Genomic DNA, 128852 nt, shown 5'->3' with positions numbered 1-128852 from the left:
CGTGGCGTGCTGCGGGCGGTCTCGTGTGCATGGCTGCCCCGTATGCAGGGCTGCCCGTGTCTGCCGGGGGGCGGAGAGCCCCCGGGCAGCGGTTCAGGGCGAGCCGTTGTTTTGTGTTCGCCGGTGTCTGGCTGCACGGCCCGCCGGCCCCGGGCGGCGAAGGGGCGAGGCAGCGGTGGCTCACGGCCTGGGATGGTCGTCCCGGGAGTAAGTCGGGTACCGCTTCTGTGCGCAGTGTGTAACCGCACGCTGGTCGCGACGGGGAACCGGTTCTGGTACAGGGAACGTGCCGGAACGCTTCAGGCCATGCTGCTGTTTCATGGCTAACTCAGGGTTAAGGGTTGCTCAGCCTTCAGATAACAGCATGTCAAGAACTGCTTCGTAGAAAGAATTACTGCAGTGAAATTACCTCAGTGTCATATATATTGCGTGCAAAAGTAAAATTTGAAACCGCTGATACCAAAGCATCAGTCTGTTGGGACAGTATCCGATTTTCAGTTGCTGTAGGTGATGGCAGCAGTGTCACTGTAATGACGCATATTCCCTGAGGCAGGTGTGCAGGTCTTAGCCCTCTGTCTGAAAGTTTTTGCACTGAAACCATTACATTAGGCTGATTATTTTTTGCTTTGTTTGGCTATATAAGAGAGCAGAAGCGTTCTCCCTGTATCTATCTTTCTTCTTCCAAACAAAGGATTTTATTTTCTCTGTGTGCTAGGAGGAGCATGAAGGAACATAGATTGGACTTTAAGCTCTTGGTGTTCTTTTCTGTTTCTCCCGTGTTACATGCCTTCCTCCCCCAAAAGTAGTTCTGTAGGAGGTCTGGCTCTGCCTCTACCTGGGAAATGTTAACTGGCCAAGAAATAGAAGAATAGATCTTTCTGAGAAGGGAAGAAGGTACACCCTTCCAGGGACACGTTTGAAATGCGTTTACAGCCAGAGCAGCTGTGTGGCTGTACCAACAGTGATTAGACGCATATGTTAAATGTCTAAATTTTCGGTGCTTAATTTCAGTTCTTTTCCAGTCATTCTTTTCCAGACAGTGGATTTTCACTGCAAGATTAGCACAAATAAACTCAAAAAAAATGATGCTCTCTTTAAAATGATCTAATTACAGGAATCTTAGTGGTTATTAAATCAACAAATATGGTGTTCACTAAAGGTAAATGTCCAAGATGTGCGGATGCAGTAAAAAGAAAAAGAGTGTAGCTTATTTCAATAGTGTTAAAGGTTGGATGACTGTAAAACAGTTTAATACAGAGTTTAAGAGGTTTCTCAAAAATACTTTCTTTAGGACTGAAAATAGGTATGAACCTTCTAAGAAGCAACTTTTGGAAAATGACATATTTTTTTCATCATAGCAATGATGTTAGTGACTCATACTGTACTATATATACTATTACCCCAAGAAAAATAATCAAAAAACTGTAGTTTACTTACTCCTAGATTAATGTGATGCTTATTAGTTCATTTTATTTATGTTCAGTTCAGTTTGTTTATACTCAGTTCATTGACAATGAAACCAATTTCAATGAGTCTTGTACTTCCCTTTTTCTTTTTGAGATTAATGGCTCCCAATCTAGTTAGTCCACACATTTGGATTGTGTGGCTGGCATTTTTAAACAGTTCTTCATAAGTAAATGTTACTGTTTTCTAAAAGAGAACTCCAGAGTGCTGCAGTGTGGGTCTCATTCCTAGTGTTTGACAGTGACATAAAGGAACTATAAAACCCTAGCTCTGGCCTTCACAGGGGCCTCTTGGATAAGCGTTGTGCAAGTGATAAGACTGCTTTCTGAGACCTCCGCCAAAGTCCTACCTACAGTGCAGAGGAGGAAATTCTTGTTATTGGCAGCATCCCTGTGTGGTCTTTGGAAGGCTTTGGTACTCCTGTAATCACAAACAGCAGCCTACATAAGTGCTGTTAGGGCATGGACCATCCCTTAGAGCAGCCTAAGACTTGTGGGGTCTGGTAGGCAAGCTTAATATTGCTTCCCTTAATCTAGGTTGTTTGGTTCTTATTGTATCTTTGGGGTTAAAACATCATTTTTCTTTTCTGTCACTGCAGCAACTAATTTCTGCTTCAGAGACCTTTTCCATGGATCATGAGCTACCTTATCAGTCTGGACTGTCGTGACATCTCAGAACTAAGCTCTCTGACATGAAGAGATAGTAATACTGTTGTTAGAGAAAATCAACTGTTGTGTTCAGATGAAATTTATCAGGTCAGGAGAGTGCACACAGCTATCATTCCCAAGAGTTGGTCAGCAGTCACACAGAGGAATTTACACTACAGTCTGTAAATTATTACAAAGTAAAAATTGTAAGTGTTTTAACATCTGTAAGACAACATGCTACCTGCATAGAGAAAGGAACTTGTTTAAAAAGGAACTATTTTCATGGCACTTTTCCAAACCTGTGCAGGTTCTGATGTTCTTCATGGCTGATGAAAGATAACCAGGCATGCTTAGAATCTTTTTTTAAATAGAATTTTGTGCCTGTTATTCCTGTTGCAAAGAGGAACACTTGCAGTTCACCACAAGCATAGGAAACACAGCAGTCCTAAAGTGGTATGTGTACCAATAAAGTCTGGAGGCATGGAAGGTCTGGCCCTCCTAAATGAATTTAGCAAATCTCTACCTGTGTTTTTACCACCAGTAACCTGAGTTGACAATCTTGCCTGGGCTTCAGACATTTGGTGCTATGGAAATAGCATTGGTGTCAAGTATTCTGCAGTTACAAAACACATGGGGAATCTGAGTAGTGTAGTCTACATCTAGCCTTATTAAATACAGTAATTAACTATGATTGTTTTAGCTATATATAACTACACATTTAATATATACATCCATTAAATAATATGAAATGGAATCATTCAAAGTGTTTTGTTTCTTTTGAGAGACTCTGGGAGACTGGAATTGTGGTTGAGAGTTCTTATTAGGATTCTCCTGAAGATTAATGCTTTTCTTCTGTGTATTGGTAGAGTTCAGTGAACTATATAAGGTCACTGAAAAAGGGTAGAAATGTGAGATGCCTTGGTGCTGCCTAGCAACAACAGTAGGTAATAACTAGTTCTTTATATTAGTGGAGGTAAATGCCTATATGAAAACTAGGTGAAGCTGAAATTGTGCAAGGTGAGATGACTTTAATATCTTCTTCATCAGTGACATAGTGGGGTCAAGTGCACCATCAGCAAGTTTGCAGATGACACCAAGCCGAGTTGTGCGGTTGATGTGCCCAAGGCACAGGATGCCATCCAGAGGGACCTTGACAGGCTTGAGAAGTGGGTCCATGTGAACCCTCATGAGGTCCAACAAGGCCGAGATCCTGCACCTGAGTTAGGGCAACCCCTGGTATCAGTACAGGCTAGGGGAAGAAGGGATTGAGCAGGCCTGCCAAGGACTTAGAGGTACTGGTGGATGAAAAGCTGGACATGAGCTGGCAATGTGTGCTTTCAGTCCAGAAGGTCAGCTGTATCCTGGGCCGCATCAAAAGAAGTGTGGCCAGCGGGTCAGGGGAGGGGATTCTGCCCCTCTACTCCACTCTGGTGAGACCCCACCTGAAGTACTGCATCCAGCTCTGGAATCCTCAGCACAGGAAAGACACGGACCTGTAGGAGCAGGTCTGTTCTTTGACTTTGGACAAATTAAAGGAAATCCTGAACCAAAACCTCAGTTACTTATTGAAATTTGTGGTGGTTTGTGCTTATCCGATAATAACTTCCAGGTTCTGTGTTCTGCTAGCAAATAACTTTGAGTGAAGAACAAAATATTATGTACGGTCATTCTAGTTTATGCAACAGCTTTGTAAATGAACTATTTGTTTAGGGTAATAGTAGCATTCCATTGATATCAAAGCATATTCTTAATGGTTTTGGCCCTGTAGTGACATAAAATAGTAAAACAATCAATGTATTATCAGAAAGTGTGATTCTGAGTATTAAGAGGAAATTAGTTTTGAAACTTGTCATTGGTATGTCATCAGTTGTCAGAGTAGTATGATGTGTTGGCATTTTCTATTCTTTTTTAAGTGATGACTTACAAGTTTTTTTAAAGTCAGATGCCTTTCTGTCAGTGGGGGCATGTAAATAACGTATGTCATAGAATCTGTTTGATAATTCAGCTGTGGTCAAATATCAGTTCAACTCTGCCACGGCAGAAGAAGAAACGTCTTGGAATGTATTCATTCTACGTTCTGAATGTCAGGTCCTACTAGTATAGCATCACAGTTCCTGTCTGAAATGTGATAATTGCTGGTTTACTCTTTTTTTATATATATATAAGACTTGAAAATTGTTACTAAGAGTACTAGAGATTGTTGTGATGTTAAATTGTTGTGGCCTTTAGACTAAAAAGAGTGGTGCTACTTTTAAGCCCTGGAATTAAGCTTTTCTGACAGGTTAGTGCAATGAATAAACAAGAAGTTAGGTGAACATCAGTTTAATACCTGTAACACAGCAATAACTACACTTAAAAAAAAAAAAAAAAAAAAGAGTAGAATGTTTCATCTTAAATTCTTACTCTCCTTCTTCACACTTTTTTGTAATTTTGTAACAGCAGATGCTTTGCTATTGTTTGTGAATGTGTTGCAAGTTTTTTATCCTTCCTGTCTGGATTCTATACTTCAGATTTATTTTTTTTTTTTTCTTTGTGAACTTTCTGAATGTTTGGGTCAGCATTCTTCTGTTGTCTTGGAACCTTCTAATGGATTACAGAAGGGCAACCAACTCTTTTAAAGTTTGCATCTTCTCAAACACGCCTTCATCAAAAATGTAGCTACTTTTACCAAGAGGCGATCTGGTGGAATTTCCCTTCCATTCTCAAGTATGGGTATGCTATTATTGTTCCTGTGTTTACTTGTAGGCAGTATTTTTGTGACAGACTGGCCTCTGATTATTTGATTAATAGGCTGAGTTCATACAAATCGACTTGATGCCAGTAGATCCTCACTCTTCTGGAGGAAGAAATATAGCACTTAGTAGCTTCTTTTTTGTGAAGTGGTGAACTTTTATGTAGACCTGCTGCACTAATATGTGAGACTTTTTCTTAGATTATCTTACAGTTTTGGTTTTTAAAATTTCATAGGGTAGCGCTTAAAAGTCAGGGCATAACGTAATGCAGTTAGACTCAGGTTTACAAGTGTGGTTTGATAGATGTCCTTCTTATATTTGAAAGTGGAGAGTTGAAATGATACATGTCTTAGATGTGATTTCCTGTAAGGTACCAGATTACATCAGCGACTGTAATAGTGACACAAGTCTGCAGTCTTGATTTCTATCCTCTTAGCTATAGATTGGTAGGCATTTCATACGAATGTATAAACTACCACAGCATTTAATATCCATCCGTGTTGAAAAATTTATCCCTTTTTTCATTTTTGTTTCTGACATTATTTTGGGCCTTTTGAATACCAACCAGTTGATACCAAATTCTTTGCTCACCTTATGTAAATAAAACAAATTGAAGATTTCCTTGCAGGTTATATTTGAAAGAAAGAATATAATTAAATAAAGCTTTGATGATTTAATCTGTTTATGCTAGATGAGTGTGGGCGAGGCATGGCACAAATTGGAAATGCTTTATGATAGTTTTCTGAAGATGCAGAATACAAACAAACCCTGGTAATGCAATAGATATTTTAGTTGCAATTCTAGTGAATGCATCATGGGGAAACTCCTAGCCACGCTTAAAGTGATACCTATGAACATATGGTCCTATATCTGACAAATTAGTGGAATATTTAACTTACAAACCATAATATATAGACTTTAAAATATAGAGACTTTAAAAACAAAACAAACCCCCTGTGATAGGATAGGTCTGCCCAGCCCACAGACTCTGGGGGCTATAGTATCCCTTGAAGACATTTGACATGCTGAGAGCCCAGCAGCAGTGCCTGGCCTTTGGCTTGCCTTGCAGCTGTGCAGACAAGAGTTCTCTTTGACCTCAGGCAGTTCTGAAAATCAGTAGCTACCTGACAAGAAGAGTGTGCCCAATCTCTGGCCAGGCATTGGGTATCTATTAGCTAACCAGTGTAGATGTGTAGCTACAGGAGCTGAAACTCAGGTGTGCTAACTCTCGACTGATGTTCTTGGGTAGGTAATGCAAGCAAGATATAATGGTATTGTTGCAAAGGGTGGTATATGCATATTTAAAGACATGGCGCTGTGAGGAGGGTAGGATGTAGAAGGTCTGTAGCAAGTGCTGAATTAATTTTTTTGTTTTAAACGTTCTTACTGATAATCGTATATGAAAGCAGAGCATATCAAAGAATATTTTATGTCTCTTGTTGCTTGTAAAACATCTTAGTCATTTAAAGTAAGCATATTTACCATTTGAGACAACATAATTTCAGTAACGTATAATCTTTTAGAAATTTTTATGTATATATACACATATAAACAGACACTGAGGAAAAATTGTATCTCCTTGATACTGAGCTCTGCGTAGTCTGTGTACTTTTAAGTGATGGTATTCTAAAGTTTGTAGGCAGGGAGGTGATAGGACATTTGTAACCTTTAAAGCTTTCAGGGTAGTATAATGCACCTAGGGCAGGAGAGCTGGTTTTACTGAAGCTGCAGAGTATAGAGGGCTACATGTGAGGATCAGAACATAACTCATAAGGTTGCTTTTCAAGTGAAAATTGAAAATAGTGAATTTGAGGTAGTAGGAATTGAGGCGGTGAATGTTTATGAAGCTCCTCAGCACCTTTTTGCTGTCATTTTTATTAAAGGAGAACAAATAAATGCTGTAATACTGATATATGAAAATAAATGTCCATAGTTTCACAGTCTCTTTTAACAAATAGGTAATATATAGTGTTTAGTGGATGCTAACATTTGCTTTAACTCTAGCACTGTCAGTATTAAAGACTTACACTGTTATGTTTTATAACAAATGCCTTAAAATTAAGGTAGTATATGCGAACTCTTTATTTCCTAAACTTAGGCTAGGTTGGTATTTTAACATGATAGTTTCCAACTTTTCCATCGACATGCTCTCACAGGAACCGTACTTCATGTTTGATCCTTCATCAAGCAACTGGAAAGTAAATGTTCTACACCTGGAACGGTTGTGCTTGCTGTGTGATGGCTTTGGGGTTGGTCAGGTATAAACATGTGATTGGATGTGCACCTGTGGCTTGGCTGAAAACCTAGTCATCTTAAAGGTCTGCCTGTATCCAGTTGTGTTGAAGGGTTACACACTTACGGAGTTGTGTGCTGGAGGTCATGTGTAGCCAGTTGTGCGATGGTTGTCACTCCAAAGAGAGGTAATGACAAGAATAGGAAGTGGCATGCTTAGTCAGCCACATGTGCCCTTGTGGTTTCCTGAGCCAAGGAGTATTGTGTGAACACTTGTTCAGGTGAGCCCAGTCTGTTAGACTGGCTGCCGTTCCTCTGAAGGGTCTTTTGGAGATAAATACTGAAATTTGAATAGAAGTTTGTGGGATGTGTGCCTTTCGCTGGGGAAACTGGAAGGAAGGGAATAAAGAAAGTGCAGTGGAAGAATGTAGTAATGGGGATTTCCTGCAGTGTAATGAAATCTGAATTCTGCATGGGAAATGGCATGGAATGACAACTTTCTGCTAAGTCTTTGCACAGTGTGTGGAGACTTGACCTTGCAAGGTAGTGTCTGAAATATATGTTCTGATATAATAGGATCTGTAGTGGGCAGTGGACTGGAGGATGACTTGGATTTTGCATAACCTGTTTGTAAGGATTTATAGAATGTGCTAGTAATAAGCTTTAAGTTCTCATGTACAGCCTTAATTATCTTTAACATGCATTCATGATTAATTCAGTTACAAGCTAACATTATTTTTTTTCCATGTATCTTTCTTATTTGGCATACAGAATGAACAGTGCTTATTCAACAAGAAGCTATACACACACAGATTATTGTTACTGTTTTGTACCTTTTTGGTGGCTGATTTATGCCACGCCCGTGTTTTACTTTCAATGAGTCCTTCTCAGAACAGGTGATTGTGCAAACAAATAGAATCATTTTGATTTAAGGTGGCTATATGAGACACATGATTTTGTATTTAATTTCATTGTTCAGACATCCTCTTGGTAAACCCTTTTTCTACCATTGAGATTAATGCTTAAATTTTCATAAAGTTTTTATAAGAAATTTACATATTTATGCATTCTTTTCCAAACTCCTAATTGTTACACTACTATAGGGTGTGTGCATGTGTGTAACACTAGTTTAAAAGAAGCACAAAGGGGAAAGTGTGTTATGTGTATATTGGGCAGACATAGTGCAGGAACATAGATTAAATAGTTTTAAATGAATTGTATAAAGGTTATAGTAAATATCCCTTAAATATGTCTTCCCTGTAAATTCAGCAATGACCAATGTTAACTTTTGACATGCAAAACTTGAAACTGATCTGCTGAATGATCTCTGTACAATATAAAGATCTTTTGAGTGTGTAATGCTTGTCAGAGAACTGCATTTTTCACTACATGTTGCTCTGAATTACATTCTTGAACTTCATACTTTTTTATGTTAGCATTCATATATTTCTCTTGGCATCTTTCTTTTAAAACATTTACCTCAGTATTGGAAGTAATTTCCAGAATTTTGTAGGTTTTTAACTCAAGATCAAGCTGGGAGAGGTGGAAAAATTAATGTGGTTTGGTTTTTTTTGTATACTCACTTCTGGATTCTAATGAATCAATAGACCATAATTCATATTGCCATGAAGTGGCACAAGCTATTTAAGCGTACTCATGAATTCAGCAGATTTACAGTTATTATTCATTACTGTATACGGACCATATTGACTATATACCTTTTATCTTCATATCTAATTAAATTTTTTTTAAAGACTGAAACTTTTGTTTTTAAATGAATATTACTTGTATTTGTAAGAAATGACAAATGCATTGAGTTCACAATCACAATAGATGTCTTTTTTTTTTGTCATGAAGTGACTTGAATTTTGTGTATATCTATTTATATGGAAAATCATGATGTGTTTTTACAGGCTATGAGAAGACAGATGATGTTTCAGAGAAAACTTCTCTAGCTGATCAAGAGGAACTGAGAACTATATTCATCAATCAGCCCCAGCTAACCAAATTCTGCAATAATCATGTCAGGTATTTTTGTTGATACATACTGAATTTCAGAACGTTGCATATAGCGTAGCAAAAATGAAGGAAAGACTGTTTATTCTGCTTCTGCCGTTTCCTTTGACCACTAGTTACAGTCTCAGACTATGGAGGGGAGAATGAAGTGGACTGAGAGCAGCAAGCTGTTTCAATTACAAAGGCGACCTTCCAAATTTTTAAGAATGGGGTGAAGAAGGTCTTGATTGGGAAAGAGTTGCCTTTACAGCTGCACAATCAGCATGCCCCTGAAGAATGGATTTGTTCTTCAGCTTTCAGTTCAGTGGAAGTTTAGTTCATCTTTGAATATAATTCTGGTAGCTGGATGCCAATGTGGATGTACTTCTCTTGAGCATGGCATTGCTGGTGCTTTGGAAACTGTCAACCAGCTGCAGAGATGCTGTGGCTGCTTTAATTTTGAGTTTGGGCTTTAGGACTCTGGTGATGATTTATGGTGCAGCTTCTCTGTTAGTTGTTATTGAATTTTAAGTAATACACTGAATACTCATAAATAATCTATATTTAGATCTGAAAAGATCCTCAATTCTGTTGTTAAAATTCAAAGTAAATGAATAGCAAAGATATCCCTGTCCCAAGTAGGTATGTTTTTCTGAAAATACCTTTGATATAAGCAGAAATTTTATAGACATTGAGAATAACATGGTGGGAGTTTTTCGTGGACTTTATAATGTGTTCTGTTTGCGCACACAACATGCCTTTTCTGTCTTTCCCTTTGCTTCTTGACAGTGCTGAGCTTTTTGCAGAATACATTCATTCCACATTTAAATTGACTGGTTTGTGTGAAGTTAAATATTACTAACTTTGAAAGGGGTTAAAATAGACTTCCAAGTCTTCAGCTTATCAGTTTTTGTCATGATTATTTCCTTACTGGTTTAGGACCTTAGATGGTAGCAGTCTGTTCTTAAATGTAAGGCTGACAAAGAACTGGGTGTTCAAACATTCTGTGATGATGGCTTTGCGGAAATCATTACACTAGGATAAACTGTATTCTGTTCTTCCAGCCTAGCAAAAACTTACAGAGTATCCAATATTTATCAGTTTAAAAATAAAAAAGTAAACTTTACATTCAATTAAGGGTATAGTTTTTTAATCTTTCAATAGAATTTTATAATTTTAATAATTTCTTAAATGCATCATTTAAATTCAGTTGATCCTGTTGTTGGGGCTTTTTGCATTGAATCGTGCAAACTCACACCCAGCACAGAAGCTCCACAGCTCCTCAATTCTGATTTAGCACCCTCCTCATTAGGCTTGTTATACCTCTTTCCCCAAGAATTTTGTCTGAACTGGAGCTGTTGCGCAGAGTTGCCTGCCCAGCATATGCCATAGCTTGTGGGGTAGGGTGTTCCTCTGGGCCCAAGACCTGCAGGGCTGGAGCCTCAACGGTGGTGCAACTGCCTGACTGTTAGCTTATATTTCTTTTTTTCTTCTCGTTGCCTGTAACAGAGTGGCAGTAGGGCTTGACTGATTCCCACAGATCAGGCAGAGGTGACAAGGGAATTTCTTGCCTCAACATGGAAGCTTGCAACAGTTTCTGTGGGTGGTGGTGCTTCCCTGGGTTAGCTGGTTCATGGTCGCCTGCAGGACTGTCTCTGTATAAGTCTTTTGGTTTCTGTTTCAGCCAAAACAAATCTGTTTGCAAGCACAGAAATCACAAAAGGTTCTGTTTAATTTGAAAGCTTGTATAACTGAGAGGGAAGGAGTATTTTGTACTGTAATAATAGCGCCTGTTTTTGTCTTTTTCTCTCAGCACTGCAAAGTACAACATAATCACATTCCTGCCAAGGTTCCTTTATTCCCAGTTCAGAAGAGCTGCTAATGCATTTTTTCTTTTTATTGCATTACTTCAGGTAAGATCAACAAGAAGATGCTAATGTTTGAAACTTGCTAAGAGCATTTATAACATAGACATTTGCAGAGATACTGATGTTGGTCTACTGTTCTTTCTGAGCTCATTAACCTTGTAGAATATCTGAATTGTGTAAACATACCTTTAATAAATATTTGGGTTTGTGGGGTTTTTTACTCCTTGGAGATAACAGCATACACACATAGGTTTTCCTGTAAAACAGATTAAGTATAGCTGAAGTACTGTCAGGTGAGAAAAGACTCGTGTGGCAGGAAAATCCCAGCTAAAAATATCTAGCATACATGGAAAAATGTTACCTGTGGCTGACACTTCTCTTAATGGAGGATACTGCCTTTTAAAACCCCAAACTTTATGAACTTTAATCCTGTAGTCTGTTTTGAGGTGTAGGAATTGCAGCTGGGGAGAAATGATTATTTATTCTTGAAGTGTAGCTGGTAAGGATTGAAGCTGGGTCTAGATTGAACAAAAACAGCAGGGGAATCCACTGCTATAGCAGCTACTTCCCATATCCCAGCTGGTTAACTGTGCTAACTCGGAAGAAAGCACACAGTCCTTTTCTATACCACCACTGTAGCTTCATTCAGTATGTTTGCAAAGGGCTATCCCTGACCAAGCTTACTGAGGCATTTTTGAAAAAGTATATAACGTTTTGCAGATATATGAGAATATTTTAATTTTGCAGTAATTCAAGTTGATAAAGCAGATTGTGAGGTATTGTGTTCTATTAACGCAATAGCTGATGATGAATGAAAATTGAACTCTGGGCATGTGCAGTGATAATTACGATTGGCTAGTTCTGTGTTCTTAATCATATTTGATAAAAACACATTTTCTGCATAATTTCCAGTGTATGTTTTAGAATGTGTTGATTTGCTAGTTGTAGAGATCATAGAGTTAGGAATTGACATAGCAAACAAAAAAATTACTAAAATAATGGCACATATACTACCATGTGTACTTTTTCTTCTCTCACTTCAGATGTTTCAGCAAGTGAAAGTTTATTCCTCAGTACTTACTCAGATTTCTTTGCTTCCACTCTAAGTGCTTAGAGCAGTTTGTTAGGATATGTCTATACAGCTATCTTACACTGTTTTCTAAGCATAAAAAATCTCAAGTTCAACATTTAATTAGGTTGTCTGCCTGCAAACCTGTGACTTCTTAATAAACAGCCCTTTGACCCCACCTGGCATCTCAGGCTAATCCAGTGGTCCAGCAGCATTTCTTGTGGTGCCACTGTGCACATCAAGCTGGTGAGGTTTAGAAGCTGTTTGAAGCTTGGCAGGGCTGGGTGAGAGGCTGGCAGGTAGGTGTTTGGGGTGGAGGAAGTGGAATGTGAGGATTTAAAAGTTCACCCACCATTTCCTATCAGGCTATTGGTGAGACCACAATGGCAGGAGTAAGAAATATGGGGTAATGGAACCAGGGTACAGGCTGGTGCCCCTTTTGCTTTCATATTTTGCCTGGAAAATAATTTGTAAGTGGAATGTGGAAGTTTGATCATACATGTAGGGAGGAGAGAAGGGGTAGGAATAGCTGGAGAAGTGATAGATCCCTTTCTCTTGTAGCCAGTACATAGATATTTCCCCAACAGTAACCTTCTGCCTGGTTTCCACATAATTGCTTGAAAAATGTGGCCTAGAGTAACCTGGTAAATAGATCAATATTGGTCTTACTCCAAGAAACATAGCATATGTACATATAACATCCTGTTTTCTTTCAAATGCACATTGTGGTGTAGCAAAAAGAAATGTGTATCATTCATACATAACATTGGCTGTTTTTCAGAAATTGAGGATGTCTGCTAAGCACATTGAGGCACCACTTTAGTGTACTATATCCTTGCAAAGATCTCATTGTAGTCATATGGCCCATATTAACTACTATAAGTCTGTTAAGGCAGCAGTCCTCTCACCCATCAATGTTCCCATTAACAACTATAGTCAATATAAAAATTATTACGAATAATCATCCATGTATATCACTTGAGTAGCTGCATGTTCTCAGCATTTGTTTTACATATGCATTTGCTTGCATCATCTGTGCCCAGACCTGCTTGGCAAAAATGGGTTTCTTTCAATAATCTGGTTAGTAACTACTGTGATACAAAATATCTCTTGGAGATTAAAGCTGTAAGGAAGTAAAAATAGAATCATAGGATCCTTCAGGTTGGAAAAGACCCTTGGGATCATCGAGTCCAACCATCAGCCCTATTCTGCAAAGTTCTCCCCTACACCATATCCCCCAACATCTCATCTAAACGACCCTTAAACACATCCAGGGATGGTGACTCTACCACCTCCCTGAGAAGCCTATTCCACTGTCTGACCACTCTTTCTGTGAAAATTTTTTTCTTAATGTCCAGCTAAACCTCTCCTGTTGCAGTTTAAAGCCATTCTCTCTTGTTCTGTCACTAATCACCTGTGAGAATAGACCAGCACCAACCTCTCTACAATGTCCTTTCAGGTAGCTGTAGAGAGTGATGAGGTCACCCCTCAGCCTTCTCCTTAAACTGCACAGTCCCAGCTCCTTCAGTCACTCCTCATAGGATTTATTCTCCAGGCCCTTCACCGGATTTGTTGCCCTCCTCTGCACTCGCTCCAGCACCTCGATATCTCTCTCGTATTGAGGTGCCCAAAACTGGACACAACACTCCAGGTGTGGCCTCACCAGTGCAGAGTACAGGGGCACTATCACCTCCCTACTTCTGCTGGTCACACCATTTCTAATACAAGCCAGGATGCCGTTGGCTTTCTTGGCACCTGGGCACGCTGCTGGCTCATGTTCAGCTGCTTGTCAATTAGAACCCCCGGATCCTTCTCTTCTAGACAGCTCCAGCCACTCCTCCCCAAGCTTGGACTTGTGTCCACTCTAACAAAAATCTAAACTGAAAAAGTTCGTTGTATTTTATAAATACATATTCTAAATTTGAAACACAGAAAAGGAAGGTGAACATTCTCCAGAAGCTAAAGCCTCTGGATGTAACTCCACTGTTACTGCTATTTAAAATGCAAATGTTGTTTTATCATCTTCTTTTGAATTGAAGACAATAATCCTCTCTTGGAAATAATCAATACCATGTCTAAAAAGTGAATCCAGTTGCCTTGTCTATATTTGCACAGAAAGTACTGCTTCTTGTATTAAAATTTGTTTACATTTCTGATTGAAACACAATTTTTTCTTTTTCTTTTTAATAGCAAATACCAGATGTATCACCGACAGGCCGTTACACAACATTGGTCCCTCTTTTATTTATTTTAGCTGTCGCTGCAGTGAAGGAGATAATAGAGGATATTGTAAGTATTTACTAGCAATATTTTGTAAATAGCTTTCAAAGTTTTCATAGATTATATTACAAAAATTTTGTTGAATAATTCTCTGTTGAACCATTCTTGCCTTCTGGATGCTTTTGAAAGCTTCTAAAGCTACATACTTGGGAAGATGAAATCTTTAGAATATGGTGTTATGATTTGAAAGTGTATTTACTATATGTACAAGTGACAGCGTAGTAAAACAGTGTTGTTACATACATGGCTTCTATTCAAACACTTCTCATTAATGAAATACAAGCATATTTTTAAAGTGTGAACTGGAACCACAGACTCCACAGAAGCCAGTCAAGTCCAGAATACTGCCAATTTATTCAAACAAGGGCTCTGCTAAAAAGAAGATTGGAAGCTACTGAATTCATCTCAAGTGGAATCTATTTTAAAGCCAAATAACCTCTAAGTATTAATTTGGTTAGGAAAATACTCTTTTTTTCCTTCCTGCAGGGATAGAGTCCTTTACTCCCACTAATGATACTTGTGAGCTGGATTTAAAATCAATCTGTGAATGAGATACTAGACTAACATTTTATAGGAAAAGTGTGAGAACTTCTGGCTTTAGTTCATGAAGAAGGTAGGAATAAAAAAACAATCATGCCAGGATTCTTATTTTTACATCTTTATTTGAGGTGCCTTATTAAAAAAAAAAAAAGCCCTGAGGAACTCAGACTTGAGGATCTAGGAGGCTGCATAGTCTCAAGCATTTTCACTTGTCCTCCTTACCCAAAACTAGATGGATTTTTGTTTCATGACTAAATTCCTGGACCTTTCTAAAAAGTATCTTTTAAATTGCTACTATAATTATAATGTGACACTTTTTTAGTATGTTTAGAATAGTAATCTGTTTAGTTCAATGCATTTTAGATGAATGAGTACAGGTCACTGATGTGCCATTTTTAAGGTTTTAAAAATGGATTTTCACCAGTTGTTAAATCCAGGTCCATGCATCTGATGCATTTCTCTGTTTCTAAAGTCACATGCATAAAATCCTTGATTTCACTGTTGTGACATTGCGTGTTTTAGTAGACAGCAAGGGGAATCAGCCTTTTTCATTTTTAATTGTTGCTCTAGCCCAATGCAATTTATTGTTAGTCTTTTATGTCTTGGTGCTAAGTGGGATCTGCTGATGCCTGATGGCCAGGAATAGTCATGGAACGCTTGTTCTTGTCAGGCAGGTGCCTCCACCTACACCAAGCTCTCCTTGGCTCTCTCCAGTCACTGTTTATGGTAGTGGTTCTTCTGCTTTCTTCTTGCATTGAGTGAAAACTTTAAAAGAGCTGGGATTTTGTCATGACTTGGAAGTGTCCAGTCAGGTGACTTCTAATCTGCGGGTATTGAAAGGACTTCCAGGGTCTGTTTCACTTCATACAGAAGATGTTGAGGCTTTCTGAGTACTTTCCTGCTTGCTCTTCACTGAAAGCATATGGTAGAACATGTCTTTCTAATTTGCATAACGTAATTGAGTCTTTCAGAAGATGACTCTTGTTTCTAAGGAACTATTCTTGATCATTTACCAAATCACTGTAGATGCTAAGAATTTGTTCATCCTCTCCTGTTTTAGTTCTGCAAATGTTATATGGAGGACAAGAAGTTAGAGAGATCATTATATGGCAGATTGTTTTGTCTACTAGAGGAGTAGTGTTCCCTTTTTTTTCTTTAAGATATTGTGAGCTGTTTTCTTAATTTTTGGAAAGGTGCAGGTAGTGTAGTCTTTCCCTGCACACAAATAGTAGGCTTTCTGGCAGCATCGCATTTGTTGTGTTTGAGCAGAATTGCAATGTGCAGAAACATAATCAAGGGGAAGAGCAGTGAGCTGCAAAGCTCTGAAATGGAGGGTGGCTGGGCAGCCTTTCCTGCTGATAACAGTAAACTCAATCTTCTCCTCAGTTACCTCTGTGTGAATGGATGTAGGCAGGTTATATTGACCCCTGGGTTACTCCTGAGTGACAAGGTTGAGTGGTCCTGCAAGAGGCAATGATGTTTCCACCAAATGTTTTTGTTCTGTTTTGTGTTTCTAGTATTTGCTGCCCAATAGTCAGTTTCTCCTTAAGTGTCTTTGTTGCTTTCTCTTTGCATAAACAAAATCAATTCATGTTCTTTCAGATATTTTTAACCGTTCTGCTGTTAATGCTTACAGACTTAAACCATCTGTTGGTGTCTAGGCAAATATAAAACTGAGGCTGCTGCTACTGTACAAAGTGTCCTCTTTAAAGTTATCTCATCCACTCATTTTTCTTTTGTGTCATTCGTTTGTACCATTTGCTGTTTGCAACTTGAAGTGTACAGTTTGGTGTGTGTAGGAAGACAGGGAATAGGTTTAGAGGTTTTTGTGTGTATCAGCTAAAACAATGAATTTCTCATTACTAAATACTACAGAGGTACCTAAAAGCATATCAGATAATGTAAACTTAACAGAAAGAAACACAGTTCCTCAGGACATAGTTAATTCCTGCTGTACTTCGTTGAAACTGAATGGGAGAATTTAGCTGCTAATTTAAAGGCTCTGTGTGTGTATATATATGTGTGTGTGTTTGTGTGTATACACAGCTGATGCTAACTTTATGAATTTCTCACTTGCACAGCTGAGTTTTACAGACCATAGTCCAAACAAAACTATTTGCTTATTTGTTGAAATCAAATGTTGCCTGCTGGTTATATCATGCCAGAGTATTTGGCTGACTGACAGCTGTACTATTTTTCCTGTGAAAGTTGACCACTTGATGCATAGTAAAATATTCAGTGTGTTTTCCCTTAACCTTTAATTTTCATTATGTCTTAGTTTCTTTACACAGTGAGATATCTGGTATCTCCAGGAATGGTTATCTCATCTAACATTAAGCAAGATTAATTGTCTTGTGGATGGAAACCTTATATATCAATATCAACAAATATACTTATCAAAATAATGCTTTCAGGAACCGCATGCTTCCTTTCTGGAGTGAAATTCCAAGAAGCGGAAGATGTTAGCAGGATACATTATATGGAAAACACATGCTGTCCATGAATATGCTTCAGATGTGCTAGCAAAATTTATGACGTGCAATGTCATAAAATTTCCAATGATTGTCACCCAGCATAACTCAAAAAGCAACTCACACCAGACTTTTCAGGCTGAAGGAAACTCTCTGTGTGGACAAATAAACATCTGCTTTGGTCAAGATGTTTTGCCTTTCCATTCATCTAAGGTTATTTATCTGTGAGATCAGCCATCTTTTGGAAAGGAGAATCTGCTGAGAATCTGTGAAAATCTAGTAGAAAAATAGTAACTTAGTCTTCACAAAGTGATAAGGTGGCCTTTTAAGAGCTGCTAGCTCAGAGTCATACCGGCATTCTATTAGTAATAAATCCCTTAACTTATTTTTCTTTCAACTTACAAGATTGTTTCTGATTGTATTTCAAAGGCATGAATTCTGTAGCTCTATTCAAAAAGCTTAACCTAAACCAGCTAATTCTGTTTAAATTAATTTTCCAAATCATGCTCCTGCTCAGGAAGAACTAAGTACATTACTCTTAATCACTGTGTTTAAACTAGTAGTCTCCTAAGATTTTTGCAGCTGAGTTTGTTTATACCTTGAAAATGCCGGTGGTTAGTAGTTGCATCAAAAGGTTTCTCATAATTGTATTAAAACCCAGAAACTTCATGGCCTGTTTAGGGTGGAGGGTTTTGTGGATTTTTCTTTGTATGTTTCTCTTCTGTTTTTTACTGTTGCTGAAGTCTGCAGGCACTTATGTGGAAGTGAAGTCATATGCTTACACAGTTATTGCTTGACTTCAGATCTGTAGAAGACACTTGTATGAAGAATGGTTCCATGATCTTTACTCTCAGTTGCAGGAAAGGGAAAAGTTCTGGTACACAAATGGACCACTTCCTTAATGTGTTTAGATAGTGATTGCCTGTGAGAGGACATTGTAGTACAACACAATTAGCCTGGAACGGGTGTGACTTTCCTGATGATCATAACTATGCAATTAATCCATAGTCCTATTTAAAATGTTTTTTACATCTGTTTATTGAACTGATGAGTGGGAGGGGGTAATACATGTGATTTTTATCTTAAGTGTGAAAGCTTTATCATGTCAGTGGAATTCTTTAACCCCTGTGCATTTTTAATTTAGAAAAGGCATAAAGCTGATAATGCAGTGAACAAGAAACAAACTCAAGGTAGGAAATTTTAAAAAACCTATTAATTGTGGGTTGGGGGGGTTGCTTTTTGAATTTTTTGCAAATGGTGGAAATGTGATCTGGACTGTTGATAGGTAATTGAGTGGGAAATGGTTTATGCAGATTACTTCCAAATTTGGAATCTAAACAGTTGAAATAAGTTTGCAGTCACATTAGTCCCACAAAACAGCTCTAGATTAAGTTTGTGAGGTTGCCAAGAAACTTTAAAATTTACTCATTTAACACAGGGGATGCTGTAGCTTTTTAAAAGATTGTAATCGCCACTATGTTTGGTGGGCCTAGATTGTGATGAAAAGTTTATACATTTCTAAGTACACAAATTATAATTTTATTCAACCAGCAAATCTTGAATAATTAGATTTTGGAAAATTCTAGAATTGGAAGGAGAAGTCAAAATGGAACATTTGATGATGCTTCAAAATTGGATAAAGATGAATGGAGTTTTTTGCTTTTTGTGCGTTTTTTTCTTAAGATGAAATCAATTTAATGGTTTGATTGGAGATAATGAGCTATTTAGCCAGTGTACCCAACCTAAAACTTTGGAATATGATTATTATTTTAAAAAAATAATAAAAGAAGTGTTAAATCCAGAGGATTATTTTAGCTCAGAAAATGAGGGAGATGTTAGCTAATATGCCCTAAACACACTTGTCAGGTAGGAAGTCCAAAGTTTAAGTTCTGGCTTTAGTGCTCTTTAACTTTTCATGTTACGTGTTCTGAGCTAGGCCTCTATCCAGAGCTGATCCTGGTTTTATAAACAGTAGTAGGAATGAGTGTCATGTGAATTTGACTGCAGAAAGTATGAAAATTACCACAAAGAGCAGATTCTTACATGGAATCTTATTTAAATAGTTAACAAAGTTAAGGTTTTTTTAGGAAGGCTTGTAGCCATTGACTAAAGATAATCATAATTGCTTATCACTGCTAACCACTGGAAATGACTCTAATTTAAAACAAAAATTTTAAAGCCTACCTAAATTGTACCTAAATCTTAAGAGTTTACTGTAAAATTTATTGGAGATGGAGGGGAAGATAACTTATGAAACTACTGAACATGTAGTTCAGTAGGAGGTGTAGAGAGATTAGGACAGGGAAACTATTGACTGAAAGCACTGGGATTAAACGTCTTCAGAGAACAGGCCTAGAGAAACAGATAACCTCTTATCTATACATAAAAAACAAAAGGGAAGCTTAATGTAGACATCCACAATTCTTTCATCAAGCATTCATAGCCTTTGAGTTTGCAACCATCAGTTTTAGGTGGCAATGAATCTTGAAGTGCCTTTTCAATTTTTTTCTTGCCCAGAATGTACAAACCAGTAAAAGACTTGTTTTCTCCATGTGTATCTCTCATTAGGCTCTTGTGTGACTGTTCCTAAAATTCCTCAGTGTCTGATGCATGCAAAATTGCATCTTGGAAGTTGAAAGTGTATTGAGGATACATAAAATATTGATAGCCCTAAGAAAAGTTTTTTAAGCTAATGCAGGATTCCCATGAGTACAGCATCGATCCTAGTGTACTGTCAAAGCAATATTTAAATGTATTGTCAAAGCAATAAATAAAAGTTAATCAGTATGGTACTCTCTTACTTTGTTTTCACGTATTCAGCAGTTACGTAGTATGTTATATATCTATCTCCACCTTTTGTTGTTTTTAAACATACGCAATTGTTAGTGAAATGACATGTGGATGTATAGATTCTGTATATGAGTTTCCCTTCACCTGTCTATTCTTTAAAGACCATCTATATCTCAGTTAACCTTCAGTCAGTCATTAACTTTCTAAAGTTCTGTTACTATTAAAGCTTTTGAAAAGGATTTGAATTTATTAAGCTGCATTAGTGATGGTTTTTGTTACCTCAGGCTGCATACATATACAGCAGGACACAGTCAGACACTCTGACTTAATGAAATGTGCATTTCTGCAGTGCAACGAAGTAGTCTTCTGTAGGGAAGATGGAGCATGCTTTTGAAAGTTGGTTGTTAGAGACAGCTTAAAAATGGGAGATACAAGTGTAAAAGCCAGGCTGCAGAAGACTTTATGCACAAGTTCTCTAACCAATATATAAAAGGTGCATAGCAACACCACTTCTTTTTTTTCTTCTCATAAGGAAATGGATGCAATTGAATGTCAGTGTATGCTAATTGTGCTTAAAAGCTTATTGGATCAAGCTAGGGTTAGAGTACTCTTGAGATTTCAGGTGTCTCAGCATGTTTTCATGAGTCTGACTCATGGGTTTGTGAGCTGATTTTAACCAGCTAAACCAGCAGGAAACAAATCCAGAAAGAAAAACTGACAGTTTCCTTACATTTGGTGGGTTAAACTGGCTCATCAAAGGGTCCAACAAACATCAGAGACAGCATGCGTTAAGCAATGAGGGCACACACCTTTTCATGGAGTGAGGGCAGAACAGGACCTTCTGTTTGTAGGAGCAGTGTTATGTTAGGTCAGCTTGACTGCGTGTGGAACAGTCTTAGGATGTATTTCAGCAGTGCAAGTGCTTCTGTAGCCAGCACTTCTTAAGAAGCCCCTGCCCACCTTTGGCAGCTTATTTACGTTTCAGACCTGCAGAACTCCACTGTCAATTATTCTATTATAGCTGTTTGTGAAATCTAGTCATCTGGATTGATGCAAGGTGTATTTTTAATCCTCATCAGTCCTGTCATCTGATTGATACCATGGCCCCACAAACAGTACTCCTGGTACAAGGGGATGGAAGTAGGTAGTTGGTGGTAAAGTTATCAAATGTCTTGGGTTCCTTAGGACAGTATTACAACCAGTCCTCACTCTGGATCTGTAGTTTTCCCTGTGAAGGAAAATGGTTTGTCAGAATAGATTTTGTGTAATGATTAACTGCTTAGTGAGACAATCATTAAAATATCTTGCTTACTGTCTGAAAGGGGATCTGCTTCATTTACTATTGCCCTGAGCATATCAACACTAATCTGGGGGAAGGAAGGGTAAGAGAGTTACCTAAATCTCTTCCTAAAGATTTATTAAGCATGCTGGATAACAACTCTCAGAAATCATTGAGATATGTATATCACGTATTGTAAGAAGAGGGGTTAGTCTGGACAGAACCTCAAGGAAAACTTAGATGTAAAGGCCATATGTATTCCCAGATTTTGATCCACTTTTTTGAAATCAAGACCTGCTTGCGTAAAGAATTAGATCCTGATCAGATACTTAAGTAAGCCTTCTGCATCAGATTTATTTGATTCTCAAACCCTGTAAAATGTTCTGATTGACTCTGTAATAAGATATGGTACAAAAACTTACACAGAATATGTGCTGTATAATTGAAATGCTTGACCTGAATTTATAGAAACAAAGCATGCTGTAAAATATTGTGTAAATGAGTTGTGACTTTACAGCTTTTCATAAGGAATCTAATGCATACTTGTATACTGCAGTTAGATTGTACAGCTGCAAAATTTTTCTTTTTTTTTCCAGTACTACGAAATGGTGCATGGGAGATTGTCCACTGGGAAAAGGTGTGTGTTTATGTTGATGATTTTTAGAACATAACACAGACTTAATATCTGCTTTGTTTCTCCAAAGAATTGTCGTTAATAGAAATTAACTGGTATAATGGGAAATGTATAATCTTTTGTATTTTATTTTTTGTTTGTTAATACATGTCTCAGAATGTACTTTTAAGTCAAGTCAGTTTTGATTACATGAGTCGGGCAAAACTGCCATTAAATGGTGGGCTTTAGTGAAAGATAATCGTATAATATCTTTGACTTAAGAGTATTTGCATATGGCAAAATTATACAGTCCCTTAGTATTATTCTGTGTGTCAGGGCAGAAACTTCTTTCTGGAAACTTGTTACTTTGTGTATTTGCTGAACTTCTTCGGCTTAAACCGTGAGAACTGTCAAGACTGTTATGCAGTACTTATGAAGGGACTGTTAAAGCTAACTCAAGGACTAAATCTTATGCTGTCTATTTAGTGCCTTAGTTCTATTGGTTTTCATACCTGAAAGCTTGAACAAAATTTGACCCACAGTAATTTGGAGGAAAGGTTCAGATGAAGTTGTTTTACACATTTGGAGAAGCAAGGATAAGGTATATAGTGTGATGCAGCAGAACTGTGATCTTAGGGAAGATTAATTTCTTTAACTCAACTTATGTTTTCCAATAAAGTATTTTATAGTAACCAGCAAAAGTAAAGAACTGCATAGAGAAGGTCAGGATTAGGCCTGTTAAAGAATAGATCTCCAAAGAATTCCAGTGATCTTTGAGTACCCAATACCTATAGGTTCTCCAAGTCTGTGAGTTTCTAACAGTTTTTCTAGCGAATTCAGCAGGTAAATATTTACTGTGCTTAAAACAAAGGGATAACATATTTTGTTTGAGACCATTAACCAATTCCCAGTTTTCTTTCAGGTAGATGTTGGAGATATAGTTATAATAAAAGGCAAAGAGTATATACCTGCTGACACTGTACTGCTCTCATCAAGGTAGAGATGCCCACTGATGCTTATAGTGTAGAGGCTGGTTTCTCTACCCTGCATTTATTTATTTATTTTTTTGTGATTGCTCCAAGGAAATAAGGAATAAACAAAAATGCTGCTGTTCTGAAGTGTATTCTTTAGTTCGTTTGGACATTTATCATTTCAGGCACTGTTTTTTTAAACTGTGACAATTACAGTTTTAAAATTATACTGTCATTCAATTTACTCCTAAGAAAAACAGTATGTTATTTTGTTGTTGGATTTAATAAAAAAAGGCTGATTATCTGTCTAAAAATTGAACTTCAACTGCCATATTTAACCAGGTTGGCGATATGTACCTAACAAATTGCATCATAGAAATTTATTTAAATTGATACATTACAGAGAACAGAAATGTTTTTTAGTGGATATAGTCACTAGCTTAATAGCTGAATCAGGAAAAAAAGTGAACATGAGATGTGGGCCCTGAGCTGAACATTCACTTTATTCCCTAATACATATATATTATGAATAATTTCAGCACTGAAAGCAATACTTAATTTATAGCATGTAATGCTGTGGCTCTTTTTACATGGACAATCAGAGGTTGTTTATCATCATTTCCTTGGACAGTTTTATTTAAGAAATCCACATATTACGTGGAAGATGCACATTTTTCAACATCTATTTCATCGGGTCAGTAAATATATTCTAAGAATTTTTAAAATTTATTTAAATATGATCAATTTTACTTTGATTTATTACTGGATATTTACAATGCAATTTCCACATTTTTTTCTGGCACAAGAGGACACATTATTGTAATGCGTATGATCCCACTGAAGTTAACAAATCCATTCATACATATAATTAATAAGGTTAGGATTTTAAGTGTTTCTGTCACAGACTGTGGTATAGACTAGTGCATTGTTTATTCCATCTTCTATTGTAGCTCAAAATTAAGTGTAGCTGTTTCTAAAACACGTCCATTAAATTATTATCAAATGTAAAGTAGTTGCTGGATAATACTGTAAATTTTCCCCACAGTCTGTCTTCAGTACTAATGTTTGTCATAACTTCAGATATTGTATTGAGTATCATCTATAAACCTTTTATTTCTGCGCTTCAAGAATCATTTATAAATTTTATTGGTGCTTCTCCACCAAGATCTTCACAGGCAATACACCATGCAATAAGAACATTTGTTCTATTGACCTGATAATAGCTTCTGTCATGCTAACCCTAGTGTTTTACAAGTGAAACAGATTACATCCTCTCAGAGCAGCTTCTTTATAATCTTCCTAAGCTCCTAAATTTGAGCCTTTGCCTGGATGTCTTCACTGTGTTGCCCTTTTGAATTTGGAGGATGCTTGCATCACAGTGTTCCCCAGTTCCAGTATACACACAGAAAAATACTGATTGCCTGCAAAGCTTGTATTCCAAGCCTTGTCCCCTCTGAAGGAATCACGTGTTCATAAATTGAAATAGTAGCTAGCTACTATTGGACTTGTCAGGACTGCTACCTCTTTGTTTAACCTCACTTTATGGCCCTTGTCAGAACACACCATCCTATGACCATTATTCACCTTGAATTTCCTCCTAGGCGGTTTTCTTCTAGGATCAGGCTTGCCAAGGGGACTCCGAATCGTGATTGCTTTTCTGGGCCCAGTTCTGGCATTTCTTCCAGCTGAAGCTTCCTTCTAGTTATATTACAAGGGTCCTGTTGCAGCCCCCCTTCCGGGAGAGAACCCTGTGCTACAGCATTACCTCTTAATTCTGCCTTCATACTGGCATGTATTCACTGTCTCCAGCTCTCATCTCCACATGGCCATGCATCCTCCAGGAAGGCAATCTTGTCAGTTTTGCTTTCCCAGTGTTTATTGATGCCCAATTGCATATTAGGTTTCAATAGCAATGTGAGCCTGTGGGCCTGATATTTTTTCAAACTAATAATACTTGGTTCTTTTTACCAGCAATAGCAGCTTTTTGAGAATAAGAGGATCTTAATTATTTTAGGAAACTAGAATCTCTTACAGTGGAAGGCCACAGACCTCCAAGATTTAATTTCTTTTGGTTCTTTATAGTTCAGTGTACATTGAAATTTACAAAGCTGAAACAAAACACAAAATCATTTTCAGCATGTATACATAGAGAGGTTCTTGTCACCTGACTTTTCTGAAAAGTTGGTGGAAAATCTTTTGTTGTGGCTTTTATTTTTTTTTAGTCAATGTATGGAATTGCTAAAAACTGTCACTAGAGAAATAAGCATAAGAACTTTTTATTTTTAGTGTAGAATATCAATGTGCTCAGCAGCTTAAAATCGGTGCCTTACAGTAAAACAATTCACTCAAAAAATTAAAATATTCTAGATCTTTTATTCTTGACCTGATTAAAATAGATTTTGAAAAAAATGTCATCAGACATTTTAATTAACATGAATTGTTTGTATAATAATTTCAAACTCTGTCTTTTTGTCTTTGTCCATTTGTTTGGGTTTGGTTTTGTTTTGGTTTTTTGTTTTTTTTTCCCTGTCACTTATTTTTCTGTTCTAACCATTTTCAAACTGGGACGTGTAGGTGGCAGTAGGGGAAGTAGTGAAAGTGACCAATGGGGAACATCTCCCAGCTGATCTCATCAGTCTGTCATCAAGGTTAGAATAAACTAGTTGCACAGGATACGTGTACGTGGGTCCTCATATACCAAATATGAACAACACTGTTGTGCTGATAATCTTGGCTTTGTTTTCACCTTTCTTCACCAGAACCCAGACGTTTATAAAATTAGGGAGAGTTCAGTTAATAAATGTACAGATCATTAAAGCATTAATGCACAATAACACTCCAAGAAATTAAAACTTGTTTTAGTCCTGTTTCTACACTATCCCCATGAAATTTTGAGACGAGTTGTCATTGAATAAACACACACCAGGTTAAATATATATTTAATTCCTTAGAGCAAATTGAAAAGAATACACATTTTATACCAACTCCCTATTTTCAGCAAAGAATATAGTTTAATGTTGGTAGGACTGGTGGAGGACCCTCTGCACAAACTTGGATGTTGCACAATCTCTGCTGCATGCAATGGCAAAAGCAGCGCTGTTCTTGTGTATTGTGACAAAATGCATGGTTTTTAGACACGTCAGCTTTATGCTATTGTCTGCACTGTTACTGCACTATGTCTCTCCTTAACAAATCAATGGGACTGCCTTGATCTAACTGTAACTTACTTACTTTGGAGGTCACTGCTATCTGCTACAGTAATTGCAATTAAGCATGTCTCACTTGAAATGTCTTTGTTGCCTTAGTTTGTTTTTAAAATGCTTCACAAAAATACTGTTTGGTTTTTACTGTTAATTAATAAAAAATGCTAGAGTTGTAATAATATTTTATACAGATGATTCCATCCAAACAATCTAAACAGAAGTTATTTACATTTTTAGAAAAGTTCACCAAAAAGAAAATGCTAGCCTGGAAGGAATTTATGAAAAGAATTTATCACATTTTAATGCTTTTGCTTTGCAGAAATGTTAAATACCCTACATAACTTTATTCTGCAAGCATTTTAACACTTAAGTTGCAAATCAGTAGCCACTGTTGCATTAAGAAATCAAATCTTAAAAAAACACTTGATGCTTGAATTTTATGCTAGAAAGTAGGAAAATATTTGAAGCTTTGAAGTGGTGTAGAAAGTAAACATTTATTCTTTTAAGTTGTAAAGGACTTTTATGACTCCTGTGGTCCTTTACAGGATCAAAACTTCTTTCTATTGTAGATATAAGTAGTAGATGTTCTGTCCTCATGTCCAGAAAATGGGAGCTGAGTGAAGTAATTCAGAAATCCTGACCTGTTAGACCTGTTCTTGTTTATTATCTACTTGCAGAAAAGTAATTTTGTCCTCCTGTATCTCTGTTTTCCTAGTTAACACTCTATAATGGTTGTAAAATGTTTTAAAACCTGAAAATATTTTACAGAATACTGCTGTTACACATCAAAAAATTACATTGAAAAATTAAATGCAATAAGCATTTTGTAAGTATATGTCAGATAGATGAACTATTCAAGTACTAATGTTCTGCATAAACTTAATACTTACATTTTATAAAAAAGCTTTTTAAATTGCATAAAAAGGACCTATTTCAAAAACTGTATTATGTTACTCATAATATAAACTTTTTTGTAAGAGAACCCTTTACAAGAAAACTTTCATGTCTAAACTACTGCTGCCTACAGTAGGAGTCACTACAAATGCACTTCATTTGTGCCCGTACCTTACTCTCATGTAAAAACATAGAGAATGTATTACATGCAACATTTTTAGCATCTAAGGTAGGTAGGTTTTGGCAAACTTTTCTGAAAATGTAAAGTACTTGTTGGTGTTACAGATTAGGCTGTAAATTATTCTAGTTCTCAAGATTTGATAGAAAAAGATTGCATAAATAACTATTAAAAGATTACAGAAAGTTCATTAATTTTGCCATTATAATTTAAAATTAAGAATTATTTTTTTCTTAATAGTGAACCACAAGCTATGTGCTACATTGAAACATCTAACTTAGATGGTGAGACAAACTTAAAAATTCGACAGGTAGGAATTTAATTTTTTATAATACTGCTACTTTTATTTTAATCTTATTGCTTATAAAAATATATTAATTATATTATTTCATTTTAGAAGACTGTGAAATTTTAATGGTTTGAATAAAAAGCTGCAGGTTATTGACATAAAAGTTTTCATTCAATTAATTAAGCAGAAGAAACAAATGGTTACTCCTAAGTTATACTTTGCACTTTATTTTCAGGTTTTTCCTTGAGAAAATATACCAAGGTGACTTTTTCACTGTCATAGCATCCAGCAGTGTGCCAGCTAAGTGTAGCAGTCTCATTTTGTTCCCAAAGGGATACTGGTTTTCCATTTTTTATCAGATTTATAATACATAGATTTATATATTGGGAAGTGATATGTAATGTCATGACAAACTAATTTTGTTTACAGGGTTTGCCACTAACATCAGACATAAAGGACATAGAAAACCTGATGAGACTTTCAGGCAGAATAGAATGTGAGAGCCCAAACCGACATCTCTATGACTTCGTTGGAAACATCAGACTGGATGGGCATGGGTACGTAAATACGAGGAAGATCATCTCAGTAGATTCAATCTAACAGTAGATAACTATGTGGTGTTAAACTACTCAGTTAAAATATGAATAGTGAAGTCTTCATTCTGTTAAGACTAGAGAGGTAAAAATGTCTAATGATATATTCTTTATTAGACTTTATTCTTAAAAAAAACTTCAGAGGTAAAACTGTACTTCTGTTGTCTACAACTTGAGTTTTTATACTAGCTGACCTTTATAAAGTAATAGCTATTAATAATAAAGGGCATGCTAATCAAATTCTAGTAGTTTTAGAATACGTACTAGTAACTCACTTAAGCATCTCATTCTTTGTTAAGTTTCTATCACAGAAGTGAATAGAAGTAATTTCTTGTCTGTCTTCTTTATTGTTGTTTTCTTTTGTCTAACTCTGGGGTGTAACTGAATCCATCACTATATACCTCAAATTCTTCTGATTCGGTCACTGAAAGACATTTAATACCTTAGCTTAGTGAAAGTATGTTTCTGTAAAAAAAAGGACTGCCTCAGTGCAATTCCCACAATACACATGTGTAGAACTGCTTCAAAAATCCTTAAAATACTTAAGTGCTTACTAAATATTGATATTTGGAATTTTCTATGGGTTTGAATCAAATGTGCTGTATTAAGAGTATAAATTTCTTTACTAGATCCAGAATTCTTGAGTCCTTCATTCCCAAAGATTTACATGATTTGTTTTTTATTTGGTAGGCATTTATTTCTCTGTATACAATATTATTCATATGTGTGGTTTTAGAGTTTAGATAGATAGATAGATAGATAGATAGATAGATAGATAGATAGATCTCTATGTATATTACTAATCAGTTATTAGATACTGTTTTAAATTCCATTCTTTATTTACGGATTTCTTACAGATGCATTCAAGGAGTTTTCAGTCACAAGAGTGTGGATCTATTATAATTCCACGGTACTTGTTATTAAGAAGAGAAAAACATTTACCTGTAGTTCTTCTCTGATGGTAATAGTTATAATAGATCCACACATTCATCCTTCCTCTCTGACTAGAGAAAAAAACATATTTTTCTTTTTAATCTAATTCTTTTAAATTAAAATTTGATTTTAAAAAAGAAGCATTGAATGTGCTAATGGCTCTTAAGCCTCAAGAATGTGTAGGAGCTCGCCACCTGCTGGTCAAGCAATTTGTCATTTGAGAAATTCAGTTTTGGAATGTTTTGAATATAGTTTCGGTGCAGTAGGATAGTTTTGAAAGTGTGTCTCTAATATAATACTTACCTTCAGTGAAAAAGAATTGCAGGTAAGTAACACTTTTTGGATCCTGAACTTATTTGCAGCCTGAAAAAATGAGGGATGAATTGTTTCTGTTCATTTTAGAAGTAGCACAGGTTCATCTAACAGGTATTTGTTTATCCAGATCTTTAAGACCTTCCTAACAGGTTATGTAGATCCATCAGTTGTGATTTCCACTTTATCCACTACCATTTTAACATTTTTGCAAAAGCAGTGGAGGATACTGAAAATGTATCTCCTGTTTATTTCTTCTTTCCCTTTAGATAATTAATTGGAATGCCATAAATGTATCTGGTTCATCTTTTCAGACTTGTCTTGTTTCAAAAAAAAAACCAAAGGGGTTTTGGGTTGGTTTTTTTTTGCTTTTGGATACTCAGTACTCAAGGAGGTAGAACTCCACTACAGTTATTTTGCCTTTTGGCTAAATCTGTGGACTAAAAGAGGCCAAAATGTTTTTATGGTATCCTCAGCTTTTGAATGTGTTAACCCTTAGTCTCCAAAGTGTGCAGCTCTTTGTTATGCTGATGAATATATAGAAGCGTGTCACTTCATCTGAGGCAATTAAGACATGAAGAGAAAGGAGAAAAGTTCTTTAGCTTGAATAAATTTGAAAATATGATTAAACAATGGCTCAGAGAAAAGGAGTGAGCAAGTTGAAAACAAGGGCAGATATCAGTTATCCAGACCTAAAATAAATGTTTTCCTGAAGACATTCTTAAGAACATTTGAATAAGAGTAATTATGCTTATTATAAAAACATTTGATATGTAAACTTCCAGATGTGTCATAGAAATTGTTCTCCTGGAGACAGCTCCCACTGATTGTCTTTCCAATAACACATCCTTGAGGATAAATTCCTGTCCCAAGTTGTTTGAAGGGTATCCATTTGAGAGCCGGTGTCCTGATGGAAAAAAGAATCAATGGATCCTGCAATAGAAAAGACATTACTGCATGCTCTTCATAGTTTTTAAGAGGGGAAAACAAAGAGGAAGATCAGGAGGTGGCAGGAAGAGTCTTAGAACTCACTTGACTCTTTAAGGAATACAACAATAAAGACTGGAAAGCTTTTTTTACTCCTGCCTTTCTAGAGACTCTTGTGTTAGTAGAAGAGATAGAAAGTCATTTTGCATTCCGGAGAAAGCCCATAAATCGAAAAGGTTTCAAATTTATCTTTGAGGAACTTAAAAGTAACTTTCTCTGGTTATGCATTTCGTATTCTGTGACATACTTATTAGTGTTAATAGAATAAAAATATCTAATTATTCTTGGAATTACATGTAATCCATTCCTTAACTAAAATGTCAATGTATTGTGCTGATGGATGGTCCAAAAAACTTAGAATGATTCTGATCCAGGAATGCAACTAACTAACTAACTAACTAACAAAAAGTAACTGCAGAAGCAATCTGTGATGGCAACAGAAGTCCTTCGTAATGATTCTTGTATAATTGAAACCCCAGCAGTTCCTTTCATACTAGAAAGGACATTTAATCTCTTAATTTTGCCACAATATGAACACATCTCAAATACAAGAGCAGTACAGTTCAGATTTAGAAAGCAAGTAAATCTCAGTATTTTTTATATTCCTTTTTTTCTCCAAATCTGCCTTTTGATTAAGTGCCTGCACCTGGAAGTTACTTTCCATGGCAGTATCATTCAGCATTTCAGTTGCTGAAACATACTTACTTGGTGGGGAGAATGATTCCTTGAACAGTCAGTATGCTCGATGCTAGTTTCCTAGAAAGTAAGTGGACTGAGTTGTAACGGAGTGGTGTTTGTTATTTGTTTGGGTTTTATGGGAAAACACTCAAATGTTTTTCCAGATCAGTTCTTTTTTTCTGCAAATTAACATTGCTGCTGTTAATTTTAGGGGAGGAAGAATGTGTTGGTTTCCTCTTTACTTGCAGTCTTTGAATCTTAAAAGCTTTTATAGGAGAGGAGAGAAGGGGACATGGTGATCCAGAATAAATTATTAGCTGAAGCGTACTCACTAAGACTGACTATGCTCTTTGTGCTACCAGAAATGTTATCAAATATCATGGCTTACTCAGACTCTTTATAGCTTATATATCACAGATGTAGCTGCTGTCATTAAGCAATTTATTTGTGATCTTCGTAATGTGTTAGTTTCAAACAACTGTTGAGATAATAGTTTTAGGTAAGAATGACAACCACTAGAGCACTATTGACAAGTCTGAACTGCTAGCTGGTATTTATAGAAAGAAACGTGCAAAAAATGGGGTATCATTTGTCCCAGGAAAAGAGTATTAGTTATCTAAAACTTTTTATATTTTAAGAAAAACCTGAACTACAGTATATGTATAAAGACAAGCTGTCTAAATTTAAGACAGTTATATATTTCCAGAGTCTTATGTGGTTTTGTTGCTCATTTACTCAGTGCAGTTTCAAAAGAATAACTCAAGTAAACTTACTTGGGTTTTCAATTTAAAGAAGGTGCAGAAAATAGTGTGGATTTTAAACAGTTATTCATGTTTATAAAGGACATTTCACTCGAAGAGTGGATTAAGCTAAAAGGTCAGAAGATTATTTCACTTGAAAATTGCTTTGGAAAATCAATTTTGTAAGAGTAGTTGAGTTTCATCATAGACTTAGAAAAAAAAAACTTCATAATCATGAATCAAAGGAAAATTAGAATCACAGAATGGCTCAGGTTGGAAGGGACCTTAAAGACCACCTAGTTCCAACTGCCCTGCCATGGGCAGGGACACCTTCCACTAGACCAGGTTGCTCAAAACCCCATCCAACCTGGCCTTGAACACTGCCAGAGAGGGGGCATATACTATGTCTCTGGGCAACCTGTTCCAGCGTCTTACCAGACTTGCTGAGGGTGCACTCAATCCCACTGTCCATATTGCTAACGAAGATGTTAAACAGCACTGGTCCCAATACCAATCCCTGAGAAACGCTGCTCATCACTTCTCTCCACTTGGACATTGAACCATTGACCACAACTCTTGAGTGCAGCCATCCAGCCAATTCCTTATTCATCAAGTGGTCCACCCATCAAATCCATGTCTCTCCAATTTATAGACAAGGATGTCATGTGGGACAGTGTTTTGTAGTCCAGGTAGATGATGTCAGTTGCTCTACCCTTATCCACAAACGCTGTAACTCCATTGTAGAAAGCCATCGAATTTGTCAGGCATGATTTGTTCTTAGTGAAGCCGTATTGGCTGTCACCAGTCACCTCCTTATTTTCCATGTCCCCTAGAGTAGTTTTCAGGAGGATCCACTTTGTGGTCTTGCCAGGCACAGAGGTGAGACTGACTGGCCTGTAGTTCCCCAGGTCTTCTTTTTTTCCCTTTTCAAAAAAAAATGGAGGTTATATTTTCCTTTTTCCAGTCAGTGGGAACTTCACTAGGCTTCCACAGCTTCTCAAAGATGATGGATAGTAGCTTAGCCACTTCGCCCACCAGTTTTCTCAGAACCCACAGATGGGTCTTATCAGGTCCCATGGACTTGTACAACTTCAGGCTCCTTAGATGGTCTTGAACTTGATCTTCTCCTACAGTGGGGGGGTTCTTCATTCTCCCAGTCCCCTCCTTTGCAGTCTGCATCCTGGGCCATGTGGCTGGAGCACTTGCCAGTGAAGACTGAGGCAAAAAAGTCACTGAGTACCTCAGCCTTCTCCATATCCCAGGTAAACAGGTCTCTCCTTTCCGCCCAGAGTGGGCCCACATTTTCCCCAGTCTTCCTTTTATCACTGATGTACCTTTTTCTTTTCTTTTTGCCTTTGACATACCTGGCCAGATCTAACTCTACCAGGGCTTTGGCTTTTGTAACCTGACCCATGGCTGGTCACATAGTATCTCTGTATTTCTCCTAGGTTACCTGTCCTTGCCTCCACCCTCTGTAGGTTTCCTTTTTGTGTTTGAGCTTGTCCAGGAGCTCCTTGTTCATCCTTGCAGTCTTCCTGGCGTTTTTGCCTTGACTTTCTCTTTGTTGTGATGCATCACTCCTGAGCTTGGAGGATGTGATCCCTGAATATTAACCAGCTTTCTTGGACCCCTCTTCCGTCCAGGGCTTTCATGGTACTCTACCAAGCAGATCCCTGAATAGGCCAAAGTCTTCTCTCCCGAAGTCCAGGGTAGCGAGCTTGCTGTGCACCCTCCTCACTGCCCTGAGGATCTTGATCTCCGCCATTTTATGGTCACGCAGGCAAGGCTTACTGCTGCTTCCAGGGCTCTGTATACTCCTCAGATTGGTCCTGGCTATATTGTTGGTTCCCACATGAAACAACAGCAGCAGATAGTAGTAGTGGACTGTATAAGGCTCAGTAGTCTCTCAGTGATAACCCTGATACAAGCCACCGGTAAGCAGCACACCTCTCTAGGGAGTACTTCAGGTCGGCAGATGGATGCCTCCGTACCTTTCTGAAGAGAGTTGCCTACTACTGTCACCCATCACCTTTTCTTAGTTGCACTGGTGGTTATATGGGGGGCAGACCGGGCTGCCTCCACTTTCTCTCCTGATGTGATAGATTTTTCTTCTTCAGGCTGCAGAGTGGTGCAGCAGTTCTGCAAGGGCGCCTCAGGCTTCGGGGGATGTCTCTTCATCCTGCAGGTCCCTGCTGCTGCAAGCTTCCATTCTTCCGTGTTATTGGCCCCCCTCCTTTGTGTGTGTGCTGGTGGGGGAGTCTTTGGTTAGTCAGTCATGGGCTGTGGGTCCACTGCAGGCTGCACTTAGAACCAGCTAACTCCTTCCCATCTTCACTTGATGCTGTGCAGCCTTCTCACCACCTCCTGCAGCTCAGCCACTGCTGCTGGAGATCTTCCACCTGGGCACAGCTTTTGCAGGCAGCTCTGCCCCGGGGGAAAGGTCAGGGCACTTCCTGCAGCCTGAGGTCTGCACTGCAGCCTCTCCCTTCAGCAGCTTCATCTGGGTGAGGGCATCGGCCACCACTGGGGTAGATGGTGCCTATCCCCTAGCCAGAGCTGTAACCTTTGCTCTCAAGCAAGTAGTACCCACCATTCTGACTTGAGGGTCAAGTAAGATGAGTGCCCTTGGCCTGAACCAGAGCTGATGGCCTCAGTGAGTGATTAATGGTAGTTACACTCTATCTGTTACTGCAGGCCCCACCCAGACATCATCAGCCACTCTCTCCTGTGAGAGCTGCCAGCTCCTGGCAGTCTCTGTGCTCCCCTTGGGGTGTCCTGGCTCAGGAAACCTCCCCTTGTATGCTGTGATCTCCCCCTCCGCTGCAGGACGTACCTGCACCAGCACTGATCTCCTCAGCTAGTGGCAGTTGGTGGTTACACCACATTTAAATCTTTTAGCCTGTGTTAATTTCAGTGTGCTTGGTAAGTAGTACCATATCTTTACTGTCCGTAGTCAAAATTAAGTGGTAAGTAATATTTTTGCAAACTTAGATTGTTGGACTTGCTTTAAACTGTCAAGACTTCTCTTTGTCAACACTTCCAAAAAGTTAACTCTGAAAATTAGTTTCCCAGCAATACAATTACAATAATCATCTAAATTTTGAGAAATTAGCTAATGAGTTTTAACAACTGCTGGTTACATTTATTCACTGACATTGATTGTTTTAATGCTAAAATATAAAACTCCTTCCTTCTAGTACTGTTCCGTTGGGATCTGATCAGATTCTGCTACGAGGAGCTCAGCTGAGAAATACTCAGTGGGTTCATGGGATAGTTGTCTATACGGGACATGACACAAAACTTATGCAGGTTTGTCACTTGTGTTTTCTCTAAATTATCTGTTTTGTTGCCTTATTATGCTGTTATGCAGCATGGAAAATCCTTTCAGAAAACATCTAGATTCAATATAGCAGTTAAAATGTCAGTAATAGAGCATCTTTCTTACAAAGTAAAACCAATAAAAATAATTTCTTGTTATTATTAGTCACTTAGCCTCAGAGTAGTTTTTCCACTAGTAAGCATGTTTGTTGATTCTGTTTTGTAACTTGCGTTTTGAAAACTGTTTTACTAGCAAATCAGATCATTATAGTTTGCCTGTTCATCTTTTTTTATTTTTGACTGCTCTTAAAACTGTCCTCTTGTGGAGCTTTCTTTCAAGTAAAAAGGTAAGCATTCTTGTCAAAAAACAAAGTGAAACTTTATTTGCAAAATGAGGAGGGAAGAGACCATTCTCAGACTATGAAATTACTTTTTCTAGTGCTGTTTGAAATATCAAAATGGAGATACATTTGTTGAGAAAAAAGATTTCTTTCAGATTGGTCATGCATGTATCTTAGTTATTGCTTTTCTGATTTATAAAACAATTATTTGAAAAAGTTTGATTCTATTGGCAATTGTCTTCTGTATCACTGATAAAGTGTATGCATTCATTTTTAAAATTTGTTGTTAGCTCTTGCTGTTACGAGTGTTCTGTGTAATTGTTTAAACTGCTTGTGACACAAATCTAAAGCTCTAATTCATTAATTTATAAGCTGCTTCTCTTTTTCTTGTGAGTGAACCGTTATGCCATTTATGATTATGATATATTTGGGAGAACGTTTAGAAAAGGATGCAGTAACATGTAATTTGAAAAATGAGAACTGTGTGTACCTCTTCTAGTATTTAATAGCCACTGTTGTTTTTTGTGTTTTCCAGAATTCAACAAGTCCACCTCTTAAAATGTCTAATGTGGAACGAATTACGAATATTCAGATTTTGATTCTGTTCTGCATCCTTATTGCCATGTCTTTGATTTGCTCAATTGGTTCAGCTATATGGAATCAAAGGCATACTGGGAGAGACTGGTATCTTGATCTAAACTGTAAGATGTAAAATAATATATTTTAGTGCTCAGTTGTCTTTCATGTTTGGAAAGGATGATTAATCATCCTTTAGACAGTGTGGTTTTTATCAGTCTTTATGGGTTGTTGACTAAAGTCATTTAGGCTAGGTATATCACAGCAAGTATAAAATTTACCTTACTGTGCCATCTGAGGTCTTGCTAAATTCAGGAAGGAGAGCTTTGTTGTTCGCCTCTACATCTTTCAGCATCAACAGTTCTGCAGCTCAGCAAGGTCTGTATTGGCATTCCACTGGCATAAACAGTCAGCTTCCTAGTCATCAGGCTAAAGCTATTTTCATCTCTTACCAATGGACTACATTTTAAACTGCAGTGACTTTTTTTTATTTTTTAAGCTCCCGCATCCCAGGAAATGATGCTGTGGCTTTATAATTTTTACTATACAGGGATCTAACTAGTTATTGGCTGCCAACATCAGATCTTAGCAAACTGCTTCTCAAAAAGATAGAACAGACACAAAAGATCTCATCTAACATACTGAATAGCTGTACTCACAGTGAATGTAAGGCAATGTAATTTTATGTCAGCCTTCACAGCAGCATGCGCCATACTGACATAACCTAACCCTCAGTGAGGGAACTAGATTAAAAGTTTTTGTAGATACAATTGGTGGTCAATTATTAATGTTTTTGGAATTTCTTATGGTAGGCCTAGAGCCTTCTTAGGCAGTAAAACCAGAACTAGGCTTTCTTCTCCTGAAATAAGTCTTGAATGCAAAGTTGCTGAATGTAGTCATCAAAATAGGGATTTAGAGGTGGTTCGGTCAATTTTGAAAGAAAAGTCTTGGAATTTTGATTTGAAGGCACTCTCCTAAAGCTTCTGTTGAACAACACAGTTGTCTGCATTTATGATGAACTTTTGTTTATTGAGAACATTGCTTCTCTTCTTTTCATGTTGAGGAATAAACTTTTTTTTTTAAAAAAAAAAAGAAACCTAAGTTTCATATTTCCATTTTGAGGTGGAAAAAAGTGAAATCAGTAATGGAATATTGACAGTTTCCAGTAATATAAAAGGATAGCATTAGATGTACTTCATCATTTGTTATTTTTCATTTGATTTTTCTTTTCAGCGCATTTTTTTCTTTTCTGGGAAATATAAAAGTTTTCAGAATATGGTGGTCAGCACAGTAGTGAAGCAGTTCGGAAGCTTTTGTTTTTATTCCTGAAAAAAGAAACATGAAATAGTGCCCACTGATATTTTGTGTATTCAAGTGATTATCCTTGTCAGTTTATTTTCAGATGTATGCCCCATGATTAAATGAAATTGTATTGGATTTTGTAAGGTATCTCCTTTAAATCTGCTTTCAGGTCATAATTGTTCTTGTACCAGGTACTTTTAATACATAAGAAGCAATTTATTCCCCTTTCCCTTCAGTTATTTTATTATTATGTTGGAGTGAAACAGCTTCTCAGCAGTGCCGCATCTTTCTGAATGCTGTTAGCATTTAGTTAAAACAGTCTGTTGCCTGTGGATAATTACAAAAAAGTGGCAATGTTAATAATATTGAAATGTAAGAATAAATAACTTTTATTTAAATTCCATTTAATCTTGGTAGTCATTGAGAATAGCAATGTCATGGTGAATGTTAGCTCTCTGGTCTCTTATATTTGAACTTCCTTTAATGCTGTAATTGGTATTAATAAAAGTATCCAAAACCTGCTCACTTGGATTTTAGAATAACAACCAGATCCACATTCCATAGGCAGTGGAAACCTGTCTGAGGTTGTTTTTCTTCAAGAGGTCTTTGAATACAGACAGACAGGCTACATCTTTTACCCTTCTGCTATACTGGGGAGCAGATTGCTGTTTTCCATTTGCATGCTCTCTGTGGTGCTACTGCTAGAGTTATCTAAAACTTGAAAAGGAAAAACTAGTATAAAACTGCTTTTTACATATGTTAATATATGTATATCTATCTATCTATCTATCTATCTATCTATCTATCTATCTATCTATATATATTGACATTTCCAGTTCTTTTAGAACTTTCAATAAACTCTCTAATTTCATCTCTTCTCTTCATGTGATGTTAATGTGCCTCTTTCATTTGCTGGGTTGGAGGCAGGAGAATTAGGAAGGTTATGAGGATGGATAGTGAAAAAAATAATTCCACTCCATATTTCCCCCTTTAAAAATATAAAACTCTAAAATTTAGAGTTTAGAATTTGGTTGCTATATATAGATAATATCAGACCATGATGTTAAAATGTAGCAAAAGGAGGAATGGCTGCTGAGTTTGCTTTTCAGAAATTGAAGATGTCAAAGATCTCTAAATTTGAACTCCACTTTATAATAGAGATCCTTAACCCTTCTGAAAGTCATATTTATACAAAAATGATATTGTAATTAATTCTGAAGTTTCTTCTTACACACAGGACTTTTTAAAAATCAGCAGTTAATGCAGTATTCTGAATACACTGTATATACATACTTTTAAATATGGTCTTAAATTCTTTTTTTTTTTTTTGCTTTGTTTTTTGGCAGATGGTGGAGCAAGCAACTTTGGATTGAATTTCTTGACTTTTATCATACTCTTCAATAATCTTATTCCAATCAGTTTGTTGGTTACACTTGAAGTTGTTAAATTTATCCAGGCTTATTTCATAAATTGGGTAACTATTATTTTTACAATATGCATGACTTGTAAAATCAAGTGGTTTACAAGTAAGTGAAATGATTGATTGCTTGTCTATGTGTACATTTTTTTCAAACTTTTTCATAATGTAAGTACTTAAGAATGCTACTTGTTTATTATTACCTTCTCATATTCCAGCAATAATAAAAGGTTTTATTTAGTGCTTTTATACCTGCGTCACATTGATACTTGAATAATAAGGTAGTGCAAAACACATAAAAATATGATCCATAAAGCAATTTCATCCATAATGATCCAAAGAATGAATTTTGTGGTCCAGTGGAGTTTTGTCCAGTTTCATTTCTTCTTTCTAAGCGTAGCCCACATTTTGGATTTTTTTTTTTTTTGTATTTTGCTGATTTTCCTACCAGAACCATAGTTTAATGGGGGTTTTTTGTACAAAGCTAGTGTCTGTTAGTATTATCTCTAACAAAATATCTACAGATCATTTTGGCATCCTTTAATTTTTTTTCTTGATGAATTAATGGGGGAAAAGAAGGGTTTACTCTCTTTGGGGTGGGGGTGAGGTATTCTCCTTAAAGCCACGTAAGTTTTTTTTAATAGCATGCCTTCAGTTTTTCCATTTTTTCCAAATGCAAGTTTGGAAACTTTATCTGAACACTTTAATCTGATTCCTTGATCGTATGTGTGAAATACACTTGTGTGTGTGACATATGATGTCATGCAGATACAGATAAAAGTGTATGTGGAGTAGCAGGTGAAGTGTATGCTTTAAAAGTCAAATCTTTTTGTGAACAGCCAGCTGGTTTTGATTCTTCATTGCTTTTGTACCATAGAACAAGTTGTTGACCAGTGAGAGAATGTAGTGAAGTTCTTCATTTACATTCTAAAATAAATATTCAGCAAAGGCTCACCCATTTTGAATGTGTAGATTGGCAACTGTTTATACAACAAATCCAAAAGACAGTTTTAATTTATGTTCCCCCTGCCCCCATATCACATCATGAGGGATTAGTTATCTTTAATTTATCTTAATCTGGACTCTGGACATTTATTATTTTAAACGCTATCTTTGTGTGGATATCGTAGTGGTATAGAGAAGTTGGTCATCTGCAGTCTGTTACATTACATTGCCATACTTCACAATGTTTTCATCTTTTACTGTATTTAAAAATAAACTCTGGTGGGAGGTTTTTTTTTAACAAGTAAAAAACAAACAAACAAAAACCAAAACCCCTACAGAACAAAACCCACACACAATTTACAATGTACTGTACATTTATTATGTACTCTTAAAATCTTCATGGTTTTATCTGAAGGTATATTTATCTTGCTATTTAGAAATGACTGGTTATGCATAAAATACAGATAAGACTGACCTCTCTAAGTGTTACAATGTAGTATTTCTGCTTGTTGATAAATCTGTTTGAGATGCATGGGTACAACAGTCTTTCAATAAGACAGATAAATGGAAATAATTGGAGTAAAATCTCAAAGAACCATGCAGATTTTTTGTTTTAAAGAGGAAATTTTTTTCTGGGGACTCTTGGAAGTGATTTGATTGTGTCTATGGTTTCCCCTGTTGAAATAATCATAAGTAAATAACTTGTATTCATGTTTTGTCTGCTCTTCTACTCTTACCTTTTCTATTTATGTACTAGACTTCTTGTAATAAGTTAAGGTAGACTATTTTTTAAAATATATATACTCTTTTTTTTTATCTGTAGGATGTAGACATGCACTATGAGCCTACAGACACTGCTGCGATGGCTCGTACTTCTAATCTCAATGAAGAACTTGGACAGGTAGAAAAAAGATTACTGGCTCTAACTCTGTGTATTGAAATTAATTCATACGGGTTTACAATCCAGATTATTAAAATAATGTGTTTATTCATTTAAAAAAACTTATTGCCTTAGTCTTTGTTCAGTTCTATTCTCTTCATTTTGTCAGATATTTTTAAAAACACTTTGCAGTATGTGGAAGTTAAATTTTTGAAACCAGTATTAAATGAACAGTGCTTTATGTAGCAGTGTGTATGTGGTAATTGCAGAAGGTTGAAGAGTATCATTAAAGTTATAAAAGCAGAGGAATTCTGTGGCACAAAAACTGTCTCTGTATATACCCTATTATAGTGTATATCTGCAGTATGTAATTTTTTTTTTTTTTTTTTTAGACAGTGGGTATGTTCTAGGCCTGAATCATGGTGGAATACATTACCTTTTTTTGCCACTGAAGATTGGAACAGGGACTCATGGCTGAATTAAGCCCTGGAAATTTGGGCTTAATTCTTCCTTTTGCTTCAGAGTTCTCCTTTAATACTACAAAATCAGACTTTTTACAAGAGATCACTTGGATTTTGTTCTTCATTTTATGGAAGTACGACTTTGTAGAAGTGTGTCTGGGGCACAGGACATGCTTCCATAAGCAGGACATGTTATATTTGCTGTTTCAGCCCATTGGATTTGCCATCTTGCTTTAAAAACATGCTAAAAATTACACTGACTGGTGATGGTAAACTGACCTGTGAAAAAAATAGCATGTGCTCATTTAACTGAACTGTATTTTACACACAAGAATACATATTCTTCCATTTCCTAACCTAGAAGTTTTCATAACTAATTCATTAGTTTATTGCACAGGAATGTAAAAGTTGGTTTTAGCTTTCCAAGTACAATAAATAATAACATATTTTTACCCATGTAGCAAACAAGTCTTAGGGACTAATACTTCAGAGACCTGCCTTTTTAGTAGTTGCAGGTTAACATTGTCTAACATTGGTCTACATAGAGAAAGACAGGGCTTTTGCCTACTGGGTTTAGGAAGTGCAGATAGCAGAAAAATTCATTCTCTTCCAGGCCTTAAAGGGGAGTACAAGCTCCTCTACTGGAGAAGAGACTGTTGAATTTTAGCTTTCCATTTGTATCATTTTACACAATCTATTTTTTTTTTCTCTCTCTGCAGTTAGTTTGTTATTTACATTCCCAGACACATTTTCTTTTTGACATTTCTTGTTTTCATTTAAGTTTCTCATCAAAGTCACTTTCACCACCAAGATCTAGTCAGACTTCTTGGGATCTCCACTTCTACTTTTTTGAGAGATTTTTAATTTGAGCAGATTTTTGTAGGGAGACCAAAGGAGTCTCTGCTAATAAAAAAAGCAACTGTCTTCTCTGAAGTATGTGAGGACTGCACATAATGAAGAGATTTCCCCCAAGAGATCTTCAGCTTTTAAGAAAGGGAAAACTTCGGTGTTGGAAAAAAAGACTGAGTTATCTTAGCTGCAATTCCTGCTTTACACATGAGAAAATGCCGTTTGAAGCATAAACCTGGCATGGAACATTTGTTCTAACTACTGATTTGGCTAAGTTATAATACCTCAGAAATAGAATCTTTAAACTGGAGATGCTGAGTAAATCGTACTAATGAATAGCCTTATTAGCTCCATGTATAATGCAGTTAATTCCTAATTAAAAATACTGTGATTTTTTTTTTTAATGAGAAATAAATTTTAATTAAGTTGAAGTTCACCTTTGCTTAATAGAGCTGTTGTTTCATCACAGACCACTTTGTTTCTTATATTAACTTTTTCTTGATTAGGTTTGAACTAAATTGAAATATATTACAGATACATGTTTTACAGTTTCAGTTTTTAAAATACTTTAGTAGTTTCTGAAAGGAAGGATTTATGCTGTTAGGGAAATAGGAGACCTGACATAGGTAGAAAGGAACATATTTCTTCTATTCCTGCAACTTGGGACTTCTGAACTGTTGTTTTTTCACTATATGTTTTACCTTTAAGATACTTCTATGTCAAAAGAGGGGTTTAGAAATGCATATAGATAGTTTTCTTTTACTGTGTTCCTTTCTGTCAGAAACAGAATATTTTACTAGCAAAGCCATTGGTCTTCACCAATTTTGCATTTCAACAATACACAGAGTGAGGGTTAGTTAAGTATACCACCATGCACTGAAGCAGGCTTAAGGTTCCTGACATCTCAGTTAGTTGCTATGTTTGGAAATGGGTGTCAAGACTCTGCATCTGCCATGTTTATCTGTTGTATTTTTTTTTCTATAAAATATGAAGATTGCAGAACTGGTAAAAATATTTAGTGTGTTCATATTCATGAATTGTACTAGATATGTAAATAACTTCTGAATGTTAACATATAATTTTATCATTCATCTAGGTCAAATACATATTTTCTGACAAAACGGGTACCCTGACATGCAACGTCATGCAATTTAAGAAGTGTACTGTAGCAGGAATTGCTTATGGGTAGGTATTTTTATATACTTTTATTTATCTCTGTGCCTTTCTTTTCCTCTGCCTGTGCATATTTACCCATCCATTATTACTACAGTTAAAATAAATTTATGCATGGCAATATGTACAACTAGAAGTCAGTTTGTGACCATGAAATGTTACTTATGAGAGGTATCATCACTTCAGTCATGACATCTCTTTTTGCAAGCAGGAACAAAAATAAAGCTTAAATACCAAAGGCTTATTGCTGTAACACAACTTCAGTTTGCATGTTTTTTCTATTGCTCAGTCTGTTTAATGTTACAAAAAAGATGATTTCCCTCATTCTTGCAAAAAACTTATATCATTGTCCATGCTTCATATTTTATGAAGGCACATGCTCTTGCAATAACTAATATGCAGGATGAACAAGAATTTGAATTGCAGTACTGCAGCATGAACTACAGTACTGTAGTCACCATTCAAGTGGCTTTTACAAATACTGTTATAGTGATACAACTCCAAATATCAATGTTGCTATTAAGAAATCTTTCCAAATAAAGGCAAGCAAAGCATTTTACTATTTCTTTGTTAACATTTGCAGCCAACTCCTTCAACAGATTTTGTAAATGCCCCAAACCTCTAAGACTGTTTACTATGAAAAAATATAATTAGAACAATAAAGAGAGCAGAAGCACCTACATTATAAATGCCCTTGTGGCTTACCAGTATGTGAGATGCTGGACCTGGGCCAATCTCAGAACATTCAGTAGCAGATAGTTAGACACCTCTAGAGCTGGGCAGAGATCAAGCAGAGGTTATGAAATTAAGTGTTGGGCTTGTGATAAAGGTGGTGATTTGGCTTTTGTGGCTTTATCATTTGGATCTCTTTGAACATCCTAGTTTTCAGGAGTCTAATCTAGGCTGTCTGTTTTGAAATAACTTACACCCTTATTGCATTAACCATACTGATGATTTTCTTAACTAACAGTTGCAGTAAAATACAGTTCTTACCCTGGTATTTCAAATATGTGTGTAAAAGTGTGTGTATGTGTGTATATATATATATATATATATATGTGTGTGTGTGTGTGTATATATATATATATATATATATAGGGCTCAGTTTCAACCACATGAGCTAATTTTATGACTACAGAGAAACTGCTCTGAGCTAACTATTTTCAAATTCTTTGTACACCAGTTTTAATCTTAAAAAAAAATATTAATGATAATGGTACTTAAAAACAGTATTTGATACTCAGTTCATGATATATCTTCATGTGAAGTTGGTATAGCACAAATTCTAAAATTATTCCTTTATGAAACCTAGGTGTGAATGTATTTTTCAGAAAAAATAATCTGATTTTTTTTCTTTCTATACTTTCCAGCTCCCACCTCATTTTGAAAAGACATAGACTGTTTTTCTGATTAGCATCACTGTTCAGAAAGCAGAGTTTCTCTTTACAGCGAATAGCCATTCCAGCATCTCTTATTGCTGCTCAGAGAACAAAATCACTCTGTCTTTCTGTATTGATGCAAATAAGAAGTTGGGAACACAGAAGAGGGTAAAATTGTCTGTTCTGTCTCCCATGCCTCTTTGTGTTATAAATTGTGATATGTTCAGACCTCTGTCATCGCAGGGGAGAGTTCTGTGCGTTCTATGACTAGCTTTATTCATCAGCATTTTGTGAATTCAGCCAGACAAGCTGCATTAGCGTGACTTCAGATAATTAAAAAAATACCTTTTGTTTAATGAGAAACTATAACAATGTATATATACTGAAATATAAAGCAAGATCTATAAAGAGGGCAAATGCCTTTATATCTATTAGTACAAGTTAGTAAGTAGACAAGCTTTCAGTTGAAAAAAATGATTATTTATAGTTTATGAAGCCTCAAGAGAAACATTCTTTTGCAATATTTTATTATTATCTAAGCACTAGCAAAATACTCAGTTAAGATACCTTTAAGACATTTTTTAGTAATTTAATTTCATTAACTGACTTTTTTTATACGTGATCCAATTTTTTTAGCCTTTATGATTCTTTTTCCTCTCCCTGTTTCTATTCTTCCCTTACTTCTTGTGCAGCCATTGCCCTGAGCCTGAGGATTATAGTGTTCCTTCAGATGATTGGTAAGCTCTAAAAATCATTTAGTATGTGGTGTTTGTTGAAGATTCAAGATCAAAACCAATGAGCGAGACATTTAGAAATGAGCTAAATGTGAGGTATTTTAGCTTCAATTTGATTCAGACTGACAGACTCTTACTCAAATCTGTGCCATCAGTATTCTACAGCATTAGCTGTGTACTCTGGAATAGAATTGCTAATAGGGACATGGAAGTAAAGTGCAATCAATTATTCTACTGATAATTCTGTACAATTCAGAATTCAGTTTTGTCTTTTGTTAAGGTAGTTGGTATTATGATAACTTTGATCAAACTTTTCTACTGTTATTTAGTAATAGGTTAGTAATAATCTAACATGTTTGGAAAAAAGGTCCATATTTGAGAGTTAAAAATATATAATAAGTTATTGTTAATATTTTACTTCCTACAGCTAGTTTTAGAGTATTAGCACTACCTAGTTCTTAACTGAAACTGAGATTAAAGCACCTAAATACACTTGGGGCCAGCGTTAATCTCCTAACTGGTACCTCAGGAGAGACTAAATCCTGTCTTCCTTTCTGCTGCCATCTGCATGATGCCTTGTACTACTTCATCATACTTTCTTAAATTAAATATATTCAATACTGCTCAAAATACACTCAGATTGGGAAAAAATGTCATTTACAGTCTTTGAATTATCACTGTTGTGTTTGTTCAGGCAGTCACAAGCAAGGTATGTCACACAAAACTGTATTGTTGTCATGTTTAAAAAGTTTGAAGGAACAAAACCTTGCTTTGCTAGACTACAAAGTCATTCTTTCTCAATATTTAAAAAGAAAAACCTGAAAAATCTCCACCACATACACATAAGAAGTGGCACACAACCAGACCCCAAAATTTCACCGCATCCGAATATCATCATTTGATGTAGTAGCAAGATGTTTCTTACGAAGATGTGTGTGTGCTTGCTTAACTGCACACAACTGAGTGATTTCATTAGAATAATGCAACGCTTACATGAAATTAAGCATGCTTCCTCATAAGATATTTATGAAATAACACTGGTCTTGACTAATACACATCAAAATCTTTATAAGCACATCTGAAATTGATAAACTGATGCCTGAACTGCAGTTTAAAAAACCCAAAACGTCCCTTTTATAAGTGAGTAACATCTTGTATATACTTATGAAATAAGATACTTAAGATGAAAATTTTTTGTATACAAATCTATTGTAATTAATAGAATCTGTTTGACAGTGATGTACTGAATTCCAAATATTTTAATTTTAATTTTTTTTTTTTTTTTTAAGAATTGTTTGACACAACATACACTGGCAAATAATTTTATTTTTTTTAGCACTGAGAATCTGGAAAAAGTCTTTCTGTCAGAAAGCTTTAAGGAAACAAAGCTTAAACTTTACACTCTAAACAAATTTAAAGTATCTGAAGTGTTAACATTTGGCACTTCAGGTTCTATTTGTATTTTAAAAAAACAGCTTGGTGAATGAGGATGATTTGAATTTCTCACTTTAATATTGGGTTTTTTTTAAAAGTAGTCCTTAAATGGTCATATAGAGGAGGTACTGACATTTTATATTCCTTTATGGTAGTACAGGACTAAAACAGCTTGGTTTTGGTTTTCATAGAGAATCATTAGACTGACTTTGTATATGGCTTAACCTTCAACAGAACACCGAACATGTTCACTCTCTTCTAAGGTTATGTGAGCCAAGAAAAGTTCCAAAGTAAATGAAAAAAGAATACTTTCCTCCAATCTGGTTCACTTTTCAGCACTGTTTTGTTTTACTGATATTCAAACTCAAGTATATTGTCTTAATACTCAAGTTATCTGGAGTTACAAGTCTTCCTAGAAATATCTACATTTTTCAGCTTCGGCCAGAAGACTTGTGCAAATTGAGAGATGTTAATATATTACTTTATTTCTCCAGAACCATCTCCACTTGCATCTGTTCAGTCCCTTTCTGCTTCACTGTTGCTGTGCCTTTTCTATCCATCAGTTTACTAGATTCCTTTTTGGTAATGATAGAAAACAAACCCTCTCTATGAAGACTTCCCTGATATCTGAAGTCAGTTTGCTTACCCCTTTCAGATACCATACTTTCTTTTTTGCGAACATTTGCAAACCTATTCCAAAGCTGCTAATTTCTCAAGAAATGTCATCTCTTCAGGCATATCTTGTTCTGACTCTCTTCAATAATCTCATTCTAGAGATCGGAAGGCAATAAGCCATAGTCTTACATTGTAGATTTAGTTTTACTTCATCCTACATTACCTGAAGTCAGCAGAGAAACTTCCCTGAATTTAAGTGTATTTGTATAAATCAAGGTTTCTTAAAATTAGATAAACTTTGGAGATGTGAAACAAGTATCTTTTCACTTAATTTTCTCCCGGTGTGTGATTTCAGCCTTTGTTGTAGCAGCTACAACCCAAAATTTGTGTTTGACCTTAGCGCAGTAGTGTGCATGATTTGTATATGAGTGGTTAAGAATATGCTAATGATGATTTCTTTTCTGCTTAATTATTTCTAGGCAGGGCTCACAAAATGGAGAAGAAAAAACATTTAGTGACACATCATTACTGGAGAATCTTCAAAACAATCATGTAAGTTATATAAAAACAATTACTGTTGTTTTATGAAATCAAACAATTGCTTTCAGTAAGTCAAAAGATTATGTCCTTTAAAGGAAAATAAATAAATTACATATTTACACAAAATCAGCATGTCCCCATGAATAGTTGTATAATTGTTGTTAATACTTGTTAATTAGATCCAGCCTTTCTTTTTTTCTTTTTTCTTTTTTTTTATGGTATAATTCAGATGTTGTGGATTTGAAATACAATAGTCTTACATTCTTCATTCTGTGGGTGTTTTAACATTAATTATGCTGTCCAGATGATGTCATGACATCCATCAAAGCTTTCAGGATCAGTCAAATTAACTTACTATCCTGACATGACTTAGTATTTCTGTGCCAAGGCTTAGACAAGACTCAGGAGTTAACCATGTACATTGGTTTTGTGTATATGCTTTCATGAGGTTAGATCACCAGTTCAGATGATGAAATGAAACAGGCATTCTAGAGGCTGGTATTTGCCCCAGAGAGACAATACATTTCCCAGAAAGTTAATAGCTTGATTTGATTTGACTAAGAAATTACCACTTTCTGTTCGTTATTTATACAGGAGATGATTTTGCTTAATCATAACCAAGAACATATACCTTAAGTAGTGTAACTTTATTCTCTTTTTGAAGAGTGCAAATAAACTACTGTTTTCTTTCCTTAAATTTTGTCTTCCTGGGAGGATAATTTCAGGATAACTGTCAGACAGTGAAGCATTGTGTTCTTACAGATGGCACAGTCTTAAATGCTAGACATCTGAGTGCAAATCTCAAGTGTATCTAAAGCAGAGAGGGCTCTTATACTTACCTGCAGAGGTCATTTTCAGTGTTATTGACATAGACTGCTTGGAAGAGGCATTGTCCAGTTACTGCTGTTGTCTAGAAAATCCTTGGCATGCAGGTGGTTGAATGTCGAAAGCTTTCAGTTAGATAAGTAGTCTTAAGTGTGTATATATATATGAGCTATAAAAATACATTTTTATGCATCTTAAAGTTAAATTCAGGCACACATTCAGTGAGAGGTTTCACCATTGTGTGTTAAATGTGTTCTGAAGTGCTTTGGAAAAGAATCTGTAATTCAGCCTTCTGAATACATTTTGCAGGATCTAGGGACCCTCAGTGGAAGCAGACAGGAACCTGCTCCCATTAGTGTTTCTGCACTATGGAATTAAGTTAGGTTATAGAGTAATTGTAACATTATCTTCATTGTTCAAATGCTTAGTCTGTTACTAATCTGAAATACTATAAATATGCTACAAAAAACCTCAGTTGAGGTGATGCTGGAGTTTCTTTTGACCAACCATTCAGGAGTCAGTTCATTCATTTGCAAATTTCAGCTGTACTAATAAGATTCTTAGCTGTATTTGTCCAAAACGGTCAACTGTTTTGCCTACATACACTCTTCCCTCCTCTTTTGGCTAAATAACTTAAAATTGTTTCAGTTTTGTAGACATGTCCCCAGTACATTGATCTAAATATCTTCCTCTGAAAGCTGTCTGCCTGCCCTTGCAGCATTTTCCACATGATTTTTGGATTCGATAAAGATTCTTAAAAAGGGTTATCAAATATGGTATTAGACAAAAGTAATATTTTAGTAAAAAAGACAAAATCCAAGGAGACTTAAGTGAATAAAATAAAATTCTTTTCTTAGAGCGTCCAGACTTACCTTCCCTAAAAAATGCTTATTTGAATTATTCTGTGTTTCTGGTTATCTACTTTTGTAGATAGCAAATGCCACTAAATTCTGTCTATATAGCTGATACTGAACTACAGCAGCAAGAATTTATTCTGTAAGTTGACATTAGTGTACAGGTAATGTCTGGTTTGTTTAATTGTTGCTATTTTTTAAAGAAGAGAGAAAAACTATTTCACTATTTTTTTCCTGATAATTAGTTGTCTATATCTATTATTACATTTCAGTTAGTTATTGCTTAAATGATTAATCACGCTCTGACATTTTTTTTTTAAAGCCAACTGCACCTATAATATGTGAGTTTTTGACAATGATGGCAGTGTGTCATACAGCAGTTCCAGAAAGAGAAGGTGATAAAATTATATATCAAGCAGCATCTCCAGGTGAGACTCAAATAATTGAGTGAACATACAGTGAAGTATTCTATCAACTCAACAACCAAATTTTATTCAGAGTTTGTTGTTTTTTGAAGTATCTTCAAAATTAAAAAAGAAAACCCATCCCTGAAAAAAGAGTTGGTGTCAGCTAAAATCAGTTTTGTCAAAAATGGATTTATACTTTTCCCATTTGCCTTGGAAAATATATATGGATATCCTGTGGATTATGTAAGGGCAAAGGGTGATTCAGCACTCCTAAATTGCTGTCAGATTGCTGTGAAAGTCTGAAGGAACTGCTCTAATGCAAATAGAAATCGAATCAGGAGACAAATTGATGTCCTTGTTTGTGAACCTATTCTGTACTTGGTAACCATAGTATTGATTTAGAACAGACTGTTTGTAATCAAAAATGAAGGAGAAATGTTTTTCATAGCATAAAAGTTGTGATAAATTTTACTAGAGAGTGAGTACAGATTATAGTACAAAAGGTCTGGTTCAAACCTACTGTGGCTTATAGACAATTTTTAAATTCAGGAAATGATGAAGAAAGGCAAAATGATATGCTTAATTCTGCTGAGATAATCTATTGTAACAATTTATGATGGGAGAAATGACATGAAGTGCAGAGTCTCCAGCCTTTGTCTTTTCTGTCTGCCCCAACTCCTAGGTGCCTCTCTCTCTAAATTCTGTCCTTCAGCAGTTGAAGGACAGAGGTAGAGCTATAAATTAAACTAACTGGGCCATGGCAATGTTCTTCTGGTCATCGTGAGCAAATTCTGTTCTGACATCCTGTGCCATTTGGAGAGAACTGATGCCTGTGGGAGGCTGGGTTGTTGCTTGGAATGTTTTCTGCATGTAGTCATTGAAGTTAATCTATTATTTACAGGAATGACTTACCATTCTTCTCTTCTAAAACAGAATTTAAACAAAAATAAATGTATCTTGTCCAGTGCCCCACTGAGGAAAGTGCTTGCCTAGGTGCTTTGAAGAGGATGTTCTTGTTACTGAGCTGAGAGGCATGTTCCTTTGGGGGCTTACTTCCTCTGAACTGTAAATTCATTTCATCGGTTTTCACAGTAGAAACAAAGAGTTCTTTCCAGCACCACTTCTAATCTTAAAAATCTGTAAAGGAAAAAGGAAGTCAAAAGTAGAAAAGCTTAGAATGTATCCATTAAATCATTGGGTAAACTCACAGTTTTCTGGTACATCTGCAAAATGACTATTGACTTGTTGCAGATGAAGGAGCATTGGTCAGAGCAGCCAGGCATCTTCGTTTTGTATTCACTGGAAGGACACCTGACTCAGTAATCATAGAGTCTGTAAGTACATTGGAGTAACGGTGTAATTTGCTGTATTTACTCTTGTTGTATTAAATAATTTCTCAATAACTGCATCATGGTACGTATCTATTCAGACATTGTTTGGCTGGTTTTGGTTCTTTTGCTTGAGGTTTTTTGCATTCATTCTCACCTTTTTTTTTTTTTTTAATTCTTTAGCTGGGACAGGAAGAGAGATATGAACTGCTAAATGTCCTGGAATTTACAAGGTAAACAGCATGTTGTGTGCTTAGTGTCTTTTTGTGAAAATACTTTATGAATTTTTCTTATATAAAAAATGCAAACATTTTTACCCATTTGTATCAGCAAAGTATGCAGACTGTATGGCTTATATTTCTGTAATATGTGATCATACTTTAAGCAAAGCAGTGTCTGTGATTAAGATCACACTTTTGGTTTTATTGTAAAGCATTTTCAGAGGCATGTATTTTTTCTCTTGTCTCCTTTTTTGGCTAGTATTTTTCACTTTTGCTTTTGCACCAAGATTGAAAAAACTGTTATCTCAAAACTTAAAAAAATTGTGTGAAAAGATAGTATAGGAAAGTACTTTTAAATGTATTTCTGAAAGCCCTGGCACCATGATTTATTAAAATTTTCATATTTGTGGACGGGGGGAAGATTCAAATAAACATTACATAACTTATGTTTGCTTTGACTGATAGAATGAGATTTTGCATTTGACCTTGAATATACTTGCATAATTCTGACTTGTTTAAATACTCTAGACTGAAATCTATTCTCTTCTGAGCAACATCACGTGCTTTGCTTTCAGTAAAAATTTTCTGTCAGAGCTCTTGGAATTATAAAAGCACCCATAAGAAATCTGGATGCAGTTTCACTTGTTACGTAAATCTGTTTAAATTGTATCCATGTATGCCATATGTGTTCCAAGTGTTTGCATAGGCCTATTGCTTATTTTGGCACAGGGTGGGGAAGGGATTTGTATGTAGAGGAAGCTCTTTTTTTCTTAGAATGATTACTTGTAATTGTTCCTGCGTAAGGTTATCACTGTTTTCCTTCCTGTCCTATTATGTTTCCTTAAGCTTAGCTAAAGAAGTAAAAAGATCAAAAATTAAAATCCAAGGCAATACTACAGAAACAGGATGAAGATGTATAGGTTGGGTGAATTGAGAGAAGTAGTTGCCTATAGTTATGATAATAGCAATAATAATGTGAAACAAAAAGAAAGAACACCACAGTAAAAAAAAAAAAATTACATGACAGAAGGTAATAATTATAGTTTTGAAAGCCTTCTAATGTCTTTTAATGACTGTTTACAATTACTGTTCATTTTATATATTGTAGAGGACATACTTGAAATTTTTCAGATTTATGCCATGGTTTCTTTCTTCTGTAGCTACTTCTTTCACTTTCTGTTCCAGAAAGTTAGCAAGTATGTAGCAAAAAGTGCATTGTTGTTAGTTTGATATCTCTGAAACTTTATGCTCCATTCATGGAATAGCAGTGAAGGATTCTTATATTGCTTCTGGTTTTTATCTTTGTCTTGATTTCATAGATCTTTTTTTAATTTCTGTGTCAGTCTAAATTTGTAATTTAAACAGTGGTACTTTACAGAGAAAGGATAATTGCTTTTAAATCTTAACCTTTTGGAGGATTAAGCGTTTTGGTGGAAACCAAACACCCAACTTTATGAAACATTCGTTTTTTATAGCTGTTTTTGTTCTTAATTCTGTAATATTCAGCTTTGCTTGGAACTGACTTGTTGGAGGCGCTAGAGGTCACCCTTGTTCCAGAGCAAGAGAAATTTTGGCTCCAAAACAACACCATCTGTATGGGTAGGAGCACATACCTTCAGAGGAGTAATCTAACGATTAGACTATTGAGTTAAAGAGTTTCCAGGTGTTTCAAGTTTTTCCCAGAAAAAATGGAAACTAATTCATTGCCACCTTCCAGTAAAAGCCAGATAAGACTCTTCTGCAAGTAGTGTGCAACAGTGTCAACATTTGATAGGATAGACTTTTGGAGAAGTATGTTACAGAAATAAAACTTGTAGGAATGTTTGGTAGACTTGTCTTTTATGGCAGTCTCTTTTTTACAGTGATCATAGCTATGCCTGTGAAAAGAGAAGTAGCAGATTTATACAATATGCTGATTATACCAAGGAAGTAGCTTTCAGTCTAACTGGCAGGTGAGCATACTGAAAGCCACTGATAATCCTTAACCAGCTAATTATTCCTAAAATGTAGTGCTAATCCCTGTGGAGAAAATAGTGTCTTGATAACTTGTGCTGAGTTTAAGTTGTGTCCAGTAGATACTCTACTCAGATGCCACAACTGCTGTGGTACCTTAAGCTCAAGGAAGTGAAGGGTTGTTCAGACATTCTGCTGTTCAGGGCTCCCCATGCTGTCAGGAAAGGAACTGTGTGGTGTTGTGCCTGTTCTTGTATTCTGTCACCTGAAAATGTAACAAATAGGAAAAATGCAGCTATCTCTTGGGAGCCAAAACAGCTCCTAAAATATGTATCTGCGAAGCAGGGGAAGACAAGGCTCTATGTTAGTTAAGGATCCAGAAGCATAGAAAATCTTATGCTTACTGTCATCTCTGTGCCAACTACGTGCACTGTCTTTTCATCTGGGCCAGTTGCAAAGATGAGCATGAGTGGGTGATTCCTTGTTTCAGTAAGCATAAGCGATGCCCATGATCAGTGCACAAATTGCACCAGTCCTTGCATTAACGTGTCATTACTGGCAGTGCTACTGAATGAGATGTTGACTTGTATATGCTTGCTTTCTGAGGGAAATGAATTAAACTTTTAGTAATTTCACTGGCAAGCATTGAGTATAGATGTAGTAATAACATCTCGATATCTGGAGTATGTACCATCTATTGATTTAATGACTGACTTTCATCTGTATCACTGGGACATACCTCCACAGTCTAGCAGAAACCGTTTGTGTGAGAGTTACGGAGCAAAGCTTCTTGTCTAAAACCTAAATATTTTTGATTTAGAATGCCAGTGTATTTACCTGAAGTACAACAATAGCTTGATAGTCCGCTCTCTGATCAGTTTTATGAATATTCCGTGTTGCCTTGGTGTTCTACTGGGCAGACAGAAGGCCTCCCTCTAGAGCATTTGAGACTTTTATCTCCTCTCCGTCATTCAAACAGGTCCAGAATATACTGATCCTGTTTTATGAATGAAGACTGATACTTCTAAATGTAGAAAGAGTGGCTGACAGAGGAAGTACCAAAACCTCTGTAGCAGTATTTTTTTGCTGTGTTTTTGTGCTCGCGCTCTGAAGAAATTTTCATCTTACACCTGAGACGAATTTTAAAGTAACGGGGCCCATGAAGAGCTGCTTCTGGAAGTGGCAAATCTTGAGACCAAGGAAGTATTTCTGTCCTCTTAAGATGTTTCTGTCCATCTGTAATCCCATGGCAACTCCATGGGAATTGCCAGCTATTCTGCCTCCTTGTCACAACCCAAAGGTTTACCTGGCCTCTGGCTATATAGAGATCATGACAGTGGTTTTGCAGGATTCCATGGCACACAAAAGCACAGAGGTTTTATTTTCTAAATTTCTTTATTACAGATTACTACAAATTACTATTAGTAAAGCCAAGTATATGCATAAGGAATAAAGTACATTTATATTTTAATAGGATCAGCCATCAATAGTAGCAGCAAATATATATGTCTGTATATTATAAGTTGCTACTAAATTACCACTAGTGAAGAAATACACATATAATCAGTTACCTATATGTGCATGCACATACACACACACACATAGATATATATATATATATATATATATATTATTCGAAATAGTAGAGGTACAGTGCTCACCAAACAGCTCCCAGGAGTGGGGCCTCAAAGTTGATGATGGACAGTCTCACTTCAAAGAATGAGAGTCTGAAGTCAGCCAGGTATTCCTGGTGATGGTCCAATAGCTTGTCTAGGGGATCTCAGAGAAAAAATGATGCAGGGATGGTTGTCAGAGAGAGAGGCTCCATTTGGGGTAAAAGCAAGTCATTTTTATATGACAGAGACAGGGGATGTAGGACACCACCACCTGGAACAGTCAATAGATGCTGCTAACTTCTATTTTTCGTCTGGGACAGCCAATAGATATGGTGTTTTCTCTCGAGACAAATTTTTATTTTTCCAGACTGTTTTCCTGTTCTTTCAATTAGAACAACCAATTGTGGTTGCTGATTCCTACTTTCCCAGGATGTTTTCTCCCTTTTCCAGACTTTTTACCTGTTAATTGTAACTATTGCAGTTAGTACCTTGTTTCACACTTACGGTGTCTCAGGATGTCTCTGGTTTCTAGGTACCCAGCTGTACTTCAGAGATACTGCTGCAGTTCTCAAGGATGCTTCTGGTTTCCAGGCCTAGTTCCCAGGCTTTTCTCTGTCAGTGTTTCAGCAGACATCTTCTGTTCAGTATTTTTCCCCTTATAACCAGGTCACCTTTATGGCTGCTCACATCACTTTTATGGCGAAGAAAACAAAAAAAATGGTCTTACACTGACAGTTATTTGTAGCAGTGCAATTTTGTGGTTTTCTGTATTTCGCCAGTAAAAGGAAATAAAACTGTCACTGCAATGAAAAGGCTCATAAAAAGTTAGAAGTCCTTGACAGTAAGTCCTGCTCATTAGCTTTATTGCAGTTTTACTAAGAAAATGTATGTCAGTCAAGATTCAATATCTGTCTTCATAGCTAAAGTTTCAGAACGCTACAGGAAACATTGGTTATTCTCTGATACATCTTCAGTAGATAGGCAGCTGTATGCAGAACTTCAGGATTGCAGTCTTCTGGTATTGCAAGAGAAGTACAAAACTGCTGAGTTTTTACCTGTCAAGGGCATATATACCAAATTATTGTTTATACAAAGCCTAAATTACTGTAATTCCTCCACAGTTCCTTAACAGAACATTCAAGCAAGTGTAATGAATTTAAGTAGCAGTAGGTTAGATAATCTTGCCAGGAATCAAAGTTCATCTGAGATTTGCTTTTATTTTAGGCAACTTAACTGTGGTTTAGATGATCTGAATTTTGCCACTGTTGTCTAAGCAGATCCCCAACTGGACACTGTCTAAAAGTTTTTGGAATTCTGCTTATCTGAGGTTTTTTAGATTAGAGATGGAGTAAGAGTTGCAGCAGTTAATGCTTTTTTTATGCTTTCTTGTGCAATATTCACAGTAAAAAATTAATTCAGTATTGCAGTTTGGATGTCTGTACTTGAAGCAAAGCGCATGCACAGGTGGAATAGGAAAATATTTTCTTGAAGATAATATTCAGTCACTTCACCATTAATTAAAAAATTCTTTCCTTCACCTATCTCCATACATTCCACTTATTGGATGTTTTCTACAGCAGTCTGAACTTCAGGAACCATTCATGCAATAATGCTATTTAATGATGTATAAATGGGATCCAGTTCCAATGGGAACTGGATTTGTAAAGGGACCATTTATTTTTATGTCTTTTGTGTATTTTACTGTGAACTCTTGTGTGAGAAATGTGTTTTGTTCCCTGCATAGTTTCTGTGGATTTATTTAAAAAGTTGACATTTGAAAGAATTGTCCAGTCAAAATGTGTACTTATATGATCTTGAATCTAAAGTATGCTTGTTGGAGGACTTCCAAGGGAAGACAGAAAGCAGAAGAGTGACAGTCTTCTCCATGCTTTTTTCCAATTCCTACCTCAGTCATGAGGACAAAAAGAAAAAATACTTAGTTCTTATTAACAACTGAGAGCCCGAGAGTAGTTAAAATGAGGTGAGCCCCTTTCAAGTTCTTAGCATACTTAAAACTTTGCATGGTGAATGAAACTCCGGGATGACTGAAATAGGATTGCAGCACAGTATAGTGTACAAGAGACTCTTTTTGGCTGTGAAAGAAGAAAAAGATGCAATGGTCCGTGATGCAGTACATCTTGGTCATAAGTGCTTTGTGCTTTAAGATACTTTCTTGTGATCAGTAGACAGTATTCAGTAAAGGTGAAGATTCTCAAATTTGGTTTTGTGGGAAAAAGCCTACAGAATTATGCACAGAAAACCAGTATTCACTCTAATTATTGGACAGTAAAACTGTTTTTCCATCCCAGTCACCTGAGAACAAAGACTAGATAGACCTTACTTATTTTCCTTTTTCTTATGTAAGATATATTTTTATATTCTTAGGTAAAATGTTGGTAAATATTTATATTTATGAACCACCTTATATAAGGCATTTATTTCTCTTTCAGCTCTAGGAAGAGAATGTCAGTGATAGTTCGCACACCTTCGGGAAAGTTAAGACTCTACTGCAAAGGAGCCGTGAGTTTTATTCTGTTTTTACTGTATCAAAGAACATGTGCTACCAATACAAATGCATAAACAAAAAGTTGTTATAACTGCAGTGAAAACATCGAAAATGTGGGAGAAGGAATGTTGATGCCTTTTTCAATTTACATAGTTTAATTATGCAACTGTTTAATATGGTACACTAGTTAATGTCTGGTTTTACTAACTGCCTATAAAGGAATGACGACCTGTTCATCCTGTTCTTTGTAGTGGATTAATACCTTTATGTTTGCTATTATTAATTGCTTCCTTCTGTACTCCCAAGAAAATGGATGAATGTATTAGTTACTTGCTGTAGTAGCTGAGCATGAGTCACTAGGTAGAAACAGTAATTTAGCATAAGTCACTAGATGAGAATTTTAACATACTATTGATGTCATACTAGAAGTAAATTTTCCTGAACACAGCATCTATGGGAAGATATCTTAATCATAATGTAGCTGAGAATGGCAGAGTTGCTCGTTAGTGCTTGTTCTGTATCTTAAGTCGTTTGAGGGGGAGGGGGATGCAAATCCAGTTCTCGAAAGGTTTAAAAAAATTGAAGTTGATTGAATATAAATGTCCATTCTGTATCTACTTAAGTGGAGAGGAGAAGCTGTTGTTAATATCCCGTATATCAAGCTGGCTTCAAAAATCTGAGAATGGCAGTTATGAAACACTAAATTTACCTTTGGGGCTTAATATTAAAGAGGAAGAAATCATTTTAGGAGATCAGAAGAACTCACATGGCAAGCCGAAGGAAGATGCAGCACTTCTCAAAATGAAAGGAAATAACAGCAGAAAATGTAGGAAAGAAATACTGCATCATAGCAGAATTTGTCTATTTAGAGAATCTGAGGGTTTGGAATGTCCTTTTTTCCTTCCTTTGAAATAAAATTACTTCTATTCATTTTTGATGCTGAAATAAATTAATGCAGTGTTGCATATTTTTCTGCCATTTTCCTACATGATTTGTATTGCCTACATAAAAAACATTTTTTCTTAAATTGTTTTGAATTAATTTATTTGTTTTGTAGGATACTGTAATTTATGACCGTCTTGCTGAAAGTTCAAAATACAAAGAAATCACCTTAAAACATCTAGAGCAGTTTGCTACAGAAGGTGGGTGATATTATTCAATAAAAAACTATGAAATTGAGTTACTGCTGAACTTTTCAGTTTTGCAATTTTATGTTGCTGTAATGTTTTGTTCATGTTATGTTTGAAAATTACTTTTTAGTAATGCCTCCTAAAAAAGATCTTCCTCTTCCTGAGAAGTTTCAGTAATAAGTTCATGCTTAAAAACAAACAAACAAAAACTATACACAGAGTACACAGTAGAGTCCTTTAGACAAAATATATTTTTCCAGAGAGCAAACACATTGCATATTGTTTCTGTGAAGATTTCATTTCCCATGACCACTTTCGTGTCTCACACACAATGGATGCTGTAGGGCTGGCACACAGGAAGAAGCAGCCAAACTGAAGATGCTTGGAAGTGATTAGTGTGGTGCTTTTTAAGGTAGTTCAATGCTATATTATTTCTGTCATCAGTCACAATAAGGGGAACTGCTAGCACTAGCTTTCCATATAGTGTGTTGTGGTATCTCTGCTGTTTTAACACTCTTACAAAGCAGTTGCTGAGGGTGGAGAACCCCTCCATGTTCCAAGTAGGAGTAATAAGTAAAATTTAAAAGGCTGTGAAATTAAGATGATTGATACAAACAGCCAGTTACTTAATAATAGTAGATTTCCCAGTACAGATGTGAGCAGAAAAGCAGACTGTAGAAAAGCTTCTGTTTTCGTGTAAGTAGTTCTAGCACAATTCCTAGATGTTCCATGCCATGCTTTCTTTCTGGTATCTTAAAGCCTTATAGAGTTGTACAGTGAAGTATCATAGTGTTTTAATTTATCAATGAGTTGGGAGAGAGTAGTTTGGAGAAAAATTCCAATAGTTATGGGAATCTGAACTGCAATTTTTCTACCTCTTAATTTTTTTAATACACTGTTACTAGAACATTAAAGTTATCTTTAATGTGCCTCAAGAAGTAAGCTTACACTGGGAGGCAGACTATTGAAATATTTTCCTTCTCAAATAGAATTCTTACCTTTTGGTAACTGATGTCCGGCCAGACCATCTTGTATCAGGAAAGGTCCTCTTTCTGTCTGTTAAACATATGACTTCTCTAATTCTTCTCTTTTGATTTATAATGGAATTTGGCGTTTTGATCAGTGTCATAGGCAGCACCTTCAGTCTTTTGATTCTGTCAGTGACAGCATAAGCAAGCCACAGATCTGCTTCTTTTGTTAGTTTTCCATATCAAGATCTCTGCAGGAAACATTTGGCTAGCCTTAAATAATCTTAGGGTATCAAAGATATAATAAATTATACAATAAAGTTGAAAGCAGAACTAAAACCAAACAGATTTTATGGTACAACTTAAAGCCTCAGATACCCCCGTTGAACTCATGAATCTAGTTGTGTGAACTGATTGGCCAGTTTGGGGTTTTATAAAGGCCTAACCAGGGTTGATCAAGGAAAATTTACTTATATATGAAGATAGTTTGAGTCATAAGGCTCTGTGTGTGTGTGTGTGTGTGTGTGTGTGTGTATATATATATATATATATATATATAAATAGAAGGCTAAATATACCTTAAAGAAAAGGTAAAAATAGACCAATATCTTCTATCCTGTCTGAACTGATCTGGAAATTTCAATCCAGTTCTTAATTACTGTTCTCATTAAATCAGTGGTACAACTGATACAATTTTTTCCTTAGCAGTCAGGTCAGACTGAATAAATCAACATAAAAAATGAAAAATTCCACCCGCCTTTAAAACCACTGTACATACATATTAGTGTTAAGAAGTTTGTTCAAATACTTTTTGTAACCTTCTTTTCTACAGATGAAAAGATTTACTCTTCAGAAGAATGAAGTACTAACCTTTCAAAAGCATAAATTCAATCTTTTTTTTTTTTAATAAAGTACCTCTCTCTCTGGAATTGATTAAAGAAATCGGTATTTATTTTTGTATCAGATTTAAATTGCAGCTGATGACGTTGCAAAATTCCTCATGAGTATCCTTTCATGTGGCAGTACAGTATGTCCTTGGCATTTGCTGCATGCTCTTGGTGTGTTGTTCAAAAATGAAGTGGTTAGCATGGCTGGCATTTATATTTAAGCATTTATTAAGCTTGAGTGTTAATGCCTGCTGGATAAACAGAAAAAGTGTGTAATTTTCCTGTGTTGTTGTTCCAGTCTGTTAAGAAGCAGACTTAATGACATTTTGTTTTCCACTTTTCATTTGGAAGATTCTTTTAAATCACAATTAAAAGTATATTTTTAAAATTAAAAATAGAAAAAATAATTAACCTCTGATTTAAAAAGAAAAAGAAATGCCTTGAAAAATTTTATTGCTAATATTCTATATACACTGATTTCTTTTCTTCATTTTATCATCTGCACAAAATATTTTGAAATTATTGTGGAAATAGTATCCGTATTAGTAAGTTATAAATTCCTTGCCTCCCCTTCACCTCATATTCATTGCTTTGGACCTTGCTAGCATATCCTTATTGCACAGAGGAAAAAAAAAATCAGTTTATTTGTCAGCATTAAGTTTATTCTCTAGGTCTAGATGGTGAGATGCTGTGTTCCTAATGCTGTTCAGTTGTCAAGATATTAGGATTACACATGGTTTACATCTAAGACAGTAATTTAACATCTTCAGGGTGAAAGACACATATGTATTATTTCATACCCAGCCTCTTGATCATTTCAAAATTGCTGCTGGTGCTGAGCTGTACACAATAGAAACCTGTGAACGGATGAAGATTGCATTTAGTCATCCTCAGTTATGATGCTGTTCATCTCCTGCAACAGAGTGGGCAGATGACCAAAGGCACTAACTACATTAGTCCTGTCTATCCCCTTCCTAAATCTATTTGCCTGCAAATTGTGGCTTCATAAGACATCATTTGGCTACAGCAGTTCTCTTCTTTGTATACAAAGAGTTATGCCAATTTCATGCTCTAGAGATTTAAGAATCTGATAATATGTGAAAATGAACTGTTAGAACATTCACACCTAGCTACTTAAATTGAATGTAAATGTGTGTTGTCAAAAAATAGATGTTTCTTATAATCTTGCAGTCTCAGATTCTTACTGTGGTGCTTAATTCAGACTCTGTTCAAGGAAAAAAATCTGTTAAGTATAACCACCTCAAAAATTAAATAAAATATCCAAATGTTGCCTGTACACAAAGATTTTATTTTAAGAATTTGGAAAGCTGAAAGAATCAGAAATGGGAAAATTAAATCTGAGGGGGTTGAAAATCAGCTTCTAGATGGTAAATTTCAAACTTCAACCAAGAATTTCCTAAGGGTATTGAGGAGGGGTGAAGATGAGGGTAGTTGTAACATTATGCTGATATATTTTAACTTAAATGTTGCTATGCTGGAAAGTAACAAAGTTTATAAAATTTTTATTCAGAAATACAAATCTTACAGTTTTAATGTTCCTAAAAATCTAATATGTATACCTGTTCAGCAAGTGTAATTTGGGATTGCTTCCTGTTTTGTTTACAGTTTAAGGTAGGTCGAATTTGTGTAAAATTTAGGGGTTTTTTTCCATGAAGTACATCACCTGTATTACATTCAGCTAATATTTCTATTTATATCATGTTTTTTACTTTATAATTTCTTCAAGACATGCAGCAGTAAATTGAAAATCTGGCCAAAAAAGCGCCGTAAAATACAAAATAAGTTCAGCTTTTAGTTATGCGTTACAGGGCATATCAAGGAAGGGACTAACAAATACTGAATCATGCTTACTGTCTGATTTCTCTTTAGGCTTAAGAACTCTGTGTTTTGCTGTGGCTGAGATTTCAGAAAGTGATTATCAAGAGTGGTTAGATGTCTATCACCGTGCTTCTACAGCTATTCAAAACAGAGCACTCAAACTTGAGGAGAGCTATGAACTAATTGAAAAAGTATGTGTAGCTTTTTGGTTTGGAGTGGGGAGGGGACAGGGGGTGAGGAGAATGGGGTTTTTTAATTAATGTCCTTGCTTTCTATACCATGAAATCTGAATCATTATTGAGGAATAATAATTAGACACAAGAAAATCTAGCAATATACTGACAGCTGTGTCACATAGCCCTTGCAGTTTAGGTGATCAAAATGGAGGAAAGATTAATTTGAAAACGTTTTCGCAGCAAGTAGCTACCTTGCCAAAAAGTGTTGATTTTGAGTTGAACTACTGGAAAGTTTTTTTCAGAGTTGTTCTGTTGTGTAAAAAAGTGTAATAACAGACAAACATCTGCTTCATTGTATGATCTTGGAACCATAGAGTTCCATAGAGGTTGGAAGGGACTTCTGGAGGCCATCTAGACACAAATCCGTGCTCAAAGCAGGGCTAATTTTGCTTGCCCAGCACTTTGATGAAGTTTTGAGTATTTTGAAAGAGGGAGTTTTCCCAGCTGCAGTAAGCAATTTTTTTTTTAATGCTCAACTATTCTTTTTGCCCTTTTTTTGAATTAAAATTTCTGTTGCTGCAGAATTTTACTGTTGCCTCTTGCCCTTTCACCATGCACCTCTTAGAGGAAGGTGGCTTCTCTGCAAGCCCTCTTCAGTTAGCAGTAGGCAGCCATGGAATCCTTCCCTTAGCCTACTTTTTTCCCCGTGTTAAATTCACCCTGCTTCTTCAGGCACTCTTAATATAGTGTGCTCTGGGCCCCAAGCTATTTTTGTGTCCCTCCACTGGACTTGCTCCACTTTGTCAACCTCTTTTGTACTGAAGGCTCAGAAAAGGAGGTAAGACCCAGATGCAGCCTCACAAGAGCAGAGAGCCATAATCACTTTCCCTTGAGTTTCTGGCAATGTTGCTGCTGGAGTAGCCAAGCATGTGCTTGGACTTCACTGCCTCAACAAAAAAGGCTCCTGTGGCTCTTAAATGTATAAGCAAAAGGACTTCATGAGACCAGTATTCTTTGAAGTTTTGATACTTGACTTGGGGTGGGGGTGTTGTTTTGGTTTTGGTTTTTTCCCTTGAAAAGCATAAGAGAGATTACTTTCATGAAACTCTATAAAACTCAGAGCCTCAAAAACCTGCAGTATTTAATTCATGAAAAAGAAGTCTGAGGGTATATAGCTTCGGTCACTTGTGGGACTTCAGTTTATATAGATGAGCAGCTTATCCAGACATGCACAAGACAGTCTTAAAACCATATAACTCTGTTAATGCCATGGCAACCCCGCTGTCATTACAAAATTTTGTATTAGCTCAGCATGTAGTATGTAGACCATGCTGCAACCAGGGTTGCACACTATTAGGTTTATAATGGTGTCATTAACAGGGTTTTAGCTAGTTTTAAAGGTACAGATATATGAAATATAAAAATGGCTGTATTCACAAAAACAGTATATATTTCTTGCGTGGGAAGTTAAAACCAAACATAATCAAGATTACAGTTTTAAAATTAAGATGAATTGACAGGTATTTTTTTTACAAGGTGAACAGAAGTCATTACAAGTGAGAGAAGATATAATAATAGCACCCCTCAAGTATTCAAATCAGAGGGGTGCCCCTCAGGAAAAGGTAGCTGTTGCTGAACAAACTACTGAGACTGTGAATAATTGGGTGAAGTTTTAGTGGTTACACTGTGCAGTTTGTCAAGCCACATAGATATTTACCTTAAAGCTCATAGGAATAAACTGAAAGATTGTTATTAGTTAGTATCAAATCTGATTAATGAATTTAGAGAGGATTGATCCTGTCATAAATATGGAAAGTTAAATAAAAGATTAAAACTGAATTTAATCCAGAAAAACTGTATGTACTGAATATTTTATATTCACAGAATCTTCAGCTGCTTGGAGCAACAGCAATTGAAGATAAACTACAAGACAAAGTGCCTGAAACCATAGAGACACTTATGAAGGCAGACATAAAAATTTGGATACTTACTGGGGACAAACAAGAGACTGCCATTAACATCGGTATTACATATGCATTTATTTGGTAGCTTTGTTACAGATTTAGAAATTACAGAAGTTGCTAGAGTAAAATTGCTTTCAAAAAGGAAAGGTATCTTGTAAAAAAGAATAATATTATGTGGCATTCCAGAATTTAAATGTTAACTTATCTTTCAGTCACTGGTAGGGGGAGAGTGAGAAATGGTAGATTCTTTTTCCATTAAAACAGTAACAGCAAAAAAAATTCATGGTACCATAGCGGGGAGGAAAAAAAATAGGCGTTTGTGCTTTTTTGTAGCATCTAAAATGAATTATAAAGAATACATTGTTTGGGTCTTGACAGTGAGAAGGAGTAATATTAAGAAGATACAGAAGGGAAAATAAGAATACTTGTATTTTTCCTTCTTTCCAAGAAAGCTGGTAGGGACTGTAACCTTAACTAAAGCAAAACAATATATAGATTGTCCATTAAAGTAGTGTAAACTTTACCATCAGAGGTTTCCTTTTATTCTTTTATTATAAAGGAGGAAAGAAAAAGAATCATGAATTAACTAATTTCAACAGTGATACATATGTATTTTTAAATAGTAATATATGAAAGCTGCATTTAAAATTTAATATTATTTGCATGTGAGCATATCAGCACTTCTGCAGTAGCCTAGATATGTGCCCAAAATAAAGCATTATTTTTGGTCATATGGATCCTTTTTATTACTATTATTATTATTTTTAATCTTACAGAACTTTTTGTACGCGCATGATGCACATGATCTAAGTTTATTTTCATCAGTACCTTCAGGTTTTAGGCAATAAACATAATACCAGTACTTTTTACTTTATTAAGAATGGTGACATATATTTGTGTAGGCAGCCTGCATCGTTAGCATACACACTATTTAAAGCATCAAAGAATAAAAGAAATTTTGTATGAGATGCAAGTTGCATTCCAAAAATTTGCAAAGCTAAGGGAGATCTGTTCCCTGTTTTCTGTAACTTGCTGTAAAGTGGTTTCTTGTCCTTCTGCTGAGCACCTTTGTGAATAAGCCAGATGAGTCACACGGGAAATTCTTAGTGTTTTGACTATAGACCTCTATGTGTAATTTTTATAGAATGAAGTATTATTTTTTTACCAATGTTTTCATCTGTGGGAGTCATGTTTTTAATTCTGGCTGTAGTTCTCTTACAGGAAAAATAATGCTTTGTTATATTATAATGCATGTTGTGGAAAAAATTTTTGAAAACACAAATGTTTTTAACAGGTCACTCCTGTAAACTTTTGAGAAAAAACATGGGACTAATTGTTATAAATGAAGGCTCCCTTGACGTAAGTAAAACCTGAAAGATTTTCATTTAATGATATGTTATTTTACTGCTTAAAATATCCAGACATCATGGTGGAGGTAACCTGAAAAAATAACTTGGAGCATCTTATTTATCTGGACAAACACGGAAAATTCTGCTAAAACTCCTGTTTGGTGGGGGGTTTTATTTCTGTTTGTTAGGGAGGGTTGCTTTTTTGTTTGTTTTTATAATCTTCTCAGTTAATTTGAGTATTGGATACTTGGAATACTGTATATCTTTGTGACAAAATGTTAGTGAATAACTAGAAAGTTATTCTACGGCTTCCAAAACCACATTGGAGTTACTACACAAATGAACTTTAGAATAATGAGCAAACCAATTTCATATAGTGAAATGACTCCATCCATGCAGGCACAAAACCAGGAGCTTCCCATGCTTCTGGTAGCACCTAGTAATGCCCAAACTAATCCTAAATTCCTTTCTAATTCTGTTTCTTACAGAATACTTAGTATCTGCCAAAAATTAATTGTTATTGTCTGGTTAAACAGCTGAAATTGTGATCAGGTATTGAAGTACAAGTAAGGGTTGAAACTGCTAACTTGCAAGTATACGGTGCTTTGTAGAGAAGAGATTCTTCAGATAGGGTGAGAATGCAGTATTAAGTGAAAAATCCCATGAGGGGAAAAAAAAAAAAATCTGTTACCACCATCTAAGAGAGTCTTAAATTATCTTAGAAGTGCAAGAATTTCCTCAGAAGAAAAGGCTTCAGGAGAAAACTCTGAAATTAAGTTTACCTTACTCCGTATTGTGGTCAGGTTGCTCAAGATAGGATTTGGGGAGAGAAAGTGAGAGGAAAGTGAAAAGAAAGTTTAAGAATCAGCAAAAAATCCTTAACTGAAGGATTCAATGGTTAGTGTGTAAGAGTAGGCTATAACATGAATTAAAATACTACTTTTTTTTTAAATAAGTACTTTTTTAAATGCACATTTTCAACATCAGTATGAATTTAATTGTGATGACTGTACTTCAAATATAAATTGTTCTAAGCAACATATTTTTGCTGATAAAATTTAAAAGAAAATCTCAAACACAGAGCAGACAGAAGCTCTTGATAAATGTCTGGAACCGGAATCTGTTGATATAGTAAGCAGCTTTTGACACAAGTAGCATGTAATATTAATGAAGAGAGGCAATTTTCTTAGTTTAGTTCATTTGGGTAGCTTTAGAAAGATATTGATTTTTTTTTTTTGTTGAAAATACAGGAAACGTTTTTGGTTTGAGCCCTTAACTTTGCATTTGAGTTTTTCACTCCTTAACCAATCTCTGAGTGAAAATTAACCAGTGCAAGGGACAACTTCTGTATTTATTTAGGTTATTTATACAGACTACTGGCTTTCATAACTGCTGCAATACTTAATAGATTTGAAGTGCAACAGATTGACTATTTTGTACATTTCATATGTAATGAAATAGAGGTAGTTTTATTTAACTACTAAAAGGAATCCAACAAAACTCAGTATACAAGCATTGCACATTAACCACTTCTAGTGTGATCATGAAAAAGTTGAATGAATATATTTTAAACAATATATTTTAAAAATAAATGTATGTAAATATGCTTTAAGAATAAAATATAGTATCTGATATAACTGAACTGTACTATACTCCCTATTTCATACTGAAGTGTATAGATTGTGTAGAGAATGACATATCCTTTTCCTACATACACAAAGCACAGTCAAAGTATGTGGGGATGTAGATGACATGGCAGCTGAATCGCATATGCAAATCTGAGTGGTGATAACATAAGTGAGGAGCAGATAAATGCAGTGATTGGATAGTTTGAGGGCAAGAGGCAGTTCAAATAATAACAAACTAGCTCTGTGCCAATATTTTAACAAAAGACTCCGTTTTCCGCCTCATTTGATGGTGCACGTTTTACTGTTTGGTTAATGTATACCTTGTGTCCTACCTTTTGCCTGCTGGTGTGTTTGGAATTAGATGTCAGTCTCCATTTCTAGTGCAACTGGTAGCATCAAAAATGGCCTTGAAAATTCTGTTGGAGGAGTAGAGTGGGTCTCAGGAAATGGAGAGAGGGGTGGACTGCAGTGATTGCAGAACCTCGAGTCCATTCAGCTGCAAGGGTAGATGCAATTCCTCTTTGCTTTCTGCATATCAACAGTAGCCGGTAGGAGGACATAATAGTTGGGAGTATTGTCTCAAGGAATGTGGCTGAAACTTTGGCTTTTGTGTAGCATGGGTCCACCTGTGCTGGACTTGGAGTCTGTCCCTTACCTTGCAGGGGAACTGTGTTCCCATAAGTGCTGCTGGACAACACAGTTCCCTCAGCACAGGAGGAACTGAGCAGCCATGCAACCTTGAAGAAAAAAATTCCAGTATAGTGGAACCTATGTTAGGATCTTGGAGAGGAGTTGGTCTGTAGCAGTTCTTTCCTCCTTGGCTCTGCAAGGTATGGGTATAGTCTCTTGGCTGTATAAAACTGTTGGTATGTTTGTGAGAGTTAAGAAGTCTGGCTTCTCTTGGTCTCCGTACTCTTTGCATTAGTGAAAAGAGTGGCTGTAAGTGGATGCTTCTTGCCCTTGCTATTGCGATATTAGTATAATACCTGTTGCATACCAGTGGCAGGTTCTAAAAAAGAGCTAACTCAGCTCTAATCCTTTTAGGATCAGGCAGAATCCCCTGTCCCTAAGACATGTAAAAACAGACTTAAAACAAATACCTCCTCAGTTTGGTCACTATTATGACCTTAGCATGCAAGACAGAGGAAGTTAGAGTAAAAAAAAAAAATGTTTAGACTGTATTCCAGCTCTGGGTGTTTAGACTGTATCCCAGCTCTGTGAACTGAGTTTACAAAGAAGATGCTGAAATAAGAGACCCTCTTTTGTATGAACAAATATCCTTATTTATGGAATTAAAAGAATACCCCAAACTCCACTCCCCAATTAGCATTGCCTGGGATAGAACTGGAAAGATTTCCAGGAAGCATTTATGTGTATCTCTGTTTTGCAACATGGTTTGTTTGGAGGCTTTACTCCCCTGAACATCTGCTTAGCTTCACAAACAAAACATGTTCTTATTAGTAAGTTCTTACAGTTGTAGAAAAGAACACTGGATTTTATTTTGCCTTCATATTAATGGACTGCTACAATTCAGTACAGTTAATTGTAGACAGAAATCATGAAAAACATAGCTTCATTCTTTTAACTGTGAACTTACTAATAATAGAAAATAGTTTGATAACCATCCAGTTTCACTGAGAAATATTTGATAGAAATGGTGTAGAAGCAAATAGGGGATGTTCTGATACTGCTTCTAATTTAAGGCATTGGATTTCAGCATAGAACTACATGTAAGCCCACAAAGGAATTTTAAACATTACAGTTTTACAGTTGGGATAGTGTATTGTATTGTCTTGGGATTTTTTTGTTTGTTTTTTTAATGTAGCATGCCTGAAGCTACTTGATGGCATGTATGTGATAAAAACTTAAGGTACATTTAAACAGAAGAATTGATACTGCATGTATGAGAAGAAACAACAGATGAGAGGAATATAAAGTTTCAGCCTTCTTGTATTGCTTAAATTCAGTCAGAAGCTAAATAGTCCATGGAGATGAGAAAAATTGATTTTTTTTATGTTGCAATATTTCTTGATCAGAGAAGATGGTCTGCAAAATAGTTACAGAAGCTATTGTCATTTTAAAGATTTTCTAACATGTAATTTTAAACAGTGGTACCTTGTTTCCCTTGGAGTTTCTATTGGGGGAGAGCCAGGAAACTTGAAGCACAGACTTCCCCAACAGCCTAATCTCCTTTTAAGTAAACCAGTGAATCTTTAGAAGGCCGGTGGAAGCAAAGGAGGCAAAAGCTGTGGACAAGTGTGTGCGTAACTGGGAGGAGTAAGTTGGGTGGAGAAGGCAAAGTTTATTATTTAGTTTCATTTCAGAGTGTTTGAGATTTGTAATTACTAAGTGTTTTATTTTTAGGTGGTTACACCAAATTTTATTTACATATGCCTGACATCACTGAAGTAGCACAAATGTTTGGTTGTTAAACTTGTAGAAAATACAAGAATGTTGTTGTCATATGATGTTACTGGTTTCCAAATTCAGTACTTTATAAGCAGAAGTTTTGTTTTCATCTTTCTCTAAAATGCTGCCTCTGGAATGTGCAGCAGGAAGCAATAGAAGATTAGTATGTTATAGCTCTATGAAGACTATTCAAAAAGAAAGAAGTACAACAAGCAATTTTTTTCTTCTTCATGACACTCTGTGGTAGAGCTGTACTGTAACTAGCTAGTTGCTAGTGACCTCCCCAAAGCAGGCTATGAAGTTGTGCTGAGTAAATACAGATGAATGTATTGTCTACTGAATATAACATGAAGTTCTCAGTACTCGATCACAGATAGGGACTTGTGTTGCGTGATTCAAACTCTCCTTAGCAACTGAAAAATACAAAATATGATGCCTTGTATAATATAGTTGTGGTCTTAACATATAAATGTAATATGATATTAGAATTAGCAGTTATAATGCATGTACTTATGAAATTATCTCTGTTTCTTTTACTTTTTTCTGAACATTTAGGACCATTTTATATAATCGTGATCAGAAATTGTTTCTTATATCTATATATGTGGATTTTCTTTTACTTAAGTATATAGAAAACTTATTTAATAATAGCTTTTTGCAAACACTTATGCAACTATTGTTGACATTCAAAGAGCATTAAAAGTTCCACTGTAACTTATACACGTTGTTGGGTTTTTTTGGCAGAGTACAGTAGCAATCCTACACACCGTTTCTACTGTGGTTTCTAATAGTACAGCTGTTGCAAATTTTTTTTCATTTTATACTGTCTATTTGATAGCATAATCAAAAGGTAATTTTCTCAAAAAAGGAAATGCCAGTGTTTCTGATCACACTGGAAAAAAAATTGGACTGAAGAATAATAGGAATTTAAAATAACGGACACAATTTTTCTGTGCAACAGGGAACGAGAGAGACACTTAGCCATCATTGCAGTACTCTTGGTGATGCTTTAAGGAAGGAAAATGATTTTGCTCTCATCATTGATGGTAAATCTCTGAAATATGCTTTGACATTTGGAGTGAGACAATATTTCCTGGATTTGGCTTTGTCATGTAAAGCTGTTATTTGTTGCAGGTAAGTTTACAGTATTCTTGCTCTACAGTATTTTTATTGACACACAAAAATTAAGAAACTTTTTATTTCAGAGAAAACACACGTATCCATGTTGTCCAACCATGAAATGTAAAAACCATTCCACCTTCAGTAGAAACTTAAGAAATAAAGTCATTCAAGCAAAACATTTCTGTAGAGCAGTCTGGAGCGTACTTTTCAAACAAAGTCATTCAGCTTGCATATACCTAGAAAAATAGTTATCAATCAAGGATAATCTCAGTAAGATTGAGACTCTGATCTTCATCTTAAATTGATACTAGTTAACTGCAGGTTTTAGCACATCTGGATTCTTTCATAGAGCTTCCTCCACAGACAAGATTTTATATCTTTGCTTTTTCTGTAAGCAATGTATAACATTGCATAAGAATGGCACAAAAATGTTAAAGGTGATTTTATTTCCTGAAGCTGATAAGAACACCTTTTTTGTTATTATTACTCCTGATTGTTTGAGGGTTCTTTTATACAATAAGCTATTTAATCCTTTCCTGTAAATGTCAGATATTAGAGCTGTAAGCTTACCATAACAAGAGAACTTTTTCTAGATCCAAGAAAATGAAATATCTGCATTCTTTGAATATATACAATATGAAAGCAGTTTGGCTTGCCTTTTAATATTTCCAGATTTATATTTAAGAAAGAATATATAGGACTGTATAAGTGATAGCTTTTGTGTTTTGGGGCCTTCTTGCATTTTTGTGGCTTTAAACACAAAACCTGCAAGCATCTCCTGAGCAGTACATCACCTTTCTACATTTGCATGCTTGAATGAAAGGGAAGTTGGATGCTTGGTAGCTAGATGACAAGAACTGCTCTTGTCAGTGTTTTAAAGAACTTGGTTTAGGCCAAGTGATTAATCTGTCAAAAAGCAGAAGCGAGAACTTTTCTTTACAAGATCATTGGCAAGACAGGTAGGACATCTGCGTTAGAAATGCAATCAAACATTCCAGGACTGTGAAAATCACTGTGATTTTCATCAGTGTCTGAGGTAACTATTAATAAGGATAGCCAGTTTAATGTTCTCAGAGTATTTTTCACTATTTTGACATTTGTAGAGCATAGCAAAAGTTGTTTCCTATATTGGAACAGGAAAAGTTAACTCAGAAACAAGGTATTCAAGCTCTTCTAGACTCCCTGTGGCATGCACAGTGTCACAAACTCAAGTTCTCACAATGAATATAGTACTGAAATTTTTAGGGTTGTCTGTGTATTCAAGTGTTCTCTTTGCCATTTCTGTAATATGCTTAGATCAGCTAGTTTCAATACATGTCTAGATATATGCTCTGACATATTTTGTGGTTGTTTAAAAATTGGCTGCAAGTTTAAAACTAAAGTATTTGCTTGTAGCAGTCTCTGTTTCAGTACATGCTTTTTTAATTTCACATGCTTCTCAAAAGTTAGAATCTGTCAAAAAAACATTTCTTTTAATGCTACATCATTAGTAATAAAAACTTAATTTCCTTGTTTGTGAAATTAAATTTTTTAAAAAAAAATAATTTTTAATTAATGTAAATCACTTAAACATATTGTCCCGATTAAATGAAAATGTAGGCCTCTTTTCATATAACAGTAGTAAACATTTTAAGCACTCCTTTGTTTTAAAAGTCCAAATTACATCACTTTCTTTGAAGTTTTCAGGCTATATTTACTTAATCAGAAGCGTCTTACGAAGACTAGCCATAGCACAGATGAAGCTGACAAATATTCAGGAGATGTTTCACTTCAGAAATCTCTATGTTGTTAATTCTAAGCAGATATTTGTCTTAAAAACTTTGACAAACTGAATTCCAACTCCAACTTCAGAGTAATGTGCAAGAAGATTGTGAAATAGATTATTCTGTAGTAAAAATGTGCAGCTAAGTGAACAAAATGAACAAAAAGATAGTTTTAATTGGTTTCACTGTAAATTTGATGTGCCAGGCAATGAAAGTAAGAGCCATCTGCCCCTATATAACACTGTCTGAAAGGAAAATGAGCCAGCCACAGCTCCTGGAAAGTTAAAAAATATGAAAAAGTTCTCAGGTCAGGAGTCTTGTAGAAGCTCTCTGTAGCGAGTCTTGATACTGTACTCATCAGCAGAGTTTAAATAAAACATGTAACAAAATATCATAGAAATCCTTTTTGATATACTTGGACCATAGAATTCTTCTGAAGGGCTGTTGCCCAGAAGCTTCCATGTCAATCAAGTTCGCCACAAGGTTGTACTCCTCCCAAGTACCTTTCTCAAAACTCTGATAGCATGTGTTGCACACACTGCTGAATAAAGTAACTAGATAGCTACCTTCAATCCAAAGGCTGTATTAATTTTCACTCCTTTATTTTTTTCCTTTTACAAAATTATGCAATTAAATTTTATGCAACATTTCATTCTCTGATTTATTTTACTTAAAGCTTAAGAAATTTTACTTAATTGGCACAGAATTGGCATTGGGTTTTTTTTTCCCAGTGATGGGGCATTGCCCACAGGTGAACTGTGAGGTGGTGTCCTTTGACATATGGAGAGGAGAACCAGAAGAGCTACGGAGATGTTACTGGACCCAGTATGAATTAGAATATTGTGTGTGAGCACAGATGAGTGTAGACACAGTGTACTGAGTTTCTCTTAACACTGTATCAGTGTTAAGCACCTGCTCTAGAAAAGAGGCAACCACCAATAGCAGCACAAGGGTACCCAGTTACTCAGTAACCTCTCTGATGTTGACTCAGTCTATTTGTTTAAACACTTTTTTTATTATTTTTTTATTCCTATAATTTTATGAGGTAGACAAAATGAAAATATAGTGACATTTGCTAGAAGAGAATACTTTTTTCTTTTACAAATGAGCTATATTATTCCTTCCTATTTCTTCTGTGACATTGAAATCAGATCAAGAATAAGTCTGTTCTGTAGTAAAATGAGTACCTTGGTGACACAGACTGAAGTCATAAACTGATATCATTGAAAGTATGGTGTAGGGTGAAATGTCATTATGCTGAATGTGACCTCAAGTGTACATAAGATCTCATTCTACAGAATACAAGGGGGATTGTAGTTGAAACAAACAAGTATGCTTCAAATGTAATATTAATGAATATATAGAAAAGGTAGTGTGCTTTAATTTCAGAACTTGCATATCTGCATATAAAATAATATGCAGGAAGACAGATCATAGTGTCTCAACTTTTAAAAAATCATTTCTGTTTAAAATTTGATGTTTTAAAAGAGCTCTCTAATATGCTTAATAAACTGACTTCTTCCACCAGGAATAGTTTGGGATCCTCTTTCAGCTCCTAAGTAGTCTGAGTTTCAGAAATGTTGTTTATAAGTTTTAACTATAGTAAGAATTGTGATTGTTACTATAATTTACTGTTTTAGACAAAACTTAATTCTTCCTTAATGTTACATGAATAAATGTGTGTTTCAGGATGGAGAAAGGATGTCTAGAAGACCTTGGTTTTCGCCTACAGTTTTAAGCTATGTTTCAGAATAATCATGATCAACCTTAGATGGCTAATAACTTAAGTAGCCTTTATTTTAGTGGGAAAGTGCTTTCCTTTCATAGGAAATTAATGTTGGTTTGGTGAAATTTGCATTTCTAAAGGTCATATTCCTCAAAATTACTTAAAGACTATTTCTGCTTTTTTTAGTGGAAGACAGACTTGCACAGTTTTTTGCACTTCTTATTTGTGTTTGTACCACAAAAGGAGAGGGGCAGGGTTTGACTCCAGAGCCAGGAAAGACAAGAGTGGGTTGCCACACTGCTTAGGGTTGTTTCTTCCTTTCCCCACCCTGTGAAACACACAGTCCTAGCACTTAATTTCTGTATATTATTTTCTGTTATGGTATCTCAAATACTACAAGGAATGAATTTCAGCATATGACGTAGAATTTCTACAGTATTAAATGGAAGGTACAGGTGTTGTACACATAATAGTAGATGGAGCCAAAACTGATAGTTTCATCACTGGAACAATTTGTCCCATCAACTATGACCAGGCGTTTTCTTAATGATGGATAGTTGGAACAGTCCTGAAAAGAACAAGGGAGAAATTACCAGCAGTTTTAAGTGGCGGATCAAGAGTCAGTGTTCAAAGTTACTTCCTGTAATTTAGCAGTGTGGTCTATGTTAACATTAGTGGCAGTCCACTCCAGTTTGTTCCTGTTTGCTTTGACATCTCAGTCTTAAATATCTTGTTGTTTGTTTATGAAATACATATTTAAACAGAGAGGAAAATAAAGAAGCATAACAACAAAATATGCCAAAATCTGCAATTGGTTAAAGTTAATACTGGTAGTGGCAGTGTTTGGGGTTTTTTTGATTATTCCGTTTTAGGGTCCCACTGCTGTTTAACTTACTTTTCTCCAGTCCTGTAAACAACTTGCGTCAAAAAATCCAAGGTTTCTATTAATTTTGCTGTGAATATGCTTTTAGCATATAACCTAAAGAGCAATAACAAGACCATGTCACTGATCAGAATATTAGTTGGGCTGGTTTTTATTACCTTTTCACAGAATATAAAGTAAGTTTTCAAAATACATTCATTTGAAAGTCCTGTATTAAACCTTTTTCTTTCTGTTACCCCTAGGGTATCACCACTTCAAAAATCTGAAGTTGTAGAAATGGTTAAAAAACAAGTTAAGGTAGTGACTCTAGCAATTGGTGATGGAGCAAATGATGTTAGTATGATACAAACAGCACATGTTGGTGTTGGTATTAGTGGGAATGAAGGTCTACAGGCTGCTAATTCTTCAGACTACTCAATTGCTCAGGTAAGTCATTACACTGTAAAATACTACAATAATGTAGTTTAATACCAGATTGCTATTAGTATATGCATGTTCTGATTGTATGTTTGTTCATTTTTCATTTTTTGCAGTTCAAGTATTTGAAGAACTTGTTGCTGGTTCACGGAGCCTGGAATTATAACAGAGTAGCTAAATGCATCTTGTATTGTTTCTACAAGAATATAGTCCTTTATATTATTGAGGTAATTTTACAGTACAGTAAAAGTTACTTCTTGAAAGTAAAACCTTTATTATTTTGAGCTTGTTATTATTATATATGATTTAATAACATTTAAACTGTCAATAAGCACTAGTACTGATTAATATTAGAGCGATTTTTTTTCTTTTACTTTAAAAGACCAAATTTTCTTTAAAATATGTACTGAGTATTAGTACTGAATGTTTGAGTTCCATAATACTGCTAACGTATTAAAATTCTGTGTCTACAATATCATTACAGTATTTAAGGAATACAATTAGAAGTAGCCATAAATTTACCAAGAGATATATGTACTTAAGCTCATTGAGCTGATGTCGGTAACTGTCTGGTTCACAATCCGAAGCCCTTTTTTAGGTCACCGTTGAACTGCAGGGCTGTTGCTGTTCAGAACAGTACTTACGGTTTGCACATATGTGTTTAGTTACACTATTGTGTATCTTTCACTAGTTGATGGGATAACCATGTCTCCCTAAACTCTAGTTCATGAACAAGGATACTTGTCCTGAAAGTAACTCATCTCGTTTTGTCACTTGGGATTTTAAGGAGACTGGAGTCTTGTGGAAAATACAGTAGTATGAGATGACTGTGCTGTAATAATTGTATGCTTATTGGTAGGTATGGTTAAGATAGCATGTATAGCTAGTTTCATGACCACGTGACAGCCTTAAAATTTTGTATGTATTTTTAAATACATGTGTTTTTAAATTAATTTTAAAATTTTTTTCTCTCCCCTGCCCTTCCTTTTTTTCTTTCAACGGCTGTTTGCTTTTTTACATATGTATCTAGTAACTATGTTTATAATGGATCAAACTTTATATTCACAATGATACTTTAGGTTAAAAATGTGGGAGGAAAAAAATTAATTTGTTGCAAAGCTTGATAACAAAATAAGTTTTATAAGTCAGTCCTGTATATTAATGGATTTAACAGTTATTCTTAAAACTTTCTTGTTAATTTAAAAATATCTTTTAAAAATATCTTAAACTTGCATAGTATCTGTTTTTTACTGAAAGAAAATTACTTATTTTTATTATACTTGATGTAAACATTAATATTTCTGACTTTTATATTTAGATATGTGATTTTACACTGTTTCAAGATTTGAAAATACTTTGAACATCTTTTTATGTACAAGTTTTGTAGCCAAAAAATGTGCATTTTTCTTAACATATTTTTTACATTTTCTAAATTTTTCCTTTTTTCCCTCTTTATTGTGTTTTTAATGTAAATAGATTTCAATCTAAGTAGTAGCAAGTTTGTAGCCTATTTAGAAAAACATAAAGTGGGAAGCCACAGAAAAAGCAAATCTATTAAAGATCCTTTTTTGCTTTAGAAGTGATGGCAGGCTTTGGATCCTGCATTTCAGAAGTTGAATATCTGATTAAATGATCAGACTTTCAGAAGTACTTGATTAGTAGTAGCTGTTGAAGTATTTGAAAAAACAGTATTAATGTATACTTTGTGTTTATAGATAACATACAAAGTTTGGCTTTAGAACACAGTACCTTACCTTTCTTAATTTTCTGTCACTGTCACCTGTAAACACATTGTAAATTTATAATATACATATAAAATTGTACTGTTTGTATTCTTTGTGAAAGAAAGTTAAATGCAAATTATGGAGATCATAGTCTGAAAATACAAAAGACTAGAAGAGGTAGTCTCTGTTTCCTGAGCAAATGGAGAGGCAAAGAGGTCATTTTTATATGGGTTATGACCCTTTATATATAATGCATACAACCATTTTACAATATACACCTTCTCTGGAAGACAAGATGACTTCTACTTGAATTCCTGTCTGCCCAACATTTGTCAGCTCAAAAAACTTTCACAGATGTTAATAGCTCATGTCAATACTGTGAGTGAATAGGCAGAAATTCATCATTGAATGTCTCGAGAAAGGACAACTGCCAGTCTTGAATCTCTCTTTTCAGTTTTTTGTACAGATCAGGCGTGGGAGCAGAGAGCTCAATGAGTATTTGTAAGCTGCTGCTTAATATGCAGAAATGCTACATCAGGAAAATGTCTGTGAAGCTTTTGTGGCCACGCCTTCTCCGTCTTGGAGTTTAGAAAATAATACTTTGAAAGGCATGTCTGGAAGTTGATTTAAGTTTCCTTTTATTAGCTGACAATAACTAAAAATACCTACCTTTACTTAATAGATGCATCTTATATTTTTAATTATCTGCTCAATACTAATCAAACAATTAATGTAATGGATTCCATTTAATCTAAAATACAGCCTTTTTCCTAGGCGGTTGTGGGGTGCTACGAAATAAGTGCCATTTCTTTCTTGGTTCAGAAAAACAGTAAAGGTCTGTAGTAATACTCCTGCACACTGATTAGGGTTTACTGACATTTAAACTCCTATTCATAAGAAACTAGAAGCGACCTGTAATAACTTTTTCTACTCTGTATCTTAACTCTATAGATATTTAAAAATGGACCTTATCTTTTGTATGGGACCAGTCGCAGAAACTTTAGAGGTTATATTCTGACGTATCATAAATTGCAAGTGAAAACTCTGAATTTCTAATAGTCTGCTAATGTGCATTATTAAGCCTGTACTGAGCCTCACGGTCACATAGGATAAGCCTATGCAGAGTCTCATACTTATTTTGGGGGGCTTTCATTACCTCATAATGATGGTTGGTATTGTGATTGATCTAGCAATTGAGAACTCTTGTAGATTGGATTGAGTTTTATAATTACCAAATTATACTGCGTACACTCTTGTAAACTACTCATTTTGTGAAGTTAAGCAAATCTCCAACATCCGAGGGACAAAATTTTCCTATTCCTACTTTTTGTTTTGCTACTTATTAATAACTAGTAATAACATAACTGGTTTATGTTAAATAAAAAAAGTTTAAAATTTAAAAAAAAAAAAAATTTGAAGATCTGCATAGGTTATTCATGTTTTCTGTAGGGGAAAATTCAAACAAAAGAGACCAGGACACAAACAGAAGAAACATGTTTGGAGTTTAGGTTTGAAGTTCAGTCACAGATCCTTAAACATGGCCATTTGTACCATTTTAAGTGATACTATGTAAACAATTCAGTTATACCAAGTAATTAAAGCTGTAACAGCCTCTTCTGCACTCAGTAGATGTTGGATGGGGGTTATGGCTTGTTTGGGTTTTTTTTTTTCCCCCCTCCCAAGCCCTTTTCATTCCACTGCTGAGTTACACTTTCTGCTGCTCCTGTCCATAACTGAAGTTTACCATTTTGTTCCAGATTTCCTTTGCTTGATGCATCATATAAATGCCTGTGGTCATACTAAGACCTTTATCGGCAGAACCCCAAACATGAGCAGCCTTTCTGTGTATACTTATACTGCATCTGAGCTGTAGAGTTTAGATGCTGTTGTTCAACATGCCATAGCATACTTAAAGTATGCAGAGAGAATCATGTTCAGTTTAAAACACACTCAACAGAAAGTGGTTGTGCTTATGCCCACTTCTTGGCATGATAATGGTTTGAAAACTTAGAAATACAAGGATCTGCATTGAGGTCCATCTCATTTTAGATAGGCTGCAAACTTAAATCCTTCATTTTCCTGGGAAGTTATGCAACCATTAAACTATAAAATTATCTGAATTTTCACTTTCCCCTCACATAGTCTAAATTGCTTCTTAAGAACACCTATCACCTGTCCTTCTGTGTAGGGGTACTGGATTAGTAATTTGAGCTCTTAGAGTAGGACCTACACCTTAAGAGAGAAGTGGCTGAGTCTGCTCCTAAATTAGTATCATATACAACATATCCTAAAAACTTACTTTGCAGGTACAGCTGCCTTCATTGTGCATCATAATTAGGTTGAAATACACTTGTCTATGAATAAATTTCCCACTGTGAAGCAAGTATTTTTGTCACTGTTACTATTAATAATATAGTAAGCTCCATAGTAGTTTTTCTGTGTATGGTTAAGAGTGCAATTTTCTAGGGTACAAGGTTCAGAAATTAGGGTAAGTAGGTGGCTTACTTTCTTCCCCTCATACAGTTTGAGATGAGGGTTGTATTTATCCTTCCTGCCTTTTTTAACTCCCTACATCTGCTAATTACTTTTTAGCCATAAGTGGTGTTAATGTCAACATTCAAATACTACCTTGTAAACAGTAGAAAAATCTCTATTTCTGCTTAAAGGTGCTTTGTCTCTTAAAGTAGTATATCTGGTATTACACAAAACAGTAGTGTTTCTACTACAGGGGGCATTGGTTTTGGCCATATTAAAAGGTTTCTTTTCCCAGCCATTTTTTGATAGATTCAGCGAGAACTTTAGAACTATGGGGTGCTACCAAATATCATTTCTTCTTGGCCTGAACCTAGAGCTCTCAACAAGATGTGTTCCAGTTCCGTATTACACTAAACTGAACTAAAATGCCTACAACTTACATGCTTTCTTTGGAAGAAAGTAAATGCTAAGATTGCATGAAGTTAATATTATGCCTTAAAGGATTTCTTTACAATTCTACATTAAAACTGTTTTCAGTTTAAAAAGCTTGAGAATTTTAACAAATTCTGCACAAAATAAATTTGAATGGATTTTTAAGGACTAATATGAATTATAGCATTTCTGAGAGGCTTGATAGCAACTATGTCGTTCCGTTGCAAATTAAAATTTTTTCTTAAATATTTGCATTTCTTTAAAACAGTCACTCCAAAACAATTTCAAGTGTTGCTTAACATCACTTACCTTTAATAGTAGTGAATATGTGGAATAGATTCAGTACATATATTTAGGCCTTTTCTTTATAAATTTGTTTTGTAACATTGTGACTGCTAGTTAAATCACAACTGAAAGTTACTATTCTTTCCATATACTCCTTGATTTATGAAGGGTCAGATATATGTCTACTTGCGATCTGTTTTGTTTTCTTCCTGGAGAGTAGTCCTTTTGTTAAACACTGTCTGAAATGCAATCTTGTTCCAGTAAGTGGCCACCAAATAAATCTATGTACTTTTCATTTATTGGTTGAACAAACAGCAATTTTGGCTGGATTTTACTTTCCATTTTTAGTGTTGGTAGTTGCTAATTTTAGGGGTGTTTCCATCTCAAAGTATTAACAAACATGTTCAAACATTCCACCACATAATAAAAATACCTGAACTTGGTCATAGAACCTGGTCACCTGGAGGCCAGCCTGGGTATGTGTCAATAAATGTACACATTGATTGTAGCGTTTCATGCTTCCATAATAAAGTCAGATGTGAACTGCAGCAAAGTCTCTGCAAAGTGGCATCTAAAATTCACTTGAAAAATGAGTCTTAAATTGAGAAGAATGTTGTTGAGATAATCCTAACTTCTGTCACTTTACAGCGTGATGTTTGTCGTAGGCAATATAGTTTCAGTGTAACTTATAATAAAGGTTCATTAGACATGCTGCTTCTCCACTTTGTCATTGAACTAATATAAGCATGAAGAAATAGAATAAAGCAGTTATGCTGCATTCTGTACTGAAAAACATAAGATGTATTATTGTGCCTTTCAAATTAATTTTTTTTTTTAACCTTTTAGCAAAAAGTGATAAAACTTATGCAATGAAAGAGCTATCCGGTTGCCTCTCTAAAGTTCTCTGTAGGTGAATTTGTATTTGTTAACTAAGAGTTGTAGTTGATTTAGTGCTCTGGTAAAGCCTCATCCTCTCATGAGTTTCCTGTATGAGTAAGGAATATTAGTACAGTTTCCAGTTTCGAACTGCGGCTTACTGTATGAATTGTATTAGTTAGAAAGTTTGCTAATAAGACAATGATTGCATCTAATCTGTAGGTTACTCACCCTGTATTTCTCAGAATTTTTATTTCATTAAGAATTAAGTACAATACAAATGCAGTGAAATTAAAACAATCTTAAATACTTAAAGAACATGAAATTTCTTCTGAAAATAGATACCTCCTTTAGATGTTTTCATATTTAGATGTAATTGCTCATATATTTGACTAGATTTCCCATTATCCATTCCTGAACGCAAGTTGGGTTGGGGTTTTTTTTAAAATAGATTTAAAGCAGAATGTTTTCAACTGTATTGTAGATGTGTTCTAGGGATACCCATTTTTGTGAAGCTAAGGAAAAAATCTACGTATCTTACCTTGCAAGGCATTTGAGTAATACACGGTCCTCCTGTTTTTCAGGTCTGGTTTGCATTTGTCAATGGCTTTTCTGGACAGATTCTTTTTGAAAGATGGTGTATAGGTCTTTACAATGTGGTAAGATGATTTGTGTGGTTTTAGTTACTTTCAACAATAATCATGAAAGCTTCTTGAGTAAGCAGTCTTTAAACAAGTCTTTGCCTCTAAAGTTTTACAATATGTGTTTTTTTAATCCATCTAGATGTTTACAGCAATGCCTCCACTAACTCTTGGAATATTTGAGAGATCCTGCCGAAAAGAAAACATGCTGAAATATCCTGAGTTATACAAGACTTCCCAGAATGCACTGGACTTTAATACTAAGGTAGATTTTAAAAAAATAAATATAATTAAAGCAGAAATTAATAGGAATTCCATATAGTTACCCTTTTTGTTCCATGTTGCTCATAATTAAAAATGGCAGGGATTTTTATTACTACTGTTTCCAGTTGTCCGCTTATCTGTGGATGGTACAATTAATATTTATCCATTTTTAGCAAGTACCAAAATGGACAGCAAGCATTTTATTTTTTTCAGCCATGATTTTTTTTTTTTTTTTTTTTTTTCCTGCTGGTAATAAAGCTGTCTTCTATAGGCAGAAGTGATTAGACCTCTCTGTTGCTGAGCTGTATGTATTTGTACTGTTATATGGAAATGGATTACTGAAGCCTGTGGAGAAGTGTTGCAGGGGACAATAAGAGCTGTCATTAGATTTGTAGAGGGAGGGACTTGGTACTATTCTTTGTCAATTTGGAATTGTGATTTTATGGTTTAATTTTGAGTTTGGGGAAAAAATACTTGGAGCCAGTTAAGAATGTGTCAGGGTGGATCAAAAAGAATCTGAGGCTACTTTTGATGCGAAATGGGCAACATTCATCTTAGAGAGACTAGTACAAGAAGTAGTAAAAGAATGTAGATCTCTTTAATATTAAAAATACATGGTCTACAGATTTGTCCATAAATAATCTCTAAAAAAATAAACTAAACTTGTTCCTGAATAGGCAATTTCATGAATACCATGATGTTTGTAAGAGTTCCTTCTGATTTTATTTGATTTTTCTAAATATAATTGGGACATTTCAAGTAATATCATTGTATGTTGAGCTTGGGGACGTTTTCAGTCTGTCATTGCATTAATGCCTACACATGATGGTCTGTGGTAGATGTGCAGAGATGATACAGCATACTTGCCTCTCATATTTGTGCCACGTGCTGTAAAACTAGAGTATCTCTATATATAAAATTACTTGTCTAAACTATCTTTGTTCACTAAAGTATATGAGATTTTTCTCCTTCATTACTTCATCCCTTAACCTACAAGAACAAACCTGAAAGTTGGAAGGAAACTAGGGAAAATAATTTATTGTGTCACTGTGAATGCTTTGCAAATATTAGACTTCATGGTCCATTAATACAGACACTTGTGTTGTGATAGTTTTAATAATTAATGTGAGTCATGAGTTAAAGTTGTTGGATGTTTCTGGTTTTAAATAAGCCTGTAATTTTTATTATTGCACAGAGGTATTGTTGACTTCATTGGAAATTCTGTGAATATTCCCATATAATACTTGCTATGAGTAAATGTCTGCAAACTTCCCAGCTACAAAATTCCCACCTATATAAGTTGAATAGTTGGTGTTAAAGATTTGGAAACTTTACTGCCTTGAATGTTGATGCAGATGTTTGTTATGGTAAAAGGGATCAAAGGTTATGAGGTCATGACAGAGGTTAAAGGATTAGCACGGAACAATAAGAATTTGTCAGGAAAATGGAAAAGTAGAACTAATTTTTCTTGCACCCACCTGTGCTTTCTGTCAAATAAAAACTTCTGGTAATGACATAGCAAGAAGGAGAGACAAAGGTTAATGAGTAGCACAAGTTCAAATGTGCGAAGTATTGGAGTGTAAATTGGATCGTACAACCTAGTTAGTTGTATAATCTAACAAAAGACTTTGAAACATTGTGGAAAATGTTATGAGGCAGGCAACTTAATTTCAATTGTTTGAACACCTTAACAGTCATAACATGCATAAGTTAGTTATAATAAAGGCTATAGTAGTCAAAAGCATTGTTAATGAAAAAACGTGATTGCTATACTGAAGGAAATGGGTTACATATTTTTGAGTCTTTTTATGTTTTTATACAATATATTATGGAAAGAGTCAATAGCTTGTTTATCCTTCAACTTGATACAGTTATTTGTAGAAGGCATATTTTACAAAAGAAACTAAGTTTGAAAGTAAAATTTGAATTATTTAGCAAATACATTAAAGGAACGTTAATATGATGCAGCTATGCACTTCAAGAATGGAGCATGTAAGAAGAAATTAAAGAAGATACTTCTATTTGTCATTTTGTAATTGCTTTGTGTGTGGAAATATGTAGGCAGGTATATGTAAAACTAAGGTTTTGATTTTCCTACCGTTGAAATTTCTTATTACACAAAACATAAATTGTAAAAACTAGAATCCTCTAATTCCCTACTTAGAATGTAGCAATTGTTCCAGTTGTCTGCTTTAGTTTAATTTTTCTGATGATATTCCCGTATGTATGCATTTTAATTTCCCTTCTGATTTGAAATTAAAAGAAGGCGATAATACACACTTTTTTTTGAAACATAAAAATAAACAAATGACCCATGAAGAGCTAAGAGGCAGAAAGTGCCTGTCAGTTATATTACTTCACAGTGGTGGCCTGACAGAAACACATTTTGTGAATCTAACACACAGATAAAAAGAAAGGTCAGGGTTCACAGAGCTAGTTTATTGCAAATGGTTCTCATGGTTTCTCTGTTTTCCCCTAGGTTTTCTGGGTTCATTGTTTAAATGGCCTCTTCCACTCATTCATTCTGTTTTGGTTTCCACTAAAAGCCCTCCAGCATGGTAAGTATTATGAAAAATACAAATATAAATGTTGAAAGGTACAAAATATCTATATAACTTATTTTTTTCTTAGGAAAACTTTACAGTACTAACAGTTTTGTGTGATTAAATTTCAAGATACCATTTCTAGAACTAGATCAAATGCATTATATTTAAAATGTTTTATTTAAAATCTGTTTAAAAGTAAGAGTAATATTATGTACGTGTACATGAAACTATATAAATAGATTTTTAGTAAACTGAAACAATGGAAAAAGAGAGATTGCTATTTAATTATGCTATTTTTATATATATTACACTACCATGATAAATACCTACAAGATCCTAAATCACTACTGTCCCTTGCAGCATCTGCTACATTTTGTACACTTTCATTTCTGATGTGTATACTTTCTCCCCTGTTAATTCAAGGGCATACTAACCTGTTAGTTTACATCTATATGAGTAGGCTTGTGAGACAGAGGAAACTGGGACATCTTGGATAGCTCAAGTCCTGTCATTTTTCTAGTTCAACTGTTGCATATGCATCTGAGCTGCAGAAGGAAACAAGGTGGTTGAGAGTAAAGCTTTATTAATTAGAGCAAACTTGAAAGCACTGCTTCCAGTTTGTGGGCATGTTTGTGTGTTAGTTCTCATAGGGGTGGGGGGTTGTTTTGCTTCCACTTTGTGGGGAGAGAAAAAAAAAAAAAGTGTGTACCCTGCAGCTTGTCTGTAAAATCAGTACCCTTCTCAGTTTTCCTGATATAGCCAGACAGTCTGCTCTGGCATAGGGGACGGAAGTATTCTCATGGACATTTTGAAACTGTTGAAATGAGAGCAAGATGGTCACAGCTGCTGTGCCAAAAAAGGTTAGGGGGAAGATTACTTGTGGAGTATTTTATACGCAGTAACTTGTGATGGGTTAAAGGGAGTAGGTAGCAGCCTGTTTTCTCTGGAAGGTCACTCACATTGCACTGGATGTGAGTTCAGTGGCAGTGGTTTGTGTTGGAGAGGTTTAGACAGCCCAGGAGGAAAGAGGTCCCAAAATGTCAATGCATACTTTAACAACACAACCTCAAATCCAAACTAAAATCCCTGTTCAAAGCTGTAGCCAATCTGTGTGAGAACTATTACATAATGGAGAAATGTTTAATGAATATATGTGGTAATGCAGAATAAAGTTCATGTGTGAATAGCAAAGCTGAGATGCTTGCACGAGCACCTGTGAGAGCACTGTATAGCACAGGGCTCTTCTGCTCACAGGCCCTGGGCTAGAACTCACCTGTTGGAAAGTGGCTGTCTCTAAGTCTGAACACATTGCCTTCTGTTTTCCTCTTTCATTCCTAGAAAAAGGCCAGGTGAGAAAGGAGAGTAGAAATGGGACCTGGGGATTGTGTACATGGTGGACAGTATAACCAGTACCTGCCATGGGTCTGGATAGCGCAGAGAGTTCTGCGTGAAGAGGAAATGAGCACAGGATGGGAGCTGCAGTTAATGATATCTGATGACTCTGTGTGTAAAGAGGAAAGGGAACTAATGCTACTGATTTCCTAGGGAGGAACTGATGCCTGCCACAAAGATCCACCAGAGAGAGGAACTTCTGAGAACAAGTCTCAGCCTCCACCTTCTTTTAGCAAAGAAAAGGTGCAGAAGGATCCTGAGACATGAAAGGAGGAATGGGAAGAATGAGGGATAGCTCAGCTTTAAGTGCAAAAGAATGCTGAGTCCCAGCACTCTGACTAATGGGAACAGACTTAGCTGTCTGCCTGTTCCTCTGTTTTATCCTCATTATGCTTACTGCTAGATATATATTGTTAAGCAGCAGAGAGTACGTGTTTGATCAGGTATTTATTAGTACATTGAAAATCAAATCTTGAAGATCATGAAGAACTCCCAAAGCTCACAGTCGTTCTTTTTTTGAGCGTTTTGTCCTGTGTACTCTTTAGTCACATTTGTCCACCTCTTTCTTGTCTGCAAGTGGAAAATCTCAAATTGCACACATCGTAGTAGAGTTTACCAAGAAATTTGTGATCAGACAATAGGTATGGATTTGTAAGTATTGTTTGTCAGAATTTGCTTCATGGGACCTAGCTATCGTACAGTAGCCAAAACTACAATCTTTGCACTCTTTGTACTGTCATGTGGATATGAAAAGTGACAAGGACATAAATCTTTACAGAAGCTTTTCTGATGCAATTTTACCAACATAATAGTAAATGACAGAAGCCAAACTTACATCTACAAGTAAACCTACCAACTCTCCCTCTTTTGTATAACCTTTGAAATGAGTCATGGTCTCAGCTTTGTTTTCAGGCTTCCAGCGCTGTTGTAGTCCTTTGTGGTGTGCAACCCTGTTCAGGGAGGAGGTTAAATCGGGAAGTCCCCGGAAGGCAATCGGTATCACTAGACCTAAGGAGACAGCCATTGTGAGTTTCTTGTCTTGCAATGGGAGAGGACTAAGTTAAAGAGAACTATTTGCAAGCTTTTTTATTCTGTTCTTTTGTGTGAACTTTCACCTGCTGTCTCTTCCAGAATATCAATAAATAGACCTTTTTTTTCCTGTGATAAATGGCTTTACAGTTTCTGAAAAGCTTTTAGAAAGGAGGCACGCTTCATCCATAACTGAAGTGAATTTCATTTCAAGTATGTGTGAAGGTGATACGAAGGCTGGAAAAACACTGGATACAAATGTGAAAAAATACTTAATTAGCAGCGTTTAATATACCATATGCTTTTATAGCTGAAGATAGTGGAAGACTAAATGTTTTCAACTACAGATTGGTGGGAGATAACGGACATGTGAGCAATCCTGCACGTGTGCACACCTCAGCAAGGACACAAGGACATAACCCTGAAGGGAGAACAAAGAACTCGGCAAACCAACGACTCCAGGAGATGGGTTGGGCAGAGAAAGACATGGAGTGTGGTGCTTATCCAATCGCAAGAAGGCTTGAAGCACGTGGACAAAGCTAACTGTCCAGTCATAAGGATTGTACCATGTACTGTTCGCGTGCACAGGAGAAAGCATTATAAAAGGGCTTGCTTACCTTCAGTAAATTGTCATTGCTTGATCATATTGGTCGTGTGCGTGTCCATAGCTCACGCAAAGTGGTGCCCGAACAGGGACCCTCAAGATTGGCACAAATCTTTGCTGAGGACTCGACAGAGGTGCCATCTAGGGTGGAAAGCTGGTCGAAACTGATCCAGACTCTACCCCAGAGTCTGAGGGTAAGGAAGCAGTGCGCTGTAATTTGGGTTGAAGATTGCAAAAAGAAGTGGCAGCCATGGAGGAATGGGGTCTGCTCTTGACAGGTACAAGTGAGCAGTGGTGAAAGTTCTCCAAAATATCCTCTCCATGAGAGGGATAAAATTCGATATGTCCACCCTGACAGGCTTGGAATAATGAAGCCGGGAAAGAGGACTTATCTCCAGTGCAGGTCTGACACTTGAGATATATACCTGGGAATCCATAGCAAAACAGCTTTGGGACTCAGTAAGTGAGGGGGAAGGTCAGCAGAAGTAGTGAGTGGCTATCCCATGCTCTGGAAGCTGATCCGCGAGACAATGGAGGAGCTGAGTGGCGACCACGTGGCTGTCGCTTCCGCCTTTGCAGCTGTAGAAGCGGCTTCTGGCTCTGATATGCCGCCTTCAGTGCCTGCACCGCTGGCAGATCCCATCGCATTAGGTCAGCCAAAAAACCTGTTTGCTTCATCAGTCGCACTGGCGGGACTGCGGCGGGCAGCAGGAATAGACCAGGGCTGCGCAGGTGGGAGCCAGAGAAGCCGGAAGCGCGCCTGGCACCCTTGGAGAGGAGAGTGAGGAGAGAGCAAGGAAGCCGCCGGAGTCCAGCAGTGGGCGAGGTGCGATGGGAACGTGGGCAGTACTGACGTATCACTGCCTGTGCCTTCCTCGCAGGGAGAGCAGAGCCCTGCCTCACAAGTCGGCATTTCAAACACAGAAACCTTACTCCTGCAACTTGAGGACAAGCTTGAAAAACTGGCTGCAACACGGGGGGAGAAGATGGAGCACAGATCATATACCTTTTCATCTGGCACGGAACCACAACCGTCTGCCTCTGACCTGCCACCTGGGTATTCAGTTCCAGTACCTGCTTACCAATCTGTTCAGACAATGGCGTTTTGATATTTGTGATATTTGTCATTTTATGTTGTGTAAGTAATAAGTGTAAGAAGCTTCTTTGTGTGGCTGTGTGATTGTTTTCCATGAGTGATTGTTTTGCACGTGTGAGATGCAGCCCAGCTGCAGCTGCGGAGTGTGGAGTTCTCTGACCCGCCAGGGAAGCGGCCGGGGAGGAACGCAGCAGCGGAGGGCCCTAGTGCCCGCCTGCTGGGTCATCAGTGCTGCTCTTTGTTCAGGCTAAGTGTTTTAAGTGTCTTAAGTGAAATATCTCCTCTAGCAGGAGGCAGTAATTCTATGTTAATTATTGTCTTGAAAGTGCACCTCTGTACCATCTGCCTCAAGAAAATATTGTCACAAAAAGATCAAAAATTGCTGTGCTAATAGTATGCCGAGAAGCTGCAGTGACTTAAGATTTAGATCAACAGGTACTTCTCAAATATTTTGAGCTCAGACAGTAACACAAGGTTAACCTCTAGTAAAATGTGCCCTCACTAAAGCTAAAGAATCTGTTGAACTGACAGACATTTTAAATACTAATGCGGATATAACCATAATATCGGTGAGCAGATTGCTTATTAGCTTGAGTAACTCAGAAAAGTAATAAATAGTGACTTTTACATGATCTCTGACACATTAAATGATGTCCAAAAAATGATTGGAGACATCCAATGGGTTAGAAATTCATGTGGTATTACCAATGATGATCTAAAGCCATTAACGCCATTATTGAACACTACTGTTCAAGCTGATAGTAAACATAAAATTAATTTGCAAATAATTATAGAACAGATAGAATTGTGTCATGCACAACAAATACAATTAGAACTCCAAGCAGTTTTGTGAGCATTTTTGTCCTGCCCAAATATAGGATTAAATGTAGTGTCTGATTAACTCTATGTAGTAGGAGTAGTAAAAAGGATTGAACGAGGACAAGTAAAAGAAAAGAAAAGAAAAAAAAAAAAAAAGAAACGCTTAGGGAAACTGTTGCAACAACTAGTTCACACTCTTGATCAGAGAAGCATTGTCTACTTCATAACTCACATCAGAAGTCGCCAATCCAAAGAAGGATTAGGGTATAGAAATGAACTAGCCGATCAATTAGTTGCTCCAGCGTGGTCTGGACCCTCTCCAAATTTGCTTGCACAAGCTAGAGAATCTCATAGTTTTTTGTGTCAGTCAGCAAAAATGTTGCATAAACAATTAAAAATTTCTTTTGCAGATGCGAAGGGCATTGTTGCCTCTTGCCCATCCTGACAAAAAGTAGGGTTTGGCCTAGGAACAGGAGTTAACCCACGGGGCCTATCACCTTTGCAATTATGGCAAATGGATGTTACTCACATAGCAGAATTTAGTAAGTTAAAATATGTACACAATGTTACTGATACCTTCTCCATGGCTATTTGGGCTACAGCTCAAGCTGGAGAGACAGCTAAACATGTTGAAAAACATTTATATAGTTCTTTTGCTGTACTTGGGGTGCCAAGAAAGATCAAAACAGACAATGGTCCAGCATATATTTCTGGATGCTTCCAACTCTTCTGTATCTTATGGGGCATTAAACACTGCACAGGAATTCCACACTCTCCCACTGGACAAGCGATCATCGAACGGGCTCATCAAACTCTGAAACAAATGCTTCAAAAAACAAAAAGGGGGAATGTCAGGTATGATGCCAGCTGAACAATTAAACAAATTTTTATATGTTTTGAACTTTTTGAGGCTTACAGGAGAACATCAAGAACCACCAATGATGATACACAGTTTAGCAATAAAAGGTGACGCTGAGCAATCTATGGGCACACAGCAACCATTAGTTATGTTCAAAAACTTAAATACTGGGCAATGGGAAGGACCTGTTAAAGTACAATTAACAGGCAGAGGTTATATGTGTTTGCTTACAGAACATGGTTTACGGTGGGTTCCATCTCGCTGGGTGCGGCCTTGGAAAGAAGGTCAATCTCACAATCCTAAACCTTGCGGTTGTTCTGACAGTGATTAGTTTATTGAAATCCCTTCCAAACCAGTAGGGGGCCCAAGTTACATAGGAAAGTTAACTATGTTCACAAAATAGTTGAAGAAGTTGTTACAAGGGGGAATTGTTGTAATTGTGATGTTTGTCATTATTTTACCATGCTTAGTTTGTTGTATTAAACAATTGTTGCAAAAAAGCCCGCAAGGAATGTGGATTGCTCAAAAACAAAAAGTGGGATATGTTGGGAGATAATGGACATGTGAGCAATCCTGCACGTGTGCACGCCTCAGCAAGGACATGACAAGGACATAACCCTGAAGGGAGAACAAAGAACTCAACAAACAACTAACTTCAGGAGATGGGTTGGGCGGAGAAAGATGGAGTGTGGCGCTTATTCAATCACAAGAAGGCTTGAAGCGCGTGGACAAAGCTAACTATCCAATCATAAGGATTGTACCACGTACCATTCACATGCACAGGAGAAAGCATTATAAAAGGGCTTGCTTACCTTCAATAAATTGGCGTTGCTTGATCATATTGGTTGTGTATATGTCCATATCTCCCGCAACAGATCATTTTTATCAGCTTGTCACCTTTCTCTGGCCAGCCCCATAGAAGGAGTTTTAAACCCACTCTACCCCCCAAAAAAAACCCAAATGCCTTTATTCTTCTTTCTTCCAACACAGCTTTTTAAAAACATCTTTCCTTATGTTCTCTCATCATTAGTGGGTTTTCTTTGTCTTTATTTTTGATGTCTTATTTTATCCTTCCTTACTACATGCACAATATTTTGATATCTCTTTATGTGATGGAAGTAAAAAGCAATATCCCAGTGATTAGAATCTCTACAGCAGAGTAAGGGCTCTAGTTTAGTTGCAGTATATGAACAATCTTGAGTGCTAAAAGCGTTTCTGAACTGAACACGTAGAAATTTAGCAAACTCAATAATTCTGATTGAGAATGAGGAATTCCCTCTAGTTCAGTTGCGCGTTGTCCCATGTCTGCCAAGAACCTTCACAGAACTGGGATCAGAAAAGCCTGTACTCGAGCAATAGTCATAAAATATGTTCTCTTAAATAAGCATAAATGTACTGCTTCAGAGCTCTGAACTTAAGAACCACAGTAGATGTGATTTTTATGCAATCACATCTCTTTAGGGCATTGATTCTTTGCATAAATGCTGTGTGTGTATCCACATGAGTAAAATGGATACATATTTATATGAATCCACAGATTTGAGTTGGGTACATTTTGAAAATGTTACAAATAACAAGCATCTCAAGCATTAAAATTGAGTATATTTTGTGTTTTTACTTAAACTGAACTCAGAAATATGCATAAGAGCAAAGATAAGCTTCTATACCAAAAATATTCAGAATCAGTGACAATCTGACTCTCTAAGCTTTCTGCTTACTTATGTTACAATAAATGTACACTATAGCTATTATATTTCATATTTTACTGAAGGGAAGATACTGTATCTCTGATTGTAAAGCCACTCTAATTGAATTATTACTGAAATCAATATTATTCATATTGGTATATGATGTTACAAAAAGCTTGTGTTTCTAGCGTAATTCCTGAAGACGCTGAGAGTCTTAACTAGCAATTATAAAAGTCATAGATGTCTACTGTTCAATACAGTTCAAGATGAAATCCGCTGGTTTTACCCTGCAGGAAGCGCTACCATCTCTTCCATACCAAAATTAAGATTTATTTTATTTATTTTTATATATATATATATATATATATATATATATATATATTTATATATATATATATATATATTGCTATTATGGATATTTAAATGTTTACATGCTTTTATTTTTGTCACTGTTTCTTTCTCCAGGTACCGTATTTGGCAGTGGTAAAACTTCAGATTACCTGCTCCTGGGTAACACTGTATACACTGTAAGTCTTCCTACAGCTATCTGGTGATACAGCAGCTGACTATCTACATTGCCTACGATTCATTTGAATGGCTCTTTGAGAAGCTTTGAAGTGCATTTTGCATTATAATCCCAGTTTTTAAAACAAAGCAGTTTAAGAAATATGCAGAAGATAAACCTATTCTTTATTGGAAACTGTCTAATTTTTTTAATAATGAGAATTGTAATTAGCATGTTCATTAATTTAAGATAAGTTTCTGCACTGGAGAAATTCCAGGTTAATGGATATGGAACTGGTTTGTGGACTTTTGAAGATACAGTTCTGTTCTCCCTCTCTCAATTTATCATGGGGCCTCGAAAGAGAGATGGAGCCATATGCAACCAAGGTTTCTGGGATGCCTCTTCAGAGACAACCAAAATTCCAGAATTTCACCTGCACCACACCTAACTAATCTTCTGTTGTTCTTATAGATACTAGTCAGTATTGCTTTTTTTCTTCTAATATTTTATCTCTTAGAATAAATTAATGAAGCTAAATAACTTTTTCACTTGCTAGGTGTCAATGTTAACCAATAAATGAGGGTTTTCCAAGATCTCATAGAAGCAAAATTAGACTCATGCGTACTCTCCTCTGTTCTTCAACATTAAGATTTTAATTAATTTTCAACTTCCTGTTGTTGGCAGATACAAAAAAGAAAGTAATTATTCCGTCAGAATAAAGGACCTGTAATACATATACAAATTCACATCAAAACTGATTTCCTTAGGGAATAGGGAAACATCATAACTGAAATAAAAGGAAAGTATTCTAGAATACATTGTAGTCCTTTGAGAATGTAGCTACAGTCAGCATCTCCTGTGTATGAGAGAATATGTTGAATAGTGTTTTCTGATCAGCTAACCAGGAGGGATATTCTGTGTATTTTCTACTGCTGTGGCAGTTAAAATGTTTCTTCTGCCAGTCAGTATATGGACTTTAAATAGGTTCTTTCAGGCACATTGAAAAATTGTTTGTTCACACATTCTCTTAAAAATGTATTTGCTCTACACTTCCCATTCCCTGTTCCAAAAGGCAAGCACAGCATGTTTTGTTATCATTAGTCACATATGATCATGCAATCTATCATATGATGAACTCCTCTCCATTAGGGATGGATGGAGTATCCCGAGTAAGTGTTTTCTGTGCAAGTCTTAATAAAATTAAGATGTAAGGTCATAGTCATTGTCATAGCTCAGTCCTGACAGTAGTAGTTCAACTGACACAGGTCTATTTGCATTATGATTTCATAACACCAGGCAGTGTTTAGAAGTCAGTCATTTATCTGAATGTCACTCTTTTCCCTATCATAAGAGTATTTACCAGAACCACTTGTTGTTCTAAGTGACAGGTTGTTCTTGGGGAGAGGTTCTCTGCACTGAGTTTTCACCCTATCTGCAAATGTTTCATTATTTACTGTACTTGGAAGTTGCAATCTTGGTTAGTTCAGCAGAAGTTTATTTTATGAATTGTATGTATGTATATATGAGTTGGGTAACTTCACCTACTCTAGCACCAAAGACCAACACCTAAGTTTTCTGATAGCATCTCCTTTTCCTTGATTGCTCTAAAATTATCCTTTGTATTGGCCATCATTTTGTACAGTGAGTTAGAACTGTACACTTGTTAAGCCCAATTATTCAACATACTGTTGCAATCACAGCTGAAGTTCTTTCCTGAAGCAATCTCAGAACTTCATCCCACACAGTTGCTTTGCTCTGTGCTTCTTTCCAAAAACCAAGCTTGACACCAGGAGGAAACAAGTTACATAGCTGTACTAAGAGTTTACTGGATTAGACTAGGTCCTGTGGAACTGAGTGTGTGAAAACTTACTGTACTGCAAAATATCTTGCGTATCATCTGTGACATCAGCTGACTCAAAAACATCAAAGCCTGCACTTTCAGATTTGTGACAACATTTTCCATCACCTATACTTTAAACATAGTAACCTGGAGCTTCTTATTACTACTTGTCAAGTTGTATCCATAAATGTTAAAACAGAGGTCACAGTGCAATTGTTCTGTCACCCTGCAACTGGTTTTCAACTAGGAAAGCTGAAGCTTCACCATTTTGAGAGCCTAACTGCTTGCTACTAACCTGCAGAATGGCCAGTAATTTCCCAAGAAAACATTATTTCACCATTTTAAGTCCAGACAACCTGCTTTTTCATTTGTTTTCCAGATTTTCCACTTCAGATTGAAAATCTAGGGAGAGATGGGAGTTGCAATTGATGTATTCCTGTTCTTGCACAGGAACTCAAGGAGGTCTGGAGAACACATGCATATTTGAAAGGCTTTCAATATCGGGGGATGTTGAAGATTTTTTAAAAATCTGTGAACATGAAGTGTACATATGCTCACAATTGTCAGTCATTGCTTTGAAATATCAAAAATCACAAGACTAAGAGCTTCTCATTTTTCCCATTGCTTTTAGTCTGGTTTTAGGAAGTCTACATTCATCACTTGCGCACAAGTCAGTAGCAAAGGGATTCAGAAATTAATATAGTTTCTTTGGATCCACAGAGAAAGTCAGGAATGTTCACTGATTCATATCATGTCCTGGAATTACTTCTTCAAACATAGATTTCAAATAGGAGTAGAGTGCCATGAAAATATTTGTACAACCATTCTTGAGAGGTCTTTTTAAAAAAGCTCAGTGCTTTATACAGAATACAAGTTTGATTTCCTGTTTCCTGGGTGGGATTCAGTGAGCTATTGTTAGTTTGGATCAAGGGGAGGAGGAAGCAATAAAACCCATATTCTTGAGGAAGCCACTGTGCATAGTTGGTAACTTTGTTGGGGGTATCAGTTAAGATGCGAGGAGGGTGTATATATAAAAAAGGTACATCTCCTTTATTAGAGACCTGCAGTGTGTGTTTTGTCTGTGCAATGAGAATTCTTGATCTCATCTTAAGGAAGGATATTTTCTTACAACTGACTCAAAAGTAGCAAGCAAGTGTACCAGATGAATACTTTTTTTTCTTGCCATAATTCTTTTTTTTTCACTTATCCAAGTACAGTACCACAACTGGATAGACTCAGTAAATTATAACACTCATCATAGTCTTCAATTTTCTTCTAATTGTATTTCACACATGTTTTAGGTAATGGAATTGTGGCACTGTGGGGTTGTGGAGGTTTTGTGTCCTTAATAATACAGTGATAATTGAAATACAAGATTCCAGAAATAAAAGCATAAACTTCTAGCTAGGGTGAAAGCTTTCTGGCAGGATTTGCATCCTTCTATGCGCTAAATATAGTGAAAGACTTGTCATATATATTTAACCAGTTATTTTCAACTTCTCACTTAAGTAAATGTCTTCTGAGTTTCTGAGGCTACTCGAAGTTCAGCCACAGGCAAACTGACATCATAGCTGCCAACCTGGCCAACAAACTAGAGTTTAAATTATAGATGTTGCAGTTGCAGCTTGGTCCTTGTGACTCAGGTTTTCAGCCTTATGTTCTTCAGCTGCACATAAAGCAAAACTTGTAATACGTTTTCACATGAGTTACAGAATGTAATAACTATTTCTTTGCTAAACAGAAAACACATCTGTGTGAATTTCAAAGGAATGAGATTAAAAATTTCCCTTAATCAACTAGTCCTTGCTGTGGGATTATAAACTTTCAACTGCTGCTCATCACTAAACTAAAATAGAACATGTCCTACAGGACAGTAACATGATGTTTTCAGAGACTGCTCTATAGAAAAAATAAAGATAAGAGGGAAGAATGAAAATTCCATAACAGATTTATTCAACGTGTTACTTGTATGCAGAACAAAGGTCTTAGGCTGCAGACGTTTAACTCTGGCTTTCAGAGTTTGACAAAGGTGACTTATTTACTAATAAAGTACTAATAAAGTGAACTTTTGTTTTAATTTAGACTAATGTAAGCTTGAGCAGTTGCAAGCTTTCAGCTCAGCGTCTAGGTGATCTAAATCTCTCTTTGTGTAGAAAGTGGTAGTCATCCCTTCCATAGCTAGGGAGTCTGACATCTCTGCTGAAGTGGAATACGCTTTTCATGAACCTGTCTGTGTAACCAAAATACCATCAGTAAAGAAGCTAACGACTCAGTAAGAGCCAGACTTGCAAAGTTCTAGGAGGCAAGGGAAATGTTTAAGATTTCTAATACAAAAGAAGAGTTTTCCAAATCAAATGAGTGGTGACTGTTATCGAAAGCTAATAATTCTTAGTGTTCTATTACTAGCTCGTAACTGAGGTGTATCTATAAATCTTTTAGTGGCATTTTTAAGCGCACACACTTACAAAGAAGAGGAGAAATACAGGTAGCTATGGTCTAAAAGAATTTCACTTTGGGGGTGCTGCTTTTTGGGAGGACCAGATTCTATTAAAGTGGAAAGGCTATTCCATAGCTTCTTCAGGTCCATAGAAATGATTGCGGTTTGTTTTACAGGCTTTGGTTTGGATCCTATTACACAACTAGGTGCATTGACACACACAGTACTTTGTTGAATATTATTAAGGAAGTCACATTTAAATTGGAGATTGGTTATCCTTTCCCTTATTTCATTTGTGCAAGTAAACATGCAATATGAAAATCATTAAACTTCTTATTTGGTTCTCCTGAAAGTTTACCCATACTAATAAATTTAGTGTGTTAAGTAAGATTCCCATATTGAATAAGAATCCTCTCTCTCTCTCTCTCTCTCTTTTAAGTTTGTGGTTCTAACTGTGTGTTTGAAGGCTGGATTAGAGACCTCATATTGGACTTTGGTAAGCAGATGTCTTTACCATATTCTCAAATGTTCTATAAAATACGGTGGATGAATAATTGTATTCTTCTTATTTATTATATTATGCCCTTATAGTTTGTCAGCCCTCCCAACAGTGTCAAATTAAACTGTGGTTACTTCATGGAAAGAGAGAATATCCACATACAAAAAATAATGCTTAATATTGAAAAGGAGGACATTGGGATAAGGCTTAAAGTAATCCTTAAACTAGAAAAATCAAATTACTCTCACTTGATTGTAACTGAACTTAAGTTGGTTTAAAATGCAGGAATATTGCTGCTGAAAGTATCATTTTGCTTTAAAAAATAGCTAACTGAAATAGCAGAGTTAAATTAATACAAGGCTTGGAAATTTCATCCAGTATATCAAAATCACATTGTAAATACTAAGTAGAAAAGATCTTTTGTTATGTCATAATGCATCTGTGATGTTTGTTCTGTTTTCTTTTTTTGTTTGTTTTAACAGTTCAGCCATATAGCTATCTGGGGCAGCATAGCACTTTGGGTAGTGTTTTTTGGAATCTACTCTTCTTTGTGGCCAGTCATTCCCATGGCACCTGATATGTCAGGAGAGGTAAAAGTGTATTTTAACTAATACCCGAATGTATGCAAAAAATATTATTTCAGTCTTTAGTACAGGCCTAAAATTTATTGGATCCTTTCGCTAACTAGAGGTGCATAAGAGGGCTCCTTCTTTTATACTTTCAATGTGGTAGCCATGTTTGTTTAAAACAGAATTAATTTTTACTCTTGTGAAAATGGAGCTCAACTAACAAGCTGTGATTATATGGTCTAGTGAGGAAGAATAGACAAGTAAGCTGCTGTGCAGTTCTTTATTAAGTTTTAATTTTCTGAAGAGAAGTCTTACCAAATTCAGAACTCAGAATTACGTGCTTATTTGGATGTTTTTTAATAATGAGACAGCACAAGTAGTACACTGGTTAAGGCTGTTTTTTCATTTTCAATTATACAAAATTGCTAAGTGTTTGAAACTGTAGAATGCCACAAAAAAATTGAGGTGCATGAGCAGCTGCTTGTCATGCACTCATTTCCTTTTCTATTAATGTACTACTTGGAATGCATTATTATACTGTATCTTTAACCTTTTGACAGTAATTACTGGTTTTTCTTTCATTCATTATCCCGTTTGTGTAAACCTGCTCTGAATATTGCAAATAGGACTGAATCCATAAAGGATGCTTAATTGCTGCCTGTGCTGATGTAATTGGGACTTCAGTCCCAAATTCTCAAAAAGATTCAGCTCCAGAAACATCTGAAGTCTAGTATTAATTTACCGGACACTAATGTCTGCTTCTGGACATGGCCAATACCTCTTGAGCTGAGAAGTTTAGTTCATTCTCAGGAGGAATCAGAAACTGAGAATACCTGCTTGTTTCAGAAAGATATTCTTCTAACAGTTCTCAAAGCATATCAACTAAATCAAGCCTTTCACCTGTAAAAGAGTGCCTTTAACTCCACCCCTGTGAAATAGTTAAACAATTTTAAAATGAATGCAGGATGTGGGAAATTTAGATGTGTATCTCTCCCTCACTTGGAGGAAATTTGGACCCACAAATCTCATCTTCTACCTAAGCAGTTATGGGAAAAATAGTATATAGGCATTTCTATAGCTACTACATTTTTATGGAAGGCACAAGGAATTAAGTACTTTTGTAAAAAATTTTTACATTGTTCTTTAAGACAATAACTTTTATAGTGATAAGTACAGTGGGAGCAGCAGGGTGTTATACTTGGTATGACATAAAGGTGGCTACTTCACTGTTGAATATTTTACTTAGTACATGTTCAGTGTCTGAAGTTATTGTGAAAAAAATACGTTTCTGAAGGGAATGTAGTTCCTATGAACTTGGAAATACAGTTCTTCATAAAGAGATCTAGCTGTCCACAAAAATAAATACCCTTAGGGTTTGAATTCAACATGACACCAAAGTAGTCTGACTTACGAACCCAAATTAATTTATTTGTTATGATAAAACCGTACTTGAAATAGATATCATGTTAGTGTTTGCTTATGCATGTGTGTATATAGTAGCTTTCGATGTGTGTACATGCATGCAATTGTTTGAGGGAGTTGTTGTGAAGTGAGGTTGGTTTTGGTTTTGTTTTCTGATAGTTAGAGGTCTGTAACGTTGGAATAAAGTCTCCTAAACATCTCACAGACTATAAGAGCTTATTTTAAAAGCTCTGGTCTAGCTTTTTGAGCTGTACTCTGGCTAAAAGTCCTGTTGACAAATACTGCAGCTCAGACTGGAAGCAGGATTTTTCGTATGGTCTCACGGAGCCCACCTTGCTGACCAGGTGGTGTCTGGCAGGGCAGAATTCACTGGGTTTCTCTGAAGCAAGTCCAGACCTTCCATAAGTATTTGAACTAAAAGATTCACAAATTATTTGTGGAAAAGATTGTGGTATGATAGAAAGAAATGCATATGGACACCTCTGCTTGCCTGTGCAAATACTACTTGTCTGATTTCTTCAAATGTGCAAGTCAAACTTGAAGAATTCATCGAAGTACGTTTGTCAGAAATTAAATGAACAAGTCAAAAACTGACCTCTACTTCTGTAACTTTTTGTCTGTTTTGCCATGGCCTGATCTGATAAATCATGCTGAAGGTGATTTTCAGGGGTTTTTTTTTTCCAAATGTGTTAATTAAAAATTGCCCCCTTTTTAATAAGCTGTAGATCTATAAGAAGATTTTACCAACTATAATCCTTGCAAAGTTTAGAAGTATTCTCTTTCAGCTCCTTAGAGCTGGTAACAAGGGTTCTGCCTTGGCTTATAGTCTTAGTAGTCAGTATTCTTGATACAATGTTCATCCAACTATTCAGTCACAACTAGATGGTATCTGTCTTCTACAGACGTGTTTTTCATGGCTTCTTTTAGACAGGAAAGAACCTACTGAAACACTTTAATAAGGATTCGGTCTAACTTCATATTAATGTCATTAAAATAATAAGATTCTTGCTGCTTATTGCTGCTTCTATTAAAAAAAAATACTAATGCTCTTGAAGGGGAGTCAAAAAGCATATGGAGCTGATGGAAAACTCGTTCATTGGGTACAGAGGAAAGGTTTCATCTAAATATTTTGAAACTTGGATTTTTCATCTATTCCTATAAAATACCTGTGCAGCTCTGATAAATGTGTTTAAATGGAGAACATTAAAAGATAATGCCTTAAGAAAAAAAAAAAAAGAGTTGTAATAGAAGACAAGAGTCTGTTTATGCTGCAGAAACACTCACGTTGGAGCACTGAGGCCAGCAGCCCAAAGTTAAATCATAAGAATTGCTGGTTTGTGTTCATCTTTTAGTATCAAAGCATCACTCAATAATTTACTGAACAAAGAAACAAGTGTGTCACATATTTTTGCAAGTTTTCCCAACTTTTTACACTAATTTTGTTTCCAGCATTTTGTGTATCATTCCAGTTGGAGAGAAGATAATTGAAGTTGGCTTTTACACATGTCTCTATGTTAGTAATACAGAAGGAAATACTGTAGAATATTCTGCTCTGAAATAAAATATAGTGAAATGAAAAACTATGACTTTCTGACAGAGTGCCAAGAGTTTTGTTCATTGTCTAGGCTGCCCCCCTCCTTCTTTGTCATGTTCCTAATACTATAATCGAGTGCATTTTTGTTTCCCTCTCTGGCTCTGAGTTTTCCCAAAAAACCCAAACAAGAACCCTTTGATCCAAAATGCCCTGTTGATGCCAGAACTGCCTCAGCATTCTAAGTCAAGACCTTTGTTTTCTGGGCATTCGAGATTGCTATTCCCACACTGGACCAGCTCATCCTAACTGTACAGTACCATTGCTCACCGTATGGGAACTAGATGGCTCTCCATGTTACAGTACTCCTAAGTCCAAAGAGTGGTAACTAGGTTTCCAAATAGGTGGTGCATCAGAAGAGTTGAAAGGTGGCTTCTGGCTCACATAAGCGGAGGTATCCTAGCACAGGTGTTCTCCTGATATGAATTACTGGTAGTTATATAGCTGATACCTGTTAGAGATGGATAACAGGAATCTGGATTATAGTAGCTGAAACATGTTTCCGCAGTAAAATTCTGACAAAACCTTAGAATCAACATTCAAACAAGAAACTAGTTAAATTTTGTCAACCCTAAACCAGTTTCTCTTCCAGTTTTAAAAAAAATAAAAGTCCCTAGTGAAGAAAACTTCATTCATTTTCCTTCACTGAAGCTATTCAGATGAAAATTGTCCGTTCACCATTGTCTTTCTGTAGACACAGCCTAGAAGGAAAAATGGACAAAAAAGTGAAAGAAGCAATAGGATTTACGAAGCAGAAGAAAATGGGAAAATAGGCTGTAAAATTGAAGAAGGATATGTGATAAAAAAGGGGATGATAACCTAAGTAGTTAGTAGTTAATTATATAATATCCATGGCTAGTTCAGGTATTGTAGCAGATCAACTTTGTTACAAGTCTTTTAGTAGTCTGAAATAAGACTTACATATTTTATCATTAATTAAGCTGAAGTTATTATTTACCTTCATATTATTTTTGTTTGTACTTTAGACCCATTCAATTAAAAATTTTTCTTCAGTTTATTCTAAGAATTAGGGACTATATTCTTCTTCTAGTCTGACACAGATCCTAAAATACTAAAAATGCAAGTTTTATCTGCTTATAGCAAAGTGTTAAAATATTTTTTCTACCAGGAGGATTTTGGTAGTGGTAGAAAAACATTATTTCTGTGTGAGGGAACTGGATGCACAGTGTACAAGAGAAATATGGGAAACATTTCAGAAGTTTTCAGTGATTTTGTAACAATTTTGTACTCTCTGTAACACAGTCTTTATTACAGTGCAGTGTTCATCTGCAGTAATGTTTATTCCCACATTTGTTGTCTGTCAGTACTGTCTAGTGTGGAAACATCTGAACAACCACCTTTACAGGCTATTTTCTTAATATCTTACCTGTAAAGATTGTGCTTTTACATCTAGATGCACAAGAAAGAAAGAAAGAAAACCCAAAACAACTTCTTTGTAGGTGTTTTGTGGTTAGATCTAACAGAGTTATGGAGAAGTGGGTCATACCACAGGACATCTTTTTTGACCCATTACATGAAACAATCTCTATTTAATTTCAGAAAAGGTGCCACTACAGACCTGAACGTTTCCATTGCAGATTTGAGTAAATCAACTGCATGGATCTCTTTCTCTACTACATTGATGTAACTGAAGTTGATAGTTCTCTTTTATGTATGACATTAACAAAGAGAGTAAGCGAAGTATACTTCAAATATTTTTTTAAACAAATTACAGTATTTTCTCAGTTTAAACCACATGTAGTTTGCACAAATATCTAAAAGTAAATGCCAAGTCTCTTCATAGTTGATGAGGTATTTACATTGCAGATGTGATTTTTTTTTTTCTTTGAGACTCTTCAATACACAGAAAACTGTTCTGTGATGCTGAACAAAATGCATTTTTAATCTGTGATCCAGTGCATTACCAGAAGTTTCCTGTTGGCCGTGTTTTGTCATATTGTGCATTATACCTACCTGAAAGAAATAAATGATGCTGTGATTAAATTGTTATATGTTTTTACATCTGTGTAGTCCTTTTGCAATAATTGCATTAACTAATGAAGTTTCGGTAACTTATATCACCTAATAAGTGTAGTTACCATTCATGTGTCAGTAGGGTATAAAGCTGCTAGAACCTTTCCATTCATGTTTCCATCCTTGCAATTCAAAAGGCTACTTTTCTTTTTAATGCCACTTTAAAAAAGCAGATTGACTTTAAAATTATAAAATAGATACATTTCTAAGCTGGTACAGGTAACTCATGAACAAAAATGGTTGTGGTTTGAGTTTAAAACCAGTAGTTGGGGAGGGGGGGAAAATAAACCAACCTGTTGTATACCTCACACTAGTACAACTCCTGACTCTTTCGGGTGTTTACTATTATGTGCTCCAGTTGTCAGGCCTCTTTTTATACACTGAATTGATTAATAAATCATCTTAAAATTATAATACTTACTGGAATAAGAAGTATGACTTTGAGATTAAAAGCAAAAGTTCAGTATATGCAGAACTTTTTAATTTATTGTGGTACTGTAGATAATGCACTGTAAAGTTCTCCAGAGCACCATGTTTCTGCTCTATCTGACCCTGGGGATCTATAAAACTACTGACAGAAACTGAAGGAACAAGCATGTATTTTACAGAATTTGATTGAGGTTTGCAGAATCTTTGTGAAAAACAATGATATTCCTTGTTGGATGATTTAGCTGTACCATGTAGGAAAGATGTATTAGAATATACTGTACTAATAGTATTAGTTTCTTAAATTGTTGCTTCTGTCTGTATTATTCCACAAAACCTGCTTATATGGAATTGTGCTTTTTAAAATATTAGATATACATCCTTTAATCCCCTTAGACACAAAAAAACCCACACATACTTTTTAAAAAGGTAGCTGTCCAGGTACTTCAATCTCTAATGAACAGGTCTTTTCGAGGGAGATGTTTATCTGAAGTCTAATCTGAAAGGGGGAATTTATTTTAGTCTGATGCAGAGCAAAGCCAGTATTCAGGCTGGTATACAATCATGGAATGGTTGAGGTTGGAACAGACATCTGGAGGTCATCTGGTCCAGCCCCCACAACACCTACACCAAGTTGCCAGGACCACATCCAGATGGCTTTTGAATATCACCAAGGATGGGGACTCTGTAACTTCTCTGGACAGCATGTGCCAGTGCTCAGTCACCCTCATAGTAAGACAGTATTTCCTGATGTTCAGATGTGTTTCAGTTTGTGCTTATTGTCTCTTGTCCTGTCACAGGGCACCACTGGAAATAGCCTGCCTCTGTCTTCTTTACACCCTCTGTTCAGGTATTTATCTTCATTGATAAGATCCCCCCTGAGCCTTTTCTAGGCTAGATACTCCCAATTATTTCAGTCTTTCTTCTCGTATGAGAGATGCTCCAGGCCCTTCATCATCTTCATGGCCATTCATTGGACTCCCTCCAGTGTCTCTGTGTGTCTTGTACTGGGGAATCCAGAACTGGACACTTCTCTAGGTGTGATCGCATCAGTGCTGAGTAGAGGGGACCTGCCTCATCCTCCACTGGCAATACTTTGTCTAATAAAGCCGAAAATACAATTCACATTCTTTGCTGCAAGGGTACGTTGCTGGCTCATGTTAAACTTGGTGTCCATCAGAACCAAGTCCTTTTCTGCCAAGCTGCTTTCCATCTGGGTGGCCCCTAGCATATGCTGATGCCTGGGGTTGTTCCTCACCAGCTGCAGGACTTTGCACTTCTCCTGCTTGCAGCTCATGAAGTTCCTGTCAGCCTGCTTCTCCAACCTGTTGAGGTTTCTCTGGATGCAACACAACCCTCTGGTGCATCTGCCACTCCTCCCAGTTTTATGTCATTAACAAACTTCCTGAGGGTACACTCTACCCTACCATCCAGGTCTTTAATGAAGATGTTAAACAGGACTGACCACAGTATTGACCCCTAGGGTACGATGTTAGTTATTGGACACCAGCTAGACAGTGCCACTGATCACCACCCTCTGGATCCAGCCATTCAGCCAGTTTGCAGGCTGTTCATCCAGCCCATACATCAACAGCTTCTCTATAAGGATCTTATCACTTATGCCCTGTGGTGTTGTCCCTCCAGCTGTAAAAGGTGCATTTAATGGATACCCGTCTCTTGCATTTTTAAACACAGATGAGTGGGTTTTTTAGTAACTTTTACAGAGTACATCATAATAAATAAATAAATGTCAATGGTTGCATATTTAAGAAAATTGCTACGGCACTTATCCTCAATATTAGCAGGTGTGTGTGCTGTGTGTGTGTAAATAATGCCCCTAAAATTTGAAAAGTAATGGTTCCCTTTGAATTTTCCAATGAAACAAGAGAAGTACTGTGCCATGCTTTTAAGGGAACCTGTCATATAACTCAGTTGACAATCTGTATTTCTAAAAATTGCCTTGAGCTCTATATGGTAAACAAATACCAAAGTCTCAATTCTCACTTCATTATCACAAAACTTGTGGAAAATAGCCATTCTTCAGTGGCTAATATCTGGAATAGGTATGCAGAGTTAGCTGGTAGATTATTTTTTTTTCCCCCTGTGCTTCACTGTGTATTCCCAATCTGGATTAAAATGTTACCAAAATTCTGGGTCTTCATTTTGGGGGGACTAGTTGGTGTAGTAAACTTCCAGTGAGGGGACTATTGTTTATTTACAGAACATGTCTAAAATACAGTTTTCAAGAACACTGAAATAATTAAACAACAAAAGCAACAACAAAAGCTATGGTCTTTGTTCCTAGTCCAAAACTTGTTCAATCCCATTCTCAGCAAAAGGCCCCTATAGGCATTTTCTCACATTTTTAGCACATTTTCGTCCCCCTCCAAGTTTTTTCCCAGCTTTCTTTTACAAACCTGTGTGTCTTCACAAAACAATAATCAGTAATTTGTATATGTCTTCCCCTATATACCTATGTGAACCTCTTGTTTAGAGAAGTAAATCAATGTACATTTGCGGAGAATATTATTACTTCATAAAATAACTCGAAGATTTTTTGAAGCAAATCAGAATTCATCCTGTAACACCCATTTTAGTTATCTATCCTTATCTGAGAGCCCAATATTCTGTTACTATTCTAACTTATTTTAGCTTATTTAATTCTTTAAATATAAAGTTTGCTTTTAGTCTTTCACTTCAGGAATCCAAAATATTTTCATAAAGGGTTTTTCCATTTAATTCCCATTAGGTAGTTTCCATTTCGAGTCCTCTGACCTTCGCAGTTTAATTGTACTTAGTCTGGTACTAGATACTTGGAGCCAGAGTCTGCTATTCCCAGATATACTTCAGAGATCCCATATTCAGCAACTACATTCTCATTCTTTAACTGCACAGGTTCAAACAAACAGCAGACCTTTGAACTATCAAATGAACTTTGAACTGATCTTTGAACTATCAAATTCACCTGTTCTGCTTGTGATGGTCTGTCTTGGTAATATTACCATTCTAATATTCTTCCTTTTTATTGGTTAGTCATTTCCCAGTATCAGTATTCTAACTGAATTCTTTCCCTCAGCATAATATTGCCAATCTCCTTTATAAATAAAAGTTACGTGTTTTTTCTGTTTAAAATGTTATGAATCAAATTTAGTACACATTCCTGTTGTAGTCATGCATACAGCAACACTTGAAAGATTAATGATACTCAGCTGCCATCTTTCTCCATAGCAACTTCCTCTTCTGATGCTCAGTAGTGAGGAATGACCAGTTCTGTAGGAATTCTAGTGAAGCTCATTGTTTCCTGTACTCCTTCCTGTCACATGCATTGCAGTGCAGAGAACCCTTACCCTGGTAACAAACTGTAGAATCACCAGAACTCATCTGTTTATTGTGGCTTTACATCTTCTTTTTCCAGATACTATTTCTTACATCATCTTTTAATCACTCAGGCAGGTTTCCCTGTGAACCTTTTACTCTGAGACAAAAGAGGACAGTTTAGTCTTTTCTTGCAGAACAATTAATGTTCTCTGATTACAAGCATGATTAAAAGTAGTGTGATAAATCTCACCTTGCCAACATTTTCTAGCTTGTCGAATTTTACATCCAAGCGGCTATTTCTCTTTAATTTTCTAAAGGTTACTTTCCAGATCTGTTAGCTCAAGCTGTACCACTAACAAAAGCCGAACTTCTGGTAACAGAACCTTCTCTTCCTCATTCTCAGGAAAGCTTTATTTGTTTGTGTGTCATTCTCCTCTTCAGCTTTTTGAGGAAATTTCCAGGTATTAATATTTATTGTGAAGCCTTTTTTTCTTTTTTCTTGCTTTTTATCTTTGAAAGCACTTCCATCACTGTTTTGTCTAAATTCAACAGAGATAGCAACTGATAAAATTCATTACAGCTATTTCTGGCACCATGATTAATTGCTGGGTTTTTTGGCTCTTTTTTCCAAATGTGTAATATCTACTGAGGTAACCTAGGCTTTTATAAAATGCAAGCAAGGAATTAAATGCCTGTGACCTTAATTCACAAAGTGAAGATGACCAGCCACTCTAAGCTAGTTACAAGAACGTGTGATGAGGTGCAGTCTTGCATTTCATCCCTTTCTGGACTCAAATGCCTTACTGTGGTTAGAGATAAGCGCTAATCTGATGATTCACAAACCTGAACTACCTCCCACAGTTAGACCCTTATCACCTATGTTTTTTTAAAATACCCATTTATCCAACACTTAAATACTAGAATATTCACCCCAAATGAATGTTATCCAAAAGCCAGATTTAAGTTTCTCTCTACTTCGCAATTTTCAGGGTAATGTTTTCTGCTGAAAGGGTGATTGAACAGAGAACTGTGTCTTCTGCTGTTCTACTTTGTATGGAATAATCAAATATTTACTGGATCAGAAGAGACAATGTGCTGGCTTTTGCTCAGCCTGAGTGATTAAGGTACTCTCTAGGAAAAGGCAAGATGTGTGTTCCAATGATATTTAAAATATTAACTGAAAAAAGGGGCTGAACTAAGGACGCATCTGTAGACAAGAGACCTGGCCTAAGTCTCTGTATTGCTTTGTATCACCACAGACATACTTCTTGAAGCTTTAGGTTTTATAGTACATGTCTGTGTTTGTGAACTTTTCCATATATTTATTATTTACAATAATATTTATTATTTGTGTTTATATAATTAAGACAATCATTTTCATCATTCCTCTGTGGGATACAGTCCACTCTTCATACCCACCTGCAGTGAGGAAATTAGTGATCTTGCAGTCAGCTATTTGTATCCTTAGCTGAAGAAAATGAGAGAAGCTAGGAAAAAAGGCATATTCCTTAGTCTGTCCTTACTTGTTTTCCTTATCTTATAGGAGATTTGTTCAAGTAAGATTCTGCCTGCAGATATCCACAGTTATCTGCTTCCTGACTGCCTGGTACTCCCTCAGTTTCAGTACCTCTTACTATTTGTTGTATTGTTTGTATTTGCAGAAAATGGAGGGACTCCCTTTTTAATATATTTAATAAACAGAGCTCCTACTTAGTTTTTAATTAGTAGGAACTCTGATATGGTTTTTAAACTCTAAATAGCAAAGAAGGACTAGAGGCACTACAAGAACTCATTTGTAGGAACTTCACTGCACTGGGAGTCAGTGCAGATCTGTTAATATTACAACAGTATGTTTGGCATGTATGAAGGCAAACACATGCAGATAACTGAAACTAATTAAGTTGTCTCTGTAGGCTCTTGAGAAACTGTTGCTAGTTTGATGGTGTTGAGGAGGTATTATGATAGTTCTGTGGTTTGTAGGGAAGAGGATATGTACCTAGGTGATATCTGAAACAGATAAACTGAAAAGGATTTTCATAAGCTTTTTTGCAACAAGAATTTTACTGTTCTTTTCATCTTGCTCTCTACTTTTAGAAGGCTTTTCAAAATCTGAGCTAGCTCGTCTGCCAGATGATTTCATAGTGGAAAAAAAAAGGGAATATTCTCTGTTCATTTTGGCACGTCATTTCCTAACAGTACATCTTCATCAGTGCATTAAAAATATTTTGCAACCAGGATTTCTAATGTGCCACTAGCCATGAAAGGAAGTATTTCTCAGCTTTTTTCTTTTCCTTTTTTAAAAAATAAGAACTTATATAAATATCTGTACATTGCACTGAATAAACAATGCTAATTCATTTTAGAAAGTCTTAATGTTAAGCATGAGCTACACATACAACAAATAATTTATCCTCCCTGCAGGATTTGTAATTTCTACAATAAACTAGGCTTCCCAGCTCTCATTTTGGATTACTTCTGAATTCCCCTGGGAGCCACTTTTGTGGCAGATTCCATTTGGTTTCACAAGGCCTAAAGGGGGAAAACTTGGCATAGACCACAAATCTCTCACATTAGGAACAATTTGTAAACCACGAACAGAGGCAGCCAGAGTCCGTCCCCAGAACAGGCTGCTCCTGTTAGTGCCATTGTCTGAAAAGGATTGGTTTGCCATTTCCCAGATGACCTGCCTATGTGTAGAGAGATGTGAAAAGTTAGAGACAAAAATGTTTTCTACAGAGTGAGGGGAGAGCTTTCTTGTACAGAAAGGAAGGAAATACCTCTGTGGGATTTTATTTTTTCCCCTCTTCGTCCAAAAAATACAAAGAGGCCCTCTGTCTTTAATGCGAATGTCGGCTTTAAATCTTTTAGGTTTGGATTAACTCTGTAAAAGAAAAAAAATCTGACAGGCTTTCAAATATGACGCAGAAAAACTTTTTTTTTTTTTCCTCAATTCATGTTGTTCATTTGTAAAGCCAAAGGCTGGATGGACTGAATAGTAGGCGCCAGTTGTTCCTTCATTCATAGTTAGCATTACAATGGTCAGAATTAACATCCTAAGACCTACATTATCACTTTTGGTGTTTCACCAGCAAACATTTAATACAGGGTGGCTAACGGAAGGACAGCTCTTTGCTATGTTCTTACAAATTAAAAAAATTTGTTAATAATAGGAAGTAGGAGTCGTAATTATTTCAAGTCGTATTTTTATGCTTATTCTTGGTTTTTAGGAAACTTCGTCTCTTTAATTGCTAATTATAAAATGTCTTGCGAAATATAGTTGTGATAGACATTTCCTATTAGCTGCTGGTTTAGGAAATTAGTATTTCATCAAGTATGTCAAAAGTCATGTTTTGCTTATAAAGTAGCTGTGCTAATACATTTTCTCCACTTCCTGATACAAAATTTTCTTTTTTTTTCCCTCTGTTGAAAATGTGAATTGTTTTATTTTGAACCTGTCGTTGCTCAGTGTTTACACCTCTGCTGACAGCTGTTGGCAGAAATAATTAATAGAATCTCAGGGCAATAGCTATGTCCTTTTAACATAGCTGTGGAAAGTCTACCAATTTTCTGGTTAAAATACATTCTAATGCTTTCCAAAGTATCAGTGTCAGTAGGAATTTGGGATACAAAATCAAGGTAAATAGAACTTTTTACTTATATGAAAATTCACTTTTGGTTGTACATATGAATGTATCAAGTATAATTCTAAAATTTTCATGTATGCACATTCAGAAATTAGACTTTAGCTACTGGAAGCTTCCTGCATTTGTCTGCTAATTAATACTACTAAAATTTCAGCTTATTTATTTTAGTTATGTACTGAGGTTTAACCTTTGAAATGAATTAGTCTCCAAGTAATGAATCAAAGGATTTGAAAGGATATTGCCATGTAGCAATGTTACTTTCAATCTCTGTGCAACCTAATTATATTACAAAGGGTTTTTTTTAATACTGATTGTAAAACAATCTTTTAGTAATATGCTTCATTAAGTATTTATCATACTCCTTGCATCCATAATATTATTGATGTAGACACTTGAGCATGTATTACAAGGGTAATTAAAGGGTTTTTTTCCTTTAATGTCCATATATTTTGTTTGTTTTGGCTTTTTAGCATGTTTTAGTTATCAGTGTGTTTACAGACCCAGTTATAAACAGGAGAAATTCCTATGTATTAATATAAAGCAGTATGTAAAAAAGCAAACACACAGCTAAAAGCAATGATCTGGTTTGCAAATATTTCTCTGAGCATTAATGTGTCAGGTCTTCATTTAACAATATGTTGCATGCTTCCATAATTATGTAATTAGCTGTTTTGTTAGTTCTCATTTTTAAGCAGTTTGTTGAACAAGGAGTCTGGGGCAGTGTGGTAACTGTGGTACAGTGAGTTCTGTTGGAGATAACTTTGTTCTGAGTTATATTGCAAAATGATTGTAACAGCGTCCAATATCCATATCAAGGCTCACAAACCATTATATCCTGTTAGGGTTGATTGCAAATAAGAAATTGTGCTCATAATGTATTGACAAAGATTGCACAAGGCAGGGAGGGGATGGATTTTCAGTAAACCTGATTTTAATAGAAATGGCTACAATCAGCATAGTGGTTCAGAGCAGGGTTGTGGAGACTTAGATTCCCCCTCTCTCAAGGAGCTAAGCAGTGCGATCTTTCTACCAGCTTCTTAACATGAATTAGTCCTCACTTGCTACTGGATTTCTATATAAACTCAGGAGATTTTAGAAAGGAGTTTTATTTCACATTAGAGAGTCTAGAATAGTTTGTTTAAGCTTGCTTTTGATTCTCTGAACAAAGTAATTGATATTTCTAAGGTTTTTTTTCCTAGTTCTTGTCATGACATCATCACATTTTTCTACTTTTTTCCCCTCCAGGCAGCTATGATGTTCAGTTCTGGAGTGTTTTGGATGGGACTTCTGTGTATTCCTATGACAGCTTTACTTTTTGATGTAGTATACAAAGTGTGAGTACAGAAATGTCCAGGTTTACGGGAGAAAGTACTGACTTTTAAATGTGTGTTCTAATTACTAATATAAGAAAAGCAAATGAAGATCGGCTCTGGTGATTATATAAAAATATTTTTTACCTTGCTTGTTTTTTTGACATTTTAGTATTTTAAATGTTTCAATAATTGTAATGTCTTTTTTATAAATATTTGTTTCTAATTTGTGAGAACAGCTGATAAAATACATTATTTAGACTTACTTTGTAATATTCTTGTAAAGCTTAATTTTAAGTCATCTGGGAAATTTGATTTTTAAATTGAATGTTTATGTACGTGTTAAAGCAATCTCTTCTTTTACTTTCAAGAAGAGTAAATCTGGCAGTATTTTGTATTTATTACAGAGTAAAGAGAACTACTTTTAAGACACTGGTAGATGAAGTTCAGGAGTTGGAAGCAAAATCTGAAGATCCTGGGGCAGTTGTGCATGGGAAGAGGTACTGTAAAAATCTGTAGATTATTGTCTTAGAAAAACCCCAAACAGCATACTTTAAAATTTTCAGCCTTATATATGTATCAGAGAGAAAAGGTTACTTTAAAAATCCATACAAACAAAAGGTAAAGAGGTTTCAGGTCTGCTGAGCCCATATGTTTTTTTCATATGCTCAGATGTAGGTTTTTACCAAAGGCTTTAACTGATGTGTTTCTTGTAGCTGACTGTCACATTTCTAGTTATTATGTATAGAACAGACTTGAGGTATGATTTTAATTCTGTCACTTTTGACTGTGTTAACAATTAATACAAAGTGAGTTTAAACCTTCATCATTCACTAGTATAGTTATAAATTGGGTCTAAGCACAATTTTAAAAATCTAAAAATTTAAAACCTGCTTGATAGCATAGGGGCAAATAGCAAAATACATCTAGGATTTGCTGAAATTTAATAGAACAAGGTGGCTTTATATCTAATGCCAGTCCAGAGCAAACGGATTTGGCTAACCTGTATGAGGTAAGAAATAACTTTTAAGATTCCATAAGAGTTCCCTTGTTGCATCCTCCATCATGAGTCAGACAGGTAATTTGAAAAGGGATAAAGTAAAACTGATCAGCTGGACAATTTCTATGTGTAAACTCACCATAAAGGTGTGCTCTCACTACTATACTTCAGAATTTTGCACCCTAGCTTGTAGCAAACACTTGCTGAATTAGGAGTATGAGATGACAAAGACCGGCTCTCTCCCCTTCCAATTCATTAGTGCTGTTTGGCTGAGCTAGGGCTTTCTTTCCTTGTCTTCATTTTCATGAGTTTTTTGAAGTCTAAAAAAAGCTGAAACTGTTGATACTTGATTTTCCTGTTCTTTCTTTCCTTCAGACTGCTGTTCTTCTAGTATCTTCATGGCAAAAGGCTTAGCCAAGAACCCTTTTTTCCTACCAAGCATTGCACAGAAAGAGACCAGAAAAAACACAAACAGCCACTTCTTTTTACTGTAGGTTCAGTTTTCAGGAAGCACCTTTTGTTCATAAAGATACTTAAGTTCCCTTGCTCCTTCAGTCTTACTGTATCCCTCCTCCAGTTCAGTGGGAATCAGCTTACTAGGATTTACCAGGTTGAGACCAAATTTTACATTGGATACCAGGATGATGACCACAGTTTCTAATGGGTGAAATATCCAGCTTGTCTGTTTACTCCTTTTCCTTTCTTTTCCCAGAAATTATTTTCACGAGAATGTTTTGTCTCTAGTGGAATTCATCTTCCCTGATACTATAGACAAATACCAGGGGAAGTACCATTAGGCATGGAACACCTACTCTAGTGCAGACTACATAGGAGCACATTCCTACAGTGTCTCCGATCAGGCTCTATGCTGTCTTTGTAACAGCAACTTCAGACTGGAGGTACTGCAAAATCCCCTAGTTGATGACAATTCCTGCACTGAGCATACTTTTCCTTCATCACGGGAAGACCAAACTGCTACTTGCAAGAGTAAGTTCTCTTACCTTTAAAGGTGATCTAAATTGGTTGTGATGGATGCCTCTCTCCATTGGCAGTGCCCATTTCAGGCAGCTTCAGGGCAAGAATTTCCTCCAAATTAACCAACTCATATATCAGTGTGCCAAGCTTTGAGCCAGAAGCAATGTTATGCTGTGTGCTGTTTTGCGAAGAGCAAAAGTTGTAGAAGAATGAATTGCAGAAAAGAAAGCTGACATTAGTACTAGACAGTGCTAAAAGGGGAACATCTTGTGGGTGTAGAAGAAAGTAAGGTCATGTACCTTTAGTGTTGCATACCTGAATTCCCAAGACTTCTCTTGCATTGCCCAATTCAGCTACTTTTACTTCAGCTGTGTAGCAATATGCACTTCCTTCATCCTACAGAATGTCTTCCAAATCCCTTCTTATTTAGGTAAGAGGAATTTGGTGATTTCACCACTAATTTCATAATTACCTTTTTATCCCACAGTTAAGTAGTTACAAGGGCTTCATGAAAGTTGTTTAGTTACCTGCCAGAATGTCTCTTGGATCCATTCCTTCTCCACAAAGTTATTTTTAGACCTGTATTCAAACAAGCATCCACCTAACATGGAAATCAATGGATGTTAGACATCTTAATATCTCTTAAGGATTTATTCCCTCCCTTGTTTTTTACATTATATCTTAATTCAGATAATAGAGCTGAAACTTCACCTTTTATGGATGAAGTATTATTTTTTAAATAAACGATCTGTTGAACTGACTTACTTGAATCTTCAAAAATTTGACTGAACTATTGTAAACATTTTTGAGTCTTCTAAATTGCAGAAGCATGGATTAACTAGTTACCAGTACAAAGTTAAATTGGTAAGGAATGTCCTCTACATATATTTTAAATATGCACATGAGACTTCATTCTTGAGTTGTAGTGCTTTTCATGCAACAACAAATAGTTCGTTTTTAAAAACTTAATGTGTATTTTTCAGCACCAAATAATATTTTTCTAGCGTGCATACCTCTGGAAGTACCTTTTTATGCGGTAGCAGGAAGGGTTTGTTCTCATGAAATGCCAAAATAACCTAACCCTGTTTAAGAAGTAACTGGGAAACAGTGAGAAAGATAACTCAGGAACTTTTCCACTCTGTCCATTCACATCTTAAAATATTACAACACAAAATAAGAGGCTCAACTTCCACAGATAACAGGTCAGGATTCTACTATTGGCTAGATGCTGTAATCAAACAGCATCTGAATGTTTACTTAGAAGCATATTAGTGTTAGTTTTTATTGCTGTTTTTTTCAGCTAGAATATATTTGTTGCAGATTTTTAGAACTCTGTTGACCTGGTATTGCATGCATTTAAATACGACTAAGATTGTAAGGCTTTACCTTTTGATTTTTTCCTATCAAACAATCTTAGGAGGGGAATTTTCTATTAAATTCTCAATTCGTGCTTTCAGCTGTCTTCCTAAAATTAGGATCAAAATTGACATTTACTTTGAAATAATTTAAAATATTGTTCCTCAAATATCTTTCTTGTTATCTTGCTTGTTATCTTATCTTGCTTAAATATCATTTTAGCATATGCTTTAAAAATAGGGTCTGCTAATATAGTCTTAAATCTGTCATCCCTTGTACTTTCACAGTGCGGATTTGAAAAGGTTTTTGAACTTACAATTGAAGGCGCAGGAAGAGCATTCCTATCATATCTTGTTGTTCTCATGTCTGTAAAGATGTATAATCAGAATTTTCCCCAAAACTGTCCAAAAATACTTTATTCTGTTATTCTGTAGGCAACACATTGAAATTGGTTTTATCATATATATTTGTCCATTTAAGTAGGAATATATTTTGAGCAAGAAGGTGTGACTTTTTCATGGCACTTTTCTGACAGAAAGTAAAGTTTCATGTTGGAATAGCATTGACTTAAGGATGCCTTGATAGCATAAATAATAGAACAGCTTCAGTGGATTAACAAATTTGTACCACAAAAAAAGTATTATTTCTATAATTAGAGCCATTGTAATTGAAATGCCACAATGCCATTTCTACTTAAAATTGAAATGACTAAGGTAAAATGATACTTTTTGTATATAAACCATTGTTCAGAAACAGTTTTCTGATATTTTATATACAATGCTTACACCAAAACAGTATTAATCCTTACTACAAAAATATTTTTACTGAGTTGACTACTACATAGACTAACAATAACATGAATAAGAGCCCAAACTTGTGGAAATGTCTTTAGAGATATATACTGCAAATGCTGTTTAATATAATCATTGTTTCTCATTCAGTCCACTTGGAAATTACTTTTAGACCATCCAAGTGGTTGGTCAGGAATATATAAAGTAGTTTGGTTTTTTTTTTCTATGAATTAGATTAATTGCCTGTAAATGTACACATTTCATGTTCAAAATCAGTTAATATTCTGCTTGTCCATATAGGTACATATAATGAGCATAGGCATTTAGTTACTCTGATTTATCATTGGTTAATTATGAAACCATGTTTTCATGGCTTTGCATGTAGATTTTTAAATATGCTTTTGAATGGCAATAGGATGATTCATAATAAAGAGCCTGCAGTATTTCAAGTATAAGAATAGTGTGGAATTTAATACCTGAATAGCTGGAAACACTTTTCACAAATGTATTTCCTACTTGATTTGTATTTTCTGTACCAACAGTCGGATCCGTGCAGTAGAAACTTCATTACACATAAAACTAAGAAATGTGCATACTTAATGTTCTTGTAAAACTTAAGGCTCTATTTTCAGTGCTTGGCATTTAAGCAGTCTGAACATTTCATTCTGAAGCACAAGCAAAGAACAATGATGGTACCAAAAATGATAGAATAGGCCTGCTATGTTTTTAATAAAATAGTTTTTATTAAAAAATAACACTCTTCAAAACCAAAAATTTCATAGAAATTTGTTGATTTCAACTCACATGAAGGGTTTCTCAGATGTATTGCAAAGGAGATACAACTGATAACTGTATCTAGTATTCACATGGTCTTCCACCTCTTTGACGTCCCATCTTACATAATATTATTTATTTATTCAATCTGAGTATCCTTGTGGTTTAAATCTCAGTCCTAAATTTTTAATAATCCTGTCACTTTAACAGTTTGCAGCTCTGAACTAAAAAACAAGGCTCCTACACATCCTAGAGGAGCAATCAGGATGAAAAAAAAAAAACATCCCCAAAGAGGTAGCTTATGAAAACACTGAGTAAGGTGTGTCTCGGCACTCTAACCTCTCCATTCTTGGTTCAGTCAGCAGATGCCAACTGCTTTCCTGGAATTGCTACCTAATTCCTTTTTTACAAGGAAGTGTCATTCCATCTTTTCATTCAAAACATGACCACAGAAGGAGTTTACCTTGCTTATCCCCTTACCGTGTAGATTTTGCAGTTAACATTCCTCTATGGGTGTGGGAATAGTGGGTTTATTTCCCTCTTCCAGCTTGGAAGAGCCAAGCTTTCACCTCTGGTTATATGCTTTAACTACCAGACTGGAGGGGACCAGAAAGGGGGGATAGACCATTAGTATCTTCAGTTTAACACAGTGGTTCAATTTCATATATAAAAAGTATATACTCAATGAAGAAAGAGTGAGAACTTCTAATTTAATGATTGAATGCTAATCTAGTAAGAGAAGCCATTTCTTGCACCATTTAGTCTGGTTAGTAGCCTGGGAAAGTAAGTCTTTTGAGCTAATGGACAATATTAAAAATTGATTTGACTGATCAAAACTCAGTAATATAGGTATGTGAAATCTGTTACTACTAGCAAAACTATAACCAAATCAAATCAGAATAAACGTAAGATACATTTTTTTTTAAGATAACTAATTTTTAGACCAGTTCACATGGGGAGAGGCTGGATTTTTCAGCACTGGAAATGTTTAAATGATAGGTTGGTATTTCTCTGAAACAGAAGCTCTAATACACAGTGAATATCAAATCTAGAGGAAGAAATTGAAGCTTTTGTGTGAGGTATTTTTCATATGGTCCCTTGCACATCTTTAATATCAAAACTGTCAGATTTCAAAAGCTTTCTGAGCTATGGCTAGTCCATCTGTTATTTATTTATTTATGTAGAATCCTATTTGAGAGAACTTCAAATGTAAGAAAGATGGACAGTAAGGAAACCTGATACCTTCACTACTCCATTCTCTACAGTTTGCAGCATGCAGCTGATGCTTGAGTCTCAACTGAAAAACTGTTTAATACTCCTGTTTTCTAGTTGGGCTGAAATGGAGTTGCTTGAATCACATTAAAGCACAATAAACACATAACACAACAGACACAGTACTGCTGAGAAGGAAGGAGATGGCCTGAAGTGACCAAACTCTAGTAGTAATAGTAGTCTGTTATTTGGGTATGATCTCCAGAAAAACACCCGCTAGAGTTTCATGTGGAATACACCTTGCTACAACACTTCATGAAAGTAATATGTTTCTGTACACACAGCTGATGGCCACAGATGTGACTTCCCCTCCATCTTCTTTTCCCATCCCTTTGGGGTTCTGTGACAGTAGAGGCTAAGATCACTGTCTTATGTAAGAAAGACTGTAATTCAGCCCAGCACTGATCAAGCCACGCTACATCGAGGAAGCCAGTGCCTTCCCTTTACACTGCGTGTTTCTAAAGGAGTCATGTTCAAATGTTTACAATACTATTCATTTATTTTTGTTGTCAGCACACAACAGTGCTTCACACAGATGTTTTGCCTGTACTGTGACAAGTAAAAACATTACCAGGGATCTGGACTTCATAATCTGCCCTTGCACACACTTTTATTCATTTTCTTGTTCAGGCACAATCGAAAAAGAAGAATCAACACTTTTCATTTAATAATTAATTTTCATTTAACAGAGTCAAAGATAAAGGGATACCGTATTTAATAAGTAAGTATTTTTCACACGTCTCCATTTTCTTTCTAGCTTAACTGAAAGAGCCCAACTACTGAAGAACGTTTTTAAGAAGAACCATGTGAACTTGTATCGCTCTGACTCGCTGCAGCAAAACTTGCTTCGTAAGTGCTCACCGACAAATAAAAATTAATATCCATTAATAATATAGAAGTAAAATTCTGTCTTTCACTGCATTTGTTTATAAATAAAATAAAAGATGCAGTATCCTAAACCCAGTAGACACCGTTCTTTGCCTGTTGGTAGGTTTCTCTTCATTCCTAAGATATTGCACAGTTGTTTCTGCTATTTTACAATTGCAAAATTATTTAAGAAATGGCATGGGTTTTCTATCTACTAACTGCTGAAAAGAGGTTTATTCCCCTCTATTAACCTTTGTTAAGCTGCTTTTATTAAAGCTTTAAGAAAAAAATGGGATCAAAACTTAATTGGTTTCTGGTTTGTTTTGTATCTGCAGATGGCTATGCCTTTTCTCAAGATGAAAATGGAATCGTTTCCCAGTCTGAAGTAATAAGAGCTTATGATACCACGAAACAAAGGCCTGAGGAATGGTGAAGGAACACAGCTCAAGATTTAGGCCTTAGTAGTTACTTTTGAGACAGACTACTAGATCTTTGCTGGGAGCTGTGACCATGGCCCAGTTATCAGATCTATGATAGTCTTGTTCCATAAAGTTTGGATTTGTGTATTCAGTAGACATAAGCACTGTGCAACAATACTGTAAAACACCATCTCTAAATTTTATAACAAGTATTTGCTTAGCCTTTGTAAACAGATTGGAATTTATCTTGTATCTTGCCAGCTTGCTTATTTTACAATGAAAGTGATTCAATTCTGGTCATATACTTGGAAGCAATGGTCAGATCGCTAAACATACTTTACATAAACAGACCATTAGCATCTGTGAAGGTTTTTAAGTGTTAATATATTTAAATATGGTTGATAACAAGCCTTTGATTTCAACAAGTGCTGAAAAAAATACCATCTTAATGGTGTTCATTCACCTTCAAGAAAAATTTTGAGTCAAGATGTTTATAGACATTTGTGTCAAACAAACCTAAAAACATTTGCCAAAGAAGTTCCATAAATGTCTTCTGTTGTTAGAAATAATTTTAAAAGAAATTAACTCCAGTCCTGATCTCAGAACTACATGCTTGAGTCTCCACACTTGAGGAGAAAGATTTACAGTACAGTGTGTCTGGCCTTTATGGCATTTGCTTTCAAAACTGCAAGTCTTTGCACCTTTGGCCTTATACAAGCTTTCCCCTTATTTTCATTTAGTATTGCATATGTTGAAAATGGCTGCCACCTTGAAAATTTGAGTACACATATTATTTTGTTCAATTTTTAATAATTGCTCTGCCTTACTTCCCTTTAGCAAACATTAATTATTTTTGCGATGCTTAGTTGTATCTGCTTACACTGTAGGTTCAAAAGAAAATTTGTTTTAACTTATTTTTTAAAAAGTTAAATTTTGAGTTTTTTATATTAAATTATTTGAAATGTATACACTGAAATAGAGAGCAAAGCATGCCCTTCACTAGTCTGTGGTATGTACTGTTTTATTTGCACTAAATCCACTTCCTATAAAGGTGTGAAATACATTGCAGCAGCCTCTTTACAACTTACTGGTCATGCAGAATACCTGTATACTCTCACCTTTAATGAAGAATGGAGAGGAAGTGACTGCAGAAAAAGATAGATGCCTGGTTTAAGGAAAAAAAAAAGAGGGAGGTGTTAAATGAGAACATTGTGATGGCTTTTTAAAGTAGTTATAAATGGTATTTCTCAGCTTCCCATGCAACAACCATCAGGTTTCAGACTAAGAAAAGCTACTTTAACTTCAGGATTTAGTTAAATCACATTGTAGCTTTTTAGTCCATGGTCTCAGTTTAAAAGCCATCATAATTACATTTAAAATACATTTTTCTATAGTAGCAGATGATTTTATTTTTAATTACATTTCTGTGGATTGTATAGAAATGATCTTTTTTTTTCTTTGAACAGAGATCAACTAGATGGAAAAACAGAACAATGACATCCCCAGTAATCTGTTAAATTAAGAATTTCCTCTTTGCTCTCCAAATCATCCACTTTCAATTTAAAAGTAACAAGTCATCCATTCCCATCTTTTCTTTGCCCTCCTTCATTAGTCTTACACTCACAAAAGGTGACTTTACCTCCTTGCCTTTCATCTAACTAAACTTAACAGAAAACTTTATTGCACTATCCAAGTTTCTGATGCTCCATTCTAAGAGAAACTTATAAATATACATGGAAAGCCCAACAAAAGGTACTATATGAAAGTACATATTTAGGAAGGTGTATAAATGGGAAGGCAGTCTGCATTTCATATGCATGTTATGCAATGTCTTCCTCTCACTTTCCCGGAGTGATCTTTAAACAGAAAACAGAAGACACGGGGACAAAGGGAACGTATCCCACTAGAGACAGTACTGCCAGTCAGTCATGCAGACAAGAACTGCCTTCAGAAAAGCCATTTTAGGCATAGATAAATAGATGGATCAATATGGGAGGGCCAAATCACTTGACCTAAGGCAAGAAAAAATTTGGGGGCATGCCCCTTTCCTAAAATGGGAATCCTTATTTTCTGTCATCCAAGGGACAATGACCAACTTCAAAATATTTCTGAAATTAACCATGACACTGTTGCTCCTTTATAATCTTTCAGTGTACTTAACTCATATAAAACAACTCAATCTATACGTACTCTCTTTATGGGTAATATTTTTTTTTTCTGTTCTAAATGGTTTAATTGCTGATTTTTCAGAAAAGAACACGAGGACTAGAATACATTGTAAAATATTTACAATGAGAAATATATATGATCTCTTATTCTTCCTGCGAAATAAAATTCTGTCTCACCATCGTAATATAGTTTGTGGAAAACAACACACAGTATATCCCCAGTTTAAATATCTTAAAAAGGAAGAAAGCAATTGAAACAGCTCTAAGATTCTAAATGTAGACTGTAATTTAAGGTTTTTAAGATAGTCTTATCACAGTATGTCACCCTTACATCTTTACAGAATTTCAAGTAGTATTTCACACTTTTCAGTTTTATTACTTCTGATGGGTTTTTCTCCTGTCTCTATACTTTTTCTGATAATTAGTGGTTGGAAGATATTGCTTCTTGGAAATAGTAAAAAACAGTGTGGCAATTCTGTTTGATTGCTCATACATTTACATTTTAAAATATAAGATCATCTTAGCTATGCGTGCCCATTTTTAAATCAGGTCAAGTATACAATATGCACTTTATTTTCATGTTGAGTACGAAGTAATATAATCTGTTACCATCCTGTTAGTACATCATATCTTTGTTAAAGTAAGGGGATTGTGCAGATGTTTGTTTAAAGAAAAAAACGTTTAGGCAAAAGCTTGTAACAATGCCTCTGTTCTTATTGTTTGAAAGTTCAAATCTGTATTAAATACAGAATTCACATGGACTGTTTCATGTGCACTGCATAACAACTACAAGTTAGTATTAAAAATTTCCATCAAAAAGTTGAACCAGTGCCACATAGAAATCAGATATCTTATATAAATGCTGTTGCTTGATTATTTTTAAATATATACATATATATATAAATGAATCAAAAGAGTAACAGGAAACAAATTTTAACAAACCTATTGACAATTTGTATTTGGAATTTTTTCTTGCCATTTCCTAATTTTACACTTATTTTTGCAAAGCAGTTTCAACAGATTTATACTTAGTCATCATTCTATTTGTATAAAATGATAAATAAAATATTTTCAAACACTGAGAGATAGCTAAAGATTCCTGTATGTCCACATGCATCCATAAAATTCAGTGTTACAGAGATGAGCGTTAAATGTCTTAAGACTTCTTTCGTTATATTTAAACCCATCTTGAATGATGAGTAATTTGAAATACGTGTTAAAGGAGAGTTTTTTCCCTTTTTTTCTTATGTATTGTGTAAAAGCACTTGTAGTTCTGATGAATTTATCATTCTGTCTGCATGAGGCAATATTTCTAAGTGTTCTGAGGCAATGCATGGTGGTTGCTGTTCCCTGTTTTTTAATGCCTTTGTTAAAAGTCTGCTCATAATATATTGAGAAGCTAGTACTATGTAAGCAAATGAGTTTATCAGTTCAACTTTCTTGGTACTGGATGTTTTCACTGGTGACAAAACTCAGCAAATCAGTTTCTCCTTCCCCCGCTCTGCCCTTGCTTCCCCAGTTTCCTCACTGTTAGCCAGTAGATCTTTATTAAACAAAGGAATATTTTAGCATTCCAAACCTGGTTCCTGCTTATGCAAACCGTTACTCACAGGGGCTTCAGCAGGACTGCTTGTGAGTATAAGGACTACTCTGAGCAATGATGTGCAAAGTTGGGCACGTCGGAGGGTTGATACTTTTTCCACGCAGAGAGTGATTTGTTATTGCAAAGCTGTGACCAGAACAGTTATTTTTTTAAATCATATTTCATGGTGTTTCTTTATTGTAGAATAGAAGCCATAAATGCATTAATATTGTTTTTCTACTTCAACGTAATTTTTCATTAAGATTTCAGTGTTTGATATGTATGAACTGCTGCAAAAAGCAGTCAGTCTGTAATAGCAAAATTTGCATTCAAGATAAAGTGAGGTTTTACAGCTCCACTAAGCCATTACTGCTGAAACTGTCGTGGAAATTATGAAGCTGCATGAATGAAGACTTTTTGACTCGGTGTTTATGGTAGTTTCTCAGGTTTAGTTTTAACTGGATGTTAAATGCACTGTGTTTTATAAATAGTTCTTCTCTTTTAGTAACACATTCAGTTCTATGCAGTGTTACATGTCATTGGCATTTGGTGAATGTGCATGTTTTGAACTGCAAATTTTAAATGTTTTGTCTTTTAATTGTTAAAAAATGAATAAACTTTGCCATTAAATGAAGAAGTTTTGTTGAATTGATTGGTTGCAAATGCTAGGGATTACTTTCAAAGGAAAACATATATCTCATCACTCTTGTTTTTGAATTCTTTAAAATGGGACATACCAGAAATAGCATTTCACAAATACCAAAGAATTCTTATGTTATTAAGGTAAACTGAAAAAGCAGAAAATAGTTATAAGGTTATTTTTAAAAGCCTTTTCCAGTTCTCGTATGATGTCCAAAAAAGGGGTTTTTTTTAAAAAAAAAAAAAAAATGGGGGGAGGAGCACAGGGGTCTGCAATTTAGTGATTTGCAGCAGAGCCCTAACTTACTCTGGTGGTGATACCATTTTTTGAAAGAGAAGTATGCAGTACAAGAACGATATCAAGTGGGAATAAAGAAACATCATCTCCTTTTTCAGATGACAGTGATAAATATTGTATCCTTTGGCTATTTCTTTCTCCTAACAGTGCCCACCCACTGAATATAAATGAGCATATCCAAACCTAAACTGAGTTTTGGTTGTAGATAGGTGACTGATTCTTTATATACACGGTAGACAATTAATTTGTTTTGTAGATTTTGTATTCTGTCAAGGCAGGTTCGATAATAGATGCATCTTTTCACACTCCTTGGTTTCATGATGCCCAGTCTAATGATAGAGCTGGTTTAAGATTCTACCTCAAGGTATGTCACCACCTCTATTACACTGGCAGTCATGATGCCATTGAAATTATTCAGGTTATAATCCAGTTTCTAATGATCCAGACTCCCTTTCAAATCCTTTCCCTCCTTTCTTATGGCAAATGTTATTTTTAAGCTAAATCATTTCACTAACCTGATTTACACCACAGCCCCCTGAATTTGCACAAGTGGGAGAATAAAAAGGCATTTCTTCCTTTGCCTTTGCTAATGAAGACGGCATTACGGAATTACAGCCTCAGTGTAATTATGAATGAAAAACTTGATAAGTATTGTTATGCAGCAGCCCCCTCAAAAGCAGCTCTGTTCAGAGTATCAGGTCCACGGAGCACATTGCAATACACAAACAGCGCTGAAAACTGACTCCATATCCTTAATGTTACTGTCAAGCTGTAACTAAACAGTAGTGACAAACTAATTTTGAAATTGTCACTTTTTAATTCCACTGGGATTAGTATGACAAATAATCCATAAATTTACACAGCCATATACCATACTGCTTACCCAGTTTCAAATAAAATCCTTCAGACATTCTTGCAAGTATGCGTAATGTTTTTCCTAGCACTGTAGAGTTTTGATGCATTTTGGAGATACACACTTAAGAAACCCAAAATGTAGAAATACAAAACAAATGGCTCATCTAGTTCATGTCACTATTATTCTTTGCCCACAGAAGGCCTGGGTTTCAGACGTGCCATTACCACTTAATGGCAATCAAAGCATTTTGTGCATAATGTGTGTAACAATAATTAATTTACCATGATTTTTGGTTTTTTATTTTGGTGTTGCTAGTAAAATATGAAGTAACTCCAGTATTACTAAAGAAATAGTTAAACCTTCTGTGTTAAAAAATAAGGATGGCAGTAAAGCAAATAGTGTGTAAATGTTGCTTCTGATAGCAATTTCTTTTAGTTCAAGCATACATCTAGCCCTTCAAACTGTTTCATTAGTCATTAAAACTGTATCAGAATGCCATTTGTGTCATCTGCAAGTTTTAGAAAAATTACTGTTTTCTGTAAGTCATAGGAGCATCTAGTGCCAGTAGGTTCTTTTCATTAGGAAGGAAATTCAGCATTCTCACCTGCACTCTGACTGCATCTGGGCTGGAAACTACTGGCACAGGCAACAAGCATGTCTGTCCGTGGGCTTGTATTCTGTCCGCCTCCCTTCAGCCATGTAGGTCACTGCCACTGTAGCTACACGAACAATAGATTCTTCTTAACTTACAGATTCTTCTTTTTTATTTGCAGATGGTGCATAATCCCACATCACCTGTTTTACAGGTAACCCAGTACAGATATTTTAACTACACCTGATCTTTCCCAGCCTGAGACAGCCTGCAGGATTTGTTGCACTCTGGCCATCAGTCCGTGCTTAGCAGTCTATAAACTTACAGACTTCTGTAAGTGTGATTCAGTGAAATTATTCCTGTGTGTCAAGTTCTTCAAGTATTTTACAAGGTCAAACTCATTATGTAGCATCAGGGGAGGAAAGGAAATAGCTCAGAGGGGTCTTCACTGCTAGGCTGAGTTTCATGCTACATGGCAAACTGCACAGCCTTTACTTAGGCTGAATAATCATTAAAAGCCTGTACTCAAGTGTAGCAAAAATCCATCTCTGCATTAAAACATTCATAGATCAGACTGTAGAGCCCACCGAGACCGTTACAGTGAAGAAGCGTGACCTGTTCAGTGTACACCACCGAATGTTAATAGGCAATTAACAGTCCAACTCATGACTTCTCTATGTACAGCCTATGACGAAAACTAAATTTCACCTACTACTATGACTATACTAATTTGTAAAAAACAGTTCAATTGTTTTACTATCTGTTTCTGCTCTATACAGGAATGATCAGCAGATCTCACAGGATGTTTCCAAACTGGTATCTGTTGCAATATTAAATGATTTTTACAGAAGGTTACTTGATGAACAGTCCCGTATTTCTTACCCATTCAAAATGTTCAGTGAAGAGTCCTAAGAAACATCAGCAAAGGTGGGCAAAAATCTACCCACCCCCTTCCTTGAAGACCGTTTCTAAAAAAACCTGCAAGCTAAACCACTTACCTTCCAATTAATTTCCCAAGTACTCAAAATCTACTTTTTAGATTTTTGTAAAACGTTTACACTATTGGGTATCATGATTTTAGTTCGTGAAACTTACAGTATTCAAGCTAGAGCCTGTTACTTAAAACACCATTGCATACAACTTGTCTTTCTGCTTAGAAACCGCATTTCCAAGCAGTACTACCTGTTGGATTGTAATGTTAATTATACAATAAAAAGCATATTAAAAGGGTTATTTCAAAATACTTTTTTCATAAATGCCAAGATACTGACTGCTAGATATTTACTAAGAAAAATAAATTATTCATCAATTGAGGAACAGCCAATGAAGCTTTTCTAAAATACAGAGAAGTGTGCTGTAATTTTAATATGACTTGTGAAACAGGTCAGCTGTAATCCACTTCAACTGATCCTATATGCAGGGAGTTTGGAGCTGGTAAAATAGCAAAAGTTCAGCCTCTGATATTGTAGATTCTGACACACAGAATTACTTCATTTGCTCACAAAAATAAGTATACAGAGAAGCCCTTGAGGGACGGCATTTTTTCTTGTGTGTTTTCCATTTGCTTGCCGCATGTTTGGTTTAGATGCGTTTTTTTCTTCTTCCATTTGGTTTGTTGGTTTACTTGGGCGAAGGAATGTAGAAGGGCAAACAAAATTTATTCCTACTATCAGTGTAGTTTTTGCCACGTTTTTACCACAGTTACATATGAAAGACATTCATCAGTCCATTAGTTTGCTATACAGTCAGCATTCTATATGATATTAAATCTGCACAACAGGTGCAGTTCAAGATGTAAAATTAACTATTTTTAACTGGAAAAAATACAGTATAGTTACACCATCAAAATGAAAACTTGCTCATCAAACACTATCTGTAGAGTGACATATAGATGACACAACATTTCAACTACACAGTTTATTGATAAAATTTTTTGTGTGACTACTAAATAATTAGTGTTGTCAATGCTGTAAATACATTTTAAATTACAATGTCTTTACATTTTATACATGGCTAATTTTACAAATAGAACTTTATGATCAGTTGTCCAACTTAGACATTGCTGAGCAAAAAGCCAACAATAAATACTTCCTTCTGTAAAATGCTTAATATAATGCCATTTTTAGAATTTTATGTGGAGAAGTTATTAGTGATACACTGAATACATTCTGCTTTTCTCATAGGTAATTATTTGTCTGCTTAGGATTGGCTCATTTTCAACTAGCCTAAGTAGTACTCATTTTATCTATTGTAGTTAAAATTTACTAATACAAATATGCAGTGTAAGTTTAGGTATGTGTTTTAAAAAAAAAATAGATTTTGGTATCTGTAGTAAAATTGTTCCTCTTATTTTCACTGCTCATGGAAGTGGGAAGCAGTCAGCTGTTTTCAAGATCCTCTTTAGTAAGTATTACTCCTCTCTTCTCAGGCTTTTTACTGCTTTATAGAACTAGTCTGATTGTTATCAGTGGAAGGAAGCCACTGTTTGTTATCTAAATTAACAGCATTTAAGGTTAAGATGCCATTTATAACACCAAGAAATGAGTACCTTTACACCAAAATGGGTTTTCTACTTGTCTCTGAACATGTTCTGCACAAATTAGACTGAACAATCAGAGAGGTCAGTTTTTAGAGCAACTGTTTGGAGTATTTCACAATTCATTTGTAAATGTGATCCAAGTTTGGGAAATGAGATCCCAAATGAGACCTTGCACTTTTCAAGGGCAACTCACCCAGGGGAACAGTTCTGACTTCGACAGCCACAGAGCATGCCAGTGTGACACCCAGCAGCAGCGGTCCCTGCACTTCCGAAGGCTGCGTTACTTCTTCCCAAAGACTTTCAGCTCTGACTAAAATCGGAGCAGCTCTTCCCAGCCAGGGTAGGTTCTGGCTGGAGCGGATACCCGAAGTACGGTGGTGACACCAGAAATCCCGACGGCTGGGTCAGGTGGACTGCATGGGCTGTCGGGAAGCAGCCAGATGTGTACGGCGGAGGTGGCGATGCCACAACGCACGCTGGCTCCGCCCGGGGAAAGGAGAACCTGCGAACCGAGCCGCCGGTCGAACTGGAACTTGTTGCGGTACTGGACTGCCTTGATGGCGTCCTGAAGCTTGTGGAGGCCAAGATCATGGGAAAAGTCTCGGTCTGATAGCTCCGCAGAGAAAATCGTATTGGCTGCGATGGTTGTTTAGGTCTTAAACATGTGCAACAATAAACCGCTACCAGAGAGCCCACGATAATAAAG

General features: G+C 35.8%; 2 protein-coding genes across 2 annotated transcripts in view; one reads left to right on the top strand and one right to left on the bottom strand.

The window, feature by feature from the left end:
- The first annotated feature begins 7241 nt into the window (after positions 1–7241).
- Positions 7242–120749, top strand: ATP8A1 (ATPase phospholipid transporting 8A1). The gene is made up of 37 exons (XM_026846964.1): positions 7242–7263; positions 8989–9103; positions 10884–10983; positions 14198–14296; positions 18443–18488; positions 21964–22004; positions 25526–25599; positions 27467–27536; positions 27945–28072; positions 34956–35067; positions 35953–36118; positions 38642–38769; positions 40481–40558; positions 42944–43032; positions 45092–45136; positions 47662–47734; positions 49724–49829; positions 51060–51142; positions 51320–51369; positions 57377–57446; positions 58490–58574; positions 62308–62447; positions 64317–64455; positions 65691–65755; positions 70744–70916; positions 75519–75702; positions 75810–75920; positions 82070–82144; positions 82269–82391; positions 84870–84948; positions 92889–92950; positions 97645–97701; positions 98187–98294; positions 111954–112042; positions 112426–112518; positions 118944–119035; positions 119389–120749. Exons 1-37 carry the CDS (start codon positions 7242–7244, stop codon positions 119484–119486), a joined length of 3468 nt encoding a protein of 1155 aa, XP_026702765.1. The 3' UTR covers positions 119487–120749.
- A 6728-nt stretch (positions 120750–127477) lies between these two features.
- The window catches only part of SHISA3 (shisa family member 3), a 7776-nt gene continuing 6401 nt past the window's right edge, over positions 127478–128852 (bottom strand). The window contains exon 3 of the mRNA XM_026846963.1: positions 127478–128852. This exon is cut by the window's right edge and continues 46 nt beyond it. Within this exon, the coding sequence (XP_026702764.1) occupies positions 128447–128852 (406 nt within the window). The 3' untranslated portion in view covers positions 127478–128446.

The sequence above is a fragment of the Athene cunicularia genome (assembly GCF_003259725.1).
Source record: "Athene cunicularia isolate RWA chromosome 4 unlocalized genomic scaffold, athCun1 chr4_part1, whole genome shotgun sequence".
Taxonomy (NCBI): Eukaryota; Metazoa; Chordata; class Aves; order Strigiformes; family Strigidae; genus Athene; species Athene cunicularia.
The sequence above is the reverse complement of the archived record's forward strand: the minus strand, read 5'-3'. Positions and strand labels throughout refer to the sequence as shown.

Coding starts and splice junctions, on each gene's coding strand:
- ATP8A1 (XM_026846964.1), top strand. CDS start 7,242: ATGGTTGTCACTCCAAAGAGAG. Junction 112,043..112,425: donor TTTGATGTAGTATACAAAGT/GTGAGTACAGAA, acceptor TATTTATTACAG/AGTAAAGAGAACTACTTTTA. Junction 119,036..119,388: donor GCTGCAGCAAAACTTGCTTC/GTAAGTGCTCAC, acceptor TTGTATCTGCAG/ATGGCTATGCCTTTTCTCAA.